Source organism: Pongo pygmaeus, chromosome Y, assembly GCF_028885625.2.
Source record: "Pongo pygmaeus isolate AG05252 chromosome Y, NHGRI_mPonPyg2-v2.0_pri, whole genome shotgun sequence".
Lineage (NCBI taxonomy): Eukaryota > Metazoa > Chordata > Mammalia > Primates > Hominidae > Pongo > Pongo pygmaeus.
Genome location: NC_072397.2, coordinates 33,863,282 through 34,007,460, shown reverse-complemented (window position 1 = coordinate 34,007,460; position 144,179 = coordinate 33,863,282). Strand labels below are relative to the sequence as shown.

Here is a 144,179-nt window from a genome sequence, read left to right as displayed (position 1 = left end):
ATGTCCTTTGTAGGGACATGGATGAAATTGGAAATCATCATTCTCAGTAAACTATCTCAAGGACAAAAAACCAAACACCACATATTCTCAATCATAGATGGGAACTGAACAATGAGAACACATGGACACAGGAAGGGGAACATCACACTCTGGGGACTGTTGTGGGGTTGGGGGAAGGGGGAGGGGAGAGGGATTGTATTAGGAGATATACCTAAGGCTAAATGACGAGTTAATGGGTGCAGCACACCAGCATGGCACATGTATACATATGTAACTAACCTGCACATTGTGCACATGTACCCTAAAACTTACAGTATAATAATAATAAAAAAATTTAAAAAAATAGAAAAAGAAATTATCGGAAATAAAGAATATGTTTTTCTGCTTCAAAGAAAACAAGAATAGATGTCGTTATTTCTTGCATACTGTCTGAGAAATCCTTTGAGATTGTGTGGTAGTAGGATAACGAAGTAGATAAACTGGATATTCCAGTTCCTGTAGCAGTAGCCATTCTTAACCCTATAAGTAGGGGTATCAGTTGTATGGCTCTGCACTTACAGACCTGAGCTTTGAGGGGTACCGATAAGGTCTGATTTCCTGGGGCAATGTTAATGTTGGGACTTAGAAAGACTAAGGTGCAGGTGCCTGTCAAGTTAGTGGGGAGGCAGATATAGGTCATTGTTCCACATAAGAATATGCCTTGTCTGGGTAGACAGAACTTTGCTCTGGCTTTTAAAGGAATAGGGTACACTGCTTTTTTCTTTACTATTTCTTTCTCTCTCTTTCTCTCTTTGACTCCTTCTTTGTCTCTTCCCCTCTTTTTAAGTCCCTCTTTGACTTTCTGTGTCTGTCCTTCTTTCTCTCTAACTCCTTCTCTTTGTCTCTCTGCTTCTTCCTCTCTCTTTCTCTTTCTCTGACTTTCTTTTTCTCTCCTTCTTGCTGGTCTTTCCCTACCTCTGCCAGTTGCTTATGCTGCTGTTCTCCCCTCTTCTTCCCATTTTGATGACTGTGGCCGTGTAAGAGTGCCACCTCCTTGTGTTTTTGCATTGCATATAACTCCATGATCTCCTTGAGGTATTTAATGGGGGTTCCCCCAGAGGTTAGGAACTCCATCTCTCCATATTGCAGCGTGGGCATGCAGGATTAGATAAGCATATTTGCTCTGTGTATACACATTTATTCTTTTTTCCTTTCCCAGTTCTAAGGCTTGGTTAAGTGCCACCAGTTCTGCTAACTGGGCATTGGTCCCCAGGGAAAGAGGCTTACTTTCAAGTATGGATACATCACTAACTATGGCATAACTGGCCCTTCGTATCCCATTCTCCACAAATGAAATTCCATCGGTACGTAGGTTAAGGTCAGGATTAGTTAAGGGGACTTCTAAGAGATCATCTCAGGTGGCATAAGTCTGGACTACAATTTGTTGGCAGTCATGCTCGGTTGGTTCCCCATCCTCTGGGAGAAAAGTGTCAGGGTTGAGCGCCATGCACATGTGCATTTGAAGCACCAGTCCCTCAACGAGTAGCACCTGGTATCTAAGTAGGTTGTTCTCTGGTAACCACAGACTTCCTTTGGCACCTAGTATACCATTTACATCATGAGTAGTCCAGACACTGAGATCCTTTCCTTGTATTATTTTGATAGCCTCTGACACTAAGATAGCCACTGCTGCAACTACCGTTAAGCAGTGAGGGCAGCCTTTCGCTACTACATCAATTTCCTTACTTAGGTATTCCACTGGTTGTGGGGTGGTCCCACGAGTCTCAGTAAGGACTCCAAGAGCTATCCCGGCTCTCTCTGTAAAGTATAAAGAGAAGTTTTTTCCGGTGGGAAGGCTTAAAGCTGGAGCTTGTACTAGGGCCTGCTTTAAGGTTTTGAAGGCTGTTTCTGCCTCTGGTTCCCATTCTACTAGATGAGCATTTGCCTTCTGGGTTTCCTTGATTAGAGTATAGAGGGGCCTGGCTATCTTATTGCATCTGGGGATCCATAGTCAGCAAAAGCCGGTAATTCCAAGGAAACCCGGCAAATGTTTTAACGTTTTAGGGTGAGGATAAGCCATTATAGGCTGTATCCATTCCTTGCTGAGGGCCCTGGTCCCTCTGGCTAAGATTAGGTCTGGATATTTGACCTGCTGTAGGCAAAGCTAGGCCTTTGTCCTGGACACCTTGTACCCTTGATTAGCTAGAAAGTTCAAGAGATCTAGAGTAGCCTGCTGGCATGAGGCTTTCAAACCCATAGCCAAAATAAATCATCCACATACCAAAGGACCAGAGTGCCTGGACTTGAGAAGTGGCCTAGATCTTGGGCCAGTGCCTGATCAAACATGTGAGGGCTATCCATAAACCCTTGGGGCAAGACCGTCCATGTTAAGTTGGGACATGTGGTCTGTGGAATCCCCAAAGGCAAAGAGGAACTGGGAGTCAGAGCACAGGAGAATACAGAAGAAGGCATCCTTGAGGTCCAGAACCATGAAACATTCTGCTCCCCCTGGTATTTGAGAGCTGGGTATAGGGGTTGGGTACAACCAGATATAGAGGAATTACTGCCTCATTGATGAGTCTAAGATCTTACACTAGTCTCCACTGACAGTTCGGTTTTTGTACTCCTAGAATTGGGGTGTTGCAGGGATGGCTGCATTTCCTTACTGAGCCTTGAGCTTTCAAATGTTTAACAATATTCTGTAATCCTTTATTAGCGTCATGCCCTAACGGATATTGTCTTTGATAAGGAAAAGTGGTGGGATCTTTCAACCTGATTTGGACTGTGTGGGCATTTTTTGCCCTTCCAAATTGTCCTTCCACTGCCCAGACTTAAGGGTTGATTCCCTCCTCAAGTAGGGGACAATAAATGGGTAACTTGTTCCCCATATTCATGTAGATAATAGCTCCAGCCTTGGCTAATATATCCCTCCCTAATAAGGGTGTGGGACTTTCAGGCATAACAAGAAAGGCATGTGAAAAGAGCAAAGTCTCCCAATTCCAACTCAGGAGATGGGAGAAATACCTGTTAACAGGCTGTCCCAGGATTCCTTGGATGGTAATAGACCTTGAGGACAGTCATCCAGTACAGGAGATTAACACTGAGAAGGCCGTGCCAGTGTCCAGGAGTAAGTCAATTTCCGGGCCCTCAATAGTTAAACATACCCGGGGCTCAGTGAGGGTGATGACGAGCTGGCACTTGCCCCAGGCACCCTCAGTCCTGTTGCTGGATCATCTGGTTGGGGGCTTCTGACCCAGGAAACTTTTGTCCTCTGGGGCAGTGCACCTTCCAGTGATTGCCTCGGCATAGTGGACATGGATGAGGGGGCAGCTTATTTCTCACTGGACAATCTTTTTTAAAGTGTCCTAGCAAGCCACACTGACAATAAGACCTACTGGTGACTGACCTGCTCCATTTTCTGTCCTGTCTGAACCACCAAGGTTTGTTTATCTCAGGGCCAGGACTAAGGCTGCAGCCTCTCTCTGATCTCGCTTTTCCTTTTGGGTCTGTTCCTCTTGGTTCCTATTATAGAACAACGAGGTTGCCAGGCTTCATAGTGCCTCTAGATTTTGTTCAGGGCCCAGGGCTTGCTTTTGGAGCTTTCTCCTGATATGTGTGGCTGATTGGGTAATAAATTTATCTTTTAGAATTAATTGACCCTTGAGGGATTCAGGTGAGAGGGGAGTATATATTCTTAAGGCCTCTCGTAGCCGCTAGAGGAAGGCAGAAGTATTTTCTTCCCTTCCCTGAGTTATGGTGGACATCATTGAATAATTCATGGGTTTTTTTCTAATTCTTCTTAGTCCCTCTAGAACACAGGTCAGCAGATGTTTACGACTCCAGTCCCCATGATCTGAGTCAAGGTCCCAGTGGGGATCCATACTGGGGATGGCTTGCTGACCAGTAGGGAATTTGTTCCTTTCTTCATCTGTCATTCTGTCATTTACTGACTAAGATACCAGGTATCTCCAAACTCTCAGGCTGCAGCTAAAGCCACATTGTTTTCATTAAAGGCCAGGGTTTGATCTAAGGGTAGCATGACATCTCTTCAAGCAAGGTCAAAGGTTTGCCCTAGATCATGTAGGACATCTATGTACCTATCAGGATCATCTGAAAACTTCCCCAGGTCTGCCCTGATCTGCTTTAAATCAGAGAGGGAGAAGGGGACATGAACCCAGGTTTGGCCAAATTTCCCTCCCCCTACAGCTTGAAGGGGACATAACCGATAGCCCAGAGGGGTTTGTGGTCCTTTGGAGATTTCTTTGCTTATTTCCTTCTGGGCAGGGGAGATTAGAGGAGGGTTATCACTAATAGGAAGGGGATCTATAGGGAGGCTAGGATATAGGGGTAAGCTGAGAGGTCCTCCTGTGGGATGTAAATTGTAAGCTTTGCATAGTTGTGTATTCTCCCTCAATGAAAAGAAAGCTTGGGCATAAGGTATTTCACACCTTCCCTCTTACAGAAAAGGTCAAGCTACAGGATAGTACTGTAATTTCTATTTCCCCCAGGTGGCCATTTTTCCCCATCAGACAGAGAATATTGGGGCCGAGCCATAGTGCAGAAAAACATAAGCCACCTCTTTTTCAGGGTTTATGGGTTAAATTGGTCCCAATGACTTAGGATGCATTTCAAGGGTGAGCCTGTTGATGCCTGAGTGTTTCCCACCTGAAAGACAAAACTGCCTGTGGTTTTGGCTTGTTTTGTTTCACTCCCTGCCCTAGAACCCACAACGGTCCCTGGACCCTGCTGATCAGAATACTTGCACTCACCAATGCAGCAGCAGAAACTACCCCTGCCCAAGAACCCACAATGCTCCCTGGACCCTGCTGGTCAGAATACTTGTGCTCACCGATGCAGCAGCAGAAACACTAGTTTTCCTCCCAGACCACATGGAGAACCAAGGAAGGTCGGTCCTTACCAATGCATTCTCAAAAACCTGCACCATTGCCTGTCCTCCTAGACCACAAAGAGGACTGACTGAGAAAAATCGGATTTAGTGACCCCTACCGACACATTCTCAAAAACCTGTTAGAGTCCTAAGCATTCACCTGTTGGTATTGGGACTTTACCCCTGTCCTATAAAGATGTTATGCCCCAAAAATGAAGTGGAGGGCCATACTCTGAGGGAGGGAGGGGATCTCCAGGGTTGGAAGAGTGACACCTTTTGTCCTCACTTACATGAATAGGAAGGATACAACTTCTGAGGCTCCCCATATCCTAACTTCAGGAATAGCTTTTGTTAGGCCTATTAGTCTGAGAAGGGATCCTAAAATTCCAGGTAGTCCCCACTATGATGGGGCTTTGGGCAAAAATTATGTCTTTCCAATTGGTGAGCCTGGGTGCCTAGAGAAAGTAACAGAGTCCTGGAGTTTATACTAGAAGTCATTCTTATAGGAGAAACTAGAAAAGCACCAGAGACAGGTAACAATTTTTAGAAGCAGGACTAACCTCAGAGAAGAGAGGCAAGACGAAGTTTGTGTGGCAAGCATTTGGACCCAGGGGGCAAGGGTCAGGATAGATAAGATAGATGGGTGAGTCTCGCTTGGGTGACATGCCTTTGAGAGTTCTGCTTATGGCTGCAGGGTCAACCAACATGTTGTCAGGATCCCAGAGCTCTGTGGCTTTCCTCTCTGTTGACCCTTGGCTCAGCCCAGAAGTACAGGAACAGCAGAAGCTTGTTCTAGGCAGACCAACACTCCCAACTCCAAAGAGTTGGGGGTTGCTAGAGAGCCTTTTTCCAGAAAGCCTGACACCCGTGTCTTTAGTCTGGTGGCCGCACTAGTTGCTTTTGGCTGGCCGACAGGTGCCTGGTATTTAGACCCTGAATTCTAAGGAAAATAGGACAGAATAGCAAGCAAAAGGTGTCCGATGGTAGTCACTGCTTGGTGACAGGCGATAGTCCCTTGGTGGTCGCCAAAATGTGTCTGGAATTGGTGGGTTCTTGGTCTCACTGACTTCAAGAATAAAGTCGTGGACACTGGCGGTGAGTGTAACAGCTCATAAAGGCAGCATGTCCGGAGTTTGTTCCTTCTGATATTCAGATGTATTCAGAGTTTCTTCCTTCTGGTGTGTTCTTGGTCTCGCTGGCTGAGGAGTGAAGCTGCAGACTTTTGAGGTGAGTGTTACAGCTCTTAAGGCAGCACGTCTGGAGTTGTTCATTCCTCCTGGTGGGTTCGTGGTCTTGCTGGCTTCAGGAGTGAAGCTGCAGACCTTCGCAGTGAGTGTTACAGCTCATAAAGGCAGTGTGGGCCCAAAGAGTGAGCAGTAGCAAGATTTATTGCAAAGAGCAAAAGAACAAAGCTTCCACAGTGTGGAAGGGGACCTGAGCAGGTTGCCACTGCAGGCTCAGGCAGCCTACTTTTATTCTCTTATCTGGCCCAACCACATCCTGCTGGTTGGTCCATTTTAGAGAGAGCCAATTGGTCTGTTTTACAGAGAGCTCATTGGTCTGTTTTGACAGGTAATTGGTGCATTTACAATCCCTGATTGGTGCGTTTACAATCCCTGAGCTAGACACAAACCTTCTCCACCTCCCCACTAGGTTAGCTAGATACGGAGTGTCGATTGGTGTATTTGAAAACTCTGAGTTAGACACAGAGTGCTGATTGGTGTATTTACAAACCTTCAGCTAGATACAGAGTGCCTACCAGTGCATTCACAATCTCTTAGCTACACATAAGGATTCTCCAAGTCCCCACTAGATTAGCTAGACACAGAGCTCTGACTGGTGCATTTACAAACTTTGAGCTAGACACAGAGTGCCCACTGGTGCATTCACAATCCCTTAGCTCCACATAAAGATTCTCCAAGTCCCCACCAGATTAGCTAGATACAGAGTGCCTGTTGGTGCATCCAGAAACCCTGAGCTAGACACAGGGTGCTGATTGGTGTGTTCACAAACTTTGAGCTAGACACAGACTGCTGATTGGTGCACTTACAATCCCTTGGCTAGACACAAAGGTTCTCCAAGTCCCCACTAGACTCAGGAGCCCAGCTGGCCTCACCCAGTGGATTTCACACCAGGAGGCAGGTGGAGTGCCCGCCAGTCCCTCACCATGTGCCCGCACTCCTCAGCCCTTGGGCTGTCAATGGGACCAGGTGCCATGGAACAGGGGGCGGGGCTCATCTGGAAGGCTCAGGCCAGGCAGGAACCCATGGTGGGGAGGGGGGGGATGCAGGGGCGGGAGCCATTGTGGGGGGATGGGTCTGTGGGGACAGCGGCTTGGGGGGCGGGTTGGGGGGAAACTGGGGTGGCAGGTGGGGTAGGGACCACTGGGCGGGCGGGTGTAGGGGCCGGGAGACTCAGTCATGGCGGGCTGCAGGTCTGGAGCCCTGCCCCGCAGGGAGGCAGCTAAGGCTGGGCAAGAAATCCAGGGCAGTGCCGGTGGGCCAGCACTGCTGGGGGACCCGACGCACCCTCGCAGCTGCTGGCCTGGGTGCTAAGCCCCTCACTGCCTGGGGCCAGCAGGGCCGGCCGGAGGTTCTGAATGCGGGCCCGCCAAGCCCATGCCCACCTGGAACTCTAGCTGGCCAGCAAGCACCCTGCGCAGCCCCGGTTTCCCCTCGTCCCCCCTCACCCCTCCCCGCCCCCTGCCTCCTTCTCCATACTTCCCCACAAGCGGAGGGAGCTGGCTCCAGCCTCGGCCAGCCCAGAGAAGGGCTTCCGTGGTGCAGCGGCTGACTGAAGGGCTCCTCAAGTGCAGCCAGAATGAGCGCTGGGGTTGGGGAGGCACCGAGAGCGACCAAGGGCTGCGAGGGCTGCCAGCACGCTGTCACGTCTCACTAAGACAGAGATTCTCAAGTTTTTCCAGATCACAGCTCCCCTAGTAGCTCTGTAATTTTTTCATGGCACATACAGGTCAAAAGAAATACCCCAAAATTTGTTTATGAATTGGGTCCAAATAATTTACCAATTATTTATGTCCTGAAAACACCTTGGCCACTTCAGGAAAAAATAACACAGACGGACTGAAATAAAAATACATTTAATTTATTTTCAAATGATTACAATTTTTTTTTTTTTTGAGATGGAGTCTGGCTCTGTTGCCCAGGATGCAGTGCAGTTGTGTAATCTTGGCTCAGTGCAAGCTCCACCTCCCAGGTTCACACCATTCTCCTGCCTCAGCCTCCCGAGTGGCTGGGACCACAGGTACCTGCCACCACGCATGGCTTTTTTTTTTTTTTCCTGTATTTTTAATGCAGACAGGGTTTCACCGTGTTGGCTAGGATGGTCTCGATCTCCTGACCTCATGATCCACCCACCTCAGCCTCCCAAAGTGCTGGGATTACAGGCATGAGCCACCACGCCCGGCCACAATTTCTTAGTAATGCGAGGTGTGTGCCTGTTGGGCACTGAACAGTTACTCAGACCTTGGACTCAGATTGGATACTGCCATTGTCATTTTCTATTTCACACTGATTTTTTTCACAATGCATCTTTTTTATCATAGCAACTATCTGAAACTCAGATAGTGTGCAAAACCATCGAAACCAGTGCTTTTGCACAGTATCTGACAGATGTTAATGAGTTTCCTTCAAAAGGCTAAACTGTCTTGCAGTGTTCCGATGTGTTCACTGAGGCACATCAGAGAGCCTTAGCACACAATTTGAGAACCATGGCGTACAAGTCACCATGCTATTCCTAGATATGGCTGTTGTGGAGGAGTGCCTTCTAACCTCCCTGGCAGCCACTTCCTCTGTCCTTCCCAGGCTCCTGTGTCATGCCAGGAGGACAAAGGGCTGACGATTTGACCTCGTATGGTAGCAATTTCCCTGCTACCATACCCCACTCAGGAGGAACCAAGCTTCCCAACATGAAGCAAAACCTAACCCATTTAAAAAGTAAAGTTGACGATGGTAGGCTCCTGCATGTTTCCTGAAATTACCTATATTCCTCTCATCCTGTGCTCACAGGTGTATGACATACATAAGACTGAAAACTGGATTGGATTGTGAGGAAAGAACAAGTTTCCTCAGCTCCCAAGCATGTTCCATCAGAATACCAAAAACTATGTGTAAATCTTAAACAACAGGGTGTGGAGGAGAATCCATTCAAATTAGAGTCTCCTGGGGAAGGAGATCTGAACCATCAGGCATCTGCAGAACTGCTTGGTGGCGAGGTAGTGTCGAGGCATTTCAGTGTGGTTAGTGCTACACATAGCCTCCATGCAGATGGGTGAGAAGCCTGATTGTCTTTGACTAAGACTGAATTTGGTTCCACTTCAAACTCTTATTCTACTGCATGGTAGAAGTGAAATAGCAGGCAGTTCAGGCTTTCCAATGATGTTACACAAAACAATGTGAAATTGCTGCTATTTGATCATTTCTAAACTATAAAAATCACAACTACATATGGCCCAGCTGATAATTTATCTCCATCACTCCCAGGGTTTGTGACAGTCATAATCCCAGGGGCCACCTGGTTTCCATCACCACCCACTCTGTTGTGCCTCTGAGATGCCCTTGCTCTCCTATGCTCTCCATCATTGGTCCACAAAGACCTCATCTGCCTTAGCCCCATCAGCCAGGGCTTCCTGAGGCTGGAGTGAATCATCTCAGCATTTCCCACATCTCCCTTGGGTGCTGCTATGAAAGGTCTGTGGCAGGAATGAGGCACAGTCCCTTTTCTCAGTGACATTTACCAACAGCCAAACTCTCATGGTCCCTAGTCTCTCTTCTCTCCCACTCTCTGGAGTGAGAAGAACCATCTCTTCCAACTTTATTTACATCTTCCAAGTCAAATGCTTCTGGCATCAACTTAGTACCTGAACTGTAAGGGTCAGGGTTTTAAGCTCCTGCATCTCAAACCTTTGGTGTGGGAACAGGAAACATGAGTGTCTCTTTATAGTCCCCAGCATCCCTCCTTTTAGACAGCACATATCTCCCAGTGTAGCTCCCATGTGAGAAAGCCTTTGGGGTGAAAATAGTGAGGAAATCAGGACCCACACATCACCTTGGTGTGCAGTGGGTGTCTGGCTCCTCTCATGCCTGGGTCTTGTCCAGGTGTGTGGGATGCACCTGACAGGGAAAGTCCTGACCTCAAATTTCCAAGCTGTGTAACCCTGGGCAAGCCACTGACCTCTCTCCAAACATCAGTTTCCTCGGGCCCTCAGAGTTAGAAAACATACTGCCAGCAGGCCCAAGGCTCATCCTGTATGGTCAAATACAGTCAAGCAGAGAGAGAAAAGTCTTCCAGATTCAACGAAAATGCAACAACTTCCTGTTGCATTAGGAGTAGCAAGACTGGATGGCTTTCTAAAAGCTTAGAGATATTATTTTTGAAGCTATCTGTGTATACTTTATTCCCTTTCATATATCCCCTTCTGGCTGACCCAAATGAAAAAAGATATGAAACTCATTTCTGGCCCATCTCTTGCCTGATCAGATGGAATGTGTGGTGATACACACATTTTTCCGCTCAGTTGTATTCCTGTTTATTCCTGTGAACACATGGTCTCTGTAATTGGCAATAATTTTTCACTTTGGGATATTTACCTTTGTTTAATGGGCCAGCCCAGACTCTTGGGTGGATCCCTTTCCCACTGAATTACCAGAAAAGGGCATAATGTGATTGGGAGAACTATGTGGAAGAAAGCTCAGTTCCCAGGCCCTCACACAAGGGACTCTGTGCTCCCATCTATGTCAGAGCCTGGGGGCTGTGAGGAGATTGAAATGGAACATCCTGTCCCCTCCACCAATATTCTTTCCCTACCAAGCAGTGGCATTTTGTTTTCTGTTCTCACACAATTCAGACTAGGTGGAGTAGCCTGTACGGCATGACTGGAATGACCCTACTGAGCAGAAGTGTTCCCCTTCTCCCTTGACAAAACTGTGGGCTGAGAGAGAGCCTGCCTGATAGCCCCCTGCTTTGGAGGTGTTTCTGTGGTGGTCCTTTTAAAAAGGTGTATTTGGGGCATGGGTTGAAACACCAAGGGGGCATGGGTTGAAACACCAAGCAAGTATAAATCACAGGCTTCACACACTTGGCTTTTGGGAGGCAGGTCAGCTCCAAGCTGCAGCAGCTGAGAAAGAATACATAGGGGTCCTTGAGGACAGACAGCCTTGTGGATGACCAGCCTTAGGGCATAGGAGAAAGAGAAAGGCTGGAGCAGCCACAACCACTTCTCTGTGCCCAGCAGTGTAGCCACCTGCCTAGCAATGCTCCAGCCATGCAGAATGGGCCTGCCTCCTCTCTGCCCTGTCCTGAGGATGGAGATAACTCTGACCTGGAGGTCCTACGACCTCGCTTCCTAAATGTGTGACCCTAGATAAGTTGCTTAACCTCTACCAGAACCTCAATTTCATCATGTGTAAAACAAAAATAATCAACCCACCTACCTCATAGGGTTGTTTTGATATTTAAATGAGACAAAGCCCATGTCTAAGGGTTTTCTGATTCGTAAAACATCACAGGTATATAAGGATTGTTTTCCTGACTTCTCCTAGGATCTTTTGAAAGAGACCTTCAATAAGAGACCTTCAGTAAATTCTCTAAGTTCAACCTGTACTATACAGAATCCTGGACAAAAGGCCATCTACCCTCTGTTTGAATCCTTTCTATTATGGGAAACTTACTACATTTCTTTGAAGAAAAACTCACTACCACAAAGCCCTATGACTTGAGCTTCCTCTGGTTAAATCACAACCATCTCACATGAGCTCCAGAGTAAATGGGAAGGCAGAACTTGACTCATCCAGCAATAGCAGAAAGATCATCATGTAGATTGGGTTGTTCGGCTATTTACAGATATTTGTGAAAAACCTGAAGTCAAAGTCATTCCTCTTCCCTTTTGAAGGTTAAGTGTGTTTGTTTTTGTTTTCATGACTGGAAATACATTAAAATTGGATTAGGAGCAATGTTCAGAAAAATTCACAGATGCTCAGTGCAGTGTATTCATTGTATAAACACAGAGTGAAATATTTGTCCCAAGACTATTTCACTTTGTCTCCTTAGAAAGATTTCCTGTGACTTGCATAAATGTGGAAGAAAGCTTCTTCATTTCTTTTTAGCCAGGATAGTTTGATGACATTTTGAAATGTCAGGGAGACTCCTAACTTAAATCTGACCTACAAAGGGCCACTGAGAAGAGTGATGTGTGCCCCCAAAGCCAAAAACTTTGTATAGCTTTAATTTCAGTACAGAGGTAAATCAGCTTTTGCTTTTGGATTTAAGATTTGGCAAGCATGTGAAATTAAATATCACTTAGGGGGACATTTTACAGTGGGAAGCTAGGAGATTATGAGTGTTAGTGCTTACAGTTTTAATCTGCAATTAGCATAAACATGCAAAGGTCACCCTAAAGAGATGCTTGCCTCTGTGATCTGTAGGGGTAGCTGTCAGAAGTAGAAAGAAATGGCACACAGAGTTTTGCAAACAAATGTGTGGTGGGAATTCAGATTTTCTTGTTCATGTTGCATCTGTGGCCTAGAAGATATCAGACACATGGCCTAGCAGAAATCAAGGGTGAGAAATCACCAGCCCACAGAGAAGATATCACTAACCTTGAGGCTAACAGAAGTAAATGACAATTGTGACAGCAGCTGTTGGTCACCAACTCGACAGTGATTACCTTCTTCTTCTTTGTTAACAGAAAATGATTTCTATTCAGGAACTGAGCAGCAGGTAGTTTTTAGAATCTGGACTCCATTGAAGTTTCAAGGTATAAACCTTGATTAGTCTGTGTCCAAAATTGTAGTTCTGTGCCCCTTGTTAGTGATTGGTTTAGGATGAAGCATGTGGCACAATTCTGGTCAATGAGAAGTCTGCTGGAGGTATTTCTAGAAAAGTTTTCCTTACTCTTAAAAAAGAAGAAACCAAAGAGACTTTCTGTTTCTGTCATTTGGATGTTGCTGGGAGATAATATGATGCTTGGAGCTGTTGAAGCCATTTTGCAACCATGAGGGGAGGACCCTGAGGCAAAGGCAACGTGCTTAGGGTAACAGAATAGGAACATTGACAAATCTAGACTACTGTATTAGGTTGAGCTGCTAAACCAACCAATGCCAGTACTGCCTCCCTGTAGACTTATTACCTGGTCACTGAGAGATGAGACTACGGAGTCAGACTTTCTAGATTCAAATTCCAACTTTACCACTTACCAGCTGTGTGACTTTTGACTTCTCTGTGCCTGATATTTATGATTTGTATACCTACCCTGTAGTATTCTTGTTATAATTAAATGAATTAATATGTGGAGAATGCTAGAACCATACCTGATCACTCAAACATTTAACATTTTTCATCATTTAAGTTATTTTGAGTTGCATCTTCTAGTTGTTGCTTTTGAAAGTATCCTATGAAACACAGCAACTTTCAGTTAATTTTTTTCCTGTCAAAAAGTTAGGAAACTAACAACAAAAAGACAAACCATCCCTTAAACAATGGAAAAAGGACTTGAGTGGATATTTTTCCAAAGAAGATAGACCATGGCCCACAAACACATGAAAACATGCTCAGCATCATTCATCATTAGGGAAATGCAAATAAAAATGAGGCACCACTGCACACCCATTAGGATGGCAATTATTTTTTAAAAAGAAAACAGAAAACAGTAAGTATTGGGGAGGATGTGGAGAAAATGGAATTTGTATATTGCTGGTGGGAATGTAATATGGTTCAGCTACTGCAGGAAACAGTTGGTGGTTCCTCAGATGACTCAACACAGAATTATCACAGGACCCTGCAATTCCACTCTCAGGCGTCTGTACCCAAAAGAATTGAAAACAGGGATGCAAATACATGCATACACATGTTGATAGCAGCACACTAGCCAAAAGGTGGAAGCAAACCACATGTCCATTGATGGATGAATGGATAAATAAATTGTGATATATACATACAGTGGAATAATATTCAGCCATAATAAATTAGAAAAAAATGATGAGAAATGAGAAAAATATCCCATTTACAAAAGCAACCAAAATCATAGAATACTCAGAATCAAACACAGAAGAAATACAAAATGGCCTAAGGACACGGAAGAAGACATGAAATGAAGGGAAACCTCACACATGTGAATGAGAAGTCTCAGGCCTGACAAGATATCAATTATTTCCCAGACACCCTGTGAATTTAGTCAATCTTTGATTTTTTAACTTAGAAAACTGATTTTTAAATTCTATTCAAAGAATACATTTGTAAAATAACTATATTAATTTTTTTAAAGGAGTCAGGTGTGGTGGTGTGAGCCTATAGTCCCAGCTACTCTGGAGCCTGAGCTGCGATAGAAGGGCTGCTTGAGCCCAGAAGTTTAAGACCAGCCTGGACAACAGAGTGAGACCCCATTTAAAAAATTAAAGGGGATAGCTCTTACTAGATAGTAAGACATATTTTTAAATTACTCTAATTTAGGAATTTGATACCAACATAGGAATGAGAAAATTGATTACTGAACCATAAATCAGAATTTATCATATACTGATCGGTATTTGCAATCGGTAGGAAAAGGAAAGATTAATTAAATAGTCTGGGAACAACTGCCTTGAAACTAGTATACTAAAAGAAACTCCATGTGGATTAAATACAAAAATAAAACCACAATAGAACTCAAAGAAAATATAAGAAAATATTTTCCCGTTTACCAGAACTCATCCACATGGTTCAATTCAACTGCAGGGGAGGTTTGAAAACGTGTGTGGTCTTTTGGGAGGCACTCACTGTTATTGTCATAGATACATAACTTATTTCTAGGGATGAGGGAAAGGACAAAACAAAGGATTGAAACTGAAGGGCTTTCTGCCTATCCTTATTTTCATCAAAAAATTCCAATACCCAAAATACACCATCCCACAGTTATAATTGGTTGCATAGGCAAAGCTTCTCTTTCTCATTTGATGATCCTAGTATATCTCTATAAGGACCACATCTTAGCTGATACTCCAGCTGCATTTGGAATTTCATCTGTTCCCATTCTCATATTCATAATGAAGCTTGATTAATAAATTGCAAGGGCTAACTCTGGAGCTATTGGTTCAAAATTCCTTGCTAGTGAGGAAAACAAAAGAACAAATGTATTTTAAGAATAGATCCACCATAATAACATGCTGATGGTCAAAACTGATCAGGTAGTCTGGATGAAGCCTCACACCTTCCTACACTTTGCAAAAGAAGTAGCAGGTAAGGAAGGACTAGCCTGAGCTCCTGTTCAGCCCTGGGGAGGAAGCAGGTATGATGGAGCTGGCAATGTGGTCATTCCTGCTGTGCTCAGCCATTTTGCTTGAACTTGAAACAGAAGTGCTAAACTCATGGTGTGCAAGTTCATCCATCCTCTGCTTTTGTCCTCCTTGGAGGCTTTCAGTGGCACACGTTGGGGGGGAAAAAAAGGCGCTTGTTCTCTTCTCAGTTGTACAGGGCAGCTGATCAGTGTCTGCAAGACTTCTTGAACAAAGAATATATTTCAGACCTTCTTATTGCTTGCTTACTTAATTTAACAGATGTCAGTTGTGACACACACATACGACTTTCTCCCTAGGCAATGGATTATGGCAAATTTCATTTTATGCCTGGCATGAAAGCCATGCAATATTGGGTATTGAAAGGGCTTTTTTTTGAGAGAGAGACAGAAAGAGGGGAAAAACCGTTCTGCCTTAAAATCCCTGATAACGCAAGAAAACCAATTTCCACAAAGGCATTGTCCTGGAAAGCTTTGTTGGTTTATGTTGCTACCTAATGGGAATGTGTCAGATTACACAAGGGCTGTTGTGTCAGGTCACACACCCTGTCACAATGAACACACTGGTGGTGTGTGGGTGGGAATGCAATTTATGGGGATGCCTGTGCCGGATGAGATGTTATCTTCACATTCTGTGTCTACTTCTAGTTATTTAACCTTGGGCAAGTCTCTCAACACTTCTTAACTCAAGGATCCTCACCTAAAGGAGGGTTCTGGATGCCAGCTTTGTGAGATTGTTGACAGAACTAGGAAAAGGTGTACTTAACTGGGCTAGGTGGCTCATGCCTGCAATCCCAATGCTTTAGGAGGCTGAAGCAGGAGGATCACTTGGGGCCAGGAGTTAGAGACCAGCCTGGGCAAGATGGCAATATCTCATTTCTTCAAAATAAAAATTAAAAAATTAGCTGGGTGTGGTGGTGTGAGCACATATTATATGCCATACCTGGATAACAGAGGGACTCTGTCAGGAAAGAAAAGAAAAGAAAAAAGAGAAGAGAGGAGGAGGAAGGAAGGAGAGAAAGGAAGGAAGGAAGGGAGGGAGGGAGGGAGGGAGGGAAGGGAAGGGAAGGGAAGGGAAGAAGGAAGGAAAGAAGGAAGGAAGGAAGGAATATATTTTAAACTGAGGCATAGCCCAGGGCTTGTCAACTCAGGGTCCTGTGAGTCGATGTAATAAAATCATGAAGCTCTACATATTTTGTTTTTCTTCTTTTGGTATAAGCTTCAGTTTCAGAGATATGTTTTTTGACACAAGTAAAACTTCCAGCATGAAAATAAACTGCAGTCAATGGCTCCCCTGAAAGTTGGAGAGGTGATAGGAAACTGCATTGAACTGGACTGCATTGAACTGGTTTGACTGGCTGCATTGATAGGCTGCATTGAACTGGACAACACTTATCTGATCTCAGGTGGATGACTACTGTCAGCCCACAATGGCCAGGATGTGTGGCAAGATTTTACTGTTTACCAAAATCGACCAACCACTTGGGATATACTGCTTGTAAATGGTTTTTATCCTGCTTGTAAATTTTTTAAACAGTACAGGGGCTAAACAAATCATCCCTGGGGACCAAGTTCAGCTTGTGGATCTCAGCTTGCACTCTGCTGTTCATTGCTATAGTATTGCAAGTAGGTGGGTGCTAGGTGTGGAGCCTACTCTATCTGGGGTACTCTATATGTGGGGAAGGGGGGCTCAATGATCCATGTCTGTGGGGAGGTTAGTGGGAATCTAGAGACAGAATCAGGTTTGGGGACCTGAATTACTATGTTACTGGCCTGACGCCAGAGGCTCAGCCTGGTAGAGGTCTATGTAAAGCCTTACCTGGTCGTCAATCCTCCTTCCTTGCCACCATGTCTTTCTCTCCTCTTACTTGGGACAGCTCTCTCTGAAGCCTCCAGGTGTCCTTTGTGAGATCCTCCCAAGAGCTAAACAGTTCCTGGAGACCACTGAGAAGACTGCCAGACTGAGAGTCAGACTTGTGGATACACACTTGCTGTTTGGCCTTGAGCAGGAACCTCCATTCCTCTGAGTCTTTGTTTCCTCATTTGTAAAGTGAGGAGGAAGAGAAAAGCCTTTCCCAGCTTTGTCAGGATGGCACCTGGGTACAGATCACAGAGATGATGCATGAGTCATGCTTTGTGAACTTGAAAGTGCTGAGCAGTACTTGGTCATTTTAAAACAATGACGTCTTTGAATAATTCTTAAATCCTGGTACAGAATTAAGAAAGGATCATCTATTCAATTAGTCAACTATTTGTTCCAGAAATATGTACTGAGCCTTCATTATGTGCCAGGTACTTCTAAGCAACGACTAAGACAGACATGGATTGCCTGTCGTGAAATGTCAATTCTAGAGTAGGAGGCAGAGAATACGGAAGAAAGGAGGGAAGGAGGAAGAAAGGAAAGGAGGATGTGAGAAGGAAAGGAAGGAAAGGAGGGAAGGGCAGAAGAAATGAGGGAGGGGGGAGGAAACGCAGGAAGGAGGGCAGAAGGGGAGGAAGGAGGGTTGGAGTGAAGGAAAGAAGGCAGCTTAAAATTGGCCATGATGAGTATTTATACTACTAACATTGAAAAACCCAGTTTCTTCAGGGCTGATGATAGGTTGTGTCATTCGACCCATTCTGCACTGACCACCATGTGACTTTGCTACTAATAAATAAGCAAAATATATTTCCCCACCCCTTGATGTGGGGTTTGGCCATATCAGTTGCTTTGGCTGAAAGACTGAGATGAATGGGAGTGACAGGGAACTCGTTATGAGATTTCTGTTTTAAAGGCTTTCCACATTTGCCATTGTCATCTGCCATTGTTTGCCACCAGAGGAGAATGAGAGACACAGACTCCAGAGCCAGCCTAGCTAAGCCATGCCTAGGTCAGCCAAAAAGCAGCTGACCTGCAGACATGTGAGCAATTATAAATGATCATTGCTTTATCCTGCGGAGTCTTGAGGAGGTGTTTGCACAGCAACAGCTGAATGATGCAGGGCCTTACTGTGTGTCCCACAGTGTAGTTTGGCTTTTCCTCATTTGGTGTAAGTAGGGACTTCAATTATTTCTAAATGCTTTCCAAATGGTTGATTACTATTTATTTTGGTAGTACTGAAAGTGCCTTTGCAAAAATTGTATCCGTGAGAAAAATTATAACAGTAAGCTGAGCTAACTAGTTACACGTAGTTAGAGAGGCATGACTGGGGCAAGAGAGAGATCTTCCCCCTCCTACTAGGAATGTTAGGTGATGGTTTGAGAGCTATCACACTGTTTCTGAAAAAAAGATACTTTGGGGGTCTAGGCACGGCGGTTCACACCTATAATCCCAACACTTTGGGAGGTGGAGACCAACAGAGAGCTTGACCCCAGGAATTCAAGGCCAGCCTAAGCAACAAGGCAAATCCTGTCTCTACAAAAAATACAGAAATTAGCCAGGTGTGGCAGCACACACCTGTAGTCCTGGCTACTCAGGAGGCTAAGGTGGGAGGATCAATTGAGCCCTGGAGGTTGAGGTTGCAGTGAACCATGATTGCCCCACTGCACGACATCTGGGGTGACTGAGTAAGACCTTGACTCAAAAGAAAAAAAAAAAAAGCTTTTGTTACCATAGGTAGTTAGGCAGACATGAGCAGGGAAGGAGATGGCTCTCTTCAGCAGGAATGTCAGGCGACCATAAGGTGATAGTGAGGTGATTGTTAAACTGTCTCTAAAATAATAATTAGTTGCAGCTGGCACCAGGGAAAGTCAGTCTCCCAATAGATAGAAAACACCTGAAACTGATGATCAGCAGCTTCCTGATTAGAGCTCAGGAGTTGGGTGAGTGAACTCAAGCACGCACACTAAGAGGCAAAATGGTGGAATGAACTGGTATATGACCTTCCTTAGGGAATACTCAACCGGTAAGGGAAAAATGTTTCAAGGCAGCCTGCATACAACTTTAGTAAACACACTGCACATGTGGCCCCTACTAAGTGCTGGCAGGCCACTCAAAGGGAAGTATCAGGGGAGAAGGGCACAATCACCCCAGAAGCATAAAAACCCAAGTCAAAGGTCAAACCTTGCACTTGATCTCTCAAGTCACCCGCTTACCCCTCTTCCAAGTCTACTTCACTTCCTTTCATTCTTGCTCTAAAACTTCTTAATAAACTTTCACTCCTTCCCTTAAACTTGCCTCAATTTCTCCCTATGCCTTATTCCCTTTGGTTGAATTATTTCTTCTGAAGGAGGTAAGAATTGAGGTTGCTGCAGTCTTGTATGGATTCACCACTGCTAACAGTTAAAATGGTAAATTTTATGTTGGGTATATTTTATCACAATAAAAATTACCAAATAAGAGATAATTGGCTATTTAAACATAAATAATAACCATGTATTATTGGGGTTATGACTTATATAAATTGGAAAACAAACACAATAACATAAAGGCTGGTGGGGGAGAAATAGAAGTATACTCATCTAAGGATGTCCTACCACATATAAAGAGGTATAATATCACTCAAATGTATATTGTGATAAGAAAAGATGTATGCTACCACTAAAATAACAAAACAAAGAGTTATAGCTAATAAGTCTATAAAGGAGATAAAATACATCATAAGAATACTCAACTAATTCAAATCAATCTAGTTAATCTAAATTAATCCAATTAATCTAAAATAAGACAGAGAGGGAGGAAAAAAGGAACAAAGAACAGGTGGAACAAATAAGAAACAAATGCCAATGTGATAGAGTGAAAGTTGGCCATGACAGATAAAAAGTTTAAATAAAAATAGTCCAAATAGCCCCATTAAAAGGCAGACTGTCAGACTGGATAAAAATGCAAGACAACTTTGTGCTGCCTGCAAGAGATGCCCTTTAAAATATAAAGACACAAGTGGGTTAAAAGTGAAAAAAAACATTTTTTTTTCTTGAGGCCAGTCTGTTCTCAAACTCCTGCACTCAGGATCCACCTGCTCAGCCTCCCAAAGTACTGGGATTACAGGCATGAGCCACGGGACCTGGCAAAATAGTCTTATGTTTTGACAAGGGTATGCTATTGCTGACACTGGTCAAGAGGAAGCTGGAGTGGCTGAGCAGTTTTCTGAGAGACAAAACCCAACGCTGTGTGTGAGTTTTCAGCCATTACAAAGGCCTTATCACAGGGTTTGTTCCATGGGTGCTCCCCACCCAGCCTCGGTGCACAGAGCACACAGTATCCTAAGGGAGTTGTATCCAAGACTCATTTCCCCCCGCACTTATGTTCTTACACATACCTGCATTCCCAGCCCAGATACTTCCTTGCAGAGGTCCCTGGATCAGGGGGGTCCTGGCAGAGGTCTTTCTTGGCTGCCTCTACTGGAGACCAACTTTTTGAGGGTAACCTGAACAACACGCTTTTCTCTGTTCTTCTTGTTGTTGTTGTTCTTGTTGTTGTTGTTATTCTTCTTCTTCTTCTTCCTCTTCTCTTCTTCCCTCCCCCACGCCTCCCCCTCCCCCACCCCCCACTCCCCTCCCCTCCCCCTCCCATTCTTCCTCTTCCTCTTCTTCTTCTGGAGACTGAGTCTCATGCTGTCGCTTAGGATGGAGTGAAGTGGCGCGATCTCGGCTCACTGCAACAACCTCCACCTCCGTGGTTCTCAGTGTTAATTATCTTCCACTGCTAGCCGTCCCCAAACTCCCACCCTTCACCACAGGGTGCATAAATTCCCAGCAAGAGCAAAATAGCAGGAGGCTCATGTTTGGCAGCCCCTCTCCCTAAGCCGGGAGATGATCACCCCCATACCCCAAACTCCCCTCCTCTGAGCTGCTCCATGGGGGAAAACATGGAACATTCTGGGAGCTGCCACTTATTCCTTTTTTGCTTCTTGCTTATACTACTGCACAAGTGAATAAAGTCTTGATGGTCTCTTTTTTTTTTTTTTTTTTTTTAAGTTTGGCCGTTTTCTTAACTGACCACGTTAAAACCTGGCAGCTCAGCTCTCTCTCCAGCTCAGCCCTTGACAGAGGCTATATTAATATACTAAAAGAAGTAAATCTTAGAGTGAAAAATGTTACTGTAGTCATTTCATCATGACAAATTGGTCAGTTAATGAAAATGTGACAATCCTAAGTGTTTATGTACTTCATAACAATGCTTCAAAATACGTGAGGCAAAACTAATAGAGTGCAAGGAGAAATAAACACATCCATAATTGTAGTTGGGAATTTCAATAATCCTTTCTCGATAATTAATAGAACAAGTAGACAGAAAATCAGCAAGGATATAATAGATTTGAACAATACTATCAAACAACTCCTAATTGACATTTTTACAACACTCCATCCAATGGAGGCAGAATACATATTATTTTCAAGTACACATGGGCCATTTACAAAGACCAACTACATTCTGAGCCATAAAACCATTCTCAATATACGTAAAAAGATTCAAGTCATACAAATATGTTCTTTGACTACGGTGAAATTAAATTAGAAATCAATAGAAGAGGGATAACTGAAAAATACCCAAATATCTGGAAACTAAATAACATGCTTCTAAATAACTCATAGTTCAAAGAAGAAATCAAAAGGGAAATTACACAATATTCTGAAGTGAATGAAAATGACAATACAGTATATCAGAATTCATAGGATGCCACTAATATTTGGCACCTAATACTAATACTAATACTAATGGAACTGTATAACACCAAATACCTATTTTACCAAAAAAAAAAAAAAAAGATTCCAGACAATGACCTCAGGATCCATATCAAGAAATAAATAATAAAAACAAGAGTTCACATTAAACTCAAAGGAAGCAGACAGTAGGAAATAATAAAGATCAAAAGAGAAATCAATAAAATAGAAGACAAAAATAGAGAAAATCAACAAAAACAAAGTTGGTTTCTTGACAAGAAAAATAAAATGGAGCTGGGCACAGTGGCTCATGCCTGAAATCCCAACACTTTGGAAGGCCAGGGCAGGTGGATCACCTGAGGTCAGGAGTTCTAGATGAGCCTTACCAATATGGTGAAACACCATCTCTACTGAAAAATGCAAAAATTAGCTGGGCTTGGTGGTGCACACCTGTAATCCCAGCTACTCAGGATGTTGATGCAGGAGAATCGCCTGAACCCAGGAGGCAGAGGTTGCCCCATTGAGCTGAGATCGACCCATTGTACTGCAGCCTGGGCAACAAGACTGAATCTCCATCTCAGAGAGGAAAAACAAAAACAAAGCAAAAGAAAATGGATATGTCTCAAGACAGACTGATTAGGGAAAAGGAGAGATCAAAATGTTTCATATTAGGAATGAGAGAATAGGTATCACTAGTTTCTAAGATATTAAAAAGTATAAAAAGGGAATATCACTTTTAAAATTTTATGCCCATAAATTTTACAATGGAAATGAAATTAACAAATTTCCTAAAACACATAAAATATCAAAGCTCAGTCACAAAGAAACAGATAATAGCCTTATATTTAAAAAAAATCAATATAGGGTGTGCACGGTGGCTCATGCCTGTAATCCCAACACACTGGGAGGCTGAGACAGGTGGATCATCTGAGGTCAGAAGTTCGAGACCAGCCTGACTAACATGGCAAAACCCTGTCTCTACTAAAAATTCAAAAACAATTAGCTGGGCATGGTGGCACACACCTATAATCCCAGCTGCAAGGGAGACTGAGGCAGGAGAATTGCTTGAACCCAGGAGACAGAGGTGGCAGTGAGCTGAGATCACACCACTGGGCTCCAGCCTAGGTGACAGAGAGAGATTCCATCTCAGAAAATAAATAAATGAATAAATAAAAATAAATTTAAAAATTTTCAATTTGTAGTTAGAAATCTTCCCAGAAAGGAAATTCGAGACCCAGATAGCTTTGCCAGCGAATTCTCCCAAATATTTAATGAAGAAATAATACCAATTCTATACAAACTATCCCAGAGAATTTATGAGATGCGGAATACTTGTAAGAGACCAGAATTACCATGACACAAAAACCTTACTAAGATGTAACAAAAAAGCAAACTATAGGCCAAGATCCTTCATGAATATAGAAGAAAAAAATTAAAATTTTAGCAAGCTGAATTCAAAATATGTAAAAAGGATACAATATCATGATAAATTGAGATTTTACTTCCCGGGAATTCAGAATGATTTTACACTGAAAATAAATCAATACAATTCTCCATGTTAGCAAAGAGATAAATCACATGATCATCTCAAAAGACACAGAAAAAGCAGGTGATGAAAATCTAACATGTATTACTAAATAAAAACTTTCAGCAAACTAAGCATAGAAAAGCACTTCCTCAAACTGATAAAGGGCATCTGTGATGGTTAATACTGAGTGTTAACTTGACTAGCTTGAAGGATGCAAAGTATTGTTCCTGGGTGTGTCTGTGAGAGTGTTGCCAAAGGAGATTAACATTGGAGTCAGTAGACTGGGAGAGGCAGACCCACCCTCATTCTGGGTGGGCACAATCTAATCAGCGGCCAGCACAGCTAGTATAAAGTAGGCAAAAGAACATGGAAGAACTAGAATTGCTGAGTCTTCCGGCTTTCATCTTTCTCCTGTGCTGGATGCTTCCTGCCCTCAAGCATCGGAGTGCATGTTTTTCAGCTTTGGGAGTCTCAGGCTTAATGCCAGTGGTTTGCTAAGGGCTCTGAGGCCTTCGGCCACAGACTGAAGGTGGCACTGTTGGCTTCCCTGCTTTTGAGGTTTTGGGGCTTGGACTGGCTTTCTTGCTCGTCAGCTTGTAGACGGCCTATCATGGGACTTCACCTTGTGATCAGGTGAGTCAATACTCCTTAATAAACTCCCTTTCGTATAAACATCTCTCCTATTAGTTCTGTCCCTCTGGAGACTCCTGAATAATACAGCATCTATGAAAAATCTATAGCTAAAAACATACTTCATGATAAAAGACTGAATGCATGTCCTCTGTGATCAGGACTAAGACAAGGATGTCTGCTCTCACCACTTGTATTCAACCTTGTGCTGGAGACACTGGAACATATAATCAGACATGAAAAAAATACATCCAGAATGGAAGAAATTAAACTGTCTTTATATATGCCAACATGACCATCTATGTAGAAAATCTAATAGAAACACAAAAAAGTTAGAAGTAACAATTGATTTTAGCTAAGGTTTTAGGATAAAATATCAATAAAAAATCAATTGTATTTCTACAGACTAGCAAAGAACAATCACAAGTTGAAATTTTAAAAATACTTTGAATAACATAAAAATATGAAATACATAGGGATAAATCTGACATAAACTGTGAAAGACCTGTACACTATAAATTATAATACATTGCCAAGAGAAATTAAAGACCTATATAAATGGAGAGATAGACCATGTTTACGTATTAAAAGACTCATTATTATGAATACGCCAATTATCTCCAAATTATGGTTTCGATGGACTCATAATCAAAACCCTAGCAGACATTTTATAGAAATTGACAAGCTGACTCTATGATTTATGTGGATACGAAAAGGACCTATACTAGACAAAACAATAAACAATTTGGGAAAAGAAGCAGATTAACACTATCTCACTTCAAGACTTATTACTAAGCTATGGTAACCAAAATAGTGGGTATTGACATCACAATAGACAAGGGATATCATTAAAAAATATAGAGAGCCCAGAAAGAGACCTACATATATATGGAGTGTGTGTGTGTCTGTGTGTGCATGTGTGTGTGTGTGTGTTTACAAAGTGCAAATGTAATTAAGTGGAGAAAGGACAGTCTTTTCAACAAATGGTGCTAGAATAATTGGTTACCATATGCAAAATCCATACTTCACACTATACCTAGAAATGAACTGAAAAATGGGTCACAGGCCTAAGTTAGAAACCAAAAACGATAACATTTCTAAAAGAAAATCTTTGTGACTTTGCATTGGGCAAAGATTTCTTAGCTATAACACCAAAAGCATGATCCATAAAAGAAGAAACTGATAAATTGGATTTCATCAAAATTTAAAACTTCTGTTCTTCAGATGATGCTATTAAGAGAACGAGAAAACAAGCCATCTGGGAGAAAATATTTGCACAGACTATGTCTGATAACAGCCTTCATCCAGAATGTTTAAGTACTCTCAAAACTGAGTTAGAAAAACAGTAAAACAATGGGCAAAATACTTGAACAGACACTTCCACAAAGAAGATACAGGGATGCGAAATAAGCATATGAAAAGATGTTCAAAATCATTAGTAGTTAGGAAAATACAAATTAAAAGCACTATGTGCCTACTAGAATAGCTAAATTTAAAAAGATTGACAATACCAAATGTTGTCAAGGAGGTGGAGGAATTGGAACTGATATACTGTTGGAAACAAAAAATGGAAAACTGTTTAGCAGTTTCTTAAAAAGTCAGACGTATTCCTGCTACATGTTCCAGCACTTGTACATCCAAGAGAACTAAAAGCGTATCATAAAATGACTCATATATAAATGTTTATAGCAGCTTTATTTGTAAAAGTCCCACACTGAAAACAACCCAAATGTCCATAACAGGTAACTAGGTAAAGAAACGTTGGTGTATTCATACAATGAAATACTATTCAACAAAAACAAGAAGGGTCTATGGATACATATAACAACATGAATGAATGTTAAATTAATTATGCTGAATAAAAGAAGCCACACCAAAACAAACTACTTACTGTATTATTACATTTGCATATGCCTCTAGAAAATTAAAACCAATCTGTGTGACAGAAAGGAGATCAGTGGTTGCCTGAGAAGAGGGTACATAGAGAGAGACAGGAAGGAGAGATTACAAAGGAGCACAAGGATACCTTTTGGGGTGATGTTTATGTTCACTGTATTGATCGGCTTCATGGGTATATACATACGTCAAAACTTATCCAATTGTACACTAGATATATATGCTGCTTATTTTATGTCACTTATACTTCAAAATGCTGTTAAAACCGTCACCAAATTAGGTATGCAAGGAATGTTCCTCAACAGAAAAAACAGAATATTTGACAAGCCCACAGCCAACATCATACCCAATGGTAAAAAGCAGAAAGCTTTCCTTCTGTGATCAGGAACAAGGGTGCCCACACTCACCATTTCTATTGTGCATAGTACTACAAGTGCTACCTACAGCAGTTAGGCAAGAAAAAGAAATAAAAAATGTCCAAATCAGAAAGGAAGAAGCAAAATTGTCTCTGTAGATGACATGACCTTGTATATAGAAACTCCACCAAAAAACTGTTAGACCTAAAAAAAAATTCAGTAAAGTTTCAGAATACCAAAATCAACATTAAAAATGAATTGCACTTTTATTATTATTATTATTATTATTATTATACTTGAAGTTTTAGGGTACATGTGCACAACGTGCAGGGTTGTTACATATGTATGCATGTGCCATGTTGGTGTGCTGCACCCATTAACTCCAACAATGATAGACTGGATTAAGAAAATGTGGCACATATACACCATGGAATAGTATGCATCCATAAAAAATGATGAGTTCATGTCCTTTGTAGAGACATAGATGAAGCTGGAAACCATCATTCTCAGCAAACTATCACAAGGACAAAAACCCAAACACCACATCTGAAAAAGAAAGAAAGAAAACAATCCTACTTACAATAGCATCAAGCACAATAAAAATACTTAGGAATACATTTAATCAAGAAGTTTAAATATCAGTATATAAAACACTGAGAAAATAAATTGAAGATGACACAAATAAAAAGAAAGATATCACATGTTCACGTATCAGAATTAATATTATTAAAATGTCCATACTACCCAAGGTGATCTATAGGTTCATTGCAAACACTATCAAAATTCCAATGGCAGCATTCTTCGCAGATAGAGAAAAAATAATTCTAAGATTCATACGGAACCACAAAAAAACCTGAACACAGCAATCTTGACAAAGAAGAGCAAAGCTGGAGGCATCATATTTCCTGATTACAAACTACGTTACAAAGCTATATTAATCTAAAGATTATGGTACTGGCATAAAAACAAACACATAGACTAATAGAACATCATGAGTTCGAATGGTACAGGTCCTCTTTATGTGAATTTTCTTCTGTTTCTGCCACATCTGAGACAGCAAGGCCAATCCTCCTCTTCCTTCTCTTCCTCAGTTCTACCCAATAGGAAGACAAGGATCATGAAGACCTCTCTGCTTTGACTTAAGGAATAGTAAATATATTTTCTTTTCCTTATGATTTTCTTAATAAAACTGTCTTTTCTATAGTTTACTTTAGCATAAGAATACAGTATATGATACATATACAACATACAAGTTAATCAACTGTTTATGTTATTGGTAAGGCTACCGGTCAATAGTAGGCTATTAGTAGTTAAGTTTTTGGAGAATCAAGTTTTATGCAAGAGCTGGTCAAAGTGGAACACACCTGTAGTCCTAGCTACTCAGGAGCCTCAGGCAGAAGGATCCCTAAAACCCAGTAATTCAAGGCCAATCTGGGCAACATAGTGAGACCCCATGTCTTAAGAAAAAGTTACATGCTGATTTGTGACTATGCAGGGGTCAGTGCTCAAACTCCATGCTGTTCAAGGCTCAACAGTATATTATATGCAGAATATATGAGAGTTGAACTCATCAAAACATACAGTACAATGGCAGTTGCCAGGGAATGGGGGTGGGGGAAATGGGTAGATTTTGACCAAAGGGCACAAACTTTCAGTTATAAGATGGGCAATTTCTGAGAATCTAATGTATAGCATGGGTGATAATGTATGTATTAATTAATTTGATTGTAGTAATTATACAATGTATTAGGTTGGTGCAACCTAATTGCATGTGCACAACTAATTGCACCAACCTAATTTAGGTATATCAAATAATTACGTTGTACACCTTGAGTATATACAATCTTCATCCATTAAATAAACAAAAATAAAAATGGTCAGATGAGTTTAATAATTAAGGATCTGAAAGAGGGAAAAGTCAGTTAAAATTTTGCTTGTAGTTACAGAATGGAGCCAAATATGTGAAATTTCCTTGTTCAATTAAAAATCACTAAAAAACTAACACTAATATGAATGTATGCTAATTGTGCAATGGTTTTGTACAGTACGGTAATTTGCAAGTTCAAATGCTATGCAAGTATTCAAAAAACTATTGTGAAAATGTTTATAGTCTAATGCTAAGTGAGTAAAGGAGACTGAAAAATTGTGCCTGAACCTATGGGTGACAACTTTCCTTCTCACCATTAAAACTTGTTTCCAGCAATAATTTGTAATAAAATAGGAATGGAAACATTTTAAGGCTATTAATTTTTAATCAATGACTTAAAGACAGTCACTTTTTTTTTTCTAAATGATTCAAAACCTAAACAGGTGGTATGGAGGAAAGCCCTGCACTTTTTGAAGAGTTTGAATAATCAGGCAATTGACCACATCAAACAAATTAATCTCTAGGGAGAGGTTGAAAATCCCTCCTCCAAAATGCTTGAAACCAGAAGTGTTTCGGATTTGGCGGGTTTTTTTGTTTGTTTGTTTTTGATTTTGATTTTGGTTTTGGAATATTTGCATATATATATAATGAGATATCTGGGAGTGAGACCCAAATCTAAACATGGAATTCATTTATGTTTCATACATACCTTAGGCACACAGTCTGAAAGTAATTTTATACAACACTTTAAATAATTTTGTGTATGAAACAATGTTTTTGTACACTGAACCATCTGAAAGCAAAGGTTTCACTATCTCATGTTAGCACTGAAAAACTTTCAGATTCAGGGGCATTTTTGGATTTGGGATTTTTGTATTAGGATGCACATCCTGTATTGATTTTAAAAGAAGGCTTTCCTGGGAATGATGCAGCCCAATAGAAAAGGCAACTGCCATTAAAATCAAAAAGCTAGATTGAAATAGTATCAGAATAAGTTGCCACATCACTGATTATTCACTGAAACACTTCTATTCAAAAGGCCCAATTTTTGTAGATTCCTGAAGTAGGACTTGACACCAGGTATCACAAATTTACAAACTTACCACTTCAGCGTTTTAAAACTTTCTTACCAGGATCCCTGGACTTCCGGGTGCCATGGCAACTCCAACTAGAAAAAAAAAAAAAAAAAAGAAATTCCTCTCAGCTGGAAACTCTGTTCATGTCATTCCTGAGCCCCCCTAGGTGTCTAATGTAGATTATATAAGCTACAGTTGACAAATGCACTTTGCATTTGTTCCACAAACCCTGGTGAACACCCGTTTTGTAGGAGGTTCCACCTGCTGGGCAAAGAAGAATGAATATAACACAGTCTCTGCCCTGGAAGAATTTACAAAGAAATAGTGGTACTACAGGTGCTGTAGAACAGCAAAGAGTGTGTAAATGTTAGCTTAATGATATCTTTCTAACATCAAACTTTTTTTTTCTTCTGTTTTCACACTCTCATTGCAAAAAACTCAAATAATTCAGAAAAGAATAAAGAAGAAAATTTAAGACTCTTTGAAATCCTACCATCAAGTAATAAGCATTGCTAACATCTGATGAATATCTTTCTTAAGCAGTCATGTATTAAAAAAATGAGAATTATACTCTAAATGCTATTTTTATAAACTCAGTGCTATTTTTCAACATTCCTTTTCCTAATCAGGAGCATGCAGTAGATCTCATGAGATGTTGCATCTTTTTTTTTAATGTGATGTCAGCTATTGTCATTTATATGCATTGGGCTGACATAAAATTCTGCAGAATCTAACTCAGGCCACCTATGTTCATTCACCTCTACCTTATCTTGTAGGTGCTGCCTCTTGTCCCAGTGTGGAAGGAACCGTGACCTTGCAATTGAAAGGCCTTTCTTCTGGTGCTGACCATGTTCTGACCCTCGGCCATCCCTTAAACCTCCCTAAGTTCCAATGTTCTGTTCCGTAAAATGAAGGTTGTAAATATTTGCCCTGCCTGCCTTCTTCCTACCGGCTATTCCCTCTACCAAAAACTGGGCTACTTGACCTCCAGGAATCTACAGGCCAGTGGGGGATACAGGTAAGAAAAAACAAAATTGCAAAACACTGTCAAGGGCTACCTCTACCCTAATACCCTAACAGTTTGTTCTCAACTCAGTATCTAGAGTGACTCCTTAAATACATAAATCAAATCTTGCCACTTGTATTAGTGTGTTCTCATGCTGCTAATAAAGACTGGATGATTTATAAAGAAACAGAGGTTTAATGGACTCACAGTTCCACCTGGCTGGGGAGGCCTCACAATCATGGTGGAAGGCAAAGGAGGAGCAAAGGCATTTCTTACATGGTGGCAGGCAAGACATTGTGTGCCGGGGAACTTCCCTTTATAAAACCATCATATCCCATGAGACTCATTCACTATCATGAGAACAGCATGGCAACCACCACCCACTCCCACCATGATTCAATTACCTCCCACCAGATCCCTCTCATGACATGTGGGGATTACGGAAGCTACATTTCAAGATGAGATTTAGGTGGAGACACAGCCAAACAATATCAATACTGCTCTATTCAAAAATATTTCAGTGGCTAAGAACTCATTCGGAGTTAAAAACAATGTCCTCACTATGATCTCTGAGGGCCTTTGTGATCTGGCCACCCATTACCAATCTGTCCTCACTCCTGCCACTGTGTTCTTCCCTCACTCCACTTCAGCTACACCAAAAAATCAACAGACTTGCTGTTCCTTAAGATCACTAGGCATGCTTTTCCCTCAGACCCTATGCACTAGCTGTCCCCACTGTCTGCAATGCTCTTCCCCAAGATATCAGTATGATTTCCTACTTGACCTCTTTCAAGTATTTGCTCATTTGTAACTTTCTGAGTAAGGCCTGCTGCCACCATTCTATTTAAAATGGAAATCTCACTCTGCTGAAGCCATGTGGATCTCCCTTGCCACCTTGCTCTATTACTACTTGTCAACCTTGCATATGTGTCACTGCTTATTCTCCTTATCATCTTTCTCCTTCACTAGAACATACGCGCTACAAGGGCAAACATTTTTATATGCTTTGTTTCCTGATATTTCTGTCTAGAACAATGTCTAGTGTAGTAGATGCCAAACAAATCCTTGTTGAATTAACTGGATAGAGCTGAACAGAGAATGGGAGGTGGGAAGACTGCCTCATCACACAACTCTGGGGGCATCCTTCACATTGTAGTCCACGTGATGGCATCTCCTGGAATTGTGCAACTACACAGGCTTCACAGCTGTGCGGCAACCCCAACAACAACCATGGAAGTACTTTGTCAAAGAGTATGAATTATTAAATAAAAATATTTTTTCTAGTAATGAAAAAATGTGAAAACAAAAAAAGGAAAAAAAATCATCTCAAATTCTTCAACCTAGTGATAATATCTTCATTAATATTTGCTGAACATCCTTTGGACACTTCTGTACTGATATATATATGTACCAATCTTCATTTTGCATAAGTGACATCATACCATAAATGCTATACTGATATCTGCTTTTGTTTTTACCCAATAGTATATTACAATCAGCTCTCTTTGTCAGTAAATACAAATCCATATCATCTCTATAAACCAGGGGTCTGCAAATTAAGGCTCACAAGCCAATTCCACCTGGTTTTTTTTTTTTTCATAAATAAACAAAGTTTTATCAGAACATGAATGTGCTGATTCCTTTATGTACTATCTATGGCCATTTCTGTGCTACAATAGCAGAATTGATTATTTCTGACAGAAACCACAGGGCCCACAAATCTACAATACTTACTATCTATTCTTTTCCAGAAAAGTTTGCCAGCCCTGCTTCGTAGCTGAGTATTAAATGGTATGAAAATACTCTATTTGAATTATTCCTCTATTAGAACATATTTAGCTTGTTCCAATTTTTGTTGATGAATATGTCGTATACACATCTTTCAACTCATCTCCGGTATATCACCTTAAGATAACTTCCCAGAAGTGGATTGGCTGGGCCAGACATGAACTCTATAAAGGTTCTTGATACACATGATTAAAATGTCCATGGCATGGAACCCTCATCTATTTCTGTGCTTTTGTATTTTCTGTGCGTATTTCAGTTTTGTTTAGTTGGCTCAAGTAAAATTAGTTCCTTTTGGAAACGTTCAGCTTGTAGGAACTCAACTAAGGGTACCAGGAATTTCCATCCACAACCCAGCCAGGAGTTTGCCAGAGGCCAGGAGAGCTCCTGTCCAGGCAGCTCCAAAGAGGCCCGGGGTCCAGTGAGGAATGGAGAAGAGCAAGACTGAAAACTTAGAAGAGAGCAGCCAGGGACTGATGCCAGATCCTTTGACCCTGTCAAAAGATCTGAACTCTGGCCCACATTTGTCCTTTTGACCCCATCAAGTTAACCAAGAGTTTAGCCATCCATGCTCCACACAACTGTAGCTTTTCTTCTTCTTCTGAGCACCTATAACTCTGTCTCATTAGATTGCTCTGAATTTTGTTACTGATTATCTAGGAAATAAATACAAACAACTTTTTGCCTATTTCCCAATTGTTGCAGCTGGTAGAAATAATCAGCATAAAATAAAACTGACAACAGGTGATACCACACATGGCAACAGTGCTATTGATTAAAAATGGAAAGAAGGCTCGCATCCTTTTAATAAAATTCATTCAAATTTTATTTTTTGTTTTGTTTTTACTTTTTATTTTGATAGCTTTAGGGGTACACGTGGTTTTTTGTTACATGGATGAATTGTGTAGTGGCGAAATGTGAAATTTTAGTGCACCCATCACCTGAGTAGTGTATATCGTACCCAAAATGTAGTTTTTAGCCCTCATGCCTCACCCACCTTCTCCCCCTTTTTGAGTCTCTGATGTCCATTGTAGAACTCTGAATGTCTTTGTGTCTTTATAGCTTAGCTCTCACTTGTAACTGAGAACACATGGTTTCTGGATCTCCATTCTTAAGTTACTTCATTTAGAATAATGGCCTCCAGTTACATCCAAGTTGCTGCAAAAGACATTTTCTTTACATTTAGACTTGCAACATTTGATGTCAGGGAGATTTGGATTTGGAAAACAAAAGCAAAAATTGCAGTGGTTGAAACTAAATAAGGAAAAATTAATGTGATACAGAAAACTGATCAATGAATCTAATTTGTGTAAAAACAATGGAAATAAGGAAAGAATTGCAGTGAAAAGAAAGTTCAACGAAATAAAAATAAACACAGCAAACATGGAAACTGTCTTTGCTGCACGGTACAGAATACAATCAAGGGATTAAATTGGCTTGAGATTGTGCTGGAAAATATTTTCTTGATGAAAAGCCACCTATGTTGGGGATGAAATTTCTTTAAACCAACAGCTAGACAAATAACTTTCTACTCATTATTGGACTTCTTTAGCCAATTTTTCACAAGAATGTTGGGGTCTCTGAAATCACTAAAGCCCCAGTAAAAAGGAAAATGGAATCTCCTATCAGTTGCTGTATGTAGAACCTCTTTTGTAAGCAAGTGGCAGCCAATGTTAACACTTCTCACACTGACCTTAACAGTTCTTAGAATATTAAAAAAATTCTGCACAGAAATTAAGTATTATGTACTTATTTCTAATAATTTCAAGGAGGTAAACATTATTGTACAATTTCAAAGTCTTTTTATAGTGCACATTTAATAGCAAATAAGAGAATATTTTACAGTTTGATTACATAATTTTACATGTGAGTTTTGTAGGGTTTATAGGCCATATTACTTCTTACCCATCTACTATACTTATTTAATAGGCTTCTGGAGAGGATTTTATAATGTTACACTAATTTGTCTTATTTTTATTAGAATACGCTTTTTATTGAAGATTTCCTATATCAAAGAAACAAAAGAGAAAAATAAAATACAAAAATTAGAAATCAGCCATAGCCTCTATGGAGTGCAGTCACCAATATGCCAATTCCAGAGGCAAAGTATTTTTGTTTTATTTATATTGTTATGGCTCATGTGGTGACTTCATTTAAAGACACTGTTCCCAAAGCTGAATTATGTATGAAAGCAAATACGGGAGACAGGAAGCAGGGAAGGGAAAGAGTAAAATCAAGAAAGCAACATCTCAAATACCATGAATGATCCCGTTACTTTTTCCCCCTCATCAGGACTGACTCAAGGCCAGGGCTGCAAAATACTGAGAAAGACCAATTAAAAACTAAACTGTCTGAAATGACTGTGGTCACACAGGTGAAATTTTTTCTTAAGAGAAAAGAGAAATTTGTCAGCTTCTTGAGGGCAGAAATATTGTTGTAGATCTCTATGTTGCCGACACTTAGTAAAGAGCTAGTATAGTTCTTTTTGAATAAATGAATGGGTAAGAAAAAAATGATGCACAAATGAAAATATGTCATTATTTAAATACCTGGGACTTGTCTGTCTAGTCTTGCTCAGTGGTTCTCGGTGGTTCTCAACATTGACTGCACATTACAATCGTTTAGAGAGTTACTTTTTCTTCACTTTTTACTATGTATTATATACAGAGAAGTACACATTTCTAGGGGAGCTTTTAGAAACCGCTAATGACCCCTATAATGGTTTAAATTTAAAATACTGACAATATTGATGTTGTGGAAAAAATGTAGGACAACTGAACACTCACACATCACTGGTGGATGTGCGAAACAGTACAACTACTTTGAAAAATGGTTTGGAGGTTAGGCACAGTGGCTCGTGGCTGTAATCCCAGCACTGTGGTAGGCCGGAGAGGGTAGATTATGAGGTTAGGAGTTGGAGACCAGCCTGGCCAACATGGTGAAACCAACGCCTCTACTAAAAACACAAACATTACCCGGGCATGGTGGCATGTGCCTGTAATCCCAGCTATTCAGAAGACTGAGGCAGGAGAATTGCTTGAACCTGGGAGGCCGAGGTTGCAGTGAACCGAGATCACGCCATTGCACTCTAGTCTGGGAGACAGAGCAAGACTCTGTCTTGGAAAAAAAGAAAAATGATTTGTAAGTTTCTTATAAAGTTAAACAGACACTTACCATAAGACCCAGCAATTCTACTCCTACACATTTACCCAAGAGAAATGAAAACATATCTCCACACAAAGACTTACATGAACGTACACAGCAGCTCTATTCATGACAGTCAACATGTGGAAACAGCCCAGATATCCATCAATGGGTGAATGGATAAACAAAATGTGGTACCTCCATACAATGAAATACTAATCAGTAGTGAAAAAGAATAAACTATGGACATATGTAACTATATGATGACTCTTAGCCAGACTGTTAGATTCTGTGTATACAAAATTCTCAAATAATCACCATTAATCTATAGTAACAAGCCAGATCAGGGGTTGCCTGAGGTGAAACGTGGGGTATTTGAAGATGATGGAAATATTGTATACTTGATTAGAGTGGTGTTTATACAGAGGATATATACTTGTCAAAACTCATTGAACTGTACACTTAAAATAAATGCATTTTGTTGTATGTAAATCACTACCTTTGAAAGATTGATTAAAAAAAAAAAAAAAAGAAACTATTGACACCCAGACTCCACCTCAGACCAATTAAATTAGAATCTCTAATGGAATCCAGACATTAGACCTATTTAAAAGAGCTTCCTGAGTAGTCTGATGTGTAGGAAGAGTTGAGAACTAGTGGCCTTAACTTTAAGAGAATACTGGAGAGAAAATAAAACAACAAAATAATTTTTTAAAGAGTGACATGAAGGATCATGGATGATTTTTATTTTCTTCTTTAAGCTACTCTTTATTTTTGGATTTGTTTCCATCATGAATTACGTGCATAATTTTCAAAGACAGTGTTATTTTATTTATTTACCTATTCTACTCCTCTCATCCTCTCCAATTTTGCCCTCTCATTCATTTTGGTTCAGATAAGCCATTATCTGACATTCATTCATCCAAAGCTGATTAGCCATCCTTTTATGCAAAGGACTGTTTTAGGAATTGAAGGTGCAAAAAAGAACAAATAAATCTACTCCCGGCAATCAAAGGCATAGGCGACAAAGATGTACACATTTATTTTTAAAAGAACCTCCAAATATTACAGTAGCACAAAGATGACAAGAGATAAGATTATGTTAATTTATTCTTGTGTGTTTCCAGAAAACGGTGTGGAAATTTCTTTAAAAACTTAAAATGCACCTAACATAGGACCTTGCTGTTCAATTCCTGGGTGTTTGCCCAGAAGAAATAAAAGCATACCTCTACACAAAGACTTACACACTAATGTTAGTAGCAACTTTATTTGCAATAGCCCCAAACTTGAAATAGCCCAAATGCCCATCAGCATAAGAATGGAAGCACAAGTTGTGTAAAATCCTTATTATGAAATACTACTCAGCAATAAAAATGAAGAAACTATTGATACATGCAACAACACAGACAAATCTAAAAATCATTACGAGAAATGAAAGAAGTCACAGATCAAAGGGTATATACTGTATGATTCCATTTATATAAACCTCTAGAAAGCTTGAAGTAATTCACAGTGACAGAAAACAGATTATTAGTTGAGGGTGGGTTGGAGAATGAATTACAATGAGATGATGGGAATGTTTCTTATCTTCACTGTTGTGATGGTTTCACAGTTGTATACATATGTCAAAACTCAGCAACGTGTACAATTTTAATATGTGCAGTTTATGTACTGCACATATTAAATAACAGCAATGAAGCTGTTAAAATTAAAAGGAGGAAGGAAGAAAAAGTGAAACCAACAAGGCTGTGAATGGGCCTGAATGAGACCCATGGCATCCAATTTGTATCCTTGCTAACAACAAAGAACCATTTCGTGGGTCTGGACTAGGGAGAAGAATCTGGTGACTTCCTAAACTTTAGAGTCTGTTACTAATAGGAGAAGCAGCCAGTGGAGAGGAGGACACTTGGGATGGGCCTTCTTTGAACCTTGAGAAGAACCTGCATGGATGACAGACATATCAAGAAAACATGGGGCAGAGTCCCAGCCCTTCCTTGTCTCATTGATTCTTTGGATTAAGCTAAAGTGATTTCAATCACTATTCAACAAACAAAAAGGTACCAAGACCTTTTAGTGGGGGAAAGAATTGTTTTTAATGATGCTGGGACCACTGAATATCCAAATGCAAAAGAAGAAAGACAAGACCCTACTTCATACTATATAAAACGTTAACTCAAGATGAATCAATAACCTAAATATAAAAGCTAAAACTATACCCCTTAGAAGAAAACATAGGTGTAAATCTTCTTGAAAGTGGATTTAGCAATAGATTACTACATATGACACCAAAAGCATGAAAAACAAAAATAGATAAATTATATTTTGTCAAAATTTTAAAATTTTATGCATCAAAGCAAGGACATTACCAAGAAAGTAAAAATCCAGTCTACAAAATGGGTGAAAATAATTGTGAATCATATTTTTGATAAAGATCTGGTATTGAGAACATACATATAAACAACTTTTAACAACTCAACTACAAAAAAACCTAACAATCCAATTTAAAAATGAGCAAAGGACTGAATAGGTATTTCTATAAAGAATATATACAAATGGCAAACAAACATGATTTACAAATGTTCAATATCATTAGTCATTAGGGAAATGCAAATAAAAGCCACAACAAAGTATCACTTCACAGCCTCTAGGATAGCCATACTTGTTTTAAATGGAAAATTAACAAGTGCTGGTGAGAAATTAGAACCTGCACATTGCTGGTTATAATGCAATATGGTTTGGCTGCTGTGGAAAACAGTTTGGCAATCTCTCAAATGATTAAACACAGAATTACTATGTGACCCCAAAGTTCATTTCCGTGTATACACCCAGGAGAATTAAAAATCGGAACTCAACAAAAAATAATAGATGCTAGTGAGGTTGCAGAGAAAAGGGAACCCTTATACACCATTGGTGGAGCATAAATTCATTCAACCCTTATGAAAAGCGGTATGGCAATTCCTCAAACAGCTAAAAGCAGAACTACCATTCCACCCAACAATCCTATTACTGGGTATATACCCAGAGGAATACAAATCATTCTGCCTTAAAGACAAATGCACACAAATGTTCATTGCAGCACTATTCACAATAGCAAAAACAAAGAATCCACCTAAATGCCCATCAATGACAAATTGGATAAAGCAAATGTGGTACACATACACTATCAAATACTATGTAGCCATACAAAAAGAACAAGATCATGTCTTTTGCAGGAACGTGGATGGAGCTGGAAGCCATTATGCTCAGCAAACTAGTGCAGGAACAGAAAACCAAATACTGCATGTTCTCACTTATAAGTGGGAGCTAAATGATGAGGACTTATGAATACAGAGAAGGAAACAACAGGCACTGAGGGGCACTTGAGGCAGGAGGGTGGGAGGAGAGAGAGGAGCAGAAAAGGTAACTGTTGGCTACTGGGTTTAACTCCTGGGTGACGAAATAATCTGTACAACAAACACTCCCATGACACGAGTTTATCTATGTAACACACCTTCACATGTGCCCCCAAGCCTAAAATAAAAGTATTAAAAAAGAAGAAAATAGGGACTCATAAATAAGTACATGTGCACACATGTCTATAGCAGCACTATTTACAATAATCAAAAAGTAGAAACAGCCCAAAAGTCCAGCAGGGGGAATGGATAAACATAATGTGGTATATTCATGGAACGGAATATTATTCAACCATGAAAAGGAATGAAGTATTTGATACCTGCTACAATGTATGCTAAGTGAACAAAACATACTAAGTGAAAGCAGATAAAAGGTCACATACTGCATGATTCAATTTATACAACATATCCAGAAAAGGTAAGAGTGCACATTGGTGGTTTCCAATGATTGCAGTTGTAGTGGGATGGGGAAAAATTGCTTAAAGGTATTTTTACTTTGGCATGATGAAAACATTTTAGAACTAAGATAGAGGTGCTGTTTGTATGACATTATGAATCTACTTAGTGCTACTTTAAAATGGTTAATTTCATTATTTTAATTTCACCTCAACAAATTAATTTTTAAAAAGATTCTCCATATTCTAAACAAATCAGATCTGTTCTATGTAAACCACTGCCTTCTAAGAAAAGGGCATGGAGTGAGAAAGGATTGAAGTTTAAGTGACAGAGGAATTTAGGGTGGTAAACTGGGGGGCTCTGCAGTCAGACCCCTGACTCTGTAGCTAACTAACTCTGTGACATCAGCTAAGATATTTTATAGTATAAGTATTTGTGTTCTCACATACAAAAAATAAGAATAATATCTAACTTCACTAGGGTGTTGTAAGGATTAAATGAGGGGAGTTACTGAACGCAATTTTGTACAGAGCCTGCTGACACATGGTAAATTTTAGCTCAACCTATTCCAAGTAAATTTTTTTCTCCCTCAAATTTTAAGTTGTCCATTTCACATTATAGTCCTGGTTATAGCTTTTATAAAGCCCAGTCAAAAATATTTCTGTCTCTTGGATTAATTAAGAGCAAGGCTGACTAGAAGCCCCTAGAGCTTGTCTCCATCACAGATGCCAGAAAGACTAAAAAAGACGACATTTTAATGAGAGTAACTGAAGGAGAGTTCCAGAGAAACTCAGAGGAATAGCAGGAACCCTGATGAGCACAGAAACAGAACAGCTACAAAGAGAATGGAAGGAAATGCCAGGCCTTCACCACTCCATCCCCAAATTGAGGTAAGCTAGGAACAAAGAGGAACTTCTTCATACAGTGAGGAGGTAAGCAAGAGAACACCAGCAACCCCGATCAACATCTTGGACATCCACAGACCTCACCATGGCAGAGGTGCCCTACGGTCCTCACAGGCACTACCTAAGCCCACCTGAAGGAGCTGTCTAGAGTTCACAAAGCTGTGCTCCCTTCAGAGAAGTAGCTAAAACTATGTTCTCCTCTGTGGCCCACATGTCTACTGTGCTATATACCATCTTGCAGCTAGACCTACGGCTGGAGTGTGTTGTGCTCAGGGTTCAAGTAGGCACAGGGCCCCTTCACCCCTGAGGCTAAACTGCCACCACAACACCCCCAGCCTAGTGACTGAACATCCCCAAGGTGAGCTATAAGCAGCTGTTACACACTTCTCCTGGGGCCAAGTGGAGGTGGAGCTGATCCACCTACTCTTCCCCTGACTCCTCAGGCCAGATCTGAAACAGTACCCTGTCTCCAAGAAAACAATACCTTAGTCACTTTGAGCAGTCATGTCTCCCTGTGCCTAAGTTTTAGCAGTGCCCTGTGTCCCAGAAAATGGTGTCTGGGCCACCTGGGGAATCAGTGCCCTGGCCAAGCTGAACTAAACTGCTGCAGTACCTTGCATCCCAGAGAAGCAAAACCGTGGCTGAACTGAGACAGTCAGCCCTACAGGCCAGACAACTCTAGTATCCTAACTCCCTGGAGAGCTGGACTAGCCACCTAGAGCTGGAGCTGCTGAGACACCCCTCTCCCTGGAAAGTAAAATCATCACGGTGCTGTTTCCTGCCTAACACGGCCCAAAGGACAGCTGTTCTCCACTTGCTACTTGCCACTGCTACATCTGGCCTCAGGGTACTTGCTACTGCTACACCTGGCCTCAGAGAATCTGGAATACTGCTGACTCCACCATCACAATGTCTAGAGTCACTACTACTGCCACTACAACAACTACTACTACTACTACAACTACAACAACTACAACTACAACTACTACTACAACTACTTCTACGACAGCTACAACTACTACCACTACTACTACTACTACTACTACTACTACAATGGGACCCACATTGCCACTGATACCTATTGGCTTAGGTTCCCGAATTGCAGCACTACCCTGCCATCCCTAGGTCCAAACATCCAGAGCACCCCTTCTTCACCAGAGTTCGTCCAGTGCTGCTCCCTGGCCACTAGGGATAGAATCACAGCTGCAACCCAAATCCCTGTAAACAAGCTGCTAGGGGGTACCTCAGAGTCACACATCTTTGGGCAACCTGCATTCAACCTCACCACAGAGAATAAACAAGCACCCCAAGATCCAAGTGCCACAAACAGTTCATGAGACCTTGAGCCTAGGAACCTAGCACCATAGCCATTTGGAACACCTAAACCTGGAACCCAGCACTGCTATAGCTACTTATAGGCCATGTCAGACTTGAATCCAGAAAGGATACTCTAGTCTAAATCTACCCAGTGTGTGGAAAATGAGAATGAAGAAAACCCCCAAAGCCTTTGATACGGAGGATATTAACAACTTATGCCACCATGACTACCACAAATTTTTATGGTCTAGGCAACTGAGGTACCCACAGCTACTGCTGATATTGAATGAAGCCAAAGAAGCTGCATGAGGCCATACCATTTCACCTATCTTGAAAAAGAGTCACTACACCCTTCTCAACTGGCACACTAAAACTCAGATGCACATGAAAGTCTTTCTCTACAAAGGCAAGAGAAAAGCATCAAGTCACATTTAAGGGAATCTCCATTAGACTAGCAGTGGATTTCTCTGCAGAAATCTTACAGGCCAGGAGAAAATGAGATGATATAATTCAAAGTGCTAAAAAAAAAAAAAAAATCAGTCAAGAATGCTATTCCCAGCAAAGCAATCCTTCATAAATGAGGGAGAAATAAAGTCTGCCTAAGGCAAGCAAAAACTGAGGGAGTCCATCACTGCTAGATTGGCCTTACAAGAAATGGTTAAGGAAGTCCTACATCTGGAAGTAAAAAGATGTGTCACTATTTTTTTTTCTGTTTTTTTTTTGTTTGTTTTGTTTATTATTATTATTATTATTATAGAGACATAGACAAGTGTAAAGATCATTGGTAAAGCAGATATACAAAAAAAGGAATAATAATCAAATCTTATCACTATGGAAATGACCAAACTGCAATGATAAACAATGAGACAGAAATAAATGAACAAAGGATATACAAAACAACCAGAAAATAATTAACAAAATGACAGGAGTAAGTCCTCACCTGTCAGTAATACCTTGAATGTAAGCAGATTAAATTCCTCACATAAAAGACTTAGGCTAGCAGAATGGACTGAGAAAAAAAAAAAATGACCCAACCGGATGCTGCCTACAAGTAACTGACTTCATCTGTAAAGACACTTGTGTGATTACATAGACTGAAAGTGAAGGAACAGAAAAAGATATTCCATGTGAACAAAAACCAAAAGTGAATTAGAGTAGCTATGCATATCAGATGAAACAGACTTAAAGTCAAAAACTGTAAAAAGAGACCAAAAAGGTCATTATGTAATGATAAAGGGTCCAATTGAACCAGAAGATATAACAATTGTGAATATATATTCACCCAACATCAGAGCACCCAGATATATAAAAACCAAATATTATTAAATCTAAAGGGTGAGACAGACTTCAATATAGTAATTGTTGGGGACTTCAACACTCACTCTCTGCATTAGACAGATATATATATATATATATACAGAAACCAACAAAGAAACGTTGAACAGGAAATGAATCTCAGACCAGACAGACCTAACAGACATTTCTAGAACATTTCATCCTATAGTTGCAGAATACACATTCTTTTCATCAGTAAATTCTGAACATGGAATGTTCTTGAGGAAAGACCACATGTTCATCCACAAAATGAAGTTTCAACAAATTTAAATAAACCGAAAACATGGTAAGTATCTTCTCTTACCACAATGGAATAAAACTAGAAATCGATAACAAGAGTAACTTTTGAAATTATACAAATACATGGAAATTAAACAGCATGCTCCTGAATGAGAAGTAAGTCAATGAAAAAATTAAAAAGATAATTTAAAAATTTCTGGAAACAGATGAAAATAGCAACATCTGAAAACCTATGCAATACAACAAAGCCATTTTAGGAGGGAAACTTACAGCAATAAATACCTATATCTGAAAAGTGGAAATAAAATTAAAAACCTAACAATGTATATCAAGGAACTGGAAAAGTAAGAGCAAACCATGACCAAAATTAGTAGAAGAAAAAAATAATGAAGATCAGAGCAGAAATAAAATGGGAGCTACAAAAATACAAAAGATCAACAAAAGAAAAAGTTGGTTTTGTGAAAAGATAAAATCTGCAAATGGTTAGCTACACAAACCAAGAATAAAAGAGACAAAGACCCAAATAAATAAAATCAGAAATGAAATAGGAGACTACCAGAGAAATATAAAGGATCATTAGAGACTATTCTGAACAACTATACACCAAAAAATTAGAAAACCTAGCAGAAAGAAATAGACAAATTCCTGGACACATAAAACCTACCAAGATTGAACCAGTAAGAAATAGAAAACCTGGGCCGGGCACGGTGGCTCATGGCTGTAATCCCAGCACTTTGAGAGGTCGAGGTGGGCGGATAATGAGGTCACGAAATCGAGACCATCCTGGCTAACATGGTGAAACCGCATCTCTACTAAAAATACATAAAATTAGCTGGGCATCGTGACAGGTGCCTGTAGTCCCAGCTGCTCAGGAGGCTGAGGCAGGAGAATGGCATGAACCTGGGAGGAGGAGTTTGCAGTGAGCCAAGATCGCACCACTGCACTCCAGCCTGGGTGACAGAGAGAGACTCCATCTCAAAGAAAGAAATAGAAAACCTGAACAGACCAATTATGAGTAACAAGATTGAATCTGTAATAAACAGCCTCTCATCAAATAACTGAGGAGCTGAGGGCTTCAATGCTGAATTACACCACAAATTTAAATAAATAATAGCAATTCTTCTCAAACCCTTCCAGAAAGTTGAAGAGGAGAGAATTCTTCAAAGTTCATTATTTCAGGTCAGCATTACTCTAATACCAAATCCAGAGAAGGACACAACAAAAAAAAACAAAACTATAGACCAGTATCTCTGATTAACATAAACGCAAAAAACCTCAACCAAATACTAAGAAACTGAAACCAAATACTAAGCACATTAAAAAGATCATTCCCCATGACCTCAAGTGGGATTTATCCCATAGATGCAAGGGATTCATCCCAATAGAGCAGATATACAAGGGAGAAAGGAAAAAGAATCAAACTTTGTCACCACAGGAAAATACTAAACTGCAATGATAAACAATAAGAAAGAAATCAACAAACATACAAAACAACCAGAAAATAATTAACAAAATGACAGGATATTTCAACATATGCAAGCCACCTTAAATATGATACATCACATTGACAGAGTGAAGAACAAAAACCATTTGATCATCTCAATAGATGCAGAAAATGCATTTGATAAAATTCAACAGGACTTCATGATAAAAACTCTCCACAGGTCAGAGGTAAAAGGAATATATCTGAACACAATAAAGGCCATATATAACAAACCCACAACCAACATCACACTGAACAGGGAAAAATTCAAAGGTTTTCCTCTAACATATGGAACAGACAAAAATATCCACTTTCACAACTTTTATTCAGCATAGTACCAGAAGTTCTAGCCACAGCAATTAGGCAAGGGAAAAAAAAAAAAAAAAGAGCATCCAAATTGGAAAGGAAGAAGTCAAATTGTCCCTGTTTGCAGATGACATTATCTTATACACACAAAACCCTTAAAACTCTACCAAAAAACTTTCAGAGGTGATAAATGAATTCTGTAAATTTGCAGTACACAAAATTAATATACAAAACCAGTAGAATTTCTGTGTACCAACAACAAGCCAGCAGGAAAAAATAATCAAGGAAGCGATCCCATTTACAATAGGTACAAAAAATAAAATAAAGTATCTGGGAATAAATTTAACCAATGAGATAAAAACCTCTACAAGGAAAACTATTTAAAAAACTTATGAAATAAATTAAAGATTACACAAAAAGTAGAAAGACACCCCAACCTCATGTTCACAGGTTGGAAGAATTAATATTGTTAAAATAACCAATTCTGCCAAAAGTGATCTACAGATTTCATGCAATCCCCGTGAAAATACCAAATACTTCTTCATAGAAATTAGAACAAAAAAAAACTCATAAAATTCTATGGAACCACAAAAGACTCCAAGCAGTGAAAGCGATCCTGAGTCAAAAGAATAAAGCTGAAGGCATCACACTAGCAAATTTCAAAATGTACTGCAAAACTGTAGGAGTAACCAAAACAGCATGGCGTGTTGAAGGGATCTCTGCACTCTCATGTTCATTGCAGTACTATTCACAATATCCAAGATTTGGAACCAACCTAAGTATCCATCAACAGATGAATGGATAAAGAAAATGTGGTACATCTACACAATGGAGTACTACTGAGCCATTAAAAAGGATGAGATCCTGTCATTTGCAGCAACATGGATGGAACCGAGGACATTATTTTAAGAGAAATAAACCAGGCACAGAAAGACAAATGTCGTTATTCTCACACATATGTGGGAGCCAAAATAATTGATCTCATGGAGGTAAAGTGTAGAACAGTAGTTAACAGAGCCTATAGAGAGGGAGTGTTGGGGTTGGGGGAGGGGAATTAAGAGAGGTTGTTTACTGGATACAAAAATACAGTTAGAAGGAATAAGTTCTAGTGTTTGACAGCACAGGAGGGTGACTATAGTTAACAATAATTTATTGTGTAGTTCCAAATAGGTAGAAAATGCTCCCCACACAAAGAAATGATAAATGTTTGAGGTGATGAATATCCCAATTACCCTGTTTTGATCACCACACATTGTATGGAAGTATGAAATTGTCAGAGATATCCCATAAATGTGTATAATTATTATGTATTAGTGAAAATATTTCTGTATTTTGATTTGGAGAGTCTGCTATCTATGAGATAGTATAAAAAGCAATGGCCCAGATGTAAAGTCTCAGTTTCTTATTTATCTGAATCCCAGGGTGTGTAAATTTAAGAAAATCACACCTAAAACCTAGACATGTCAAGCACTTCAAAGGAGTTGACGAAGACTGAACAAAATCATATATACGAAGCAGCTCTGAAAACCCTAAAATCCTATACAAATATCAGGGAGTATGCATGTGATAAGAAGAATGGGATATGAAATCCTGCCTGCCACCTCCAGCATTCCATGAAGGAAAAACAGAAATTGTGCTTAGGGAATGCTGGCCTATGTACCATTATTTCACTCATTTGTTAGTGTTCTACTCATTCAAGGCCCTCTCAGAAAAAGGGAACTATTCTAGAAAATATCCTGAAGAGCCTAGCATAATGAGCTCCTTCCTACCACCAAAGAAGATACACAAAAGACTACATTTCAGGACACAGTCATTCACCAAACCATGGCTGCTCTGTACATAGACCACTTGTGAAGTTCTAGTTACTGAAATGTAAAGGCTACAGAAAACTTAGGTGGGTTTGAGTGGGAGGCAGGTGGGTAGATTTGTGGATGGCAAGCTAACCACATTGATGCGTTGCCCAATATAATCTCATAGTAACACTATGAAGTAGATATTAGTATCGTTGTTTTAAAAAGGAAGAAACCAAGACTCAGTGAGAAGCTCATCCAAGCTTACTCAGGAAGTATTTGGGGCTGGGATTTAAAGTTCACTCTTTATTGTGACATTCAAGTACCTAAGTGATCAGAGGCATTTAACAATGTTCATAGGAGCATAGTTTGTAACAGCAATCAACGAATCAACACAATTTACATTTAAAATTTTAAAATGAAGAATAAAATTCAATTGTCCCCCAGCAAGGGAAATAATAAGCCATAAAATATTCAACTGATACAACTAAAAAGCAGTGAAAATAAATACAACCTCCAAGTCAACACGGATGAGTCTAACAATGTGCCAAAAAAAAAAAAAAATTCAGTATATGTTCTCTTAAATTTCAAAATCTTGGGAAAAGAAACATTTTATTCAGTTGATGATTAAACCAAAATTCAATTTAGTGGTTTCTTCTTCTTGGGGAGGAAGAGGGTGTGATCAGGGAGGGCACTTTTTTTAATTAATGAAACTTTCTATTTCTCAAGCCAACTTGGGTATTTATTATTCTTTAAATAAATATTTTTATACTTTTGAGTGAATTAAATGTGAAATTTTAAAACACAAAGACACATACAAAAAGAATATGGGTATCAAATGCCTAAGGCTGTCTCTGGAACTTGATCTCAACATATTTTTTGATATTGATTTGTTATTATCATTCTTGCTTAAAGATGTAAAAGGTAGTAGTTAATTCCACAGCAGGAAAAGGAGCAATGTCAGGCCATACTTTTCTAAGAACCATGGGTAATACTATTTGTAAAGTTTGTCAAGTGAGTCAAAGGCATAGTTCTTCACTCCAGGAGGCAAACACAGTGTTTCTGTCCTCACGATATCCACTCTGCCCCCTCCCACTGGAGCCTAGTCCCTCACCCTTGGCTTGCCTGCTCTTGGCCTTGGAACCCAGCTTTGCCTCTGTAGTCACTCCCTCCTGTCACTGATTTCTGGCCACAAGTCTTGATTTTCAAACTTTTTGTTCCATCTATTTCAGCCCACTCATGAATTACTCTTGCCTGTGGACAGACGGCATTCCCAGGCACGGGCTTGGCAGGGAAAGATGAATTCGGTGAATTAAGCCAACGGAATCCTTTCTGAAAGTCATAATTGACCTGACAGGGCCGTTTCTATCCTAAATCCAGGGGTAGCTTGAGATGATATAATGAGAGCTCCACAACTGAGGCCATATTTCTCAAAGTATGTTACACTGGTCAGAATCACCTGGGGCACATGTTAAAAATGCAGATTACTGGGCCCATCCAGAGCATTAGCACAGGAGCATCTGAGAATGGGGCCCAGGACTTGGCCTCTGAAAAACACCCCTTATGATAGCTCTGATGCTCTTTGACTTCCCTGTAAAATTGGTATCTTGAGGAAACCTGCCCTATCAAATATTGAACTGATCTAAACATGGACACAACTTTGGATGGTGAGCATATGGGTTTGTGAAAAACACATCACCAACCAAAATGATGAGCAACAACCAAGTCATGTTCAGGGAAAAAAAAATAAAAAGTGCAGGTCACACTTTTCTCAATATAGCCATTTTACTGCTTAAACACTGTTCAGATTTTACTCACAATGAAGCTGCTCCAACACTAGGTAGGGGATCAGCATAGGTAAAAACGAAGAGAAAATGTCTTCTGCCTTTTAAATTACCTCTCTCTATTCTTATTGGCCTAGTCAGATTTATGGAGGGTGTGAAGGAGGCGGGAAGAGTCATATCAAAATTTTTAAACAAATGTAGAAGGGCAGAGGGGACATGTCCACTTAAACAGCTGGCCTGGTTGTATCATTATCAACTGCCTTTCTTCTGAAGTTTCATCTAAGATTGAGCCAGAACGGAGTGTGTCTCTATCCATTTTATTTTGGGCAAAGATAATAGATGTGATTAGAACCTTAGTGTATTTTTGCTAGATTTTTCTATAAAAAGATCTGATTGAGGATTATGAAACCTCCAGTTTTCCAAAGTGCTTAAAATGTTATACTATTGCTTCAAATTTATAAGGAGTGTTCATGACCTGAATATCCCAGTCATGCAAGTATTTCTTCTATTGTTAAAGACCTAGTGAACTGGTTGGTATCTTGAAGTTTCATGTGGAAAAAGGCACATTCCTGGCATGCAGCATTAATGAAGGTGCACATAAGATACAAAGCCTTGTCTTGGGAAAACGAACTAGAGACTTTAACTAGAAAACTGTTTCAGATCAGTTAAAAATGTAAAATATAGCGACCATAGAGTTTAATTGTACAGTGGTAGTTTCAACTTCTGTACCAAGAGACAATTTTTTTTTTTGCATTTTCTTGGGATTGGCCCACAGCTACAGCCATATTGGACAGATGTTTTTAACTCTAAATGCAATGTTGAATTACCTATTATTTATTTGCTATGCAGACTGAATATTTTGCATGAGCATTCAAAAACATCTGTTCATAGTTTGAACTTATGTCTATTGTTTTCTACTACAAAATGTACTGTCTAAAGATGGAAAGTCCTGTCTTTGATGAGTGGTAAGGAATTGCTCACAACCACCAGTTACATACACAGACATACTACCCATGTTGGGAAGGGATAGATTACAGTTATCAAAATATGTACAGGAGCAATCCTTATCTAGGGACTCCAAATGATCATACTCAATAGCTGGCCCATTCGCAAGACGTGGTCAAGGGAAAATAATGCTACTTTTCTCTCCCTTATGTTTCCCCACTTTCTCTATTGGCATCTTTGTGAAAGCAAGGTGGCATGCTGCCTTATCGTTGCTGCTCCTTATTACCCTCAACTGACAGCAAGGGAAGTAGGCAAGGCGATTAAGCAATGTGGCAGCCCATTTTTATCAGTTTACCTTTTAAAAAAGCCAAGAAAAATTTCGTGAAGAAGGGCTAGAGGTGCTTTATAACGAGGGAAGTGCTGTGGAGTATTTATTTTTAAGAGTCAATGACTTCCCTGCAAGACAGGTACTATCAATTTTGAAGTTATTTTCAATTAAAGGTAATCTGATTTTACATGAAGAAAAAACCAACATGCAGAATACACTCTTGGAGGTGACCAACCTTTTTAGAGCTGATTTCGCCATAACTTGAACTTTTTACAAAAAAGTGCTCAACTATTGTTTTTCAATTCCAAAGATTTTTGTGTTAATAATTTAATATGAAACTAGAAACAAGCTGGTGTAAAGCAACTATCTTAACGCATATGTAATCTAGTTTTGGGGTTTGAAAATACTGAAAACTTACTAGCTTCATCAGCTAGAACCAAATATTCTGGATAATCAGTAGTATGTATGTAACCACAGATACATGCAATCATAGATACATGCATATATAGACACATGTATACATATATACACATATGCACATAAAAGAATTACCAATTTTTAGCCTATTATTGGACACTAAACATCACAATTTAATCTTTGGTGACACACAAAGCACTGTTTGCTATCCTGCAGATCCTTGGAGTCAACTTTATGGTTATGAATCAGCAAGCTTACTAAGTAATGAAATACGAGAGTGTCTGAGGAGAGTTTCCTCTCCATTGGACTCAGCTTATAAAACTGAGTACCAACACTAGAGCTAGAAGAAGTGGTACTGATTTTTTTGATTGTATCCACATGAAGTACATGCAATATAAAAAATTTAAGCTCCATTAGGCAACTGCAATACCCCAAAATAAATGATCTAGAGACTAGGCCCAAAGTGTACAGTACACAAAATGCTTCATAGCATCCAAAATGTGAGGGACCTTAGCCGTGAGATAGCAGAGTTGGATGCGTTCATCAGCATTCCTATTCCGCACTGCTGTGGATGCACCTCTTAAATTTATCTTTGTACCTACATTTGATTTTATGGGCTAACTCAGACAGATTAGTAAATTGAACTTTATACTTCTGCATTTTAAGAATCTAAAGCTTGTTATACGAATTTACACCTTGTTACACAGTTCCCACACAACTCCCCACCATTTTAGATTATTACATCAGAAAGCCAGAAACACTTTTGAAGAAAAAAAGTTTATTTTTATTCATTTATGCAAAGACAGTATCAGCAACAGGTAGCAGAAACATTTTTCTAAGTTCAGAATTAATTTTCCATTTTGAAAGGTTTAGGACTTAATATCTCTTTTACCTTACGCTTTTAAATACTTCACTCCAACAAAGACAAAAATTTATTCCCTTACTTTTCCTTAAGGTCATATCGGAATAATCCGAATTAGCTCTTTAGAATATAGGTATCATTTATAGAAATCTGGAGATTTAATCATAGAATGATGTACATCAGAATGTTAAAGCACTAAAAAAACTATGGGTGATTTTTAATGGACAAATTCATGGTGCTTTTGATTTCTGAGGTGTAATAAAGCCCTCTTGAGAATTCTAAAGTTAAAATACTCTCTCCTTCAGATTCAGAATGAAAATGTTGAGAAATCATAGACCCCAGTGGGCATTACTAATATGGCCCATAGTAACTACATTAACTTAAGAGTCTCCATGTTTTAGGGAAGAAGCCATTGAAAGAAGGGCCAGAAAGCCACTTTAAACTCATGTCCATGGCAGATCAAATGATACTGATACAAATGTTTCCCTCAGAAAGGTATTATATCCCATTGCTACCATTCCACGGCTTGGCCCTTGAACTGCTCATACAGCTACTTCCATTCTTTACATCACCAGTCCTAAGAGCAAACCTCCTGAAAGACTAGTAAAAGAGGCTGGGAAAAAAAGACTGTGAGTATAGCAAAAGGGCTCCGGTGCTCTAGCTGTGTGGTCACAATATAAAATGAGGACACTACCTAATCTAGAAACAACGTTAACTTTAACTCTAGCAGATTCTTAAGATATACTTACTAAACAACTTTTGTGATTTAGAAATATCAAAACTACCTATTTTGTCTCCTCTGGACATATTTTATTTTACAAAATGAAATATAACAGGCTAAACAACAAAAATAAAAATCTATTTATAGCAAGTAACTAATACTTCAATGTTTTTATAAAAGCAATTCCTGATTAATCTTTGAGTGACATAAAAAAGTTGCAGCGTTAATACCAGTTATTTTGCAAAGTTCACATACAGCCATTAAGTTTAGCATTTCAAGGAACAATTTTTTTTTAATAAAAACGAAGAATGGTAACTCATTGAGAAGGTTATATACCTAGTAAAGTTTAGTTTGCCTTGGATTCTTTAAAAAATTAGGCCCAGAATTTTAGTTACCTAATTACTATCCCAATCGAATTGGATATATATATATATATATATATATATATATATATGTGTGGATTCTAGATAAAAGATAACATACTTTGAACAAACATTATGATTCACTGACTGGACTGTTTGCTTAGAATCTGTTTTACTGGGTTTGGATAAGAAGACTTCAATAAAGCTAATTATACATTGAGTTCCACTGATTAAAAATGCAGTTTTAAAAATTCTGCTTTTCAGGTAAATTTCTAGATAAATCATAAATGCAAAGCTCAATACTGAAATACTGTACTGTTCACAGGTACTTCTTGGAGAAGTGAAATGCTTGTGTTCGGACTATCAAAATTCTTAGCTTTCAAATCAGGTTTTAAAAACTTGTTTTTGAAAATCAGTATTTGCTTTTAAACACTTAAAATGCAAATTTCATTTTTTTAAAAATCCTTGCAGATAAATCTTAACATTCTTTCAGTCTCAATTATTTTTTACTTTAAACTATATATTAAACACAGAACCAGGTTCTAAATAAACATCTAAGGAAGAACAGTTTCAATGTAAGATAAAACTAGAGAGTCTAATAATACAACTTATACAGAAAGTTTCAGTGTGATTTACCAAAATTCAGAATTTCTGGAACAGTGGAAAACTTTTAGCTTAATATTCAAAACCACCAACTTCCCACAGAACTAGACAGCTGAGAGGATCAAACAGATTTAAATACTGTCAAACTTCTTCTGAAGCGATGCACTCTTTTATCCTGGAAAAGACAGAAATAGTCCTTTTATTTTACCGAAAATTTCTGATGACTACTATGGGTCTGAAAGTCGTCAAAACTTAAACCGTTTGTTTTGAGTTTAAACATTACAAATAATAAGAAAAAAAGATGATTCTTTTCAGGAAGCATATTTGAACACTGGGATGATAAATGTACCAAGATGGCTAGTTTTATTAAACAGTTAAAAAAGAAATCAATAATTAAAGAAAACAAATTCCAGTAAACTCAGAAATAACAGGACTTAAACTCAGTATCATTTTATGTACTTCTTAGTTAATAATTTTGCAGTGATGTCCCAAAGACAGCTGGTAGAAAATGTAATTGTAAAAAATACTTTTTTTCACTAATTGAACTGCATTTAATAGCAACTACAGCTTGCGAACAGCTCTCCAATCTGAAAGTTCATGTTTTTAGATTAAAATATGTAAGTTTTGGCATTTAAAGACGTATCATTAACCTGTGAAGACATGCCATTCTTTAGAAAGGAAGATAAAACTTTAAAATACATGCAAAACTTTATTTTCACTCTATGTTGCCTACAGACATGCAAAGAGAAGTGAGAGGCCTTACAAGGAGGAATGGGAATGAGTAAATGAGTAATAACATTTCCTTTTCTACAAAGCTGTGCCCTTTTTTTAAGACTTCAGTTTCATTTTCAGCCTTCATTTTTAAGGCTTCAGTTTCATTTCAAGCCATAAAAGTGGCTTCTGGAAGTTACCTCATCTGTCAAAAGAGTGATAATCTATTTAGGTTAAAATCTAGAAAACTGGACACCAACATGTATCTTCAGAGGTCATGTAGGAAGCAAGATTGTGAAAGGGCTGGATAATTAAGACAATGAAGAGTGAAATCAGCTATGGAAATTGTAAATACATTCAAAAATATCTCAGGCATTCTAATTCAATATAACAACATGCAGTCAATCAAAATAGGTCTAGATGTTAGACAACTGCAGGATGCCAACTTCTGATTCCTCTCCCAAATAAGCAGAAAACTCTGCAAGTTTCAAAGGGAGTCTTTTGTCTAACACCAGACTTGAGTTCTCAAGTTTTAAACTTGAGAACTCAAGTTTAAAAAAATATTTTCTGGGCCGGACATGGTGGCACACGCCTGTAATCCCAGCACTTCGGGAGGCTGAGGCAGGAGGATCACTTGAGCCCAGGAGTTGGGCACGGTGGCTCACGCCTGTAATCCCAGCACTTTGGGAGGCCAAGGCAGGCATGTCACAAGGTCAGAAGATCGAGACCATCCTGGCTAACAGGATGGAACCCCATCTTTACTAAAAACACAAAAAATTAGTTGGGCGTGGTGGCAGGTCCTTGTAGTCCCAGCTACTCACGAGGCTGAGGCAGGAGAACGGCGTGAACCTGGGAGGGAGCAGAGCTTGCAGTGAGCGAAGATCGCACCACTGCACTCCAGCCTGGGTGACAGAGTGGGACTCTATCTCAAAAACAAAAACAAACAAACAAAAAAAACTTTTTAACTAGCTAAGTGTGGTGGTGCATGTCTGTAGTCCTAACTATTCGGGACGCTGAGGCAGAAGGATCCCTTGAGTGCAGGAGTTTGAGGTTGTAGTAAGCTGTGATTGCGACACTGCACTCCAGCCTGGATGACCAAATGAGGTCACCTCAAAAAAAAAAAAAAAAAAAGAAAACAATCTTTTTAACCAGCTAAGTGTGGTGGTGCAAGTCTGCAGTCCTAACTATTTGGGACGCTGAGGCAGAAGGATCCCTTGAGTGCAGGAGTTTGAGGTTGTAGTAAGCTGTGATTGCGACACTGCACTCCAGCCTGGATGACCAAATGAGGTCAACTCAAAAAACAAAACAAAACAAAACAAAAAAACAAAAACAAAACAAAACAAAACAAAAACACACGAAAGACTGTCTTCTGCTTTGAACATCATTTAAGTACTACTGCAGACACCAATGTAATCAGAACTTTGGGCAAGGTAAGCTGATGTACAATTCCAGTTCTTTCTTTTCTAAATTATACTATCTACGTAGAATGAAGCAACAAGAGAACAAATGTCAAATTTAAATATGTTTACTCCCTGTTGCAAAGATGTTAAGAACTTAATTCTGCTATGTGGCTCTACTCTTCTACATTATACAGATGATCCATAATACAACCTTTTAAAAAGTCTTAAGCTTCATCCCATATCCATTCACAGATGAAAAAAAGCTGGTTGTGTTTTAAGACACAAAGCGATGGTTAAACATTTTCTTTCTAATGTAAAGTGTGTAGCCAGTTTTGACAAATCTGGCAGTTCCACTAAAGGTTGAATATGACTTAGAAATTCCATTCCCAAGTATATACGCAAGAGAAGCAAGCACGTATGTCCACACAATAACTTGTACGTGAATGTTCACAGCATTATTTATAACAGCTAAAAAATGGAAATAATCCAAATGTCTTTAACAGATGAACGCATAAACAGAATAAAGTAATATCTACAAATGAAAAGAAATGATGAAGTTCTGATAAGTGCTAGAATACTGACGAACCTTACAAACATTAAGCTGAGTGAAAACATCCAGTCACAAAATGCCACATCATTATGTGTGATTCCATATACAAGAAATGTCCGCCACAGGAAAATCCTCAGAGGAAGAAAGTAAATTAGTGGTTGCCTGGGGATACACAAGTTCTGGGAAAATAGCAGGTGACTGCTAAGGTAGTGGGGTGATTTTTGGGGTGATTTAAATATTCTAAAATTGATTGTGGACATGGTTGCACAACCTTGAATATACGAAAAAACAGTGAAGTGCACACTTTAAATACATAAATTGTATTACTGCTATTATTTCAATAAAATTGTTACTTAAAAAACACCTTCCCTTTATTAACCATAGTATTTTTCTCCCACTGGGCTGACCAGGTTAGTTCTTTTTCATATTTATAGACTTAAAACCACAAGAACCCAGAAACCTTTAGTCCTGTACCTTCTCATTCTAGACTTGTAAAAACTAGAACCTTAATAAAAGATTTATCTATCCAACATGGATAGAAAGTGGGAGCAGAAATCAGATCTTTCTGGAATTCAACTAGCCACATTCTCTTCCACTTCACCAACTCTGAATCAACCTTTCTTTCTTTCTACTGAACTTTTTACTGCTTCATTTTACCCCTTTTCTCCCTTCACACTGTTCAGGTGTATCATCTGAATAAACCATTTCTTTTCTTCTCTTTAGTCCAATACGCACGTGTTAAGTTCTACTTTTCTTTTCTTTTTTTTATTTTTTTTGAGAGAAAGGTCTCTCACTCTGTTGCCCAGGCTGGACTACAATGGCACGATCACGGCTCGGTGCAGCCTCAACTTTCCAGGCTCAAGCAATCCTCCTGCCTCAGACTCCTCTGGAGTAGTTGGGACTACAGGCATGTACTATCACAACTGGATGATTTTTGTATTTTTTTGTAGAGATGGTGTTTTGCCATGTTACCCAGGGTGGTCTCAAACTCCTGAGCTCAAGCAATCCACCCACCTCAGCCCCCAAGTGTTGGGATTACAGGCGTGAGCCACTGTACCCGGCCAAGATCTGCTTTCTGTATCTAAAATTTTCTTTTACTATTTGGTCATGGTAGTCAACTAACTCTCTTCTCTAGTAAACCCTTTCAATTACAGATTTCTGCCGCAGGGTTCTTCCCTAAATTCGACTACATATATATATCAAGGTTTGGCAGCAGAAAATATACTGCCAAGTAAAACCCACACTGGTTTACTGGGTTACAGTCAAATGCCAACAGTTCAATTAAATGCTCTAGGCCGAGCGCGGTGGCTCACGCCTGTAATCCCAGCACTTTGGGAGGCTGAGGCGGGCAGATCACGAGGTCAGGAGATAGAGAACATCCTGGCTAACACGGTGAAACCCCGTCTCTACTAAAAATAGAAAAAAATTAGCTGGGCGTGGTGGTGGGCGCCTGTAGCCCCAGCTACTTGGAAGGCTGAGGCAGGAGAATGGCATTAAGTAAACCCAGGAGGTTGAGCTTGCAGCTTGCAGTGAGCCTAGATGGTGCCACCGCACTCCAGCCTGGGTGACAGAACGAGACTCCGTCTCAAAAAAAAAAAAAAAAAAAAAAAAAAAAAATTCCTCTAAGAAATCTCAATATACATGTACCACAAGGAAAACAGCTAACTTGAGAGGGAACAAGTGGGCTTTTTAATTATGCATACCATTCCTTTCATACCTTGAAGTAGTCATCTTGAGTAACAACAGAATTTATCAGTCTGCTCTCTGGATTAAACAGACAAGATACCACCATCTGTATGCTTCGGTCCACAGATTTCTGAAACACACAAGTTTTCAGTAATGTAAAGACAACTCGTTCTTTCACTCGCTCTTAATAAGGGTGTGTGTTTCTTTTATTTTGATGGTTTACTGAACATATTAGTTTATTTCTAAAGAAACGCAAAAAATGCTAAAAGAGGCTGGCAACAGTGGCTCACACCTGTAATGCCAGCATTTTGGGAGGCCGAGGCAGACAGATCACCTGAGGTCAGGAGTTCAAGACCATCCTGGCCAACACGGCGAAACCCCTTCTCCACTAAAAAATACAAAAATTAGCTGGGTGGCGGGCGCCTGTAATTCCACCTATTCAGGAGGCTGAGGTAGGGAGAATTACTGGAACCTAGGAGACGGAAGTTGCAGTGAGCCGAGATCACACCACTGCACTCCCAGCCTGGGTGACACCGGAAGACCCTGTCTCAAAAAAAAAAAAAAAAAAAAAAAAAAATTCATAAAAATGTGATTTGTAATTCCTACCACATATCCTCAGTATGTAAGTTTTCTGACAAATCAAAGAATTATTTTAGAACCTTAGCGATACAATACTGGTTTAAAAAGCTCAGTTTGTTAAATCCCTAAGTGAACTCCAATGTTTCAAGAAAAAAAAAAAAAAAAAAAAAAAAACTCAGGACAAAACCTGCCAATTACACTGTAAGAGTATGTTTTAATATTTATTCACTATTTAAAATCCAATATCAAATCAAGGAATTTACACTCCAATGGGATTTCTTGGGTATTATACCTATTACCAGTACATCAACTACTTCCACACTCCCACCTATTTAACAGAACATATGTGATGCAAGAGTGACAGTATTGTTATTACAGAAATTTGCAGTAATGATAAAAAACAGAAACAACGCTGTCTACTTCAGTATTTGAATAATTACTCCTGACTTCACCACTGTTGGAAACTTCTGCCACATATAATGTTATGGATAGAATGCTTATTTAAATAATATTTTTCACTGCTTAAGATCAAAACTGTGGTAAAAGAAAAGGGACATGTAATTCATACAAATTCTTCTTTTGAGTAGAATTCTAGAGGAAACCCTCCCATAGCATTCTTCCAAATCATATTAATACAGTATTTATTAAAGAATGGCTTTTTAAAATTAGTGGAACTGAAATACAGGAAACGACTGCTGAATCAGAAACTTTATGTACATACTGAATATTTGGGGTATCTGAAATTTCAACAACCTTCACATTAACTTCTGAGTATCGGTCCATTATTTAAGCTCCGTGATTTATGGCTAACATCTTAAAATTTGGGCAAAACTGTTTGCTTCTCAAAAAAAGTTATTAAAACTAGAAAAAAACACAAAATACATATTTTAAAAAAATTCAAAGTTAGATGTTTGCCTTCCTTCTGTGGGCCATTTCCAGAGGGTGTGGTAGCTTCATGAATTGAGCATTCATTTGGCACAACATCACCTCCTGTTATCAACTTCTCCACAGTGATAGTTAAGAGCTGAATAAGGCCTATATTTAAAATAATGAAAGTGTAATTAAACAGATACACAGATACGTTTAAAAGCTACTTATTTATTCCTCAAAAAGGTGAGCTGGTATCAAAAGTTTCAACGTAGGTTGTGTTGAAATTCAATTGTGCTACTTCAGAAACCTTGTTTTAAACGAAAAGTCGAAATACATTAAGGCAGCCTTTGGTTTTAAAATCTCTTCCAGGCATCAACATAATCAGAGGTAGAAGGATTCTAAGAAACAAAGGTAGTACGGGAGTGTTTGAGAATTTTAACACTTATTATATCCTTCAAATATCCAGTCGTGATGTAAGACAGCAGCTCTGGTGTATTCGAGGTAATACTCTAATTCCTCTTTAAGAGGAATTAATAGCAAAACATTTTATTCCGATTCCTCTTTAAGAGAAATTAATAGCAAAACATTTCGGTTTCTCTTCAACAAATTTTTTATGGCTAGTAAAGCCAGAGGCATATTCTAGGCAGATACATACTAATTCTAAAGCCAAGTTAATACTACCATTCCTGGATTATATGGTCTATCAACAAGTAACTGAACACTTATCATTATGTGGACCAGCTACTGTTTCAGCACACAAAAACCTGAGAGACAAAAAGGCACTGTTGCTCCCATGGGAGTTTACAATTGGGTTAAAGTAACAAAACATAAAACATTAATATAAAGAACCATTTAAAAATATCTATAGGCATATATGGCATAGAAAAAAAAGTCAAGAAAGATGAGGAAGTCTATGTTTCATTAATTTCACTTTACTCCATAACCTCTTTTGCTCCCCAACAGGCCACTATGGTGGCATCTTTAAAAAAAAAAAAAAAAAAAAAAAGGAAGGAAACCAAAACTATTAAAATATTCTTACACATTTTAAAACACTCATGAGATACACAATATTGAAGCACTTATCATGCTGGCTCCTTTGTTACTAAAATGAAAGAAACAGAGTAGAAAAAAGAAGTACTTATGTTTCTAACCCCTGACGTTCTTGTTACTTTTATATGTAAAACCTCGCCATTCTCCCAATTTTCTGGAGTTGGCATTGTGGAAATCTCAAGGATACGAGTTCTTTCAATTTATTACTTATCACCATAGATATGATTATGGGTCACAGATATAGTCACATCTATGAAAAGAGGCCCAGAGAACTACTATCATGAAGCAGCAAACTAAAATAGAAATATAATTGGAATTCTGTGCTCTAAGAATGGGATGATAATTTTATTTCACTCTATCTCCCTAAACAATTGATGAAAGTCAGTCTGGATGTTTCAGCTATTTGACAGTGAAGATGAAAAACTACATGCTGAAATACAGATGGGGACAATGAATCTCAGAAAACTGTTTTACAGAGAATCTCAGAAAACTGTTTTACAGAAAAGTTATCGCTAACTATATTCCTGTCACAATGTTAATCCATTACTTCTAAATAATACAGAGGGCTTCATTCTAGACCAATTGCAAGTGTTTTCCTAAATTTTAGGTACACTTCACTAGTTTAAAATGACACACTATTCAGGAAATTTGTATAAACAACTTAAAGGGCTCAACAGTATCTGAAAATAAATCATTTTACTCCCTCTTCAGTTACCTGATAATTATATACAGGCAACTGATACCCAGTGGTGACCTGACCTGGTGAATCTGGGTAAGATATGTCTGAAAGTAAGTTTACAGAAAGAATGAATACGGTAAAACATCTTTTTAAATTAGAAAGAAATATTATTCCCAAAATTTAAAAAAAAAATGAAAAACTTTAAAATATTTGTTACTTTTCTAAATACAACAATGCGGAATTCTAAATGAATGAATCACTTTAGGAAGAAAGAAATATTCTCTATCAAGTGCTAAGCCCCTTTGGGTGGGGCAGGGGAACACACAAATGACAAAAGTAGTGACTATTTCACCAAGCAAAGTTTACCTAACTTACGCTGTCTACTTACGCCCACCCAGAAGTTATTTCTTACACTGCTGATAAGGCTCCATTAAGACAGATGTCAATGTAAGTTAAGTTAATACATTTGCTATTTCTTTGTCAATATACTTCCAGATAGTTTTGTGTTTGACAATACTACACGGTAATATGTAGTTCTCCTACAGATGTTATGTTTTTTTCTGTACTTCATTTCGAAAAACTAAGGGCAGTATACAATCCAAAACTGGAGAAGGACAGTACAATGTCTTATATGTTTCAATAAATACTTATTGTTTGAAAACATATAGGAAGCAGCATACATGAATACACCCAGATTCAGTAACGGCTCACTGTAAATGTTAGAAACAAGTAGGGCTTTTTCTCTAGCCATTGTTCAGAGAAGAAAAAAGAAGAAGAGGTATAATCCTACACATTTCAAGTACATGCAGAATGTCAATAAATGAGAGACACTGAAGAACTATTTCACTACTATTTTGTTACTTTATTTTCCATCAAAGAAAATGTCTTTTCAACTAACACATAAAGAGAATGGACTAAGAAGAAAATAAACGTTATTTATCACCAATAAGTGATAGAGTATGTCAAATCCTACTTTAAATATCAAAGTAATCAGGATCAGAGAAATTACATGCCAGAAATTCACAGGATTTATAGGTATAGTAAATGACATCAGAAATCTATACATTCCAGAACCAGAATATACCCAGAAGTCAGCAGTTTATATGAGGTGGCATCTGGAAATCATTGCAAGTAAATAAGAGCTAGATTAATCGCTATCCTTAAAGAATAAACTAGGCAGAAACATCAGAACAGCTGCTTTCTAATATTTTCGGAACTAGGTATAAGGGGGGAAAGAAGCTCAGGTGTTTTAGAGGTAATACTCTTTTTTATTCCTACTCTTATTTAAGAGTAATTAACAGCAAAACATTTCTGTTTCTCTTCAACAAGTTTTTTGTGGCTGGTAAAGCCAGAGGCAGACCCTAGGCAGATACATGCTAATTCTAAGGTAACATTAATACTATCTTTCTTAGATTACACAGTCTATCAACAAGTAACTGAACACTTATTATGTGGACCAGCCACTGCTTAAGCACACAAAAACCTGAGACAGAAAAAGGCACTGTTGTGCCCATGGGAGACTGCAACTGGGTTAAAAAGAAAGTAACAAAATGTAACACATTAATATAAAGAACCATTTAAAAATACTTATAGGCATATATGATATGGAAAATAATCCAGAAAGAACAGGAAGTGCATGGTAGGCTAATTCACTTTACACGAGGTACAACCTACCTCCTTTGCTCCGCAACAGGCCACTGCAGTGGCATCTTAAAAAAAAAAAAAAAAAAAAAAAAAAAAAACAGGAAATCAAAATTACTCAAATATTCCTAAACATTTTCAAAAACACATGATATATATAATATTGAAGTACTTATACTGGCTCCTTTGTTATTATAATAAAAGAAACGGAATGGAAAAAAAGAAGTGCTTTATGGTTCTAATCCCTCATATTCTTGTTACTTCCACATATAAATATAAAACCTCACCTTTCCCCCAATTTTTTGGATTTGGCATTGTGGAAATCTCAAAGATGTTACTACTTTCAATTTATTATGACAGATATGATTATTGGACATAGATAGAGTCCTATCTACTATGAAAAGAGAACCAGACAACAACTGTGGTGAAGCAGCCTGCTAAAATGAAACTATAATTTGAATTACGTGCTCTAAGAATTGGGTAATAATTTTATTCACTCTATATCCCTAAAAAATTCATGAAAGTCATTCTGGATGTTCCATTCAGCTATTTGACAGCAAAGATGAAAACTATATCCTGAAATATAGAAGGGCCAAATCTCAGAAAACTCTTCTACAGAAAAGTTATTGCCAAGTATAGTCCTGTCAAAATATTATTCCATTACTTCTAAGTAATACATAGGTCTTCATTCTAGACTTATTCTAAGTGTTTTCTTAAATTTTACCTATACTTCACTAGTTTAAAATGACAAACTATTCAGGAAATTTGTATCAACAACTTTAAGGCCTCGATAATATCTGAAAGCAAACATTTTACTCCTTACATTACCTGATAATTATATACAGGCAACTGATATCCAGTGGTGACCTGAATTGGTGAATTTGGATAAGCAGGAAATGCCTGAAAATAAAGGTTACAGAAAAAAATGAATACGGTAAACCGTGTTTTAAAATTAGAAAGAAATACAATTACCAATATAACAAAAATATGAAAAACTTTGAAACAGTAATTGTTTTTCTACGTACAGCAATGCAGATTTCTAAATGACTGACTTTATAAAGAAATAAAAATTCTCTTGTCAAGTGCTACCCTTTGGGTGGGGAGGGGGAAGAGACAAATGACAAAAGAAGTGACTATTTCACCAGCCGAAGTTTACCTTATATATATCGGGTACTTATGTTCACCCAGAAGTTATTTCTTACACTGGTGATAAGGCTCCATTAAGACAGATTGCAATGTAAGTTAAATTAACACATTTGCTATCTCCCTGTAAAAATATTTCTAGACTGTTTTGTATTAGACAATATTATAGGGTAACATGTAGTTCTATAGATGTTATGGCTTTTTCTGTACTTCATTCCGAAAAACTAAGTGCAGTCTATAATCCAATAGTGCAGAAGAGAAAGTATGTCTTGTATGTTTCAATAAATTCTTATTGTTTGAAAACATACAGGCAGCAGCATACATGAATACACCCAGATTCAGTAATGGCTCACAGTCAATGACACAAACAAGTAGGGCTTTTTTTCTAGCCACTGTTCAGAGAAGGAAAAAGAAGAGGTATACCATACATGTTTCAAGCACGTGGAAAATGTCAACAAATTAGAGACACTGCACAACTGGTTCACTATTATTTTGTTACTTTATTTTCCATCAAAGAATATGTCTTTTAAACTAACACATAAATAAAATAGACTAAGAAGAATACAAACGTTATTTATCAACAGTAAGTGATAGAGTATGTCAAATCCTACTTTAAATATCAAAGTAAGCAGGATCAGAGAAATCAGATGCCAGAAGCTCACGCGATTTACATATATATATATCAAACCACATCGGAAATCTACCCATTCCAGAACCAGAATACATCCAGAAGTCAGCAATTTACATGAGGAGGCATCTGGAAATCATTTCAAATGAAGAGTAGCTAGATGAACTGCTAAACTTACAGAAGAATAAAGTGGGCAGACACGTAAGGAGAGCTGCTTTCATGCACTTTAGGAACTGGCGATAAGGGGGGAAAGCAGCTCAGGTGGTTTAGAGGTAATACTCTTGTTTATTCCTATTCTTATTTAAGAGTAATTAACAGCAAAGCATTTCTGTTTCTCTTCTACAAATGTTCTATTGCTGGTAATGCCAGAGGCAGATGCTACACAGATACATACTAATTCTAAAGCCATGTGAATACTACCTTTGATTATATAGTCTATCATTATGTGGACCTGCCATTGCTTAAGCACATAAAAACCTGAGAGCAAAAAAGGCACTGTTGCTCCCATTGGAGTTTATAATCGGGTTAACAAGAAAGTAAAAAAACAAATAAATAAAACATTAATATAAAGAATCATTTAAACATATTTATAGGCACATATGACATGGAAAAAAATCAAGAATGAACAGGAAGTGTACGTTTGGCTAATTCACTTAACGTCAAGTACAACATAATCCCTTTGCTCTCCAACAGGCCACTATGGTGGCATCTTTAAAAAAAAAAACAAACAAACAAAAAAAACCAAAAAAAAAACGGACACCAAAACTATTAAAATATTCCTACACATTTTCAAAAACACATGAGAAACACAATATTGAAGTACTTATCCTGCTGTCTCCTTTTTCACTATAATAAAAGTAACAGAATGGAAAACTTAAGTACTTTATGTTTTTAGTCCATGACATTCTTGTTACTTTTATATATGAAACTTCACCTTTCTCCAAATTTTCTGGAGTTGGCAATGTGGAAACCTCAAAGATAGTAGCTCTTTCAGTTTATCACCATAGATATAATTATGGGTCACAGACATAGTCCTATCTATGAAAAGAGATCCAGAGAATTACTACCGTGAAACAGCCAGCTAAAATGAAAATATAATTGGAATTCTGTGCTCTAAAAAGTGGATCATAATTTTACTTCACTCTATCTCCCTAACAAAATTCAGCAAAGTCAACTTTGGATGTTTCATTCAGTTATTTGACAGCAAAGATGAAAACTACAATCCAGAAATGAAGAAGGGGACACCAAATCTCAGAAATCTGTTCTACAGAAAAGTTACTGCCAAGTATATTCCTGTCAAAATATTACTTCATTACTTCTTAATAAGACAGAGGTCTTCATTCTACACTAATTCTAAGTGTTGCCTTAAATTTTAGGTACACTTCACTAGTTTAAAATGACAAACTATTCAGGAAATTTGTATAAACAAGTTAAAGGCCTCTATAATATCGGAAAGCAAATCATTTTACTTCCTCTTACATTACCTGATAATTATATACAGGCGACTGATATCTAGTGATGACCTGAACTGGTGCATTTGGATAAGTACGATATGCCTGAAAATAAATTATACAGAAAGAATGAATTAATAAGGTAAAACTTTTTTTTAATTAGAGAGAAATATTCCCAGTAGAACAAAAATATGAAAAACATTGAAATACTAATTATTTTTCTATATACAACAATGCAGAATTGTAAATGACTGACTGATTTATGAAGAACGTATTATTCTCGGTCAAGTCCTACGGTTGGGCGTGGAGGGGGAACAGACAAATGACAAAATAATTGGCTATTTCACCAGGCAAAGTTAACCTTACTTATATTGTGTACTTATGCCCACCCAGAAGTTATTTCTTTCACTGGTGATAAGGCTGCATGAAGACAGAGTTCAATGTAAGTTAGATTAATACATTTGCCATTTCCCTGTAAAAATGCTTCCGGACTGATTTGTGTTTGACAATACTATAAGGTAATATGTAGTTCTACAGAATTTACGGTGTGTTCCGTACTTTACGTTGAAAAACTAAGTGCAGTATATAATCCAATACTGGAAAAGAGACAGTATAAAGTCTCATATGTTTCAATACATACTAATTGTTTGAAGACATATAGGTACGCAGCAGGCATGAATACACCCAGATTCGGTAATGGCTCACAGTAAATGTTAGAAGTAGGGCTTTTATTCTAGCCATTGATGAGGTATACCGTACATGTTTCAAGCACAGGGAAAACGACAACAAATGAGAAACACTGAATAACTATTTCACTACTATTCTGTTACTTTATTTTCCATCAAAGAAAATGTCTTTTCAACTAAGATATAAATAAAATGAACTAAGAAGGAAATAAACGTTATTTATCACCAATAAGTGACAGAATATGTCAAATCTACTTTAAATAGCAAAGTAACAAGGATCAGAGACACTACACGCTAGAAACTGATGGGATTTACAGATATCTAAAACTATCAGAAATCTACCCATTCCAGAATCAGAATATATCCAGAAGTCAGCAATTTATATGCAGAGGCATCTGGAAATCATTTCAAATAAAGAATAGCTGGATTAATTGCTAAACTTAGAGAAGAATAAAGTAGGCAGACACATGAGAAGAACTGCTTTCAAATATTTTAGTTACATGGGGGAAAGCAGCTCAGGTGTTATAGAGGTAATGCTCTTTTTAATCCTATTCTTCTTTAAGAGTAATTAACAGAAAAACATTTCTGTTTCTCTTTATCAAATTTTTTATGCTTGGTAAATCCAGACGCAGATTCTAATCAGATACATGCTCTTCTAAAGCCAAATTAATACTACCGTTCTTAGGTAAAGCCACATTAGGACTACCTTTCTTACATTAAATAATCTACCAACAAGTAACTGAACACTTGTCATTACGTGGATAAGCCATTGCTTAAGCATACAAAACCTGAGAGAGAAAAAGGCACTGTTGCTGCCATGGGACGTTAAAAAGAAAGTAACAAAACTTAACACATTAATATAAAGGATGATTCAAAATATTTATAGGCACATATGACACACAAAAAATCAAGAAAGAAGAGGAAGTATATGTTTCACTAATTCGCTTTACCAGAGGAACAACATAACTCCTTTGCGCCCCAACAGGCCAGTGCAGTGGAATCTTTTTAAAAAAAAAAAAAAAAAGTAACCAAAATTATGTAAATACTCCTACACATTTTCAAAAACCCGTGAGTTACATAATATTGAAGTATTTATCATGATGGCTCCTTTGTTATAATGAAAGAAACAGAATAGAAAAAAAGAAGTACTTTAGGTTTCTAATCCCTGAAGTTCTTGTTGTTACTTCTACATGGAAAACCTCAATCTTCCCAATTTTCTGGAAATAGAATTGTAGCATCCTCAAAGATATTAATTCTTTGAATTTGTTACCACACATATGATTACGGGTCATAGATAAGAGTTGTTATCGTTGAAAACAGACCCAGAGAACTACTACCATGAAGCAGCAAGCTAAAATAAAAATACAATTGGAATTGTGTGCTCTAAGAATTGGGTAAAGCTTTTATTTCACTTTATATCTCTGCAAGATTCATGGAAGTCAGCCTGGATGTTTCAGCTCTTTGACAGCAAAGATAACAAAATACATGCTGAAACAAAGACGGAAAAACAAATCTCAGAAATTGTTCTACACAAAAGTTATTGCTGAGTACACTCCTGTCAAAATCTGATTTCATCACTTCTAAGTAACACAGAGGTCCTCATTACACGAATTCTAAGTGATTTCTTAAATTTTAGGTACATTTCACTACTTTAAAATGACAAACTATTCAAGCAATTTGTATAAACAAGTTGGAAGGCCTCAATAGTAGCTGAAAGTAAACCATTTTACTCCCTCTTCAATTACCTGATAATTATATACAGGCAACTGATATCCAGGGATGACGGAATTTATAGATGTAAATTGACCTGGTGAATCTGGATAAGTAGAATAAGCCTGAAAATAAAGTTGACAGAAAGAATGAATTAATACGGTAAAACGTTTTTTTAAATAGAAAGAAATACAATTCCCAATATAACAAAAATATGAAAAACCTTGAAACAGTAATTGTTTTTCTACGTACAGCAATGCAGATTTCTAAATGACTGACTTTATGAAGAAATAAAAATTCTCTTGTCAAGTGCTACCCTTTGGGTGGGGAGGGGGAAGAGACAAATGACAAAAGAAGTGACTATTTCACCAGCCAAAGCTTACCTTATATATACCGGGTACTTATGCCCACCCAGAAGTTATTTCTTACACTGGTGATAAGGCTCCACTTAGACAGATTGCAATGTAAGTTAAATTAACACATTTGCTATCTCCCTGTAAAAATATTTCTAGACTGTTTTGTATTAGACAATATTATAGGGTAACATGTAGTTCTATAGATGTTATGGCTTTTTCTGCACTTCATTCCGAAAAACTAAGTGCAGTCTATAATCCAATAGTGCAGAAGAGAAAGTATGTCTTGTATGTTTCAATAAATTCTTATTGTTTGAAAACATACAGGCAGCAGCATACATGAATACACCCAGATTCAGTAATGGCTCACAGTCAATGACACAAACAAGTAGGGCTTTTTTTCTAGCCACTGTTCAGAGAAGGAAAAAGAAGAGGTATACCATACATGTTTCAAGCACGTGGAAAATGTCAACAAATTAGAGACACTGCACAACTGGTTCACTATTATTTTGTTACTTTATTTTCCATCAAAGAATATGTCTTTTAAACTGACACATAAATAAAATAGACTAAGAAGAATACAAACGTTATTTATCAACAGTAAGTGATAGAGTATGTCAAATCCTACTTTAAATATCAATGTAAGCAGGATCAGAGAAATCAGATGCCAGAAGCTCACGCGATTTATATATATATATATCAAACCACATCGGAAATCTACCCATTCCAGAACCAGAATATATCCAGAAGTCAGCAATTTACATGAGGAGGCATCAGGAAATCATTTCAAATAAAGAGTAGCTAGATGAACTGCTAAACTTACAGAAGAATAAAGTGGGCAGACACGTAAGGAGAGCTGCTTTCATGCACTTTAGGAACTGGTTATAAGGGGGGAAAGCAGCTCAGGTGGTTTAGAGGTAATACTCTTGTTTATTCCTATTCTTATTTAAGAGTAATTAACAGCAAAGCATTTCTGTTTCTCTTCTACAAATGTTCTATTGCTGGTAAAGCCAGAGGCAGATTCTACGCAGATACATACTAATTCTAAAGCCACGTGAATACTACCTTTCTTTGATTATATAGTCTATCACTATGTGGACCTGCCATTGCTTAAGCACATAAAAACCTGAGAGCAAAAAAGGCACTGTTGCTCCCATTGGAGTTTATAATCGGGTTAACAAGAAAGTAAAAAAACAAATAAATAAAACATTAATATAAAGAATCATTTAAACATATTTATAGGCACATATGACATGGAAAAAAATCAAGAATGAACAGGAAGTGTACGTTTGGCTAATTATTCACTTAATGTCAAGTACAACACAATCCCTTTGCTCTCCAACAGGCCACTATGGTGGCATCTTTAAAAAAAAAAAAAAACAAACAAAAAAAAACAAAAAAAAAACGGACACCAAAACTATTAAAATATTCCTACACATTTTCAAAAACACATGAGAAACACAATATTGAAGTACTTATCCTGCTGTCTCCTTTTTCATTATAATAAAAGTAACAGAATGGAAAACTTAAGTACTTTATGTTTTTAGTCCATGACATTCTTGTTACTTTTATATATGAAACTTCACCTTTCTCCAAATTTTCTGGAGTTGGCAATGTGGAAACCTCAAAGATAGTAGCTCTTTCAGTTTATCACCATAGATACAATTATGGGTCACAGACATAGTCCTATCTATGAAAAGAGATCCAGAGAATTACTACCGTGAAACAGCCAGCTAAAATGAAAATATAATTGGAATTCTGTGCTCTAAAAAGTGGATCATAATTTTACTTCACTCTATCTCCCTAACAAAATTCAGCAAAGTCAACTTTGGATGTTTCATTCAGTTATTTGACAGCAAAGATGAAAACTACAATCCAGAAATGAAGAAGGGGACACCAAATCTCAGAAATCTGTTCTACAGAAAAGTTACTGCCAAGTATATTCCTGTCAAAATATTACTTCATTACTTCTTAATAAGACAGAGGTCTTCATTCTACACTAATTCTAAGTGTTGCCTTAAATTTTAGGTACACTTCACTAGTTTAAAATGACAAACTATTCAGGAAATTTGTATAAACAAGTTAAAGGCCTCTATAATATCGGAAAGCAAATCATTTTACTTCCTCTTACATTACCTGATAATTATATACAGGCGACTGATATCTAGTGATGACCTGAACTGGTGCATTTGGATAAGTACGATATGCCTGAAAATAAATTATACAGAAAGAATGAATTAATAAGGTAAAACTTTTTTTTTTAATTAGAAAGAAATATTCCCAGTAGAACAAAAATATGAAAAACATTGAAATACTAATTATTTTTCTATATACAACAATGCAGAATTGTGTATGACTGACTGATTTATGAAGAATGTATTATTCTCGGTCAAGTCCTACGGTTGGGCGTGGAGGGGGAACAGACAAATGACAAAAAAACTGGCTATTTCACCAGGCAAACTTAACCTTACTTATATTGTGTACTTATGCCCACCCAGAAGTTATTTCTTACACTGGTGATAAGGCTACATTAAGACAGAGTTCAATGTAAGTTAAATTAATACATTTGCTATTTCGCTGTAAAAATGCTTCCGGACTGATTTGTGTTTGACAATATTATAAGGTAATATGTAGTTCTACAGAATTTATGGCGTTTTCTGTACTTTATGTTGAAAAACTAAGTGCAGTATATAATCCAATACTGGAACAGAGACAGTATAAAGTCTCATATGTTTCAATAAATACTAATTGTTTGAATACATATAGGTACGCAGCAGGCATGAATACACCCAGACTCGGTAATGGCTCACAGTAAATGTTAAAAGTAGGGCTTTTATTCTAGCCATTGGTCAGAGAAGGAAAAAGAAGATGAGGTATACCGTACGTGTTTCAAGCACAGGGAAAACGTCAACAAATGAGAAACACTGAATAACTATTTCACTACGATTCTGTTACTTTATTTTCCATCAAAGAAAATGTCTTTTCAACTAAGATATAAATAAAATGAACTAAGAAGGAAATAAGCGTTATTTATCACCAATAAGTGACAGAATATGTCAAATCTACTTTAAATAGCAAAGTAACAAGGATCAGAGACACTACACGCTAGAAACTGATGGGATTTACAGATATCTAAAACTATCAGAACTCTACCCATTCCAGAATCAGAATATATCCAGAAGTCAGCAATTTATATGCAGAGGCATCTGGAAATCATTTCAAATAAAGAATAGCTGGATTAACTGCTAAACTTAGAGAAGAATAAAGTAGGCAGACACATGAGAAGAACTGCTTTCAAATATTTTAGTTACATGGGGGAAAGCAGCTCAGGTGTTATAGAGGTAATGCTCTTTTTAATCCTACTCTTCTTTAAGAGTAATTAACAGAAAAACATTTCTGTTTCTCTTTATCAAATTTTTTATGCTTGGTAAATCCAGACGCAGATTCTAATCAGATACATGCTCTTCTAAAGCCAAATTAATACTACCGTTCTTAGGTAAAGCCACATTAGGACTACCTTTCTTACATTAAATAATCTACCAACAAGTAACTGAACACTTGTCATTACGTGGATAAGCCATTGCTTAAGTATACAAAACCTGAGAGAGAAAAAGGCACTGTTGCTGCCATGGGAGGTTAAAAAGAAAGTAACACAACGTAACACATTAATATAAAGGATGATTTAAAATATTTATAGGCACATACGACACACAAAAAATCAAGAAAGAGGAAGTATATGTTTCACTAATTCGCTTTACCAGAGGAACAACATAACTCCTTTGCGCCCCAACAGGCCAGTGCAGTGGAATCTTTTTTAAAAAAAAAAAAAAAGTAACCAAAATTATGTAAATACTCCTACACATTTTCAAAAACCCGTGAGTTACATAATATTGAAGTATTTATCATGATGGCTCCTTTGTTATAATGAAAGAAACAGAATAGAAAAAAAGAAGTACTTTAGGTTTCTAATCCCTGAAGTTCTTGTTGTTACTTCTACATGGAAAACCTCAATCTTCCCAATTTTCTGGAAATAGAATTGTAGCATCCTCAAAGATATTAATTCTTTGAATTTGTTACCACACATATGATTACGGGTCATAGATAAGAGTTGTATCGTTGAAAACAGACCCAGAGAACTACTACCATGAAGCAGCAAGCTAAAATAAAAATACAATTGGAATTCTGTGCTCTAAGAATTGGGTAAAGCTTTTATTTCACTTTATATCTCTGCAAGATTCATGAAAGTCAGCCTGGATGTTTCAGCTCTTTGACAGCAAAGATAACAAAATACATGCTGAAACAAAGACGGAAACACAAATCTCAGAAATTGTTCTACACAAAAGTTATTGCTGAGTACACTCCTGTCAAAATCTGATTTCATCACTTCTAAGTAACACAGAGGTCCTCATTACACGAATTCTAAGTGATTTCTTAAATTTTAGGTACATTTCACTACTTTAAAATGACAAACTATTCAAGCAATTTGTATAAACAACTTGGAAGGCCTCAATAGTAGCTGAAAGTAAACCATTTTACTCCCTCTTCAATTACCTGATAATTATATACAGGCAACTGATATCCAGTGGTGATCTGAACTGGTGAATTTGGATAAGCAGGAAATGCCTGAAAATAAAGGTTACAGAAAAAAATGAATACGGTAAACCGTTTTTTAAAATTAGAAAGAAATACAATTCCCAATATAACAAAAATATGAAAAACTTTGAAACAGTAATTGTTTTTCTACGTACAGCAATGCAGATTTCTAAATGACTGACTTTATGAAGAAATAAAAATTCTCTTGTCAAGTGCTACCCTTTGGGTGGGGAGGGGGAAGAGACAAATGACAAAAGAAGTGATTATTTCACCAGCCAAAGTTTACCTTATATATATCGGGTACTTAAGCTCACCCAGAAGTTATTTCTTACACTGGTGATAAGGCTCCATTAAGACAGATTGCAGTGTAAGTTACATTAACACATTTGCTATCTCCCTGTAAAAATATTTCTAGACGGTTTGTATTAGACAATATTATAGGGTAACATGTAGTTCTATAGATGTTATGGCTTTTTCTGCACTTCATTCCGAAAAACTAAGTGCAGTCTATAATCCAATAGTGGAGAAGAGAAAGTATGTCTTGTATGTTTCAATAAATTCTTATTGTTTGAAAACATACAGGCAGCAGCATACATGAATACACCCAGATTCAGTAATGGCTCACAGTCAATGACACAAACAAGTAGGGCTTTTTTTCTAGCCACTGTTCAGAGAAGGAAAAAGAAGAGGTATACCATACATGTTTCAAGCACGTGGAAAATGTCAACAAATTAGAGACACTGCACAACTGGTTCACTATTATTTTGTTACTTTATTTTCCATCAAAGAATATGTCTTTTAAACTGACACATAAATAAAATAGACTAAGAAGAATACAAACGTTATTTATCAACAGTAAGTGATAGAGTATGTCAAATCCTACTTTAAATATCAATGTAAGCAGGATCAGAGAAATCAGATGCCAGAAGCTCACGCGATTTATATATATATATCAAACCACATCGGAAATCTACCCATTCCAGAACCAGAATATATCCAGAAGTCAGCAATTTACATGAGGAGGCATCTGGAAATCATTTCAAATAAAGAGTAGCTAGATGAACTGCTAAACTTACAGAAGAATAAAGTGGGCAGACACGTAAGGAGAGCTGCTTTCATGCACTTTAGGAACTGGTTATAAGGGGGGAAAGCAGCTCAGGTGGTTTAGAGGCAATACTCTTGTTTATTCCTATTCTTATTTAAGAGTAATTAACAGCAAAACATTTCTGTTTCTCTTCTCCAAATGTTCTATTGCTGGTAAAGCCAGAGGCAGATTCTACGCAGATACATACTACTTCTAAAGCCACGTGCATACTCCCTTTCTTTGATTATATAGTCTATCACTATGTGGACCTGCCATTGCTTAAGCACATAAAAACCTGAGAGCAAAAAAGGCACTGTTGCTCCCATTGGAGTTTATAATCGGGTTAACAAGAAAGTAAAAAAACAAATAAATAAAACATTAATATAAAGAATCATTTAAACATATTTATAGGCACATATGACATGGAAAAAAATCAAGAATGAACAGGAAGTGTACGTTTGGCTAATTCACTTAACGTCAAGTACAACATAATCCCTTTGCTCTCCAACAGGCCACTATGGTGGCATCTTTAAAAAAAAAAAAAAAAAAAAAAAAAAAAACCGGACACCAAAACTATTAAAATATTCCTACACATTTTCAAAAACACATGAGAAACACAATATTGAAGTACTTATCCTGCTGTCTCCTTTTTCACTATAATAAAAGTAACAGAATGGAAAACTTAAGTACTTTATGTTTTTAGTCCATGACATTCTTGTTACTTTTATATATGAAACTTCACCTTTCTCCAAATTTTCTGGAGTTGGCAATGTGGAAACCTCAAAGATAGTAGCTCTTTCAGTTTATCACCATAGATATAATTATGGGTCACAGACATAGTCCTATCTATGAAAAGAGATCCAGAGAATTACTACCGTGAAACAGCCAGCTAAAATGAAAATATAATTGGAATTCTGTGCTCTAAAAAGTGGATCATAATTTTACTTCACTCTATCTCCCTAACAAAATTCAGCAAAGTCAACTTTGGATGTTTCATTCAGTTATTTGACAGCAAAGATGAAAACTACAATCCAGAAATGAAGAAGGGGACACCAAATCTCAGAAATCTGTTCTACAGAAAAGTTACTGCCAAGTATATTCCTGTCAAAATATTACTTCATTACTTCTTAATAAGACAGAGGTCTTCATTCTACACTAATTCTAAGTGTTGCCTTAAATTTTAGGTACACTTCACTAGTTTAAAATGACAAACTATTCAGGAAATTTGTATAAACAAGTTAAAGGCCTCTATAATATCGGAAAGCAAATCATTTTACTTCCTCTTACATTACCTGATAATTATATACAGGCGACTGATATCTAGTGATGACCTGAACTGGTGCATTTGGATAAGTACGATATGCCTGAAAATAAATTATACAGAAAGAATGAATTAATAAGGTAAAACTTTTTTTTAATTAGAGAGAAATATTCCCAGTAGAACAAAAATATGAAAAACATTGAAATACTAATTATTTTTCTATATACAACAATGCAGAATTGTAAATGACTGACTGATTTATGAAGAACGTATTATTCTCGGTCAAGTCCTACGGTTGGGCGTGGAGGGGGAACAGACAAATGACAAAATAATTGGCTATTTCACCAGGCAAAGTTAACCTTACTTATATTGTGTACTTATGCCCACCCAGAAGTTATTTCTTTCACTGGTGATAAGGCTGCATGAAGACAGAGTTCAATGTAAGTTAAATTAATACATTTGCCATTTCCCTGTAAAAATGCTTCCGGACTGATTTGTGTTTGACAATACTATAAGGTAATATGTAGTTCTACAGAATTTACGGTGTGTTCCGTACTTTACGTTGAAAAACTAAGTGCAGTATATAATCCAATACTGGAAAAGAGACAGTATAAAGTCTCATATGTTTCAATACATACTAATTGTTTGAAGACATATAGGTACGCAGCAGGCATGAATACACCCAGATTCGGTAATGGCTCACAGTAAATGTTAGAAGTAGGGCTTTTATTCTAGCCATTGATGAGGTATACCGTACATGTTTCAAGCACAGGGAAAACGACAACAAATGAGAAACACTGAATAACTATTTCACTACTATTCTGTTACTTTATTTTCCATCAAAGAAAATGTCTTTTCAACTAAGATATAAATAAAATGAACTAAGAAGGAAATAAACGTTATTTATCACCAATAAGTGACAGAATATGTCAAATCTACTTTAAATAGCAAAGTAACAAGGATCAGAGACACTACACGCTAGAAACTGATGGGATTTACAGATATCTAAAACTATCAGAACTCTACCCATTCCAGAATCAGAATATATCCAGAAGTCAGCAATTTATATGCAGAGGCATCTGGAAATCATTTCAAATAAAGAATAGCTGGATTAATTGCTAAACTTAGAGAAGAATAAAGTAGGCAGACACATGAGAAGAACTGCTTTCAAATATTTTAGTTACATGGGGGAAAGCAGCTCAGGTGTTATAGAGGTAATGCTCTTTTTAATCCTATTCTTTAAGAGTAATTAACAGAAAAACATTTCTGTTTCTCTTTATCAAATTTTTTATGCTTGGTAAATCCAGACGCAGATTCTAATCAGATACATGCTCTTCTAAAGCCAAATTAATACTACCGTTCTTAGGTAAAGCCACATTAGGACTACCTTTCTTACATTAAATAATCTACCAACAAGTAACTGAACACTTGTCATTACGTGGATAAGCCATTGCTTAAGCATACAAAACCTGAGAGAGAAAAAGGCACTGTTGCTGCCATGGGAGGTTAAAAAGAAAGTAACAAAACGTAACACATTAATATAAAGGATGATTTAAAATATTTATAGGCACATACGACACACAAAAAATCAAGAAAGAAGAGGAAGTATATGTTTCACTAATTCGCTTTACCAGAGGAACAACATAACTCCTTTGCGCCCCAACAGGCCAGTGCAGTGGAATCTTTTTTTAAAAAAAAAAAAAAAGTAACCAAAATTATGTAAATACTCCTACACATTTTCAAAAACCCGTGAGTTACATAATATTGAAGTATTTATCATGATGGCTCCTTTGTTATAATGAAAGAAACAGAATAGAAAAAAAGAAGTACTTTAGGTTTCTAATCCCTGAAGTTCTTGTTGTTACTTCTACATGGAAAACCTCAATCTTCCCAATTTTCTGGAAATAGAATTGTAGCATCCTCAAAGATATTAATTCTTTGAATTTGTTACCACACATATGATTACGGGTCATAGATAAGAGTTGTATCGTTGAAAACAGACCCAGAGAACTACTACCATGAAGCAGCAAGCTAAAATAAAAATACAATTGGAATTCTGTGCTCTAAGAATTGGGTAAAGCTTTTATTTCACTTTATATCTCTGCAAGATTCATGAAAGTCAGCCTGGATGTTTCAGCTCTTTGACAGCAAAGATAACAAAATACATGCTGAAACAAAGACGGAAACACAAATCTCAGAAATTGTTCTACACAAAAGTTATTGCTGAGTACACTCCTGTCAAAATCTGATTTCATCACTTCTAAGTAACACAGAGGTCCTCATTACACGAATTCTAAGTGATTTCTTAAATTTTAGGTACATTTCCCTACTTTAAAATGACAAACTATTCAAGCAATTTGTATAAACAAGTTGAAGGCCTCAATAGTAGCTGAAAGTAAACCATTTTACTCCCTCTTCAATTACCTGATAATTATATACAGGCAACTGATATCCAGGGATGACGGAATTTATAGATGTAAATTGACCTGGTGAATCTGGATAAGTAGAATAAGCCTGAAAATAAAGTTGACAGAAAGAATGAATTAATACGGTAAAACGTTTTTTTAAATAGAAAGAAATACAATTCCCAATATAACAAAAATATGAAAAACCTTGAAACAGTAATTGTTTTTCTACGTACAGCAATGCAGATTTCTAAATGACTGACTTTATGAAGAAATAAAAATTCTCTTGTCAAGTGCTACCCTTTGGGTGGGGAGGGGGAAGAGACAAATGACAAAAGAAGTGACTATTTCACCAGCCAAAGCTTACCTTATATATACCGGGTACTTATGCCCACCCAGAAGTTATTTCTTACACTGGTGATAAGGCTCCACTTAGACAGATTGCAATGTAAGTTAAATTAACAAATTTGCTATCTCTCTGTAAAAATATTTCTAGACTGTTTTGTATTAGACAATATTATAGGGTAACATGTAGTTCTATAGATGTTATGGCTTTTTCTGTACTTCATTCCGAAAAACTAAGTGCAGTCTATAATCCAATAGTGCAGAAGAGAAAGTATGTCTTGTATGTTTCAATAAATTCTTATTGTTTGAAAACATACAGGCAGCAGCATACATGAATACACCCAGATTCAGTAATGGCTCACAGTCAATGACACAAACAAGTAGGGCTTTTTTTCTAGCCACTGTTCAGAGAAGGAAAAAGAAGAGGTATACCATACATGTTTCAAGCATGTGGAAAATGTCAACAAATTAGAGACACTGCACAACTGGTTCACTATTATTTTGTTACTTTATTTTCCATCAAAGAATATGTCTTTTAAACTGACACATAAATAAAATAGACTAAGAAGAATACAAACATTATTTATCAACAGTAAGTGATAGAGTATGTCAAATCCTACTTTAAATATCAATGTAAGCAGGATCAGAGAAATCAGATGCCAGAAGCTCACGCGATTTATATATATATATCAAACCACATCGGAAATCTACCCATTCCAGAACCAGAATATATCCAGAAGTCAGCAATTTACATGAGGAGGCATCTGGAAATCATTTCAAATAAAGAGTAGCTAGATGAACTGCTAAGCTTACAGAAAAATAAAGTGGGCAGACACGTAAGGAGAGCTGCTTTCATGCACTTTAGGAACTGGTTATAAGGGGGGAAAGCAGCTCAGGTGGTTTAGAGGTAATACTCTTGTTTATTCCTATTCTTATTTAAGAGTAATTAACAGCAAAGCATTTCTGTTTCTCTTCTACAAATGTTCTATTGCTGGTAAAGCCAGAGGCAGATTCTACGCAGATACATACTAATTCTAAAGCCTCGTGAATACTACCTTTCTTTGATTATATAGTCTATCACTATGTGGACCTGCCATTGCTTAAGCACATAAAAACCTGAGAGCAAAAAAGGCACTGTTGCTCCCATTGGAGTTTATAATCGGGTTAACAAGAAAGTAAAAAAACAAATAAATAAAACATTAATATAAAGAATCATTTAAACATATTTATAGGCACATATGACATGGAAAAAAATCAAGAATGAACAGGAAGTGTACGTTTGGCTAATTCACTTAACGTCAAGTACAACACAATCCCTTTGCTCTCCAACAGGCCACTATGGTGGCATCTTTAAAAAAAAAAAAAAAAAAAAAAAAAACCGGACACCAAAACTATTAAAATATTCCTACACATTTTCAAAAACACATGAGAAACACAATATTGAAGTACTTATCCTGCTGTCTCCTTTTTCACTATAATAAAAGTAACAGAATGGAAAACTTAAGTACTTTATGTTTTTAGTCCATGACATTCTTGTTACTTTTATATATGAAACTTCACCTTTCTCCAAATTTTCTGGAGTTGGCAATGTGGAAACCTCAAAGATAGTAGCTCTTTCAGTTTATCACCATAGATATAATTATGGGTCACAGACATAGTCCTATCTATGAAAAGAGATCCAGAGAATTACTACCGTGAAACAGCCAGCTAAAATGAAAATATAATTGGAATTCTGTGCTCTAAAAAGTGGATCATAATTTTACTTCACTCTATCTCCCTAACAAAATTCAGCAAAGTCAACTTTGGATGTTTCATTCAGTTATTTGACAGCAAAGATGAAAACTACAATCCAGAAATGAAGAAGGGGACACCAAATCTCAGAAATCTGTTCTACAGAAAAGTTACTGCCAAGTATATTCCTGTCAAAATATTACTTCATTACTTCTTAATAAGACAGAGGTCTTCATTCTACACTAATTCTAAGTGTTGCCTTAAATTTTAGGTACACTTCACTAGTTTAAAATGACAAACTATTCAGGAAATTTGTATAAACAAGTTAAAGGCCTCTATAATATCGGAAAGCAAATCATTTTACTTCCTCTTACATTACCTGATAATTATATACAGGCGACTGATATCTAGTGATGACCTGAACTGGTGCATTTGGATAAGTACGATATGCCTGAAAATAAATTATACAGAAAGAATGAATTAATAAGGTAAAACTTTTTTTTAATTAGAGAGAAATATTCCCAGTAGAACAAAAATATGAAAAACATTGAAATACTAATTATTTTTCTATATACAACAATGCAGAATTGTGTATGACTGACTGATTTATGAAGAATGTATTATTCTCGGTCAAGTCCTACGGTTGGGCGTGGAGGGGGAACAGACAAATGACAAAAAAACTGGCTATTTCACCAGGCAAACTTAACCTTACTTATATTGTGTACTTATGCCCACCCAGAAGTTATTTCTTACACTGGTGATAAGGCTACATTAAGACAGAGTTCAATGTAAGTTAAATTAATACATTTGCTATTTCGCTGTAAAAATGCTTCCGGACTGATTTGTGTTTGACAATATTATAAGGTAATATGTAGTTCTACAGAATTTATGGCGTTTTCTGTACTTTATGTTGAAAAACTAAGTGCAGTATATAATCCAATACTGGAACAGAGACAGTATAAAGTCTCATATGTTTCAATAAATACTAATTGTTTGAATACATATAGGTACGCAGCAGGCATGAATACACCCAGACTCGGTAATGGCTCACAGTAAATGTTAAAAGTAGGGCTTTTATTCTAGCCATTGGTCAGAGAAGGAAAAAGAAGATGAGGTATACCGTACGTGTTTCAAGCACAGGGAAAACATCAACAAATGAGAAACACTGAATAACTATTTCACTACGATTCTGTTACTTTATTTTCCATCAAAGAAAATGTCTTTTCAACTAAGATATAAATAAAATGAACTAAGAAGGAAATAAGCGTTATTTATCACCAATAAGTGACAGAATATGTCAAATCTACTTTAAATAGCAAAGTAACAAGGATCAGAGACACTACACGCTAGAAACTGATGGGATTTACAGATATCTAAAACTATCAGAACTCTACCCATTCCAGAATCAGAATATATCCAGAAGTCAGCAATTTATATGCAGAGGCATCTGGAAATCATTTCAAATAAAGAATAGCTGGATTAACTGCTAAACTTAGAGAAGAATAAAGTAGGCAGACACATGAGAAGAACTGCTTTCAAATATTTTAGTTACATGGGGGAAAGCAGCTCAGGTGTTATAGAGGTAATGCTCTTTTTAATCCTACTCTTCTTTAAGAGTAATTAACAGAAAAACATTTCTGTTTCTCTTTATCAAATTTTTTATGCTTGGTAAATCCAGACGCAGATTCTAATCAGATACATGCTCTTCTAAAGCCAAATTAATACTACCGTTCTTAGGTAAAGCCACATTAGGACTACCTTTCTTACATTAAATAATCTACCAACAAGTAACTGAACACTTGTCATTACGTGGATAAGCCATTGCTTAAGTATACAAAACCTGAGAGAGAAAAAGGCACTGTTGCTGCCATGGGAGGTTAAAAAGAAAGTAACAAAACGTAACACATTAATATAAAGGATGATTTAAAATATTTATAGGCACATACGACACACAAAAAATCAAGAAAGAGGAAGTATATGTTTCACTAATTCGCTTTACCAGAGGAACAACATAACTCCTTTGCGCCCCAACAGGCCAGTGCAGTGGAATCTTTTTTAAAAAAAAAAAAAAGTAACCAAAATTATGTAAATACTCCTACACATTTTCAAAAACCCGTGAGTTACATAATATTGAAGTATTTATCATGATGGCTCCTTTGTTATAATGAAAGAAACAGAATAGAAAAAAAGAAGTACTTTAGGTTTCTAATCCCTGAAGTTCTTGTTGTTACTTCTACATGGAAAACCTCAATCTTCCCAATTTTCTGGAAATAGAATTGTAGCATCCTCAAAGATATTAATTCTTTGAATTTGTTACCACACATATGATTACGGGTCATAGATAAGAGTTGTATCGTTGAAAACAGACCCAGAGAACTACTACCATGAAGCAGCAAGCTAAAATAAAAATACAATTGGAATTCTGTGCTCTAAGAATTGGGTAAAGCTTTTATTTCACTTTATATCTCTGCAAGATTCATGAAAGTCAGCCTGGATGTTTCAGCTCTTTGACAGCAAAGATAACAAAATACATGCTGAAACAAAGACGGAAACACAAATCTCAGAAATTGTTCTACACAAAAGTTATTGCTGAGTACACTCCTGTCAAAATCTGATTTCATCACTTCTAAGTAACACAGAGGTCCTCATTACACGAATTCTAAGTGATTTCTTAAATTTTAGGTACATTTCCCTACTTTAAAATGACAAACTATTCAAGCAATTTGTATAAACAACTTGGAAGGCCTCAATAGTAGCTGAAAGTAAACCATTTTACTCCCTCTTCAATTACCTGATAATTATATACAGGCAACTGATATCCAGTGGTGATCTGAACTGGTGAATTTGGATAAGCAGGAAATGCCTGAAAATAAAGGTTACAGAAAAAAATGAATACGGTAAACCGTTTTTTAAAATTAGAAAGAAATACAATTCCCAATATAACAAAAATATGAAAAACTTTGAAACAGTAATTGTTTTTCTACGTACAGCAATGCAGATTTCTAAATGACTGACTTTATGAAGAAATAAAAATTCTCTTGTCAAGTGCTACCCTTTGGGTGGGGAGGGGGAAGAGACAAATGACAAAAGAAGTGATTATTTCACCAGCCAAAGTTTACCTTATATATATCGGGTACTTAAGCTCACCCAGAAGTTATTTCTTACACTGGTGATAAGGCTCCATTAAGACAGATTGCAGTGTAAGTTACATTAACACATTTGCTATCTCCCTGTAAAAATATTTCTAGACTGTTTTGTATTAGACAATATTATAGGGTAACATGTAGTTCTATAGATGTTATGGCTTTTTCTGCACTTCATTCCGAAAAACTAAGTGCAGTCTATAATCCAATAGTGGAGAAGAGAAAGTATGTCTTGTATGTTTCAATAAATTCTTATTGTTTGAAAACATACAGGCAGCAGCATACATGAATACACCCAGATTCAGTAATGGCTCACAGTCAATGACACAAACAAGTAGGGCTTTTTTTCTAGCCACTGTTCAGAGAAGGAAAAAGAAGAGGTATACCATACATGTTTCAAGCACGTGGAAAATGTCAACAAATTAGAGACACTGCACAACTGGTTCACTATTATTTTGTTACTTTATTTTCCATCAAAGAATATGTCTTTTAAACTGACACATAAATAAAATAGACTAAGAAGAATACAAACGTTATTTATCAACAGTAAGTGATAGAGTATGTCAAATCCTACTTTAAATATCAATGTAAGCAGGATCAGAGAAATCAGATGCCAGAAGCTCACGCGATTTATATATATATATCAAACCACATCGGAAATCTACCCATTCCAGAACCAGAATATATCCAGAAGTCAGCAATTTACATGAGGAGGCATCTGGAAATCATTTCAAATAAAGAGTAGCTAGATGAACTGCTAAACTTACAGAAGAATAAAGTGGGCAGACACGTAAGGAGAGCTGCTTTCATGCACTTTAGGAACTGGTTATAAGGGGGGAAAGCAGCTCAGGTGGTTTAGAGGCAATACTCTTGTTTATTCCTATTCTTATTTAAGAGTAATTAACAGCAAAACATTTCTGTTTCTCTTCTCCAAATGTTCTATTGCTGGTAAAGCCAGAGGCAGATTCTACGCAGATACATACTACTTCTAAAGCCACGTGCATACTCCCTTTCTTTGATTATATAGTCTATCACTATGTGGACCTGCCATTGCTTAAGCACATAAAAACCTGAGAGCAAAAAAGGCACTGTTGCTCCCATTGGAGTTTATAATCGGGTTAACAAGAAAGTAAAAAAACAAATAAATAAAACATTAATATAAAGAATCATTTAAACATATTTATAGGCACATATGACATGGAAAAAAATCAAGAATGAACAGGAAGTGTACGTTTGGCTAATTCACTTAACGTCAAGTACAACATAATCCCTTTGCTCTCCAACAGGCCACTATGGTGGCATCTTTAAAAAAAAAAAAAAAAAAAAAAAAAACCGGACACCAAAACTATTAAAATATTCCTACACATTTTCAAAAACACATGAGAAACACAATATTGAAGTACTTATCCTGCTGTCTCCTTTTTCACTATAATAAAAGTAACAGAATGGAAAACTTAAGTACTTTATGTTTTTAGTCCATGACATTCTTGTTACTTTTATATATGAAACTTCACCTTTCTCCAAATTTTCTGGAGTTGGCAATGTGGAAACCTCAAAGATAGTAGCTCTTTCAGTTTATCACCATAGATATAATTATGGGTCACAGACATAGTCCTATCTATGAAAAGAGATCCAGAGAATTACTACCGTGAAACAGCCAGCTAAAATGAAAATATAATTGGAATTCTGTGCTCTAAAAAGTGGATCATAATTTTACTTCACTCTATCTCCCTAACAAAATTCAGCAAAGTCAACTTTGGATGTTTCATTCAGTTATTTGACAGCAAAGATGAAAACTACAATCCAGAAATGAAGAAGGGGACACCAAATCTCAGAAATCTGTTCTACAGAAAAGTTACTGCCAAGTATATTCCTGTCAAAATATTACTTCATTACTTCTTAATAAGACAGAGGTCTTCATTCTACACTAATTCTAAGTGTTGCCTTAAATTTTAGGTACACTTCACTAGTTTAAAATGACAAACTATTCAGGAAATTTGTATAAACAAGTTAAAGGCCTCTATAATATCGGAAAGCAAATCATTTTACTTCCTCTTACATTACCTGATAATTATATACAGGCGACTGATATCTAGTGATGACCTGAACTGGTGCATTTGGATAAGTACGATATGCCTGAAAATAAATTATACAGAAAGAATGAATTAATAAGGTAAAACTTTTTTTTAATTAGAGAGAAATATTCCCAGTAGAACAAAAATATGAAAAACATTGAAATACTAATTATTTTTCTATATACAACAATGCAGAATTGTAAATGACTGACTGATTTATGAAGAACGTATTATTCTCGGTCAAGTCCTACGGTTGGGCGTGGAGGGGGAACAGACAAATGACAAAATAATTGGCTATTTCACCAGGCAAAGTTAACCTTACTTATATTGTGTACTTATGCCCACCCAGAAGTTATTTCTTTCACTGGTGATAAGGCTGCATGAAGACAGAGTTCAATGTAAGTTAAATTAATACATTTGCCATTTCCCTGTAAAAATGCTTCCGGACTGATTTGTGTTTGACAATACTATAAGGTAATATGTAGTTCTACAGAATTTACGGTGTGTTCCGTACTTTACGTTGAAAAACTAAGTGCAGTATATAATCCAATACTGGAAAAGAGACAGTATAAAGTCTCATATGTTTCAATACATACTAATTGTTTGAAGACATATAGGTACGCAGCAGGCATGAATACACCCAGATTCGGTAATGGCTCACAGTAAATGTTAGAAGTAGGGCTTTTATTCTAGCCATTGATGAGGTATACCGTACATGTTTCAAGCACAGGGAAAACGACAACAAATGAGAAACACTGAATAACTATTTCACTACTATTCTGTTACTTTATTTTCCATCAAAGAAAATGTCTTTTCAACTAAGATATAAATAAAATGAACTAAGAAGGAAATAAACGTTATTTATCACCAATAAGTGACAGAATATGTCAAATCTACTTTAAATAGCAAAGTAACAAGGATCAGAGACACTACACGCTAGAAACTGATGGGATTTACAGATATCTAAAACTATCAGAACTCTACCCATTCCAGAATCAGAATATATCCAGAAGTCAGCAATTTATATGCAGAGGCATCTGGAAATCATTTCAAATAAAGAATAGCTGGATTAATTGCTAAACTTAGAGAAGAATAAAGTAGGCAGACACATGAGAAGAACTGCTTTCAAATATTTTAGTTACATGGGGGAAAGCAGCTCAGGTGTTATAGAGGTAATGCTCTTTTTAATCCTATTCTTCTTTAAGAGTAATTAACAGAAAAACATTTCTGTTTCTCTTTATCAAATTTTTTATGCTTGGTAAATCCAGACGCAGATTCTAATCAGATACATGCTCTTCTAAAGCCAAATTAATACTACCGTTCTTAGGTAAAGCCACATTAGGACTACCTTTCTTACATTAAATAATCTACCAACAAGTAACTGAACACTTGTCATTACGTGGATAAGCCATTGCTTAAGCATACAAAACCTGAGAGAGAAAAAGGCACTGTTGCTGCCATGGGAGGTTAAAAAGAAAGTAACAAAACGTAACACATTAATATAAAGGATGATTTAAAATATTTATAGGCACATACGACACACAAAAAATCAAGAAAGAAGAGGAAGTATATGTTTCACTAATTCGCTTTACCAGAGGAACAACATAACTCCTTTGCGCCCCAACAGGCCAGTGCAGTGGAATCTTTTTTTAAAAAAAAAAAAAAAGTAACCAAAATTATGTAAATACTCCTACACATTTTCAAAAACCCGTGAGTTACATAATATTGAAGTATTTATCATGATGGCTCCTTTGTTATAATGAAAGAAACAGAATAGAAAAAAAGAAGTACTTTAGGTTTCTAATCCCTGAAGTTCTTGTTGTTACTTCTACATGGAAAACCTCAATCTTCCCAATTTTCTGGAAATAGAATTGTAGCATCCTCAAAGATATTAATTCTTTGAATTTGTTACCACACATATGATTACGGGTCATAGATAAGAGTTGTATCGTTGAAAACAGACCCAGAGAACTACTACCATGAAGCAGCAAGCTAAAATAAAAATACAATTGGAATTCTGTGCTCTAAGAATTGGGTAAAGCTTTTATTTCACTTTATATCTCTGCAAGATTCATGAAAGTCAGCCTGGATGTTTCAGCTCTTTGACAGCAAAGATAACAAAATACATGCTGAAACAAAGACGGAAACACAAATCTCAGAAATTGTTCTACACAAAAGTTATTGCTGAGTACACTCCTGTCAAAATCTGATTTCATCACTTCTAAGTAACACAGAGGTCCTCATTACACGAATTCTAAGTGATTTCTTAAATTTTAGGTACATTTCACTACTTTAAAATGACAAACTATTCAAGCAATTTGTATAAACAAGTTGAAGGCCTCAATAGTAGCTGAAGGTAAAACATTTTACTCCCTCTTCAATTACCTGATAATTATATACAGGCAACTGATATCCAGGGATGACGGAATTTATAGATATAAATTGATCTGGTGAATCTGGATAAGTAGAATAAGCCTGAAAATAAAGTTGACAGAAAGAATGGATTAATACGGTAAAACATTTTTTTTAAATAGAAAGAAATATCATACCCAATATAACAAAAATATGAAAAACTTTGAAACAGTAATTGTTTTTCTACGTACAGCAATCCAGATTTCTAAATGACTGACTTTATGAAGAAATAAAAATTGTCTGTCAAGTGCTACCCTTTGGGTGGGGAGGGGGAAGAGACAAATGACAAAAGAAGTGACTATTTCACCAGCCAAAGTTTACCTCATATATACCGGGTACTTATGCCCACCCAGAAGTTATTTCTTACACTGGTGATAAGGCTCCATTAGGATAGATTTCAACGTAAATTAAATTCATACATTTGCTATTTCTTTGGCAAAATACTTCTAGATTGTTTGGTATTTGACAACATTATAGGGTAACACTGTAGTTCTTCGACAGATGTTACGGCTTTCTCTATACTTCATTTCCACAAATTAAGGGCAGTATATAGCCATAACTGGAAAAGAGACAGTATAACGTCTTCTACGTTTCAATAAATTCTTACTGATTAAAAACATACAGGTAGCAGCATTCATGAATATACCCAGATTCAGTAATGGCTCACCGTAAATGCTAGAAACACGTAGGGCTTTTCTTCTAGTCATTGCTCAGAGAAGGAAAAAAGAAGAAGAGGTGTACCCTACACGTTTCAAGTACATGGAAAATGTCAACATATGAGAGACACTGAAGAACTATTTCACTACTATTTTGTTACTTTATTTTCCATCAAAGAAAAGGTGTTTTAAACACACACTGAAATAAGAGGAACGAAGAACAAAATAAATGTTATTTATCACCAGTAAGTGACAAACGATGTCAAATCTCTCTTTAAACATCAAAGCAACCAGCATCAGAGAAATGACATGCCAGAAACTCACGGGATTTACATAGAGTAAAAGAGATCAGAAATCTACCCATCCCAGAACCAGAATATATCCAGAAGTCAGCAATTTATATGACGAGGCATCTGGAAAGCACTGCAAGTAAAGAATAGCTAGGTTAACCGCTAACCTTGGAGAACAATAAACTAGGCAGACACATAAGGAGAGCTGCTTCCAAATACTTTAGCAACTAGTTACATAGGGTGAAAAAGGAAGAGACAGGAAGAGATTTGTTCATGTGTCTAAAGAGGTCATTTCTGAGAGAAAGCCTTGCAAAGTACATAGAAGATTTTTAGCTCAAATAACCAACACTAAGAGTAAGAAATTTCTAACAAAAGTAACAAATTTCCCATTACTCACACTGTTTAAACAGGGATTCCATTGCCACTTACTACGGAAAGTGTAGATACAATTCCACAGACGCAAGGATGACTACAATAAACAAGAGAACAGGACCATAAGCACTTCTTACCTGAACGTACTGAGTTATAGGATTCAGCGTGATTAGGGGCTGCAGGCAAGTTTCAGTGTTTGCATTCCTCCAGATGTTCTGAAACTGTGGTGGAGGAGGAGGATTTAATACCAAAGGACGTGGCTGCACAAGACGAGCGCCTTTTTGAAAAGCAAGAAGAAAAAAGCCTACTTTTAGTTATTTGAAAAGCTACCCGGGTCAAAAAAGAACAATTTCTTTTCCTACTCACAGAACTTTTGTTTCCTGATTGCAGGGCCCAGCTTCAGCTTTTTACCCTGGAGATGTATCTGTGACTGAAAAGAGAACAGTAACAAAACTAGAATCCATTTTCAAGTCTTAGCTTCCAAGACTTGGGTAAACACCTAAAGCTTTCTAAGGTTCCTATCATCATAGACGATCAGTGACAACTACGCACCAAATTAAATGTTGTCATCATGAAGCCACCTTATTTACCCTTGCCACTCTAATCAGTGTCAAGAGGCATCAAGTGAAAGTTGATCAAAAACTTTTCATCACCCTGTCTCCAACCTTTCCTGTCTGTAGTTCATGAACCTAGGTGTCCACTCAAAAATAAACATGATCTATCAAGTTATGGGAGGTTACTCTGAGTTTGGATTTTGAACAGGAAGTCTAACTTTCTCCAAATTTTACACAAGTCTGAGTATATCACTAACACTAAACGTCGTATCAGTAAGATAAATAAGGGACTTTTCCATTGAATTACTTACCTCTACTATCTTCTGGACATCCACGTCATCAACAAATGAAACAAATCCATAGCTATGAAGGCAGACAAATGAAGCATAAAATCACCATCATACAGTACATGGTTCAGAACTTCTACTATTCTATATACAGAAGTGATCATGACCAAAGATGAATAATATACCATGATAAGTATTTGCTAACATGCACATGACAGATCCTCTACAAATACTACTTTTTCTTAAGTAGAACTATGTCAAAATGTGCTAGGATTAGGGTACTGTGAAAACTTCATTGATTAACAAAGAATTCACATCTGTGAACCTGAATTTAACTTACTATCTAAGACAAGGTGGTTAAAATTAAAGATGCTGTGCAGTGTATGAAGAAAACAACAATTTGAGAAAACTGATTAACTCACCTGTATGAAATAAAAATTGCAGACATTTCAAAACAAACATTAGAAAAATGATTAAATAAAAGAACTGGTAATAACCTTTTATCCCCTACGTGAAAGAAATTAACACCGCAAACAGTTTCATTTATACAAGGGTCAGAATATCAGTTTTGAAGTCTTGTCTCATACCTATAGAACAGGGGACTAGAGTTCAGATATTTTTGATAAAATTACTCACCCTTTGGACACACCACTTCGATTTGTGATTATCTTCACTTCTTTCACTGAACCGTATCTACCTAAGCAGCTTCTGATCTCAGTTTCATCCGTCTATGGAACAGAATGGAACGTCAGAGTAAAAATTCAGCATTCAAAAATTTCAACTTTACTACAATTTTACTACCATGAGGGGGAAATTTCTTCCCCATTTACCCCCAAAATGACCAGTAGCTCTTTGTCAAAGATATTTTTAGTACCTATGGGTCAAACCTGAAAGCAATTCTAAACCTCCATGAAGTACAAAAACACATTAAGTTTGTAACAGGGCCCAAATCCCACTGTTCATGATGTACTTTAAGGTAACAATGAGGTATGAATACAATACCCTATCATCAATTCCACCAACGAAAACAGTGTTTGGCATGATTTTGCCTTCTGGTAAAACCCAGCCTTGGCTAGCCGCAGCTGACGAAGACTGGGTGCTGGCCTCTCTGCAGGTGGTTGAGTTGGGAGTCTCAGGATTTGCAGCAGACTGTAATTTGGAAAGTAGACATCATAATTACGTATGCAGGCAAAACCCATACACAATGTGAAATATCATTTTTGTATTTTAAGTATAATATATTTTACATAAGTTATTTTCATTGTAAATTAGTCACCAGTGCAGCTCAGTGCAGGCTCAGGATTTAAACTAATCAGAGGACATCAGCATGGAATTTTAACCAAAGGATATACTACTTTCTTAAACCTAGTGTCGCTCATCACCGTGTCTTGTATAATGCTGTGGAAGAATACTCATTCAGTATTTGTGAAAATACTCTGTGAAGTAGTTAAAAAAGACACCCAAAACTAGAAAGTTTAGATTTGTAAAAATTAAAGTTTTAAAATCATCCTGTTCTACATTCGTGAGCAACTTTTCACTTTACTGAGTAGACTAAAGATAAACCTTAAAAAAAAAAAAAAGAAGCCGCACCAAAAACAAAATAAACCTCAATGTTTTAAACCAATTTCTTATAATCTTCTTCCCTAACGCTAGGGTGTTCAAAGCATCTTCTGAAATAACATTTTTCTTCCTGAGTAACGCGAAATCAGTCCAAGTGATAATTCTAATTTTCACAGTGGCCTGATAGATATAAATGAGTGAATTCATTTTGTACGTATAAAGTGGTAAAAGTGGAAAAGTGGTATGCCAATGTAAGTTAGTGTCCTGTTATTTGAATTTATTTTCAGCAGATTTGTTTTCGAGTTTCTTTTTTGGCTCCACTATTTAGCTGACTTATTTTGAAAAAAGTTTAATTAAGAACTAATCGAAACATCAGGAAACTATGACACATCATTAATTTAAAAATCACTGGTGAAGTGCTGTTGACTCTGAAAGCACAAAAAGCTGCCTAAGAGAAAGCTATTACACATACAGCTGTCTGAAAGAAAACAAAAGACGAAAGAAACTGTGTATCTTTTTGAACAACACAATAATGTTATAGTAGTAAGAAAGGAGTTCCTACTTTGTTAATTAGATGCTAGAAGTTACTGATTCTACACAGCTTTACTATACATGAAATCTAAATTGTGAAATCAACTGAAGCCGAGGTTACTGCACTTCTCTTTTCTTTCCTGCCTGTACTTGCTATTTTGGGTTTGTAACTAATGCCTAATGCTTTCCTTTAACAGCTTTATTTCATGACAGTGTTGTGGAAGAAAAATTTAAAACACTATTTTTAAGTTTTTCCTTTCTAAAAATGTCTTCCATTATTGTTTTTTCCAAATGACATTAAGCTGCATTATCTTGAACTATTAGGAACCTGATTAGATTTCCCTTCCCTATACACAATTCACCAATTCCTTCTCAGTTCATTCAGAAATCCCAAACAGAATAAAACAAAAGAAATTCTGAAATTCTTGTAGTTCTTCTCTTTTTCAATTCCCCCTTGATTTGTGGATGAACTTTGGCTATGTTTTTCTTTGATAAACAAGCTACATTACAGTATTGTCTCTGCACCATAGTGTTTGGATGTATTTTAATTTAGAAATCTAACATCTGGCAGAAACCTGTATCAGATTATGAGAGGTTATGGAAATGCACTGATTCTCAACTGGGCAAGATTTTTGAGCCCCAGGGGCATTTAGCGACGTTTAGAGATTGGCTGTCACAGCTAAGATGTATTCCTGCAATCTGATGGGCTGAAGCCCAGCCATGCTACTGCACATCCTACAATGCAAAGACAGCCTCCTACAATAAAGAATTATTTGGTGCCAAATTTGCAAAGGGTCTGGTTAAGAAACCTTGTGACAGTGCCACAAGAATTGAAGAGGAAAATTCTTGTTTGGGAAGAACCTGATTTCCATTGCTCACGAAAGTGAATCTTTTCATGACCTCAGTTTCAGTTTCCTTGCTTCAAAACAAATGGCTGGAAAAGATCTCTGGTGCCTCTTCTGATTCTCATACTCATTTGGATACCCGAAACAACCGTAGTTTGGTAAAGAAGAAAAAAAAGGCATTTGGTTTTATAAGAAGTTTGACTTTAGCTTGGATCTTATAAACTGGCTGCCTGCTCAACTGGAATCGTACATATAAAATTCACCGAATCTCTTTAATAGAGTCATCATATTTTAAATTAAGGAAGTAATGATCATGTCCTAGTCCTCGGCCAGCAGGTGGCGATCAAAGCAAACAAAGTAAGCAACGTACTTCATTTTTTGCAATGTACTTCATTTTTGCCATGGCTCGATTAGCAGGGATTGTTCAATTCCCACGTGTGTGTATTTATACATAATTATATAATGTATATATAAAAATCCACAATCAACAGACAACCTTTGGTTACTTCTAAACTATGGCCAAAAATATAAATCAATGCTTAGGATAAGAAAAGTTTAAGTTTAAAGAAAGTACCAACGTAACCGTCAATGGCATCCTGAAAACAAACTGCATTAAAGAAGTAATTTTCTTAATCATATCTTCAAGTGAGTTGTTGAATTTTGAAATAAGAAATGTTGGAATAGTAAACAGGAGTGAGCTTCAAGACCATCATATACACAACTCTCATTGCCACATAGAGCAAATACATTCCTTGTTACATGTGGACAACCAAGTGACGACGACAGCTAAAAGCTGCAAAAAAATTATCGTTATTTAAACTCCTGGGAGGTCAGCTCCTTTGCCAGTATTATCTAATTCAATTACTGTGTCAACATGTAAGCAAATTGGTATTTATATAAACTGACCAGGAAAAAGCCTATCATTTGTAGTCAGCAAAGTTACATTGGCAGCAAAAGAGGAGGAGCAAATAAAGAGAGTGATAAAATTTAGAAAATACGACGTGAAAATCAGAATGAAAACTTTAGTAAATCAAAGCGCAGATTCTCGGGGAGTGGTGCGTGGGGAGGATGAAATTCAAGCAATAAACAATCCTGGCAAAACAAAGCAAGAAAACACAAGAAAACAAAAGTATATATGAGACCTGAAAAATGGGTTGTGGCCACAGATAATAAAAGAATGCTATGCCGAAACTCTGTTTTCAAAGAGGAAGAAAGTATTTCTCAACGCATTTTACAAAGCTAAAAGCATATAAGCAACAAAGCCTCACCCAGATGATCCATCCCTGCCCTCAACACAAATGGGAAATTCCAGCAGTATATAAAGAGTCTAAGTTTATATTGGGAATGCAAGAATACTCAATTTGCAGGACACATTACTTTAATTCATCACTGAAAATCATTTGACAAAATACAGCACTCATTTTTAAATTTTTTTAAAACCCAAGTAAAATAGAGATAGAGGAATCTTCTTTTCGATCAATCTCATTCTACCCTATCATCAAGCTTACAAGTGAACTAGTTGAGTCAACTGAACTGAAAATAGGAATAAGGTAAGGGCACCAGGGCACCTCCTTATTACTCCTATATATTTTTTCCACTATGTATGACAAAAGTGAATACCAATACAAAGTCTTCTATGAATCAGTAAGAAAAATAAAATTAAAAACCTAATTTAAAAAGCTAAAGATCAATGATCAACTTCAATGATGATTTTAAAAAGTGGGCATCAACACAATGTAATATTTTCCAGCTATTAGGCTGACAATTTAAAAAATACTAGTAACTTTCACTGGAATGGGTGTGGAAAAGAGAGCGCTCTACACACCGTCAATGAGAAAATACCAATACGTGATTTACCAAGAGTACTGTGGAAAAGGTGCATCATGATTTGATAAGCGGGGATACTCACCAGTATACTAAAAAGGAGAAGTAGTTATAAAATTGTTATAAAAGGGGCAAAGTGCTTTCACCTAGCTATTTCACTGATAGCAATTCATCTCAAGAAATTAATAGCAGAAGCGTGCCAAGATATTTACACAAAGATATTCATGGCATCGCTTTTTTTCAGACTGAGTCTCTCTTTGCTGCCTAGGCTGGAGTGCAGTGGCACAATCTCAGCTCACAGCAACCTGCGTCCCAGGATCAAGTGATTCTGCTGCCTCAGCCTCCCGAGTAGTTGGGATTACAAGTGTGCGCCACCACGCCTGGCTAATTTTTTTGTGTTTTTAGTAGAGACAGGAAACAAAAATCATTCAAATATTCCTTCACATTTTCAAAAATACATGAGATAACACAATATTGAAGTACATACGCTGGCTCCTTTAATTTGTTATTATAATAAAAGAAACGGAACAGAAAAAATAATTACTTTAGGTTTCTAATCTCTGACGTTCTTGTTGTTAACTCTATTATGTAAAACCTCAACTTTTTCCCAATTTTCTGGGGTTGGTATTGTGGAAATCTCAAGGATATTAGTTCTTGGAATTTATTACCACAGATATGATTATGGGTCACATACACAGTCATATCTATGAAAAGAGACGCAGAGGACTATTATTGTGAAGCAGCCAGCTAAAATACAAATATAATTCAAATTCTGTGCTCTAAAAGGTGGGTAGTAATTTTATTTCACTCTGTCTTTCTAAAAAATTGATAAAAGTCAGTCTGGATGTTTCAGCTATTTGACGGCAAAGATGAAAAAAAACCATGCTACAATATAGAAGGGGACACCAAGTCTCAAAAAACTGTTCTACAGTGAAGTTTTTGCTAAGTACATTCCTGTCAAAATATTATGCAATTACTTCTAAATAATACGGAGGCCTTCATTCTAGACTAATTCTAAGTGTTGTCTTAAATTTTAGGTACATTTCACTACTTTAAAATGGCAAACTATTCAAGCAATTTGTATAACAAAGGGCTCAATAATATCTGAAAGTAAATCATTTTAGTCCCTCTTAAATTACCTGACAATTATATACAAGCAAATGACATCCAGTGATGACGTGAACTGCTGAATTTGGATAAGTAGGATATGCCTATAAATAAAGTTTACAGCAAGAATGTATGAATACGGTAAAACATTTTGTTAATTAGAAATACTATTCCCAATATAAAAAACTATGAAAAAGTTTTAAAACATTACTTTTCTATATACAGCACCGCAGATTCTAAATGAGTGACTGATTTTATGAAGAAAGAAAGATTCTGTCAAGTGAGGCCCTTTGGCTGGGGAGGAGGAACAGACTAATGAAAAAAGAAGTGACTATTTCACCAGACAAGTTGACCTTATTTATACTGTGTACTTATGCCCACCCAGAAGTTATTTCTTATTCTGGTGATAAGGCTCTATTAAGACAGACTTCAATGTAAGTTAAATTAATGCATTTGCTTTCTTTCTTTCTTAAAATACTTCCAAAGGGTTTTGTATTTGACAAGACCACAGGGTAATATGAAGTTCTCCTATAAATGTTACGGCTTTTTCTGTACTTCATTTCAAAAAACTAAGGGCGGTATATAATCCGCAACTGGAAAAGAGACAGTATAATGTCTTCTACGATTCAATAAATACTTAGTGATTGAAAACATATACATAGCATCACACATGAATACACCCAGATTACGTAATGGCTCACAGTAAATGTGAGGAACAGGGCTTTTTTTCTAGCCATCGTTCACAGGACGAAAAAGAAGCAGAGGTATACCCTACCCGTTTCAAGTACATGGAAAATGTCAACAAACGAGAGACACTGAAGAACTATTTCACCACTATTTTCTTACTTTATTTTCCATCAAAGAAAATGTCTTTTAAACTAAGACATAAATAAAACAAACTAAAAAGAAAATAAACGTTAGTTATCACCAGTAAGTGACAGAGTATGTCAAATCCTACTTTAAATATCAAGGTAACCAGGATCAGAGAAATTACATGCCAGACACTCACGGGATTTATAAATATAGTAAAACACATCAGAAATCTCCCCATTCCAGAACCAGAATATACCCAGAAGTCAGCAATCTATATGAGGAGGCATCTGGAAAACACTGCAAGTAAAGAATAGCTGGATGAATTGCTAACCTTAGAGAAGAATAAACTAGGCAGACACACGAAGACAGCTGCTTTCAAATATTTTTGGAACTAGTTATTTGGCGGGAAAGCAGTTCGGGTGTTTTAGAGGTAGTATTCTTTTTTCTTCCTATTCTTATTTAAGAGTAATTAATAGCAAAACATTTCTGTTTCTCTTGAACACTTTTTTTTTTTTTTTTTTTTTTACGAAGGGAAAGGCCAGAGGCAGATTCCAGGCAGATACACGCTCATTCTAAGGCCACATTAATATTACCTTTCATGGACTGTATAGTCAATCTAAAAGTAACTGAATTCTTATCATTATGTGGACCAGCCATTGCTTAAGCATGCAAAAACCTGGGAGAGAAAAAGGCACTGTTGCTCCCATAAGAGTTTAAAATTGGGTTAAAAAGAAAGTAACAAAATGTGCCACATTAATACAAAGAACGATTTAAAAAAACTATAGGCACGTATGAAATAGAAAAAAATCAAGAAAGAACAGGGAGTGTACGTTTGGCACATTCACTTTACCTGAGGTACAGCATAACTCCTTTGCTCCCCAACAGGCCGCTGTGGTGGCATCTTGGGGGGAAAAAAAAAAAAAAAAGGAAACCAAAATTATTCAAATATTACTACACATTTTCAAAAACACGTGAGACAGACAACATCGAAGTACTTCTCATGCTGGCTCCTTGGTTAATAGAATAAAAGAAACAGAATAGAAAAAATAAGTACTTTAGGTTTCTAATCCCTCAACTTCTTGTTCTTCCTTCTACATAGAAAATCTCACCTTTTTCCCAATTTTCTGCAAATCGCATTGTGAAACTCTCAAAGATACTAATTCTTTGAATTTGGTACCACACATATGATTATCGGTCATAGATATAGTTGTATCATTGAAAAGAGACCCAGAGAACTACTATCATGAAGCAGCAAGCTAAAATAAGAACACAATTGGAATTCTGTGCTCTAAGAATTGGGTAAAGCTTTTACTTCACTCTGTATCTCTAAATTCATGAAAGACAGTCTGCATGTTTCAGCTCTTTGACGGCAAACATAACAAAATACATGCTAAAACAAAGATGGGAACACCAAATCTCAGAAATTGTTCTACAGAAAAGTTATTGCCAAGTACCCTCCTGTCAAAATATTATTTCATCACTTCTAAATACTACAGAGGCCTTCATTACGCTAATTCTAAGCGTTTTCTAAAATTTCAGGTACACTTCACTAGTTTAAAATGACAACCTATTCAGGCAATTTGTATAAACAAGCAGAAGGCCTCAATGGTAGCTGAAAGTAAATCATTTTACTCCCTGTTCAATTAACTGATTATTATATAAAGGCAACTGATATCGAGTGATGACCTGACCTGGTGAATTTGGGTAAGTAGAATAAGCCTGAAAATAAAGTTTACAGAAAGAATGGATTAATACGGTAAAACACTGTTATTTTAATTAGAAGGAAGTATCATTCCCAACGTGACAAAAATAGGAAGAACATTGAAATAGTAATTGTTTCTCTACCTACAGCAATGCAGATTTCTAAATGAATGACAGACATTATGAAGAAACAAATATTCCCTGTCAAGTGCTACCCTTTGGGTGGGGAAGGGGAAGAGACAAATGACAAAAGAAGTGCCTATTGCACCAGCCAAAGTTTACCTTATTTACACTGTCTACCTATGCCCACCCAGAAGTAATTTCTGACACTGGTGATAAGGCTCTATTAAGACAGATTTCAACGTAAGTTAAATTAATATATTTGCTATTTCTTTGGCAAAATACTTCCAGACTGTTTTGTATTTGACAATATTATAGGGTAATACTGTAGTTCTTCGACAGATGTTACGGCTTTCTCGGTACTTCATTTCCACAAATTAAGGGCAGTATATAAGCCACAAATGGAAAAGAGACAGTATAATGTCTTCGACGTTTCAATGAATACTTACTAATTAAAAACATACAGGTAGCAGCATTCATGAATACACCCATATTCAGTAATGGCTCACCGTAAATGCCAGAAACAAGCAGGGCTTTTATTCTAGCCATTGCTCAGAGAAGGAAAAAGAAGAGGAGGTGTACCCTACACATTTCAAGGACATGGAAAATGTCAACAAATGAGAGACACTGAAGAACTATTTCACTACTATTTTGTTACTTTATATTCCATCAAAGAAAAGGTCTTTTAAACACACACAGAAATGAAAGGAACGAAAAACAAAATAAACGTTATTTATCACCAGTAAGTGACAGAGGATGTCAAATCCTACTTTAAATATCAAAGCAACCAGCATCAGAGAAATGACATGCCAGAAACTCACGGGATTTATAGACAGAGTAAAAGAGATCAGAAATCTACCCATCTCAGAACCAGAATATATCCAGAAGTCAGCAATTTATATGAGGAGGCATCTGGAAAGCATTGCAAGTAAAGAAGAGCTACAGAAATCTACCCATCCAAGAACCAGAATATATCCAGAAGTCAGCAATTTATACGAGGAGGCATCTGGAAATCATTGCAAGCAAAGAATAGCTAGGTTAACTGCTAACCTTAGAGAACAATAAGCTAGGCAGACACATAAGGAGAGCGGCTTCCAAATGCTTTAGGAACTAGTTATATGGGGTGAAAAAGGAAGAGATAGGAAGAGATTTGTTCGTATGTCTACAGAGATCATTTCTCAGAGAAAGTCTCACAAAGTATATAGAAGATTTTTAGCTCAAATAACCAACACTAAGAGTAAGAAATTTCTAACAAAAGTAACAAATTTCCCATTACTCACACTGTTCAAACAGGGATTCCATTGCCACTTACTATGGAAAGTGTAGATACAATTCCACAGACGCAAGGATGACTACAATAAACAAGAGAACAGGAACATAAGCAGTTCTTACCTGAACGTACTGAGTTACAGGATTCAGCGTGATTAGGGGCTGCAGGCAAGTTTCAGTGTTTGGATTCCTCCAGACGTTCTGAAACTGTGGTGGAGGAGGAGGATTAAATACCAAAGGACATGGCTGCACATGACGAGCACCTTTTTGAAAAGCAAGAAGAAAAAAGCCTACTTTTAGTTATTTGAAAAGCTACCCGGGTCAAAAAAGAACAATTTCTTTTCCTACTCACAGAACTTTTGTTTCCTGATTGCAGGGCCCAGCTTCAGCTTTTTACCCTGGAGATGTATCTGTGACTGAAAAGAGAACAGTAACAAAACTAAAATCCATTTTCAAGTCTTAGCTTCCAAGACTTGGGTAAACACCTAAAGTCTTCTAAAGTGCCTATCATCATAGACGATCAGTGACAACTACGCACCAAATTAAAATTTGTCAACATGAAGCTACCTTACTTACCCTTGCCACTCTAATCAGTGTCAAGAGGCATCAAGTGAAAGTTGATCAAAAGCTTTTCATCACCCTGTCTCCAACCTTTCCTGTCTGTAGTTCGTGAACCTAGGTGTCCACTCAGAAATAAACAGGATCTATCAAGTTATGGGAGGTGACTCTGAGTTTGGATTTTGAACAGGAAGTCTAGCTTCCTCCAAATTTTACACAAGTCTGAGTATATCTCTAACACTGAACGTCGTAGCAGTAAGATAAGAAAGAGATTTTTCTATTACTTACCTCTACTATCTTCTGGACATCCACATCATCAACAAATGAAACAAATCCATAGCTATAAAGGCAGACAAATGAAGCATAAAATCACCATCATACAGTACATGGTTCAGAACTTCTACTATTCTATATACAGAAGTGATCATGACCAAAGATGAATAATATACCATGATAAGTATTTGCTAACATGCACATGACAGATCCTCTACAAATACTACTTTTTCTTAAGCAGAACTACGTCAAAATGTGCTAGGATTAGGGCAGTGTGAAAACTTCATTGATTAACAAAGAATTCACATCTGTGAACCTGAATTTAACTTACTATCTAAGACAAGGTGGTTAAAATTTAAGATGCGGTGCAGTGTATGAAGAAAACAATTATTTGAGAAAACTGATTAACTCATCTGTATGAAATAAAAATTGCAGACATTTCAAAGCAAACATTAGAAAAATGATTAAATAAAAGAACTGGTAATAACCTTTTATCCCCTACGTGAAAGAAATTAACACCGCAACAATTTCATTTATACAAGGGTCAGAATATCAGTTTTGAAGTCTTGTCTCATACCTATAGAACAGGGGACTAGAGTTCAGATATTTTTGATAAAATTACTCACCCTTTGGACACACCACTTCGATTCGTGATTATCTTCACTTCTTTCACTGAACCGTATCTACCAAAGCAGCTTCTGATCTCAGTTTCATCCGGCTATGGAACAGAATGGAACGTCAGAGTAAAAATTCAGCATTCAAAAATTTCAACTTTACTACAATTTTACTACCATGAGGGGGAAATTTTTTCCCCATTTATCCCCAAATGACCAGTAGCTCTTTGTCAAAGATATTTTTAGTACCTATGGGTCAAACCTAAAAGCAATTCTAAACCTCCATGAAGTACAAAAACACATTAAGTTTGTAACAGGGCCCAAATCCCATTGTTCATAATGTATTTTAAGGTAAAAATGAGGTATGAATACAATACCCTATCATCAATTCCACCAACAAAAACAGTGTTTGGCATGATTTTGCCTTCTGGTAAGACCCAGCCTTGGCTAGCCGCAGCTGATGAAGACTGGGTGCTGGCCTCTCTGCAGGTGGTTGAGTTGGGAGTCTCAGGATTTGCAGCAGACTGTAATTTGGAAAGTAGACATCATAATTACGTATGCAGGCAAAACCCATACACAATGTGAAATATCATTTTTGTATTTTAAGTATATTTTATATAAATTACTTTCATTGTAAATTAGTCACCAGTGCAGCTCAGTTCAGGCTCAGGATTTAAACTAATCAGAGGACATCAGCATGGAATTTTAACCAAAGGATATAGTACTTTCTTAAACCTACTGCCGCTCATCACCGAGTCTTGTATAATGCTGTGGAAGAATACTCATTTAGTATTTGTGAAAATACTCTGTGAAGTAGTTAAAAAAGACACCCAAAACTAGAAAGTTTAGACTGGTAAAAATTAAAGTTATTAAAATCATCCTGAGTTGAAAATTTAGGGGAGGAGCCAAGATGGCCGAATAGGAACAGCTCCGGTCTACAGCTCCCAGCGTGAGCGATGCAGAAGACGGGTGATTTCTGCATTTCCACCTGAGGTACTGGGTTCATCTCACTAGGGAGTGCCAGACAGTGGGCGCAGGTCAGTGGGTGCGCGCGCTGTGCGCGAGCTGAAGAAGGGCGAGGCACTGCCTCACTCGGGAAGCGCAACGGGTCATGGAGTTCCCTTTCGTAGTCAAAGAAAGGGGTGACAGACGGCACCTGGAAAATTGGGTCACTCCCACCCGAATACTGCGCTTTTCCGGCGGGCTTAAAAAACGGTGCACCAGGAGATTATATCCCGCACCTGGCTCAGAGGGTCCTACGCCCACGGAGTCTCGCTGATTGCTAGCACAGCAGTCTGAGATCAAACTGCAAGGCGGCAGCGAGGCTGGGGGAGGGGCGCCCACCATTGCCCAGGCTTGCTTAGGTGAACACAGCAGCTGGGAAGCTCGAACTGGGTGGAGCCCACCACAGCTCAAGGAGGCCTGCCTGCCTCTGTAGGCTCCACCTCTGGGGGCAGGGCACAGACAAACAAAAAGACAGCAGTAACTTCTGCAGACCTAAATGTCCCTGTCTGACAGCTTTGAAGAGAGCAGTGGTTCTCCCAGCATGCAGCTGGAGATCTGAGAACGGGCAGACTGCCTCCTCAAGTGGGTCCCTGACCCTGACCCCCGGTCAGCCTAACTGGGAGGCACCCCCCAGCAGGGGCAGACTGACACCTCACACGGCCGGGTACTCCAACAGACCTGCAGCTGAGGGTCCTGTCTGTGAGAAGGAAAACTAACAAACAGAAAGGACATCCACACCAAAAACCCATCTGTACATCTCCATCATCAAAGAGCAAAAGTAGACAAAACCATACAGATGGGGAAAAAACAGAGCAGAAAAACTGGAAACTCTAAAAAGCAGAGGGCCTCTCCTGCTCCTCCAAAGGAACGCAGTTGCTCACCAGCAACGCAACAAAGCTGGACGGAGAATGACTTTGACGAGCTGAGAGAAGGCGGCTTCAGACGATCAAATTACTCTTGAGCTACGGGAGGATATTCAAACCAAAGGCAAAGAAGTTGAAGCCTTTGAAAAAAATTTAGAAGAATGTATAACTAGAATAACCAATACAGAGAAGTGCTTAAAGGAGCTGATGGAGCTGAAAACCAAGGCTCGAGAACTACGTGAAGAATGCAGAAGCCTCAGGAGCCGATGCGATCAAATGGAAGAAAGGGTATCAGCGATGGAAGATGAAATGAATGAGATGAAGCGAGAAGGGAAGTTTAGAGAAAAAAGAATAAACAGAAACGAGCAAAGCCTCCGAGAAATATGGGACTATGTGAAAAGACCAAATCTACGTCTGATTGGTGTACCTGAAAGTGACGGGGAGAATGGAACCAAGTTGGAAAACACTCTGCAGGATATTATCCAGGAGAACTTCCCCAATCTAGCAAGGCAGGCCAACATTCAGATTCAGGAAATACAGAGAACGCCACAAAGATACTCCTCGAGAAGAGCAACTAACTCCAAGACACATAATTGTCAGATTCACCAAAGTTGAAATGAAGGAAAAAATGTTAAGGGCAGCCAGAGAGAAAGGTTGGGTTACTCTCAAAGGGAGGCCCATGAGACTAACAGCGGATCTCTCGGCAGAAACTCTACAAGCCAGAAGAGAGTGGGGGCCAATATTCAACATTCTTAAAGAAAAGAATTTTCAGCCCCGAATTTCATATCCAGCCAAACTAAGCTTCCTAAGTGAAGGAGAAATAAAATACTTTACAGACAAGCAACTGCTGAGAGATTTTGTCACCACCAGGCCTGCCCTAAAAGAGCTCCTGAAGGAAGTGCGAAACGTGGAAAGAACAACCGGTACCAGCCGCTGCAAAATCATGCCAAAATGTAAAGACCATCGAGACTAAGAAGAGACTGCATCAACTAACGAGCAAAATAAACCAGCTAACATCATAATGACAGGATCAAATTCACACATAACAATATTAACTTTAAATGTAAATGGACGAAATGCTCCAATTAAAAGACACAAGACTGGCAAACTGGATAAAGGGTCAAGACCCATCAGTGTGCTGTATTCAGGAAACCCATCTCACGTGCAGAGACACACATAGGCTCAAAATAAAAGGATGGAGGAAGATCTACCAAGCAAATGGAAAACAAAAAAAGGCAGGGGTTGCAATCCTAGTCTCTGATAAAACAGACTTTAAACCGACAAAGATCAAAAGAGACAACGAAGGCTATTACATAATGGTAAAGGGATCAATTCAACAAGAAGAGCTAACTATCCTAAATATACATGCACCCAATACAGGAGCACCCAGATTCATAAAGCAAGTCCTGAGTGACCTACAAAGAGACTTAGACTCCCACACATTAATAATGGGAGACTTTAACACCCCACTGTCAACATTAGACACATCAACGAGACAGAAAGTCAACAAGGATACCCAGGAATTGAACTCAGCTCTGCACCAAGCGGACCTAATAGACATCTACAGAACTCTCCACCTCAAATCAACAGAATATACCTTTTTTTCAGCACCACACCACACCTATTCCAAAACTGACCACATACTTGGAAGTAAAGCTCTCCTCAGTAAATGTAAAAGAACAGAAATTATAACAAACTATCTCTCAGATCACAGTGCAATCAAGCTAGAACTCAGGATTAAGAATCTCACTCAAAACCGCTCAACTACATGGAAACTGAACAACCTGCTCCTGAATGACTACTGGGTACATAACGAAATGAAGGCAGAAATAAAGATGTTCTTTGAAACCAACGAGAACCAAGACACAACATACCAGAATCTCTGGGATGCATTCAAAGCAGTGTGTAGAGGCAAATTTATAGCACTAAATGCCCCCAAAAGAAAGCAGGAAAGATCCAAAATTGACACCCTAACATCACAGTTAAAAGAACTAGAAAAGCAAGAGCAAACACATTCAAAAGCTAGCAGAAGGCAAGAAATAACTAAAATCAGAGCAGAACTGAAGGAAATAGAGACACAAAAAAACCCTTCAAAAAATTAATGAATCCAGGAGCTGGTTTTTTGAAAGGATCAACAAAATTGACAGAGAAGAATCAGATAGATGCAATAAAAAAATGATAAAGGGGATATCACCACCGATCCCACAGAAATACAAAAGGAATTTGTATTTCAATTCCTAGAAATTTCAAAAGAAATTTGAAAGGATCAACAAAATCGACAGAGAAGAATCAAATAGATGCAATAAAAAATGATAAAGGGGGTATCACCACCGATCCCACAGAAATACAAACTACCATCAGAGAATACTACAAACAGCTCTACACAAATAAACTAGAAAATCTAGAAGAAATGGATAAATTCCTCGACACATACACTGTCCCAAGACTAAACCAGGAAGAAGTTGAATCTCTGAATAGACCAATAACAGGATCTGAAATTGTGGCAATAATCAATACCTTACCAACCAAAAAGAGTCCAGGACCAGATGGATTCACAGCCAAATTCTACCGGAGGTACAAGGAGGAACTGGTACCATTCCTTCTGAAACTATTCCAACCAATAGAAAAAGAGGGAATCCTCCCTAACTCATTTTATGAGGCCAGCATCATCCTGATACCAAAGCCGGGCAGAGACACAACCAAAAAAGAGAATTTTAGAACAATATCCTTGATGAACACTGATGCAAAAATCCTCAATAAAATACTGGCACACCGAATCCAGCAGCACATCAAAAAGCTTATCCACCATGATCAAGTGGGCTTCACCCCTGGGATGCAAGGCTGGTTCAATATACGCAAATCAATAAATGTAATCCAGCATATAAACAGAACCAAAGACAAAAACCACATGATTATCTCAATAGATGCAGAAAAGGCCTTTGACAAAATTCAACAACCCTTCATGCTAAAAACTCTCAATAAATTAGGTATTGATGGGACGTATCTCAAAATCATAAGAGCTATCTATGACAAACCCACAGCCAATATCATACTGAATGGGCAAAAACTGGAAGCATTCCCTTTGAAAACTGGCACAAGACAGGGATGCCCTCTCTCACCACTCCTATTCAACATAGTGTTGGAAGTTCTGGCCAGGGCAATGAGGCAGGAGAAGGAAATAAAGGATATTCAATTAGGAAAAGAGGAAGTCAAATTGTCCCTGTTTGCAGACGACATGATTGTATATCTAGAAAACCCCACTGTCTCAGCCCAAAATCTCCTTAAGCTGATAAGCAACCTCAGCAAAGTCTCAGGATACAAAATCAATGTACAAAAATCACAAGCATTCTTATACACCAACAACAGACAAACAGAGAACCAAATCATGAGGGAACTCCCATTCACAATTGCTTCAAAGAGAATAAAATACCTAGGAATCCAACTTACAAGGGACGTGAAGGACCTCTTCAAGGAGAACTACAAACCACTGCTCAAGGAAATAAAAGAGGATACAAACAAATGGAAGAACATTCCATGCTCATGGGTAGGAAGAATCAATATCATGAAAATGGCCATACTGCCCAAGGTAATTTACAGATTCAATGCCATCCCCATCAAGCTACCAATGACTTTCCTCACAGAACTGGAAAAAACTACTTTAAAGTTCATATGGAACCAGAAAAGAGCCCGCATCACCAAGTCAAAAGAACAAAGCTGGAGGCATCACACTACCTGACTTCAAACTATACTACAAGGCTACAGTAACCAAAACAGCATGGTACTGGTACCAAAACAGAGATATAGATCAATGGAATAAAACAGAGCCCTCAGAAATAACGCTGCATATCTACAACTATCTGATCTTTGACAAACCTGAGAAAAACAAGCAATGGGGAAAGGATTCCCTATTTAATAAATGGTGCTGGGAAAACTGGCTAGCCATATGTAGAAAGCTGAAACTGGATCCCTTCCTTACACCTTACACAAAAATCAATTCAAGATGGATTAAAGACTTAAACATTAGACCTAAAACCATCAAAACCCTAGAAGAAAACCTAGGCATTACCATTCAGGACATAGGCATGGGCAAGGACTTCATGTCTAAAACACCAAAAGCAATGGCAACAAAAGCCAAAATTGACAAACGGGATCTAATTAAACTAAAGAGCTTCTGCACAGCAAGAGAAACTACCATCAGAGTGAACAGACAACCTACAAAATGGGAGAAAATTTTCGCAACCTACTCATCTGACAAAGGGCTAATATCCAGAATCTACAATGAACCCAAACAAATTTACAAGAAAAAAACAAACAACCCCATCAAAAAGCGCGCGAAGGACATGAACAGACACTTCTCAAAAGAAGACATATATGCAGCCAAAAAACACATGAAACAATGCTCACCATCACTGGCCATCAGAGAAATGCAAATCAAAACCACAATGAGATACCATCTCACACCAGTTAGAATGGCAATCATTAAGAAGTCAGGAAACAACAGGAGCTGGAGACGATGTGGAGAAATAGGAAAACTTTTCCACTGTTGGTGGGACTGTAAACTAGTTCAACCCTTGTGGAAGTCAGTGTGGCGATTCCTCAGGGATCTAGAACTAGAAATTCCATTTGACCCAGCCATCCCATTACTGGGTATACACCCAAAGGACTATAAATCATGCTGCTATAAAGACACAAGCACGTGTCTGTTTATGGTGGCATTATTCACAATAGCAAAGACTTGGAACCAACCCAAATGTCCAACAAGGATAGACTGGATTAAGAAAATGTGGCACACATACACCATGGAATACTATGCAGCCATAAAAAATGATGAGTTCATGTCCTTTGTAGGGACATGGACGAAATTGGAAATCATCATTCTCAGTAAACTATCGCCAAGAACAAAAAACCAAAATCCGCATATTCTCACTCATAGGTGGGAATTGAACAATGAGAACACATGGAAACAGGAAGGGGAACATCAGACTCTGGGGACTGTTGTGGGGTGGGGGGAGGGGAGAGGCATAGCATTGGGAGATATACCTAATGCTAGATGACGAGTTAGTGGGTGCAGCGCACCAGCATGGCACAAGTATACATATGTAACTAACCTGCACATTGCGCACATGTACCCTAAAACCTAAAGTATAATAATAATAAATAAATGAATGAACAAATTTTTTAAAAAATCATCCTGTTCTACATTCATAAACAACTTTTCACTTTACTGAGTATACTGAAGATAAACCTTAAAAAAAAAAAAAAGACCCCGCACCAAAAAGAAAATAAGCCTCAATGTGTTAAATCAATTTCTTATAATCCTCTTCGCTAACGCTAGGGTGTTCAAAGCATCTTTTGAAATAACACTTTTCTTCCTGAGTAACACGAAATCAGTCCGACTGATAATTCTAGTTTTCAAAGTGGGCTGATAGATATAAATCATACCATCTTTATTTTCAGATTAAAAAAACACATACATATAACTCATTCATTTTCTAGATTCTGATCAGAACTGTCTTTATTCTTTCCACTGTTGACTCTAAGGTTAATGTAAAATTTTCTGAAGTAGTATTCATAACTAATATATATGTTGGACAAACAATATAGCACAGTGAAACAAAAATTAATTTAGTCAGGAGATCTAGGTTTATGTCCCTTACAGGTAAGTGGTTATAAGCCACCTACTTACTTACCAGCTATGTATCTGTGGGCAAACTGCTTTGAGAATGAAATGAGATAACCTCTGTGAATTCATTTTGTATGTATAAAGTGGTAACAGTGGTAATGCCAATGTAAGTTAGTGTCCTGTTATTTGAATTTATTTTCAGCCGATTTGTTTTCAAGTTTCTTTTTTGGCTTCACTATTTAGCTGACTTATTTTGAAAAAAATTTTAATTAAGAACTAATTGAAACAACATCAGGAAACTATGACACATCATTAACTTAAAAATCATTGATGAAGTGCTGCTGACTTTAAAAGGTAAGTACAAAAAGCTGCAAAAGACAAAACTATTACACATACACCAGTCTGAAAGAAAACAAAAGACGAAAGAAACTGTGTATCTTTTTGAACAACACAATAATGTTATCAAAGTTAATAAGAAAAGTGGGTTCCTGCTTTGGTAATTAGATGCTAGAAGTTACTGAGTCTAATTAGATGCTAGAAGTTACTGATTCTACGCAGCTTTACTACACACGAAATCTAAATTGTCACATCAACTAAAGCCGAGGTTACTGCATTTCTCTATTCTTTCGTGCTTGTACCTGCTATTTTGGGTTTGCAACTCATTCCTAATTCTTTCCTTTAACAGCGTTATTTCATGACAGTGATGTGGAAGAAAAATTTACAACACTATTTTTAAAGTTTTTCCTTTCTAAAAATGTCTTCCATTATTGTTTTTTCCAAATGACATTAAGCTGCATTATCTTGAACTACTGGGAACCTGCTTAGATTGCCCTTCCCTATAGACAATTTACCGATTCCTTCTCACTTCATTCAGAAATCCCAAACAGAATAAAATAAAACAAAACAAAAGAAATTCTGAAACTCTTGTAGTTTCTCTCCTTTTCAACTCCCCCTTGATTTGTGGATGAACTTTGGATATGTTTTTCTTTGATAAGCAAGCTATATTACGGTATTGTCTCTGCACCACAGTGTTTGGATGTATTTTAATTTAGAAATGTAACATCTGGCAGAAACCTGCGTCAGATCATGACAGGTTATGGAAATGCACTGATTCTCAACTGGGCAAGATTTTTGATCCCCAGGGGCATTCAGCGACGTTTAGAGATTGGCTGTCACAACTGAGATGTATTCCTGGAATCTGATGGGCTGAAGGCCAGGCATACTACTGCACATCCTACAATGCAAAGACAGCCTCCTACAATAAAGAATTATTTGGTGCCAAATTTGCAAAGGGTCTGGTTAAGAAACCTTGTGACAGTGACACAAGAATTGAAGAGGAAAATTCTTGTTTGGGAAGAACCTGATTTCCATTGCTCACGAAAGTGAATCTTTTCATGACCTCAGTTTCAGTTTCCTTGCTTGAAAACGAAATGGCCGGAAAAGGCCTCGGGTGTCTCTTCTGATTCTCATACTCTATTCACAAATAGTAAAATGGATACTTAGTTTGGTAAAGAGGAAAAAAGGCATTTGGTTTTATAAGAAGTTTGACTTTAGCTTGGATCTTACAAACTGGCTGCCTGCTTAACTGGAATCGTACATATAAAATTCACTGAATCTCTTTAACAGCGTGCTAACATTTTAAATTAAGCAAGTCACCATCACGTCCTAGTCCTCAGCGAGCAGGTGGCGCTCAAAGCTAACAAAGTAAGCCACGTACTTCATTTTTTGCAATGTACCTCATTTTTACCATGGCTTGACTAGCAGGGATTGTTCAATTCCGACTCTGTGTGTATTTATACATAATTATGTAAGGTATATATATCTATATAAATATTATATATCTATACAAATATTATGTGTATATAAAAATTATATATATACCTATAATTATATATATTATATAAATGTTATATATATAAATATTATATAAATGTTATATATATTTCACATAAATGTTATATATAAATATTTTCTACATCTATTTTTATATATAATATATTTATTTATATATAAATATTTTATATGTGTATATATATATATGTATATATATAAATCCACAATCAATAGATAGCCTTTGGTTTTTTCTAAACTATGGCCAAAAATATAAAGGAATGCTTAGGATAAGCTAAAGTTTAATTTTAAAGAAAGTACCATCGTAACTGTCAATAGCATCCCGCAAACCAACTGCATTAAAGAAGTAATTTTCTTAATCATACCTTCAAGTGAGTTGGTGAATTCTGAAGTGAGAAATGTTGGAATAGTAAACGGGTGAGCTTCAAAACCATCATATACACAACTCTCACTGTGATTTCTAGCAAGCGTATTCCTTGTTATATGCAGACAATCAAGTGACAAAGACAGCTAAAAGCTGGAGAAAATTATCATTAAACTCCAGCGATGTCAGCTCCTTTGCCAGTATTATCTAATGCAATTACTAAGTGAACATGTAAGCAAATTGATATTTACATAAACTGGCCAGGAAAAAGGCTAGAATTTGTAGTCATCAAAGTTACATTCACAGCAACAGGAAGAGGAGCAAATAAAGACAATGCTAAAATTAAGAAAATATGACGGGAAAATCAGAAGTTAATGCAGCAGCAGATTCTTGGGGAGTGCTGCGTGGGAAGGATGAAATTCAAGCAATACGCAATCCTTGCAAAACTATGCAAGAAAAAGCAAAAATATATACGAGACCTGAAAAATGAGTCGTGGCCAGCGGTTACAAAAGAATGCTACGTGCAATCTCTATAGGAATAAATTTATATTATATATATTATTTTTCTATAGGAATAAATATTTACATAAACTGATCAGGAAAAAGCCTATCATCTGTAGTCAGCAAAGTTACATTCACAGCAATAGGAAGAGGAGCAAATAAAGAGAGTGATAAAATTAAGAAAATATGACGTGAAAATCAGAATGAAAACCTTAAGTAAATCCAAGAGCAGATTCTCGGGGAGTGGTGCGTGGGGAGGATGAAATTCGAGCAACAAACAATCCTGGCAAAACAAAGCGAGAAAACACAAGAAAGCAAAAGTATATATGAGACCTGAAAAATGGGTTGTGGCCACAGATAATAAAAGAGTGCTATGCAGAAACTGTTTTCAAAGAGGAAGAAAGTATTTCTCAACGCATTTTACAAAGCTAAAAGCATATAAGTAACAAAGCCTCATCCAGATGATCCATCCCTGCCCTCAACACAAATGGGAAATTCCAGCAGTATATAAAGAGTCTAAGTTTATATTGGGAATGCAAGAATACTCCATTTGCAGGATACATTACTTTAATTCACCACTGAAAATCAATTGATAAAATACAGCACTCATTTTTAAATTTTTTAAAACCCCAAGTCAAATTTCAGAGAAAGAGGAATCTTCTTTTCGATCAATCTCATTCTACCCTATCATCAAGCTTACAAGTGAACTAGTTGAGTCAACTCAATTGAAATTAGGGATAAGGTAAGGGCACCAGGTCACCTCCTTATCACTCCTATATGTTTTTTCCACTATGTATAACTAATAGTGAATACTATTAGTATTAGAATAGTGAATACTAACAAAAAGCTTTTTATGAATCAGTAAGAAAAATAAAATTAAGAAGGTAATTTAAAAAGCTAAACATCAATGATCAACTTCAACGATGATTTTAAAAAGTGCCCATCAACATAATGTAGTATTTTCCGGCTATTAGGCTGACAATTTAAAAAATACTAATAACTTTCACTGGAATGGGTGTGGAAAAGACAGCATTCTACACACCATCAGTGAGAAAACACTAATACGTGATTTACCAAGAGTACTATGGAAAAGGTGTATCATAATTTGATAAGCGGGGATACTCACCAGTATACTAAAAAGGAGAATTAGTTATAAAATTGTTATAAAAGGGGCAAAGTGCTTTCACCTAGCAATTCCACTGATAGCAATTCATCTCAAGAAATTAATAGTACAAGCGTGCCAAGATATTTACACAAAGATATTCATAGCAATTCATCTCAAGAAATTAATAGTACAAGCGTGCCAAGATATTTACACAAAGATATTCATAGCATCTTTTTTTTTTTTTGAGACTGAGTCTCTCTTTGCAGCCTAGGCTGGAGTGCAGTGGCACAATCCCACCTCACAGCAATCTGCATCCCAAGATCAAGTGATTCTGCTGCCTCAGCCTCCCGAGTAGCTGGGATTACAAGTGTGCGCCACCACGCCTGGCAAAATTTTTTGTACTTTTAGTAGAGACAGGAAACAAAAATCATTCAAATATTCCTTCACATTTTCAAAAACACTTAAGATACACAATATTGAAGAACATATGCTGGCTCCTTTAATTTGTTCTTCTAATAAAAGAAACAGAACGGAAAAAAGAATTACTTTAGGTTTCTAATCCCTGACGTTTTTGATGTTACCTCTGTATGTAAAACCTCAACTTTTTCCCAATTTTCTGGGGTTGGTATTGTGGAAATCTCAAGGATATTAGTTCTTGGAATTGATTACCATAGATATGATTATGGGTCATATATACAGTCACGGCTATGAAAAGAGACCCAGAGGACGACTAATGTGAAGCAGCCAGCTAAAATACAAATATAATTCAAATTCTGTGCTCTAAAAGGTGGGTAGTAATTTTATTTCACTCTGTCTTTCTAAAAAATTGATAAAAGTCAGTCTGGATGTTTCAGCTATTTGACAGCAAGATGAAAATAAACATGCTACAATATAGAAAGGGACACCACATCTCAAAAACCTGTTCTACAGTAAAGTTTTTGCTAAGTACATTCGTGTCAAAATGTAACGCAATTACTTCTAAATAATACAGAGGCCTTCATTCTAGACTAATTCTAAGTGTTGTCGTAAATTTTAGGTACATTTCACTACTTTAAAATGGCAAACTATTCAAGCAATTTGTACAAAAAAAGGGCTCAATAGTATCTGAAAGTAAATCATTTTACTCCCTCTTAAATTACCTGATAATTATACACAGGCAAATGATATCCAGTGATGACGTGAACTGCTGAATTTGGGTAAGTAGGATGTGCCTAAAAATAAAGTTTACAGTAAGAATGAACGAATATGATAAAACATTTTGTTAATTAGAAATACTATTCCCAATATAAAAAACTATGAAATAGTTTTAAAACATTATTTTTCTACATACAGCGTTGCAGAATTCTAAATGAGTGACTGATTTTATGAAGAAAGAAAGAGTCTGTCAAGTGCTGCCCTTTGGGTGGGGAGGGGGAACAGACAAATGACAAAAGAAGTGACTATTTCGCCAGACAGGTTTACCTTATTTATACTGTGTACTTATGCCCACCCAGAAGTTATTTTTTACGCTGGTGATAAGGCTCTATTAAGACAGACTTCAATGTAAGTTAAATTAATGCATTTGCTGTTTCTTTGTTAAAATACTTCTAAAGGGTTTCGTATCTGACAATATTATAGGGAATTATGAAGTTCTCCTACAAACGTTATGGCTTTTTCTGTACTTCATTTCAAAAAACTAAGGGCAGTATATAATCCGCAACTGGAAAAGAGACAGTATAATGTCTTCTGCGTTTCAATAAATAATTACTGACTGAAAACACATACGCAGCATGACACATGAATACACCCAGATTACAGAATGGCTCACAGTAAATGTGAGAAACAGGGCTTTTTTTCTAGCCATCGCTCAGAGGACGAAAAAGAGGCAGAGGTATACCCTACCTGTTTCAAGTACATGGAAAATGTCAACAAACGAGAGACACTGAAGAACTATTTCACCACTATTTTCTTACTTTATTTTCCATCAAAGAAAATGTCTTTTAAACTAAGACATGAATAAAACAAACTAAAAAGAAAATAAACGTTACTTATCGCCAGTAAGTGACAGAGTATGTCAAATCCTACTTTACATATCAAGGTAACCAGGATCAGAGAAATTACATGCCAGACACTCATGGGATTTATAAATATAGTAAAACACATTAGAAATCTACCCATTCCAGAACCAGAATATATCCAGAAGTCAGCAATCTCCATGAGGAGGCATCTGGATATCATTGCAAGTAAAGAATAGCTGGATGAACTGCTAACCTTAGAGAAGAATAAACTAGGCAGACACATGAAGACAGCTGCTTTCAAATATTTTCGGAACTAGTTATATGGGGGGAAAGCAGTTCGGCTGATTTAGAGGTAATACTCTTTTTTCTTCCTATTCTTATTTAAGAGTAATTAATAGCAAAACATTTCTGTTTCTCTTTAACAGATTTTTCTTACGGAGGGTAAAGCCAGAGGCAGATTCCAGGCAGATACATGCTCATTCTAAAGCCACATTAATACTACCTTTCATGGATTGTATAGTCTATCAAAAAGTAACTGAATTCTTATCATTATGTGGACCAGCCACTGCTTAAGCATGCAAAAACCTGGGAGAGAAAAAGGCACTGTTGCTCCCATAGAAGTTTATAATTGGGTTAAAAGAAAGTAACAAAACGTGCCACTTTAATACAAAGAATGATTTAAAAAATTTACAGGCATATATGACATAGAAAAAAATCAAGGAAGAACAGGGAGTATACGTTTGGCGCATTCACTTCACCTGATGTACAGCATAACTCCTTTGCTCCCCAAAAGGCCACTGTGGTGGCATCTTGGGAAAAAAAAAAAAAAAAAAAAAAAGCAAGCAAAAAAAAAGGAAACCAAAATTATTCAAATATTCCTGTACATTTTCAAAAACACATGAGATACACAATATTGAAGTACTTCTCATGCTGGCTCCTTGGATAATAGAACAAAAGAAACAGAATACAAAAAAGAAGTACTTTAGGTTTCTAATCCCTGAAGTTTCTTGTGGTTACTTCTACATACAAAACCTCACCTTTTCCCCAATTTTCTGGAAATGGCATTGTGGAACTCTCAAAGATATTAATTCTTTGAATTTGTTACCACACATATGATTATGGGTCACAGATATAGTCGTATCGTTGAAACGACACCCAGAGAACTACTAACATGAAGCAGCAAGCTAAAATAAAAATACAACTGGAATTCCGTGCTCTAAGAATTGGGTAAAGCTTTTATTTCACTCTGTATCTCTATAAAATTCAGCAAAGTCAGTCTGTATGTTTCACCTCTTAGACAGCAAACAGAACAAAATACATGCTGAAACAAAGACGGAAACACAAATCTCAGAAATTGTTCTACAGAAAAGTTATCGCTAGGTACCCTCAACAGCAAACATAACAAAATACATGCTGAAACAAAGACGGAAACACAAATCTCAGAAATTGTTCTACAGAAAAGTTATTGCTAAGTACCCTCCTGTCACAATACTCTCTCATCACTTCTAAACGATACAGAGGGCTTCATTACGCTAATTCTAAGTGTTTTCTTAAATTTTAGGTACATTTCACTAGTTTAAAATGACAAACTATTCAGGCAATTTGTATAAACAAGTGGGAGGCCTCAATAGTAGCTGAAAGTAAATCGTTTTACTCCCTCTTCAATTACCTGATAATTATATACAAGCAACTGATATCCAGTGATGACCTGACCTGCTGAATTTGGGTAAGCAGGATAAGCCTGAAAATAAAGTTTACAGAAAGAATGGATTAATACGGTAAAACATTTTTTTTTTTAATTAGAAAGAATTACCATTCCCAATATAACAAAAATACGAAAAACTTTGAAATAGTAATTACTTTTCTATACACAGCAATGTAGAATTCTAAAAGAATGACTGACTTCATGAAGAAACAAACATTCTCTGTCAAGCGCTACCCTTTGGGTGGGGAGGAGGAAGAGACAAATGACAAAAGAAGTGACTATTGCACCAGCCAAAGTTTACTTTATTTATACTGCGTACTTATGCCCACCCAGAAGTTATTTCTTACACTGGTGATAAGGCTCTATTAAGACAGATTTCAACCTAAGTTAAGTTAATACATTCGCTCCTTCTTTGGCAAAATACTTCCAGACTGTTTTGTATTTGACAATACTATAGGGTAATACTGTAGTTCTTCGACAGATGTTACGGCTTTCTCTGTACTTCATTTCCTAAAAGTAAGGGCAGTATATACACCACAAATGGAAAAGAGACAGTATAATGTCCTCGACGTTTCAATAAATACTTACTAATTAAAAACACACAGGTAGCAGCATTCATGAATACACCCACATTCAGTAATGGCTCACCGTAAATGCTAGAAACAACTAGGGCTTTTCTTCTAGCCACTGCTCCGAGAAGGAAAAAGAAGACGACGTGTACCCTACACGTTTCAAGTACACGGAAAATATCAACAAATGAGAGACACTGAAGAACTATTTCACTACTATTTTGTTACTTTATTTTCCGTCAAAGAAAAGGTCTTTTAAACACACACAGAAATGAAAGGAACGAAGAACAAAATAAACCTTATTTATCACCACTAAGTGACAGAGGATGTCAAATCCCACTTTAAATATCAAAGCAACCAGCATCAGAGAAATGACATGCCAGAAACTCACGGGATTTATAAATAGAGTAAAAGAGATCAGAAATCTACCCATCCCAGAACCAGAATATATCCAGAAGTCAGCAATTTATATGACGAGGCATCTGGAAAGCATTGCAAGCAAAGAATAGCTGGGTTAACTCCTAACCTTAGAGAACAATAAATTAGGCAGACACATAAGGAGAGCGGCTTCCAAATACTTTAGGAACTAGTTATATGGGGTGAAAAAGGAAGAGATAGGAAGAGATTTGTTCATGTGTCTAAAGAGGTCATTTCTGAGAGAAAGCCTTGCCAATATATACTTGGCAAGATTTTTAGCTCAAATAACCAACACTAAGAATAAGAAATTTCTAACAAAAGTAACAAATTTCCCATTACTCACACTGTTCAAACAGGGATTCCATTGCCACTTACTATGGAAAGTGTAGATACAATTCCACAGACGCAAGGATGACTACAATAAACAAGAGAACAGGAACATAAGCAGTTCTTACCTGAACGTACTGAGTTACAGGATTCAGCGTGATTAGGGGCTGCAGGCAAGTTTCAGTGTTTGGATTCCTCCAGACGTTCTGAAACTGTGGTGGAGGAGGAGGATTAAATACCAAAGGACGTGGCTGCACATGACGAGCACCTTTTTGAAAAGCAAGAAGAAAAAAGCCTACTTTTAGTTATTTGAAAAGCTACCCGGGTCAAAAAAGAACAATTTCTTTTCCTACTCACAGAACTTTTGTTTCCTGATTGCAGGGCCCAGCTTCAGCTTTTTACCCTGGAGATGTATCTGTGACTGAAAAGAGAACAGTAACAAAACTAGAATCCATTTTCAAGTCTTAGCTTCCAAGACTTGGGTAAACACCTAAAGTCTTCTAAAGTGCCTATCATCATAGACGATCAGTGACAACTACGCACCAAATTAAATTTTGTCATCATGAAGCTACCTTACTTACCCTTGCCACTCTAATCAGTGTCAAGAGGCATCAAGTGAAAGTTGATCAAAAACTTTTCATCACCCTGACTCCAACCCTTCCTGTCTGTAGTTCGTGAACCTAGGTGTCCAGTCAAAAATAAACAGCATCTATCAAGTTATGGGAGGTTACTCTGAGTTTGGATTTTGAACAGGAAGTCTAGCTTTCTCCAAATTTTACACAAGTCTGAGTATATCACTAACACTCAACGTCGTATCAGTAAGATAAATAAGAGATTTTTCTATTAGACTACTTACTTCTACTATCTTCTGGACATCCACGTCATCAACAAATGAAACAAATCCATAGCTATAAAGGCAGATAAATGAAGCATAAAATCACCATCATACAGTACATGGTTCAGAACGTCTACTATTCTATATACAGAAGTGATCATGACCAAAGTTGAATAATATGCCATGATAAGTATTTGCTAACATGCACATGACAGATCCTCTACAAATACTACTTTTTCTTAAGCAGAACTATGTCAAAATGTGCTAGATTAGGGCAGTGTGAAAACTTCATTGATTAACAAAGAGTTCACATCTGTGAACCTGAATTTAACTTACTATCTAAGACAAGGTGGTTAAAATTTAAGATGCGGTGCAGCGTATGAAAAAAACAATTATGTGAGAAAACTGATTAACTCATCTGTATGAAATAAAAATTGCAGACATTTCAAATCAAACATTAGAAAAATGATTAAATAAAAGAACTGGTAATAACCTTTTATCCCCTACGTGAAAGAAATTAACACCGCAACAATTTCATTTATACAAGGGTCAGAATATCAGTTTTGAAGTCTTGTCTCATACCTATAGAACAGGGGACTAGAGTTCAGATATTTTTGATAAAATTACTCACCCTTTGGACACACCACTTCGATTCGTGATCATCTTCACTTCTTTCACTGAACCGTGTCTACCAAAGCAGCTTCTGATCTCAGCTTCATCCGTCTATGGAACAGAATTGAACGTCAGAGTAAAAATTCAGCATTCAAAAATTTCAACTTTACTACAATTTTACTACCATGAGGGGGAAATTTCTTCCCCATTTATCCCCAAAATGACCAGTAGCTCTTTGTCAAAGATATTTTTAGTACCTATGGGTCAAACCTAAAAGCAATTCTAAACCTCCATGAAGTACAAAAACACATTAAGTTTGTAACAGGGCCCAAATCCCATTGTTCATAATGTATTTTAAGGTAAAAATGAGGTATGAATACAATACCCTATCATCAATTCCACCAACAAAAACAGTGTTTGGCATGATTTTGCCTTCTGGTAAGACCCAGCCTTGGCTAGCGGCAGCTGATGAAGACTGGGTGCTGGCCTCTCTGCAGATGGTTGAGTTGGGAGTCTCAGGATTTGCAGCAGACTGTAATTTGGAAAGTAGACATCATAATTACATATGCAGGCAAAACCCATACACAATGTGAAATATCATTTTTGTATTTTAAGTATATTTTATATAAATTACTTTCATTGTCAATTAGTCACCAGTGCAGCTCAGTGCAGGCTCAGGATTTAAACTAATCAGAGGACATCAGCATGGAATTTTAACCAAAGGATATAGTACTTTCTTAAACCTACTGCCACTCATCACCGAGTCTTGTATAATGCTGTGGAAGAATACTCAGTCAGTATTTGTGAAAATACTCTGTGAAGTAGTTAAAAAAGACACCCCAAACTAGAAAGTTTAGATTTGTAAAAGTTAAAGTTATTAAAATCATCCTGTTCTATATTCATGAACAACTTTTCACTTTACTGAGTAGACTAAAGATAAACCTTACAAAAACAAAACGAACAAACAAACAAAAAAGCCGCACCAGAAAGAAAATAAGCCTCAATGTTTTAAACCAATTTCTTATAATCCTCTTCCCTAACGCTAGGGTGTTCAAAGCGTCTTTCGAAATAACATTTTTCTTCCTGAGTAACACGAAATCAGTCCATCTGATAATTCTAATTTTCACAGTGGGCTGATAGATATAAATCATGCCATCTTTATTTTCAGATAAAAAAACACATACATATAACTCATTAATTTTCTAGATTCTGATCAGAACTGTCTTTATTCTTTCCACTGTTGACTCTAAGGTTAAGGTAAAATTTTCTGAAGTAGTATTCGTAACTAATATATATGTTGGACAAACAATATAGCACAGTGAAACAAAAATTAATTTAGTCAGGAGATCTAGGTTTATGTCACTTACAGGTAAGTGGTTAAAAGCCACCTATTTGCCAACTGCGTATGTGTGGGCAAACTGCTTTGAGAATGAAATGAGATAACATCTGTGAATTCATTTTGTACGTATAAAGTGGTAAAAGTGGTAATGCCAATGTAAGTTAGTGTCCTGTTATTTGAATTTCTTTTCAGCCGATTTGTTTTCAAGTTTCTTTTTTGGCTTCACTATTTAGCTGACTTATTTTGAAAAAAATTTTAATTAAGAACTAATTGAAACATCAGGAAACTATGACACATCAATAACTTAAAAATCATTGATGAAGTGCTGTTGACTTTAAAAGGTAAGTACAAACAGCTGCAAAAGACAAAACTATTACACATACACCTGTCTGAAAGAAAACAAAAGACGAAAGAAACTGTACATCTTTTTGAACAACACAGTAATGTTACAGAAGTTAAGAAGAAAGGTGGGTTCCTGCTTCGCTAATTAGATGCTAGAAGTTACTGAGTCTACACAGCTTTACTACACATGAAATCTAAATTGTCACATCAACTAAAGCCGAGGTTACTGCATTTCTCTATTCTTTCGTGCTTGTACCTGCTATTTTGGGTTTGCAACTCATTCCTAATTCTTTCCTTTAACAGCGTTATTTCATGACAATGATGTGGAAGAAAAATTTACAACACTATTTTTAAAGTTTTTCCTTTCTAAAAATGTCTTCCATTATTGTTTTTTCCAAATGACATTAAGCTGCATTATCTTGAACTACTGGGAACCTGCTTAGATTGCCCTTCCCTGTAGACAATTTACCGATTCCTTCTCACTTCATTCAGAAATCCCAAACAGAATAAAACAAAACAAAACAAAAGAAATTCTGAAACTCTTGTAGTTTCTTTCTCTCCTTTTCAACTCCCCCTTGATTTGTGGATGAACTTTGGATATGTTTTTCTTTGATAAGCAAGCTATATTACGGTATTGTCTCTGCACCACAGTGTTTGGATGTATTTTAATTTAGAAATGTAACATCTGGCAGAAACCTGCGTCAGATCATGACAGGTTATGGAAATGCACTGATTCTCAACTGGGCAAGATTTTTGAGCCCCAGGGGCATTCAGCGACGTTTAGAGATTGGCTGTCACAACTGAGAGGTATTCCTGGAATCTGATGGGCTGAAGGCCAGGCATACTACTGCACATCCTACAATGCAAAGACAGCCTCCTACAATAAAGAATTATTTGGTGCCAAATTTGCAAAGGGTCTGGTTAAGAAACCTTGTGACAGTGACACAAGAATTGAAGAGGAAAATTCTTGTTTGGGAAGAACCTGATTTCCATTGCTCACGAAAGTGAATCTTTTCATGACCTCAGTTTCAGTTTCCTTGCTTGAAAACAAAATGGCCGGAAAAGGCCTCGGGTGTCTCTTCTGATTCTCATACTCTATACATAATTAGTAAAATGGATACTCAGTTTGGGAAAGAGGAAAAAAGGCATTTGACTTTATAAGAAGTTTGACTTTAGCTTGGATCTTACAAACTGGCTGCCTGCTTAACTGGAATCGTACATATAAAATTCACTGAATCTCTTTAACAGGGTGGCAACATTTTAAATTAAGCAAGTCACCATCACGTCCTAGTCCTCAGCGAGCAGGTGGCGCTCAAAGCTAACAAAGTAAGCCATGTACTTCATTTTTGGCAATGTACCTCATTTTTACCACGGCTTGACTAGCAGGGATTGTTCAATTCCGACTCTGTGTGTATTTATACATAATTATATAATGTACATATATATATATAAAAAAAAAACACAATCAATAGATAGCCTTTGCTTATTTCTAAACTATGGTCAAAAATATAAAGGAATGCTTAGGATAAGCTGAAGTTTAATTTTAAAGAAAGTACCATCATAACCGTCAATAGCATCCTGCCAACAAACTGCTTTAAAGAAGTAATTTTCTTAATCATACCTTCAAGTGAGTTGGTGAATTTTGAAATGAGAAATGTTGGAATAGTAAACAGGGGTAAGCTTCAAGACCATCATATACACAACTCTCATTGCAAATTTCTAGCAAGCACATTTCTTGTTATATGCGGACGGACAATCAAGTGACAAAGACAGCTAAAAGCTGGAAAAAATTATCATTAAACTCCTGCGACGTCAGCTACTTTGCCAGTATTATCTAATGCAATTACTATGTGAATATGTAAGCAAACTGATATTTACATAAACCGGCCAGGAAAAAGCCCATCATTTGCAGTCATCAAAGTTACATTCACAACAATAGGAAGAGGAACAAATAAAGAGAATGCTAAAATTAAGAAAATACGACGTGAAAATCAGAAGTTAATCCAAGAGCAGATTCTCAGGGAGTGCTGGGTGGGAAGGATGAAATTCAAGCAATAAACAATCCTTGCAAAACTAAGCAAGAAAAAGCAAAAATATATATTGAGACCTGAAAAATGGGTTGTGGCCCGTGGTCACAAAAGAATGTTATGCACAAACTCTATAGGGATAAATTTTGAAATCAACGACATGGTCAACTTGTACAGAAATTTTAATTTTTCCCAAACAATCTTGAAAAAGAACACCCAATGGTATTTGGCTTAGTTTCCCTGGGAGTTTTTTCAACTTGTGAAGAAACAGGCAACTTGGGTGTATGTGGTGTTTCAGAGAGAGGTGCACACAGATACCAGAAACCTGAAGTAAAGATAGAAGACACAGAAGAAGAGATTAAGAAATTTAAACTCTTTTCTTCAATTTTCAAAGAGGAAAAAAGTACTTCTCAATGCATTTTACAAAGGTCAACAGCATATAAGCAACAAAGCCTCATCAAGATGGTCCAACCCTCTCCTCAACACAAATGCAAAACTCCAGTAGTAAAGAATATAGTTTATATTGGCAATGCAAGAATACTCCATTCGCAGGATACGCTACTTTAATTCATCATTGAAAAAGTATTTAATAAAATACAGCATTCATTTTTCAATCTTTTAAAAACCTAAGTAAAATAGAAATAGAGGATTCTTATTTTCTATCAATCTAATTCTACCCTATCGTTAAGGTTACAGTGAAATACTACAGCCATCTCCACTGAAAATAGGAATAAGGTAAGGGCACCACGGCTCCTCATCGTTACTACTATATGTATTTTCCCACTATGTATGACAACTGTGAGTATTAATACAGAGTTTTTATGAGTCAATAAGGGAAATAAAATTAAAAAGGAAATTTAAAAAGCTAATGATCAATGATCAACTTCATTGATGATTTAAAAAAGTGCACATCAACATAGTGTAATATTATCCAGCTATTAGGTTGACAATGTAAAAAATCCTAATACCGTTCATTAGAAAGGGTGTGGAACAGAGATCACTCTACCCACCATCAGTGGGAAAATACTGACACATGCTTTACCAAGAGTACCTTGGAAAAGGTCTATCATAATTTGATAGGGGGATACTCACCACTATACTAATGAGGAGCATAATTTAAAATTGTTATGAAGTGGCAAAGCACTTCCACCCAGCAATGCCACTTACAGCAATTCATCTCAAGGAATTAATAGTACAAGTGTGCCAAGATTAATTTACACAACGACATTCACAGCATTTTTTTTTTTTTTTTTTTTTTTTTTGAGACTGAGTCTCCCTTTCTTGCCTAGGCTGGAATGCAGTGGCACCATCTCAGCTCACTGCAACCTGCTTCCCAGGTTCAAATGATTCTCCTGCCTCAGCCTCCCGAGTAGCTGGGATTACAAGTGCACGCCACCATGCCTGGCTAATTTTTCGTATTTTTAGTACCGATGGGGTTTCACCATGTTAATCAGGCTGTTCTCGAAATCCTGACCTCCAGTGATCTGCCCACCTCAGTCTCCCAAAGTGTTGGGAATACAGGCGTGAACCACGGCGCCCAGCCCATGATAGTTTCAATACTGAAAAAGTATTCATCATAAGGGAATTCAGTAAAACAACAGCATAATTTTTAACATGATATACTGAAAGTTATCTTCAGAATAATACCCACATTAACTGAAAGCTGCAAGTTGTAAAATAGTATTAAGCAGTACTATGTGACTTTTGTAAAAGTTGGCCTATCTATATGCAATCGCAATACACGCACAAAAATAAGCTGGAAGGGCATTCATGCATCAAAATTTAACTGTGGTTTTATGTGTTGGTATTAAGATGGACTGCTATTTTCTTACTGTGATTGTTTTCAAATGAGTAAATATACTACTTTTATAATCAGGAAAAAAACCTAATGAAACTGTAAGCATTTCTTCCCTTTACCTCTAAAAATGAAAAGTATTATTGTAAATAATTGTAACTTATAAATCAAGGTGACTTTTTATTAGCATGGATAACATGTTGCACACTTATGACACATAATAGTTGCTTATATATATTTAATGTTTATACATGGTAATATAAACCGTGTGTAAAACTCCTTTTATCTCTAAAAATGAAAAGACAGAATTATCAATGCAGACACACACACACAGAGCATGTAACACGTGTGTTTGACTCAGTGTTTGGTCAGCGTATTCAGAGCCACATCTGTGACGGCGCTCAACGAATGCTGGGCATTTACCAAACTCGCAGGAATGCACACCCAACATTATCTACCAATTGGACATTTTGTCAAAGATTCCTGGTTTATCTAGAAGGGAAAAATTGTGCCTGGAGTTTAAAAATTCTAAAATTCTCAACGGTAACTACTGAAGCCAACCTCTTGCCACAAAGATAGCGTCGAGTGAGCTTTTGTGCCTGTCGCCGCCGCAGGAGGGAGCCGCCATCAGCAAGTCCCCAGCAGCCGCTAGCCGCGAAAGGACCAGAGGCACTTCCCACCCAGCCCCCTCAGCTAGTGGGCCATGCCTTCAGGCCCCCACAAACCCCACCAACCCACCCCACCCAGTACAAGCACACTCAGGCCCCCACAAACCCCACCAACCCACCCCACCCAGTACAAGCACCAGGAGGGAACCACTTCCTGAAGAAGTTCCGGCCCTCCCAATTGAAGGGAGCCAAGTCCCTCAGCAGGCCCGCGGCCATCTTGCAGAGCCACCGGGAGAGCGTCAGAAATGAAGTTGGCGGGGTGGGGGCGCATGGGAGTGGGGGAGGGGGAAAGGGCGCCTAGGAGTGGAGGTGGGGACGCGTGGGGGTGGGGAACCCACACCCCAAATCGCTACCAGGAGAGAACCTGGGGCAGGAAATGGGTTCTGCACGAAGGCTGTGGCCCTTGCAAGCGAACTGTGAGGCAGCGCGTCCTGGGGACCCACGCCATGCTCGCTGTCCCGCCACTTCTGTGCCTGCCTCTCTCTGTGTGTGTGGGCCGCACTGCTGCCAGGCCGCCTCGCCCCACCCTGCGGGTCACGGCTCCTAATGCGTCCAGGCGGGTGGCCCCGAAACAGGAAAACCGAGGATAAGGCGCAGCCTGGTTTCACCCACCGGTGAAAACCCCACAGGCCTCGCCCCTCAGGTCTTTCCTTCAACTCACCATGATGGCGGCAGGCAGCAGCTCCCCACAGGCTCAAGGAGGAACAGAGGCTGTGTTTCACCCACCACTTCTGGGTCCGCTGGTGAAGTCCGCTGGAACCCGCTGTGGGGCTTCGAGTGGTCAAAGGAGCCAAAGGCGAAGGTGTAAGGAAAACCAAGGGCGGGTGAACCCTCGGAGGTAGAACCGCCAGGCTGAGGCGCGCAGGCCGACTGAGGCGTGGACCGGGGGCCTCTGGGAGGTGGCTCCTGTGCCGGGTATCGGGGCGCGTGGTATCGGCCTCAGCCAATGGGTGGCAGCGCTCACGCCCCCTGGAGGGTGGAGGCCTGCGGGGGATGACGGCGTCCCCCACGCTGTGGGTGGGTAGAGGACGCAGGGTACGCAGTGCGTGTGTGCTGGTCCCAGGCAGGCACCGCCCTCACGTAGACCGACAGGCACACGCATCGCCTCCAAAACACCCTTGAAATAAGTATGCATACTGAAATATATGGTGTAGTTTTAAAAAACGAGAATGTGTCTGGGCTGTAGTTTCAAAATGGCTTCTGGAATGCACAGGTTTAGCACAATCACTGTTAGCGTCACACCCACCCCAAAATCTTTTAAAGTACCTACAGAAATAAATAGTAGCAAGTCTGTGGAAAAGGGAGGGAGACATCAACAGGCCAGAAACTTGGACTCCTTTCTGTCAAGTTTGAGATACAAGGGATTGGATGGGAGGAAATGCCAGTTTTGACATTCAGGGTGTTCGTTCTTTCAAGAAGTAGTTACTGAGTGCTTGTGATTACCAGCTACTGCAGATGCAGGAGTGAACAGAATAAAATAGTATCTCTTTGCTCAGGGATTTTACATTTTAATGGGAGAATTCACCTTCTAGGACTTACAGGAAGACGCTAGGCCTGCCTAGAGACTTATAGAACATTCTCAAGATCAGAGCAAGGGCCTAGAGCGGGAGCAAGCTGTGGGGCAGGTGGTGGAGCCAATCACATAACTTTGGGGACCACTCCAGCACCCTGTTATACACACAGGGCTAAGTGGCTATGACCTTTATCCTCAAACTTCACTTCTGTACTGACGGAAAGAATTGAAACATGACGTTTTGAACTGGCAAAATGCTGGACTTCTATAACGTGGGAAGTGTCTCACTACTGACATCTAGTAATGCGGGATAAAAAAAAATAATAACGTTTTGTTTCCAATAGGCAGATAAACCCATAAAAAAAAGGAGGGAAATTCCAAGTACCAAAAATAAACTGAAAACTAGAGCAATGAATTGTTCAACTGATTCTTCTCCTGCCCTGGATATGGGGGCTGGGTTGTAGGGCAGCCGGTCATACTGGTTTGCCCAGGACTTTACTGGTTTTAGCACTGAGAAATTCCTGCGTCCCTAAGGAAACCAGAAGGATTGGTCGTCCTAGGTGTGGGCAAAATGTTACTCTCTCTAACTTGAGTTCTGGATGTTTAGGGGCAGGAGGTTAAGGGCTGAAGGCGGGAGCTGGAGCTGAGTACTCTGCGAAAAGCCGTTGTCCCTAAAATCCTTAGGAAAAGGATAGAGTGGGGAAAATGTAAATCATCACCCATGAACGAGCAGATGAGGAAGCCTGCCCCATCTCTGGATGAAGAAAATACGTATTTAACTCTCATTAAATTTTGAAACCCTAGACCTGCATTTCATCAAAGTTTGGGGTTTAAATCTATAACGTGTTATTGGAATCTGCAAGCCAAGAAATGGGTCCTCCTACACCATCACCCTCTCTCCTGCCTAAAGAGGTCCTAGACATGGGGCATCTAGAATGCCTGGCAGAAGCAAACGTAAAGCCGACTTGGATGAATCCTTCTACAACCTAGGCTGAAAGAAAGTGATCCTTTAAGGACACGCTCACAGTAAAAATTTGTAGAACACTACTTACCTTGAATAAGAATGGCATACAAACAAGAAAGTTAAAACTTACAGAAGAAGCTTCTCAGTAGCAATAGAAACTAGAAGATAACAGTAATATGCTCACGTGTGTACGCGTTTTTTTGGTGTGTTTTTTTTGTTTTCTTTTTCTCACGTTGTTTTTTTCCTCAACTTATTTGGAGTAATGCAGTCTATATTTTTAAGTGACTGTTGTACTATTTTAAAATGTAAACTTAAAATATAAAGCTAATACATAGCTTTACTCTCCTCTTGAATAATACAAAGGCTTTCAGGATGTTTTAGCTCTAGACACCCTCCCCTCTCTCAGTTTATATGTTATTCACTATTTTAGCTCTATCCTGGTTTCGTCATATAAATTAGACATCGTTTTTTAGACGCATCCACATATGTAATAACATTTTGCTTACCATTCCTTTGCATATGTCAGATCTGCCTTCTGAATCATTTTCCTTATGCCTGTAACAAATTCCTTATAATTTCCTTGTGTGACAGTGTGATGTGGTAAACCCTTGGGTTTTTTTCTACCTAAAATATTTTGATTTTTCCCTGTTGTTTCATAATTCTACTGAATACATAATTCTAGGTCTAAAAGTATTTTCCCTCTCAGAATATTGAGCATATTACTCTGTTATCTTCTAGTTTCTATTGCAGCTGAGAAATCTGCTGCCAGTCTTTTTGCTGTGTAAGATCAGTTTTTCTTTGGTGTTCTGAACTTTCACAATGATGTAAGTAGGTGTGGAGTTTTAAAAAATGTCTCCTGCTTAGGAGTTTTAACGTTTTCTGGATTTGTGTGTTAGTTCTTAACAGTTCTGAACAGTTTCACCCATTTTCTTGTTAAAGGTTAGCTGGTCAAGGGATCAAACATTATTTGTATTTTATATTTCATAAGTGATTCTTAGAATTTACTTTTCTTTAGATCATGAATTTTTCAAAGGCTGGTGCTGTTTTCTTGAAATCTTATGAAATCTCTTAAAAAACTTTTAGGATCAAAACTGATTGTATCCATTTCAATGTGTTAAGTAAGATTAGTGGCGTAATTTGTATCAGCTCAGAAATAAATCTCTATATTTCTTTCTTATACGTTGGGGGAGAAGATGTATACATGCTGGTGTCTTTGAACACCTCTGCCAGTTCTTCTGTGCTCCTAAAGCACAGTTGGGAAACACTGGATTGGCAGAACTCTATAGAGCTTTAGGTATGCAAAGTTAGGCCCAAGGGACTAAAGAGTAGAGTTTCAAATTGTTCTGCCTAATAAATGAGAATAATCAAATTACAAGGGGAGAAACCAAGCAAGGGGGTGGGGGGGAGAAGTGGAAGTCCTGGAAGCTGGAGAAAAGAAGTAACCTTGCAGGTGGGCTTATTTGCTCACACCTGTAATTCTCACACTTTGGGAGGCTGAGCCCGATGGATTGCCTAAGTTCAGGAGTTTGAGACCAGTCTGGGGAACATGGGAAAACCCTGTCTCTACCAAAAATACCAAAAATTAGCTGGGTGTGGCAGTGTGCACCTGTGGTCCCTGCTCCTCAGGAGGCTGAGGTGGGAGGATCATTTGAGTCTGGGAGGTGGCGGTTGCAGTGAGCCAAGATTGCCCCCACTGCATTCCAGCCTGGGTGACACAGTGAGACTCCTTCTCAGAAAAATGAAATTAAAATAACCTTGCAAAGAGACAAGAAGTTGGATCCTGCAGTGAAAGCTATCTGAGTATATTAGAAACTTAAAAAAATTGTGTGTCCATGCCTCACCCCAAACCAATTAAATCAGCTGAGGGCAGGGCTCAGAAGTCAATATTTTTTTTTTAAGGAAATGTTTCTCTTGTTACTCCAATATGGAGCCAAATTTGAAAATTGGTGCTATTGGTGCTGTGGAGGCTTGCTACACAGTGTATGATCCTCAGATCAGCAACTTCACATCACGTGGGTGCTGTAGAATCTCAGGTCCCAGGCCAAACCTACTGAATCAGAATCTGCATTTTAACAAGATCTCCAAATGGCCCATGGGCACACTGACGGTCGAGAAACATTGCCATAGAGAGCGCTTGTCATAAACAGGTTGCACCCCTCTGGATTTGAGAATGCTTCACCTTATGAATAAATAGTCTTATTTTCTCAGCCTGTCTTGCAGCTACATCTTGGGCAGGTAACCTACAAACATCAGTGAGATGCACCCATCCCAAATTTTTAATAGGGGACTACTGATGCTGTAAAGAAGGGAATGCAGAGAATACTTTCTGGAGAAGAGTATCAACAGCAGCAGCAGCAGCAGCCGTGGTATCGGTTAGAGCGGCAATGGCCACTACTGTCAGTTGTGCAAGCCATGATGTAACTCAGTGCCCAGTGGTGACAGCTGAGGTGTCTTCACTGGACAAGTTCTGCGGCATGGTTTTGTGTGTCATTCCTGGAGACAGCCTGGCTCTTTGGTTCATTTTGAGATTCTGTGAGCTAGTTACCCAATATATTTTAATAAGTTGTTTTCCTGTTTAAACCAGCCAAAACTTCTGTGACTATTGCTTGCAACAAGGCATCTTGACTACATTAGGTGATGAGTGAGGTTAGCCAAACTGCTTTTAAAAAGAAGGTTAACAGCTTTGAGATTTCTTTACTGTGATTATGTAGCATACTGTCCTGCCATTGTGTCCAACCTTTACCAAGCTTCCAGTACACACACAAATGCCTTATGTCAGCGGTATTTTGTGAGGAGTGTCGAGGACACTGTCCATTGCAACATGGGTCAGGGACGGCATGCTGATTCACAGCAAGATGATACGTAGATGAAATAATTCGGCAGAAACAGTAGCTTACAGCCAAAAGTGACCTGGAAAAGCAAAAATCGTAAGCTCAGTATGCCCAGCAAGATAGAAAGAACTATGTGCTATTCCCATTGCATGTTAGCAGATGTTTAAACCAATTCCATTTAAATCTCAGGGTATGGTGCCTCATCTTCTATTGGGCCTGTATTCATGGGGTCCAGCATGGCAACACACATCTCATGTACACTTGTGCATACTTACAGATATGTCTATCAACTGAGCAACATTGGCTTAAGCCCTGCTTATTCACCTTTAACCCTACTACCTGCAATAATAGTTTATTCAGTCAAAACTTAAATCTCCTAAGCAGATTGTCTGCATTTTGGGATTGGTCTGAAGCAAACTTACATAATCTTCGTGATGGCCTCTTGATACTAAATATTAAATATTTAACTGAAAAATTATTGATTTGTTAAAAGTAATAATATTGACACAAGGCACTGATACTGATATGGTACATACTATGTACCAGGCATTATTGTAATCATTTTACTTCTAGTTCATCTAATCCTCATAACAATACTAGGTGCTATTATTATCTCAATTTTACGGAGAAGGACGTAGAGGTACACAGAGGTTGGATAACTTGCCTGAGATCATAGTTGGTAGGCATCAGAGCTGTGATTTAAACCCAGTCAGACATTAAAATCTGAGTTCTCAACCATTATGCTATATTAGCAAACTGCATGGAGGAAGAAAGCGGTAATATAGTGGGACAAATTTATGTATTAAATCTCTTGTTCCCGTGAGAGTAGCTAAACAAAGAAGCAGAACCACAAATCTAAGCCCTAAACAACACTATGGTGTGAATGTTTGCCCCCACTCAACCCTTCACCTGTACATACGTTGAAACTCTAGTCCCTGAGGTGATGGTATTAGGAAGTGGAGCCTTTGGGAGATGAATTAGGTCATAAGGGCAGAGCTTTCGTGAATGAGCGATGGTATTAGGAAGTGAAGCCTTTGGGAGATGAATTAGGTCATGAGGGCAGAGCTTTGGTGAATGGGATTGATGCCCTTATAAAAGAGGACTCAGGGAGCTTAGTTACTCCTTCTACCATGAAAGAATACAGCAAGAAGTTGGCAGTCTGCACCCCAGAAAAGTGTCCTCACCAGAACCTCACCATGCTGACACCCTGGTCTTGGACTTGCCAGTCTCCGAAACTGTGAGATACAAATTTCTGTTGTTTATTAGCCACCCAGGTTCAGATATTTTTATTGTAACAGCCTGAATAGATTAAGAAAGGTAGTACTGGGAGAGGGGTGCTGCTATAATAAATGCCTAAAACTATGGAATCAGTTTTGGAAATGGGTAAAGGGTAGAGGCTGGAAGAGTTTTGACACGTATCCTGGAAAAATCCTACACTGCTGTGAACAGACCAGGCCATAAAGGGCGATTCTGATGAGGGCTCAGAAGGAGAAAAGGAGAGCTGTAGAGAAAGCTTGACTCTTCTTAGCGAGTACCTTAGTAGTTGTGAACAGACTTCGTAGAAATACAGACAGTAAAGACCATTCTGACATGAGGAACATGTTACTGGAAACTAGAGGAAAGACAATCCTTGTTACAAAGTAGCAACAAACTTGGATAAGTCATGTTCACGTACTATTGTTTTGTGGAGTATTGCTTTTATTATAGCAGCCTGAACAGATAATACATCTATCTACACTAATGAATTGCTCCAAAACAATTGGCCCTTGAGGAGACTATCTGCTTAACAAAAGTGAAATTTCCACATTTCCTTCTGAATTTTGCCTGTTAACAAATCTTTCAGTACTTTTTTCAAATGTTGGAATCAATCTTATCTCTACAGGACTGACTCCCTACTCACACACATACTTCTCCCAGTTGCTTTGAAACTGCTTTTTCTGCATCAGGAGGCATCACCACTGAGCAAACTCTTGAAGATCACAAGTTGAACATTTGTGGAGGAAGCGGAGAGAAAAAGCTGGTATAACTCACTCTTCTTCCTTTCCTCGTCCCTAATCATGCTAACCTTCATTTCCATAGTTTTATTCTTTCTATGTTAATCTTTTGTTTCTTATCCATTTTTGACAATACGAGTAATAGACAATATATGTCCCTTTCTTTAAAATACTAAAAACATTAAGGTAGGCTTAAGTTACCTTTTGACCACCAGCTCTACATCCCAGATCCATTCCCAGAGATTGGTAGTTTGGTGTAAATCCTTTCAGATATTTTTCTATAGTTTCCTTTTATACACTTATACACAACATTTGATATTTGAACGTACAGAACATATTTACTAACATAAAATATGTGGTATTTTTATTATACTTGTAATAGAGAAATTATATTCATATAATAAGTAATATGTATATATATATACACATAGTGTAGAAAATATATGCTTACACTATATATTTATACTTAAAGGGTATATAGAGGGAATATATATTATTTTGGGGTATATGTTCTCGAACAAAAATGCTATTAAAATGTATGTAACTTGATTTTTTTTCCCCCAGGAACATGACTCAGAAATATCTACATTAATAGGTAGATTTTTTTTCTTTTTTAGAAATGGGGTCTTGCTATGTTGCCCAGGCTGGCCTGGAACTCCTGGGTTCAAGTGATCCTCCCACCTCAGCCTATGAGTAGCTGGGACTAGGGGGGCACACCATCACACCCAGTTACTCAGAAATTTGTAATGTCAGCATATATATCTACTTAATTCCTTTTAACTTTGGCATAATTTTACATAATATGGATATGCCACCGTTATTAGCCATTCCCTGGTCAATGGACATTTAGGTCATTTGTACTTTGTCATGGTTATTAATAATATACAATGAACCTCTCTCATTGGAGCCAAATGAGTATTTGTTTTTTCTGGGGTGAACACCAAGAGATATATCTGTCGGTTCATGGATATGCACATTTCAGATTTTAATAGATATCAGAAAATTGCCCTTTAAAGTGCTGTGCCAGTATGTACGAATTTACACTCCCACCATTTGTTAGTTAGAGTCTTCATTTGTCTATTCGCTTTCCAATATTGATATCACTACTCTTTAATTTGCCAACCTGATGGTCAAGAAGTGGCATCTCATTTTCATTTTACTTTGGTTTTCCCTGATTGCTCATGGAGTTAAACTTTTTTCTACTGTTTGTTGACTGTATGGATTCCTCATCGTTGAAAGACCTGTTCATAGCCTCTGGTCATTTTTCATTTGAGTTGCTTGTCTTTATCATATTGTTTTGTGGTAATCTGGCTTCCTTCGTTTTTTTTGTTTTTTTGTTTTGTTTTGTTTTTCTTTATTCAGACAGAGTCTGGCTCTGTTGCCCAGACTGGAGTGCAGTGGCGTGATCTTGGCTCACTGCAACCTCTGCCTCCCAGGTTAAACCAATTCTCCTGCCTCAGCGTCCAGCATAGCTGGGACTATAGGCACACAACACATGCCTGGCTAATTTTTTTAATTTTAGTGGCGATGAGGTTTCACCATATTGGTCAGGCTGGTCTCGAACTCCTGACCTCAGGTGATCCACCCTCCTCAGCCTCCCAAAGTGCTGGGATTACCGGCATGAGCCACCACACCCAGCCACCTTCCTTCTTTATCTTCCTTCTCAGTCCTTCAGGCAAAGGTGCAGTGGTATTGGTGCCTCTTTGAAGTTCCACTTCAGTGTAATGAACTACAGTTACATTTATTTCCAAGAATTTCTTTTCCTAAACTGGAGAAATTTAAGCCATGAATCAGAGAGAAAGGGAAATCTCTGGTGTAAACATTAACCACTAACCTTTCAATGTCTTTGAACCCGTCAACTCTGCTGGACCTCTTTCTAAAAAACAGATGAGAGTTGTTACTCGAGTCAGTTAGCCCTTTAGTACTTTCAAACTTTTTTTTCAGGAGCTCAAGGAATTGCCAAAGAGAAGGAGAACTGTTAGCTGTGATTTCTAAAGTGCTTTCCTAAATATTGATTGCATTTTTTAGGCAATGCGACAATCTCAAAGCACTTTGCTAAGGGCAACATTGTGTTGTGGTCTAACAACTGTTAAATTTCTCATCTTGCCCCGATTCCCTTAATTTACAATGAGACTATCTGTAGAGAAATGAGGTGAGACATCAGGTGAGTAAATACACATTAACAGGGGCAGCATTCACAGATTCTCAGGAACGGTTCTGACAACAACTTGATTAATGCAAAACTAAATTAATCTCTGATCACCATAAAAAACGAGAAGCTGAAATGTTTCTTTTTTTCTCATGAAGGATTTTTTTTTTTTCTGTGACTTATGTGGAATTGACTGAAAAAAAAAAAAAGTCCACAATTTCAAAACCTTTTGGCAAAAACTCTGTGTACCTATAGCTAGCATTTCAGCCAGCATGAGCAAGTACGAGGAACTGAAAAGACTCGTACTTGAGAATATAGTCAAAGGAAAACCATGGAATAAAGAAAAACCAGACACAGAGATAATATACATACTTTCTATAAAAAGGAAGGAAGTTGAGGGAAACCTTTTCTGTTATTTCCAATACCTAGTCAGTCAACAAGTTTTATTTTGTTTTGTTTTGTTTTTAAGAGACAGATCTTGTTCTGTCACCTAGGCTGGAGTACAGTGGTGTTGTCATAGCTCACTGCAGTCTCAAATTCCTGGGCTCAAGGGATCCTCCCACCTCAGCCTCCCAAGTACTATGTACTTGGGAGTACTAGTACTATGGGTACTAGTAGCTAGTACTATGGGTGCATGCCACCGTGTCCAGTTAATTTTGTTTTCATTTTTGTATTTTTTGTAGAGATGGGGTCTGATATGGTAAGGCTCTGTGTCCTCACCCAAATCTCATCTTGAATCGTAATCCCCATAATCCCCACATGTCAAGGGAGAGACCAGGTGGCGGTAATTGAATCACAGGGGACAGTTTCCCCCATACTGTTCTAATGATAATGAGTTATCATGAGATCTGATGGTTTTATAAGGGTTTCTTCCCCCTTCCCTTGGCACTTTTTCCTGCTACCTTGTGAATAAGGTGCCTTGCCTCCCCTTCACCTTCCACCATGATTGTAAGTTTCCTGAGGCCTCTCCGGGCATGCTGAACTGTGAGTCAATTAGAGCATTTTTCCTTTATGAGTTACACAGTCTTGGGCAGTTATTTATAGCCGTATGAAAATGGCCTAATACAGTAAGTTGGTACGACCGAGAGTGAGGTGCTGCTATAAAGATATCCAAAAATGTGGAAGCAACTTTGGAACTGGGTAACAGGTGGATGTTGGAACAGTTTGGAGGGCTCAGAAGAAGACAAGAAAATGAGAGAAAGTTTGGAACTTCCTAGAGACTTCTTGAATGTCTTTCACCAAAATGCTGATAGTGATATAGGCAATGAAGTCCAGGCTGATGTGGTCTCAGATGGAGATGAGGAACTTGTTGGGAAGCAGAGTAAAGGTGACTATTGCTATAATTTAGCAAAGAGACTGGGAGCATTTTGCACCTACCCTAGAGATCTGTGGAACTTTGAACTTGAAGGAGAAGATTTAGGGTATCTGGTGGAAGAAATTTCTCCGCAGCAATGTGTTCAAGAATTGACTTGGATGCTCCTAAAAGCATTCAGTTTTATGCATTCATAAAGAGATGGTTTGGAATTGGAACTTAGGTTTAAAAGTGAAATGGAGTGTAAAAGTTTGGAAAATTTGTAACCTCATGATGTGATAGAAAAGAAAGAAAAACCCATTTTCTGTTGAGAAATTTGAGCTGGCTTCAGAAAGTTGCATAAGTAACGAGGAGCCAAATGATAGTCACCAAGACAGTGGGGAAGATGTCTCCAGGGCATGTCAGAGAACTTCATAGCAGCCCCTCTTGTTACAGGCCTGGAGGCCTAGCAGGAAAACATGGTTTCATGGGCTGGGCACAGGGCCTTGCTGCTTTGTGCAGTCTTGGGACTTGGTGCCCTGCATCCCAGCCATGGGTAAAAGGGGATAACATAGAGCTCAGGCTATTGCTTCAGAGGCTGCAAACCCCAGGCCTTGGCATCTTCCACGTGCTGTTGAGCCTGTGGGTGCACAGAAGCCAAGAAGTTAGGTTTAGGAACCTCTGCCTAGATTTCAGAGGATGCATGAAAATGCCTGCATGTCCAGGAAGAAGTTTGCTTCAGGGGTGGAGCCCTCATGGAGAACCTCTGCCAGGGCAGTGCAGAAGAGAAATGTGGGGTTGAAGCCCCTCCATGGTCCCCATTGGGGCACTGCCTAGTAGAGGTGTGAGAAGAGAGCCGCTATCCTTCAGACCCCAGAATGGCAGATCCACTGACATCTTGCACTGTGCTCCTGGAAAATACAAAATACACTCAATGCCAGCCTGTGAAAGCAGCCAGGAAGGGGGTTGTACCCTGCAAAGCCACAGGGGTGGAGCTGCCTACGGCCATGGGAACCCATCTCTTGTATCAGCATGATCTAGATATGAGACAGGGAGTCAAAGGAGATCGCTTCAGAGCTTAAGATTTGACTGCCCTGAAGATTTCAGACTTTGCATGGGGTCTGCTGCACCTTCATTTTGGCCAATTTCTCCCATTTGGAATGGGTGTATTTACTCTGTGCCTGTACCCCCATTGTATCTAGGAAGTGACTAACTTGCTTTCGATTTTACAGGCTCATAGGCGAGACTTGCCTTGTCTCAGGTGAGACTTTGAACTTGGACTTTTGGGTTAAATGTTGGAATGAATTAAGACTTTGGGAGACTGTTGGGAAGGCATGATTGGTTTCGAAATGTGAAAAGGACATGTGATTTCGGAGGAGCCAGGGACAGAGTGACATGGTTAGGCTTTGGGTCTCCACCCAAATCTCATCTTGAATTGTAATCCCCATAATCCCCACGTGTTGAGGTAGAGACCAGGTGGAGGTGATTGAAACATGGGGGTCACTTTCCCCCATGCTGTTCTCATAATAGTGAGTGGGTTCTCATGAGATCTGATAGTTTTCTAAGGAACTCTTCCCTCTTCACTTGGCGCTTCTCCTGACTGCTGCCTTGTGAAGGAGGGGCCTTGCTTCCCCTTTGCCTTCTGCCATGGTTGTAAGTTTCCTGAGGCCTCTCCAGCCATGCTGATCCATGGGTAAATTAGACATCCTTCTTTATGAATTACCCAGTCTTGGGCAGTTCCTTATATCGGTATGAAAATTGACTAGCATGGGATCTCAGGTTGGTCTTGGAACTCCTGGTCTCAAGCAGTCCTCAACCTTTGCATATCAAAGTGTTAGAACTGTATCCCATCATATCAGGCCAACAAGTTTCTTTAAGTGGATTATCTAACAAATCTCCCTTTCCACTTCACCACTTCCTTTTGGACCATAAGACATATCCTTGGTTAAAGGAAAACCAGATCATGTTCTCGTTATTTTGGAATATTCCAGTACCTACATTAATGGTATTAATACCACTTTAAAACTCTATCAAACACTACTGTCAATATATCACTTTTCAGCTCTACTCAGAAACCTTCCAGGGTACCCTAGTACCAATTTTATTATATTGAATATAAGCTTTAAATTTAAGCTGGCTCCTACAACCCTTCAATATATGACCCCATCCTTTCTAGCTCAGCATTGTCTTCTCATACAGCGTTCCATGTTCCTTCCATTTAAAATGCTCTTCCAGCTTTTCTTTTATTCTCTGAATTCTACCTCTTACAGACAGTCCAATCAAGTTTTCCCTTCTTTGTGAAATTTTCTGTCGTCTCCACTTTATCTTCCCCTCTTATGGCCATTTCAGTACCCACAGTATGTAATGTGCCATTTTGGATGGCAATACCTGTGAAAATGGGGAAAATGTTTGGATTTGCATTGGGTTTGCATTGTCCCTAGCATTGCACTTAATGACACTGGCTTTCCTTTAACCAAGGATAGGTCTTATGGTCCAAAAGGAAGTGGTGAAGTGGAAAGGGAGATTTGTTAGATAATCCACTTAAAGAAACTTGTTGGCCTGATATGATGGGATACAGTTCTAACACTTTGATATGCAAAGGTTGAGGACTGCTTGAGACCAGGAGTTCAAGACCAACCTGAGATCCCATGCTAGTCAATTTTCATACCGATATAAGGAACTGCCCAAGACTGGGTAATTCATAAAGAAGGATGTCTAATTTACCCATGGATCAGCATGGCTGGAGAGGCCTCAGGAAACTTACAACCATGGCAGAAGGCAAAGGGGAAGCAAGGCCCCTCCTTCACAAGGCAGCAGTCAGGAGAAGCGCCAAGTGAAGAGGGAGAGTTCCTTAGAAAACTATCAGATCTCATGAGAACCCACTCACTATTATGAGAACAGCATGGGGGAAAGTGACCCCCATGTTTCAATCACCTCCACCTGGTCTCTACCTCAACACGTGGGGATTATGGGGATTACAATTCAAGATGAGATTTGGGTGGAGACCCAAAGCCTAACCATGTCACTCTGTCCCTGGCTCCTCCGAAATCACATGTCCTTTTCACATTTCGAAACCAATCATGCCTTCCCAACAGTCTCCCAAAGTCTTAATTCATTCCAACATTTAACCCAAAAGTCCAAGTTCAAAGTCTCACCTGAGACAAGGCAAGTCTCGCCTATGAGCCTGTAAAATCGAAAGCAAGTTAGTCACTTCCTAGATACAATGGGGGTACAGGCACAGAGTAAATACACCCATTCCAAATGGGAGAAATTGGCCAAAATGAAGGTGCAGCAGACCCCATGCAAAGTCTGAAATCTTCAGGGCAGTCAAATCTTAAGCTCTGAAGCGATCTCCTTTGACTCCCTGTCTCATATCTAGATCATGCTGATACAAGAGATGGGTTCCCATGGCCGTAGGCAGCTCCACCCCTGTGGCTTTGCAGGGTACAACCCCCTTCCTGGCTGCTTTCACAGGCTGGCATTGAGTGTATTTTGTATTTTCCAGGAGCACAGTGCAAGATGTCAGTGGATCTGCCATTCTGGGGTCTGAAGGATAGCGGCTCTCTTCTCACACCTCTACTAGGCAGTGCCCCAATGGGGACCATGGAGGGGCTTCAACCCCACATTTCTCTTCTGCACTGCCCTGGCAGAGGTTCTCCATGAGGGCTCCACCCCTGAAGCAAACTTCTTCCTGGACATGCAGGCATTTTCATGCATCCTCTGAAATCTAGGCAGAGGTTCCTAAACCTAACTTCTTGGCTTCTGTGCACCCACAGGCTCAACAGCACGTGGAAGATGCCAAGGCCTGGGGTTTGCAGCCTCTGAAGCAATAGCCTGAGCTCTATGTTATCCCCTTTTACCCATGGCTGGGATGCAGGGCACCAAGTCCCAAGACTGCACAAAGCAGCAAGGCCCTGTGCCCAGCCCATGAAACCATGTTTTCCTGCTAGGCCTCCAGGCCTGTAACAAGAGGGGCTGCTATGAAGTTCTCTGACATGCCCTGGAGACATCTTCCCCACTGTCTTGGTGACTATCATTTGGCTCCTCGTTACTTATGCAACTTTCTGAAGCCAGCTCAAATTTCTCAACAGAAAATGGGTTTTTCTTTCTTTTCTATCACATCATGAGGTTACAAATTTTCCAAACTTTTACACTCCATTTCACTTTTAAACCTAAGTTCCAATTCCAAACCATCTCTTTATGAATGCATAAAACTGAATGCTTTTAGGAGCATCCAAGTCAATTCTTGAACACATTGCTGCGGAGAAATTTCTTCCACCAGATACCCTAAATCTTCTCCTTCAAGTTCAAAGTTCCACAGATCTCTAGGGTAGGTGCAAAATGCTCCCAGTCTCTTTGCTAAATTATAGCAATAGTCACCTTTACTCTGCTTCCCAACAAGTTCCTCATCTCCATCTGAGACCACATCAGCCTGGACTTCATTGCCTATATCACTATCAGCATTTTGGTGAAAGACATTCAAGAAGTCTCTAGGAAGTTCCAAACTTTCTCTCATTTTCTTGTCTTCTTCTGAGCCCTCCAAACTGTTCCAACATCCACCTGTTACCCAGTTCCAAAGTTGCTTCCACATTTTTGGATATCTTTATAGCAGCACCTCACTCTCGGTCGTACCAACTTACTGTATTAGGCCATTTTCATACGGCTATAAATAACTGCCCAAGACTGTGTAACTCATAAAGGAAAAATGCTCTAATTGACTCACAGTTCAGCATGCCCGGAGAGGCCTCAGGAAACTTACAATCATGGTGGAAGGTGAAGGGGAGGCAAGGCACCTTATTCACAAGGTAGCAGGAAAAAGTGCCAAGGGAAGGGGGAAGAAACCCTTATAAAACCATCAGATCTCATGATAACTCATTATCATTAGAACAGTATGGGGGAAACTGTCCCCTGTGATTCAATTACCGCCACCTGGTCTCTCCCTTGACATGTGGGGATTATGGGGATTACGATTCAAGATGAGATTTGGGTGAGGACACAGAGCCTTACCATATCAGACCCCATCTCTACAAAAAATACAAAAATGAAAACAAAATTAACTGGACACGGTGGCATGCACCCATAGTACTAGCTACTAGTACCCATAGTACTAGTACTCCCAAGTACATAGTACTTGGGAGGCTGAGGTGGGAGGATCCCTTGAGCCCAGGAATTTGAGACTGCAGTGAGCTATGACAACACCACTGTACTCCAGCCTAGGTGACAGAACAAGATCTGTCTCTTAAAAACAAAACAAAACAAAATAAAACTTGTTGACTGACTAGGTATTGGAAATAACAGAAAAGGTTTCCCTCAACTTCCTTCCTTTTTATAGAAAGTATGTATATTATCTCTGTGTCTGGTTTTTCTTTATTCCATGGTTTTCCTTTGACTATATTCTCAAGTACGAGTCTTTTCAGTTCCTCGTACTTGCTCATGCTGGCTGAAATGCTAGCTATAGGTACACAGAGTTTTTGCCAAAAGGTTTTGAAATTGTGGACTTTTTTTTTTTTTCAGTCAATTCCACATAAGTCACAGAAAAAAAAAAAATCCTTCATGAGAAAAAAAGAAACATTTCAGCTTCTCGTTTTTTATGGTGATCAGAGATTAATTTAGTTTTGCATTAATCAAGTTGTTGTCAGAACCGTTCCTGAGAATCTGTGAATGCTGCCCCTGTTAATGTGTATTTACTCACCTGATGTCTCACCTCATTTCTCTACAGATAGTCTCATTGTAAATTAAGGGAATCGGGGCAAGATGAGAAATTTAACAGTTGTTAGACCACAACACAATGTTGCCCTTAGCAAAGTGCTTTGAGATTGTCGCATTGCCTAAAAAATGCAATCAATATTTAGGAAAGCACTTTAGAAATCACAGCTAACAGTTCTCCTTCTCTTTGGCAATTCCTTGAGCTCCTGAAAAAAAAGTTTGAAAGTACTAAAGGGCTAACTGACTCGAGTAACAACTCTCATCTGTTTTTTAGAAAGAGGTCCAGCAGAGTTGACGGGTTCAAAGACATTGAAAGGTTAGTGGTTAATGTTTACACCAGAGATTTCCCTTTCTCTCTGATTCATGGCTTAAATTTCTCCAGTTTAGGAAAAGAAATTCTTGGAAATAAATGTAACTGTAGTTCATTACACTGAAGTGGAACTTCAAAGAGGCACCAATACCACTGCACCTTTGCCTGAAGGACTGAGAAGGAAGATAAAGAAGGAAGGTGGCTGGGTGTGGTGGCTCATGCCGGTAATCCCAGCACTTTGGGAGGCTGAGGAGGGTGGATCACCTGAGGTCAGGAGTTCGAGACCAGCCTGACCAATATGGTGAAACCTCATCGCCACTAAAATTAAAAAAATTAGCCAGGCATGTGTTGTGTGCCTATAGTCCCAGCTATGCTGGACGCTGAGGCAGGAGAATTGGTTTAACCTGGGAGGCAGAGGTTGCAGTGAGCCAAGATCACGCCACTGCACTCCAGTCTGGGCAACAGAGCCAGACTCTGTCTGAATAAAGAAAAACAAAACAAAACAAAAAAACAAAAAAAACGAAGGAAGCCAGATTACCACAAAACAATATGATAAAGACAAGCAACTCAAATGAAAAATGACCAGAGGCTATGAACAGGTCTTTCAACGATGAGGAATCCAAACAGTCAACAAACAGTAGAAAAAAGTTTAACTCCATGAGCAATCAGGGAAAACCAAAGTAAAATGAAAATGAGATGCCACTTCTTGACCATCAGGTTGGCAAATTAAAGAGTAGTGATATCAATATTGGAAAGCGAATAGACAAATGAAGACTCTAACTAACAAATGGTGGGAGTGTAAATTCGTACATACTGGCACAGCACTTTAAAGGGCAATTTTCTGATATCTATTAAAATCTGAAATGTGCATATCCATGAACCGACAGATATATCTCTTGGTGTTCACCCCAGAAAAAACAAATACTCATTTGGCTCCAATGAGAGAGGTTCATTGTATATTATTAATAACCATGACAAAGTACAAATGACCTAAATGTCCATTGACCAGGGAATGGCTAATAACGGTGGCATATCCATATTATGTAAAATTATGCCAAAGTTAAAAGGAATTAAGTAGATATATATGCTGACATTACAAATTTCTGAGTAACTGGGTGTGATGGTGTGCCCCCCTAGTCCCAGCTACTCATAGGCTGAGGTGGGAGGATCACTTGAACCCAGGAGTTCCAGGCCAGCCTGGGCAACATAGCAAGACCCCATTTCTAAAAAAGAAAAAAAATCTACCTATTAATGTAGATATTTCTGAGTCATGTTCCTGGAGGAAAAAAAATCAAGTTACATACATTTTAATAGCATTTTTGTTCGAGAACATATACCCCAAAATAATATATATTCCCTCTATATACCCTTTAAGTATAAATATATAGTGTAAGCATATATTTTCTACACTATGTGTATATATATATACATATTACTTATTATATGAATATAATTTCTCTATTACAAGTATAATAAAAATACCACATATTTTATGTTAGTAAATATGTTCTGTACGTTCAAATATCAAATGTTGTGTATAAGTGTATAAAAGGAAACTATAGAAAAATATCTGAAAGGATTTACACCAAACTACCAATCTCTGGGAATGGATCTGGGATGTAGAGCTGGTGGTCAAAAGGTAACTTAAGCCTACCTTAATGTTTTTAGTATTTTAAAGAAAGGGACATATATTGTCTATTACTCGTATTGTCAAAAATGGATAAGAAACAAAAGATTAACATAGAAAGAATAAAACTATGGAAATGAAGGTTAGCATGATTAGGGACGAGGAAAGGAAGAAGAGTGAGTTATACCAGCTTTTTCTCTCCGCTTCCTCCACAAATGTTCAACTTGTGATCTTCAAGAGTTTGCTCAGTGGTGATGCCTCCTGATGCAGAAAAAGCAGTTTCAAAGCAACTGGGAGAAGTATGTGTGTGAGTAGGGAGTCAGTCCTGTAGAGATAAGATTGATTCCAACATTTGAAAAAAGTACTGAAAGATTTGTTAACAGGCAAAATTCAGAAGGAAATGTGGAAATTTCACTTTTGTTAAGCAGATAGTCTCCTCAAGGGCCAATTGTTTTGGAGCAATTCATTAGTGTAGATAGATGTATTATCTGTTCAGGCTGCTATAATAAAAGCAATACTCCACAAAACAATAGTACGTGAACATGACTTATCCAAGTTTGTTGCTACTTTGTAACAAGGATTGTCTTTCCTCTAGTTTCCAGTAACATGTTCCTCATGTCAGAATGGTCTTTACTGTCTGTATTTCTACGAAGTCTGTTCACAACTACTAAGGTACTCGCTAAGAAGAGTCAAGCTTTCTCTACAGCTCTCCTTTTCTCCTTCTGAGCCCTCATCAGAATCGCCCTTTATGGCCTGGTCTGTTCACAGCAGTGTAGGATTTTTCCAGGATACGTGTCAAAACTCTTCCAGCCTCTACCCTTTACCCATTTCCAAAACTGATTCCATAGTTTTAGGCATTTATTATAGCAGCACCCCTCTCCCAGTACTACCTTTCTTAATCTATTCAGGCTGTTACAATAAAAATATCTGAACCTGGGTGGCTAATAAACAACAGAAATTTGTATCTCACAGTTTCGGAGACTGGCAAGTCCAAGACCAGGGTGTCAGCATGGTGAGGTTCTGGTGAGGACACTTTTCTGGGGTGCAGACTGCCAACTTCTTGCTGTATTCTTTCATGGTAGAAGGAGTAACTAAGCTCCCTGAGTCCTCTTTTATAAGGGCATCAATCCCATTCACCAAAGCTCTGCCCTCATGACCTAATTCATCTCCCAAAGGCTTCACTTCCTAATACCATCGCTCATTCACGAAAGCTCTGCCCTTATGACCTAATTCATCTCCCAAAGGCTCCACTTCCTAATACCATCACCTCAGGGACTAGAGTTTCAACGTATGTACAGGTGAAGGGTTGAGTGGGGGCAAACATTCACACCATAGTGTTGTTTAGGGCTTAGATTTGTGGTTCTGCTTCTTTGTTTAGCTACTCTCACGGGAACAAGAGATTTAATACATAAATTTGTCCCACTATATTACCGCTTTCTTCCTCCATGCAGTTTGCTAATATAGCATAATGGTTGAGAACTCAGATTTTAATGTCTGACTGGGTTTAAATCACAGCTCTGATGCCTACCAACTATGATCTCAGGCAAGTTATCCAACCTCTGTGTACCTCTACGTCCTTCTCCGTAAAATTGAGATAATAATAGCACCTAGTATTGTTATGAGGATTAGATGAACTAGAAGTAAAATGATTACAATAATGCCTGGTACATAGTATGTACCATATCAGTATCAGTGCCTTGTGTCAATATTATTACTTTTAACAAATCAATAATTTTTCAGTTAAATATTTAATATTTAGTATCAAGAGGCCATCACGAAGATTATGTAAGTTTGCTTCAGACCAATCCCAAAATGCAGACAATCTGCTTAGGAGATTTAAGTTTTGACTGAATAAACTATTATTGCAGGTAGTAGGGTTAAAGGTGAATAAGCAGGGCTTAAGCCAATGTTGCTCAGTTGATAGACATATCTGTAAGTATGCACAAGTGTACATGAGATGTGTGTTGCCATGCTGGACCCCATGAATACAGGCCCAATAGAAGATGAGGCACCATACCCTGAGATTTAAATGGAATTGGTTTAAACATCTGCTAACATGCAATGGGAATAGCACATAGTTCTTT

The 144,179-nt window shown here is 37.9% G+C and overlaps 1 protein-coding gene across 1 annotated transcript; it reads right to left on the bottom strand.

Annotated features, from left to right (window-relative positions):
• Positions 1 to 58,968: 58,968 nt before the first annotated feature.
• LOC129025914 (deleted in azoospermia protein 1-like) lies at positions 58,969 to 124,553 on the bottom strand. The gene is made up of 26 exons (XM_054473468.1): positions 124,372 to 124,553; positions 117,925 to 118,071; positions 117,559 to 117,650; positions 116,949 to 117,000; positions 116,450 to 116,513; positions 116,221 to 116,360; positions 100,143 to 100,289; positions 99,778 to 99,869; positions 99,167 to 99,218; positions 98,673 to 98,736; positions 98,444 to 98,583; positions 89,553 to 89,699; positions 89,187 to 89,278; positions 88,575 to 88,626; positions 88,076 to 88,139; positions 87,847 to 87,986; positions 86,365 to 86,454; positions 83,969 to 84,040; positions 81,553 to 81,624; positions 79,141 to 79,212; positions 76,705 to 76,794; positions 74,312 to 74,383; positions 71,894 to 71,965; positions 69,479 to 69,550; positions 62,200 to 62,271; positions 58,969 to 58,980 (listed from the first exon to the last, which is right to left on the bottom strand). Exons 1-26 carry the CDS (start codon positions 124,372 to 124,374, stop codon positions 58,969 to 58,971), a joined length of 2,184 nt encoding a protein of 727 aa, XP_054329443.1. The 5' UTR covers positions 124,375 to 124,553.
• Between the last annotated feature and the right edge of the window lie 19,626 nt (positions 124,554 to 144,179).

What these genes read in the sequence shown, in the direction of transcription:
- LOC129025914 (XM_054473468.1), bottom strand. An exon ending in CGAAGTGGTGTGTCCAAAGG is followed by an intron (nt 117,001 to 117,558) that starts GTGAGTAATTTT and finishes CTGCCTTTATAG; the next exon opens with CTATGGATTTGTTTCATTTG. An exon ending in CGCCTGTATATAATTATCAG is followed by an intron (nt 71,966 to 74,311) that starts GTAATGTAAGAG and finishes CTTTATTTTCAG; the next exon opens with GCATTTCCTGCTTATCCAAA.